The following is a 115,858-nucleotide window of genomic DNA, read 5'->3' as shown; positions in this document are numbered from 1 at the left end:
TGGAAAAGGTAGTTTTTACATGCTGCTTTAAAAATGATCTGGAAAACTGATGATCTGGTCACAGTATTTCTGTCAGAAACTGAAATCAAGTTTATATTTTAAGGTACAATTTTAAATATTGCTTTCTTTCATGAAGCCAATCTGCTTCTTATAACCTGAGCCTTAGTCACCTTAAAATACATAAATTTGTTATTTGGCTATTGAGTTTTTAAGTTGCAGGGGAGAATAATTTAGATATTCATAAATACTGAGTATAAGGAAATCTTTCCTGAGTGCAAAACTACCTTTTAAACTCTCACTCATCTAAATAAGTGAATGATACAAATATACCTCTTGATTTAATTTTGGCTAGTAGTTATTTCGTATCTTAATATATATTCTTTCATATTAAACTTGCACCAGCTTAAAATTTCCCTATAAACCGGCATGTCCAAATTGATTTCCATAACGGTTTGTGTACATAAAAACTAAGAGATCAGGATCAATGTCAAGTTTTGGAGAGAAAAATGAACTTGGGATTGTTTTTTATTCCAACAAGGCACATGTTCAAATTGATCCCATATACATATAAAAGATTAAAATATTTCTCAACTGTTCATGCAGGAAGTAAAATGTAACACATGCCAACTATATTTTTATTATATAGATAATATAACAAAATACTTGGAACGGCTGAAAGGCAATCATTCAAGAATACATAAAAATTTAAAAGAATAAAAAGCCATTGGAAAAAAATACTTCTTAGTCACTTAGAATTTAATTACTTGCACGTTTTAATGGTCTTGTATATTTTGATAGTAAAATGTTTTTACAAAATTCTTGCCTTTTCAAGTACCTCAAATACATGAAGAACCAAAAATATTTTCTCCTTCATAACACGTTCAAAAGTATCCATCATCTTGACAGAAATGTTATTATAGTAATAATTTTCTTATACCTGATTATAATATTTCTATAGAATGGAAAACTCTGACTTTTCTTTGGAAGGGGGAATAGGGTTTAAAACATGCTTTAATAGTCATATAAAATGTATTCATTCCCAAGTTTCTTCACAAAAACCTTTGATATTACAATTTTATCTAGATTACATTTATAGTTTTGGAATAAACCAAACCTTTGAATAGTGTTGTGCTAATCTTGGTTAAATAAAAAAAAAAATTACTTCAGTGATATCTACTTGCAGAGAGTTAAAGAAATATTAATCCTGATGTTTTTAGTAGTTATGGAAATACTTTTTTCCTGAGGGACAGCTGAACTTCAATCTGAAATGTGAACATAGAACAAAATAACACAAGTATAAAGTTTCCTTTTGAATTTAATAAATCAACGAAGAAATGTTTATCGTGAAATTTTAAATACAAAACTTTTAGCCTGAACTCTTGAGAAAATCCTATTCAGTAAAATATTTGTTTCTATATTTGCTCCTTAAACCTTCTTGTCCTTCATTTTTCAAAGGAGCACTGACTGACCACATTCACAACTGCTGTCTGCAGGGAATGGCTCAAAGTCACCGCCATGTCATCTGTCCCTTCTCCCCAGCAGCCACGGTTGTCAAAAAGAAATTTTATTATTTATATCCATTCTTTTTAATTCTGTTTTTATTAGTTCTCAAAGTCTTTGACAGCAAATGTCAAACCACATTTAAATTGTTTTGATTTTTAACTCCATGCTCCAGGCCAGATTTCAAATACTTTGCAAATGATTAAAAAAAAAAAAAAAACAGCGTTGTTTAAAAAACTGTTAAAGAACACTTCATTCAGATAAGACCAAAAAGTCTGAAACATGGACAATAATTCCCATTGTAAGTTAATGATAGTTATTTTAAGCTAGAAGTGTCAAGTGAATACTGCTTAGCCAAAGATCCTCGGGTTCTCCATTTGCCTGGGACATTACCTGGCCACACAAAAAATCAAATGCTCTTGCCATCTAGAAAATTAAAAATACAAGGTATTCTCTTCCTCGTAACCCGCACAAGCCTCGATAGGAAACTAAAGGATCTTAGGCGGTAACTTTAACTTACCTCTTCTGGGCTTTAGCAAGTGGTTTACTTAAAAGTATTTACTTCCTTGCAAAAGGCAACTCATTCTTAAATGCAGCTGAAAACCTTGAACAACCCTGAGAAAAAATGATGCCCCGATATGTGTCACTGCCCATTTACTTCCTGTTTCGCCAACTTACAAGTAATTCACTGCTGATACTGACTCTTCAGATGGCAGCGTTTGCATCTTTTTGGACTACGAAACGTGGCCCGTGGTTACCTCTAGCTTAAAAGCACCCATCTTTCATTGGGCGCCGTCACCGTCATCTTTCTTCCTGGAAGACAAATCCTTTGCAGATCTCGCACCCCTCTTTACAAACCTGCGCGGGGCTTTCAGGGGGAGGGGGAGGCAAGACTTTGGTGGGAGCTGCTTCTCTTCACCAGACCGAGGGCTGACTGCAAAGGCGCGGGCTGGGTTCTCCAGCAATTTCCTGCTGATTCCAGATTCCACTCGAAGCAGCGTGGAGAGAAGTCGGACTTCTTTTCCGTGCGGAGTCTCCACGTTGGACTTGGAGAGCCCGTGGCCGTGAGCCCGGGGCTGAGTCCCTGTCCCAGGCCGACGGCCAGCCCGACGGGGAGGGCCGGGGAGAGGGGTCCCCGGGGCGGCGCGCCACGCTGGACTCCAGAGAGAGGGCTGCACGAGGGAGAGCTCGCTCCCACCGCCTCGGGCTCAAACCCCGGGGATGCACTTGAACCCGCCTCGAGGCCGACCGCTTGCCCCGCTCCCAGCGCACCCGCGCCCCGTTTGGAGCCGGACGCGGGCCTCACGCGCTGCTCGGCCTCGGTCGACCGAGAGGCCCAGCCCGGCCCGCGGCGCCGGGGGCCCCACCCAGTTCCCCGGGGTTAGCCCCGCGGCGGACAGCGCATCCCACTCTCGGACCTCGAGTCTGAAAGTGGAGACCGAAGGCCGCCTGTGGCAAAGCTCGGCTTACACTTCATTTTCCGATTTGGAGAAAATGTCACAGGAGAGAGGGTAAAGTGGGGGAGAAAAAAAAGAACCGTAAATTCGAGTTCGAGGGGGGCGAGGGCTGCCTGCTTGCGGCTCAGGGCGGCGCGGCGGCGGGGGCGCCCGGCGGGGATTCCCGGTCTCGCAGCGCACCCTAGTGGCCGCCCTGCGCCTCACCCGGTCCCCGCGACGCTCGCCGCGTCTCCCCGAGCTCATTACAGTCCGCAATATATTATTTCTTCCAAAGTATTGACAATGTGTGAGACTCCAGTAACCCCGCAGCTCTTGTCTGTAATCAGCACATTTATTCACATTTAGGGACAAGAATCCGAATTAAATCCCCGTGACCCAGATTGGGTTACAGTGTCATTTTCCCTGGATCCTCTTTTAAATCCACTCCACACCGCTTCTGTGTCTATTACATGCTAATTTAATTTTACTGTGGACGATATTTTCAGCATTTGCTGAGGACAGTAAATTTTGTAGTTTATGTTATTTCACTTTTTATGACTTTTTAACACTTAATAAAATTTTATTAGAGCACTTTTGTGTTTACAAGGCCACAAAACTCTTGGCAGGTTGTCAGAAGTCCTTTTTATTATGATCCTACTGATATACTGCGAGTAATGAAATAATCATGTCCAGAAATGTATCAAAGGCCAGAGGGATTATCCCACTTAATAGCTCCACAGATGCGCCCAGAAGAATGCGGACACGCGGCAAGACGGGCTGAGAGGCGGCGGGAGGAAAGAGGCAGCCCCCGCGTCTGTCTGTACCATTTCGGTGCTTTCCTAAAAGGCTACAAGCAGGGTCATGTGACTTTCCGCGGTCTCAATAAAAAAAAAATTATTCTATTGCAATAGTGCTTTTCTTTTTATTCTCCTTGTGTGGGCATTTAAGGCTGTTCTAGTGGCAATGAGGCTGGCCCAGCATATCCGTGTCAGTCAATTTCTTCTCATTTCCAAGTGTACTTTTGTGGCATGTAAGCAGCCGATGGTGACACTGGTGTTGCTCGTAGGAGTTCTCCAGCCCATGCGGAGAGAAGGCACGGGAGGGCCCCAGAAGGGCTCGAGGTGTTTGAAGAACTCTCCCCCCACCCCTTCTGGCAAACCGCACCTTTTACTGTTGCTTTTTGTTTTGTTTCGCAAAACAGGGGAATAGTCACTGGAGGACTCTGCTTTCTGCCTTGTGCAAAAGAACCACAGTATGCTGCTTTTATTTTATTTTGGTTTTGGGGGGATAAGACTTGCTATGAGGACAGATACTGCAGCTTTTTTTTTTTTTTTTTTTAAGAACCATTTCCTTTTCTTTTAAATATCCTTGTAGTCATTTAACACACTGGTGTTCATTCTTGCTGCAAAAGAAGGCCATTGTGCTTCCTGACCCCAAAAGCAAGGTGGGTGGCTTTGTTTTATAATTACATTTTCTGTCTTCAGCTTCCTATTTCTCTTGCTCTGTTATTTCCTAAGTGGTGTGCCAAAGTGATCAAAGTGTGAGGCATGGAGTCATAAATGGAGTGATTTTGAAATTGCTGTTGCTGTATCCAGGGCACGTGTTCTTCTAAACTTTGGCTCTGAGGGGCTTTGGCAGTATTTTTCACAAGTGTGTGTGTGTGCGTGTGTGTTGCATGTTCCAAAACACATCACGTTTGGATTTTGGAGTCTGTCATTGTTTAAAACAGAGCCTGGGAAGCGTGCCTCTTTCCCTGGATCGCCTCTACCACACACACGTGTGCGCTCTCGGGTTCCGATGCACACAGGGGCTGCTCACCAGGGCTCTTTGATTTCAACTTCAAGGGAGCAGTTTTGTTCTTTGGATGCCATTTGCTAACTGTGGGCAAAACTTGGTGCCTGGTCTGTCTACTGTGTGTACAAGATGGTCTGGGTTCTAGAAAGAGCAACTGAAGGCTAGCAGTCATCCTTTAAGAAAAATTTATGTCCTGAGACCATCTGGGCGGCCATGTTCGTCTTTTTATAGTGTTTTCCATTTGCAGACATGAGGTGGTTTTTCTTTTTTTCTCTTGTTCAAATGATTTTTCTAATGTAGCTGAAGAACTTGCAAAGAAAGTGATCTTAGGCTGGGAGTAAACACTCTTCCTTCATCCTGGTTGTTACTGATGATTCGTATGTTTTGCCTTTTACTGCAAGAGACATAAGACTGGACAGAGAAAAGGGTTCAGATTTTAGCCTTCCAAATTTCAGTGCATTTTACTTAAGGGAATTTATGCGCAAGTACAGGAATCAGGAAAGCATATTAATTTTAATTCTGCTATAAAGTGACAGTTCAATTTTATAAGTAATTTCTGTCTAGGACAATTTAAATAACATTTCAAAGACTGTAATAGCCTTCAAGTTAGAAATATGTTTTATTAGATTATGAAGTAAACCTCTGCTAAGATAGATATTTTGAATGCATCAAAGTGTGTTTTGTAATTCTTATTCTAAAGAGCGGGAGATTGCCTTAAATATGATAACTGATGACATACGTCTTGGTCAGTGGAGAGCCTAGCTAGTGTGCACAGGGATTTTACGGCCCTACTGAAGTGTTCAAAGCTGAAAGAGTCAAGCCCCAATCCTCTCACCTAGGGAATCCATCTTTGAAAAGAGGAGTAAACGAACCAAGCTAGAGGCAGGAAATGGTCCCCTCACGTGGCCAATGTGTCAGAAAGCAGTCTCACATGCTGTGAGAAGGCAGGAAGGTGTGGGGGTCCAGAGGACAGGCCCTAGAACCACACTGCTTGGGTCTGACTTCACTCTGTTGCGTACTCCGTGTGTGGCCTTAGACAGGTTGTCTAACCTCCTCGTGTTTAGCTTCTTCATCTGTAAAATGAGAGTACCTCCCTCCTAATGTTTTTGAAGGGTTAAAAGAGTTAGTTTATATGAAATACACAAAAAAGATCCTTTAACCCTAGGGAGACTAACCTATCCATTACCTAGCACGTGCTGGTGCAAAGTAGACGGCACTGAACATTTGTCAGGTGAGTGCGGCTCTTATTTCACGGGCTGCCCTGGCTGCTCAGGTGTGACCCAGGGGCAGTAACTAAGTCAGTGTCGGCACCAGGTGTGTGCTTGACTCCCTGAGAATGGCCAGCACTCCAGGAAAAGCTGTGTCTAACTGCTCATTTAGTTTTGGCTGGGTTTGTATATAGTATCTCAATTAGCAATTGAGGTATAAAGTTTCCGAGGAAAGGAGGAGCTCAGATTTGGGGAGAAGGGTCCCATATGCAGTGCAGTGCTTTGTAGAGAAGTAACAGATAACCAATAAGATAATCTAATTTGGGAACACATATCAAAGCACCCTGATCATCATTTGTTATTCGATAAACTGTAGTTACAGACACTGTGCTAAACTCTTTGATACATGATCTCACGTCATCCTCACACTGGCCTTCAAATAGGTAGTTATCATAATTCATCTTTTACAGGTAAGAAATATGTAGCTCAGAGAAGTCAAGTGACTTTCCCAAGGTCACACAGCTAGTAAATGACAGATCTGGAAGCTTAACCCAGGTCTCTGGAAATGTAAAATTTATGCAGTTAATCAACTTCTGTTCTACACTACCTCCCAATCTGTTTGGTTTTATGGAGCTCCTAATCAATGTGGTCATTTATGATTTATAGTGTAAACCATCATGAAAATGGAAATAATGAAGGTTGGGACCTAGACCTGTGAAGTCTTGAGTCATCAGCATCTTGTACAGTGATTTGAATGCCTGCCAGACTCAGGGGAGCGAGACACAGGCCTGCCTCCCAGGGCCTTGCCTACCTCAGTTCCTCCCATGGCTACAAGCAGATGTTTGAAAAAAGCCAAGGGAGAAGTTAGGATTACTTTTTCCCCCGTTGGAAAATCATAATTAAGATGAATTTACCTTAAGTATTAAAACAACAGGTGAATGGCATTGCGTGTGTGTGTGTGTGTGTGTGTGTGTGCGTGTTCAGTTGCTTCAGGCGTGTCCGACTCTGCAACCCTATTGACTATAGCCCGCCAGGCTTCTGGCGGGTGATGAAAGACTTAAAAAACAGAATTCAGACAAGTGGGTGGCAGAGCACTTTTTCCTTTTCACCAAGAGTTCTTCACGGACTTTAAAGATAGTCATTCTCCCGAGCCAGATGACAGGTTTCCTGACCATTTCAGGGGGTAAAGAACAAACTGAGACAATAAGGAAAGCCTTGATCCACATACAAGGTCACTTAAGGGCAAGCAAAGGTGGTGCAGGTGTGATCTGCTTTAACTACACGACTACATGATGGCACCTTTAAACACGTGTGCAGAACCCCAAAAGAGGTCATCAAAGAGCCCACAAGAGAGAGAGAGACTGTAGGAATAGTCAACACCTCCTTAGTAAAAAATACATCCAAATCTAAATTTTAAAAGTGGATGATGAAAAGACGAAAGCTGATAAGAAGTATACTTTTCTTGAGAAGAGAAAACTCAGTCTTGGGTTGGTGAGATTCTACCACCATCAAAACAATTAGAATTCAACTTTGACTTGTGACTTTAATGCTGGGAGAAGGGGAGGGAAAGGGGAGGAAACGAGGTGCCTTCAAGGGGGCTCATGACTCCACACAGCTCCAGCTCCCTGCCTTAATGGAGAGGCTTGCAGTCTCACCAGTCCGGATTCACTGCTGGGCAAGGTTCTGGGTTGACTAGTCCTCTGAGCACTCAACTCACCGTGCTATCTTGGGCTTCTCCTTTTTGAAAGATAAAAGTCATCAGAATATTAACTCACATTTACAGAGTTTTGGGAATACAGACTGTATTTAGAGTTCATTTTGAGCTCTTCGCCATGAAGTCTGAATAAATTTTTTAAAAAAATAGATGAGTACCACATTGTGCCTTGCTGAATATTTGATAAGAACAAGAGAAAACTAAAAAAGCAGCATCAGTTGCTGAATTTAACCCCACTGACATAAAAACGTAGCACGATGGACAACAGAACTGAAGCTGAAAATCTCTAAAAAGAAAGAATGAATGATACGCCAGCCATTTGGCAGCAGATATAATTTTAAGCCATCAAAACTTTTAAGGACCTTGAGTCATTTTCTTCAAATTTGACTTGACTTTCTTTCTGCATCTGTGAATTTGCCATGTTAAAGTTTATTGCTATAACCAGTTTTGAATGAGGGTGCATCTTTTTTGAAAAGGTCTGAGTACTTTTTGATTATTTGATGGAAAGGATATACACTTTTCCTTCTTATGTAGCTTTCAAACTAACTGCTCTGATATAAATAAAATCTTGAAAAACATGTATGCGCCCTTTTTAAGCTAAGAGCACACATTCTGTTCCCTGAAAATTATGTGATTGCTGAAAGCATCTTATGAATGAGATGGTTCTCAGCTCTAGATTAGTCAGCTAGCCAGCAGATCAGATCTTATTCCTATAGTTCCACAGTCGAGAGTGAATGCGATGATCAGCAATGCCCAAATGCAAACCTCAAGGCAACAAAGCAGTGAGCCCCCAGGGCAGGCTGTGAGGACAGGAAGCCACTGGAATCTGGTTGCTAGGAGACACTCCTCTCGCTTTTGCTGGCGGCAGGAAGATGTCCTTGAGCGTGGCTTCCCCTGGGGTCGGCTTTGGACAAGCTGCGAAGCAGTCTGTCTTGGCTAGTGCCATCCTCCCAGTAGGACTGACCAGTCCATGGCTGCAGGTGACGTGGAGGGGCAATGACGGGCTCTGTTACCTCAGCAAGTTTCTCACACGTGCCCTGCCTTTCTGATAGACTCTTGAAATCAAGAACTATTTCATATGTCTATTCTGGGTTTTGAGGATATGGCAAAGGTAGATCCCTGTATGATGCTTACATCTGTGAGAATTTTGCAACGTGAAATTACATGAAACACGGGACTTCCCTGGCAGTCCAGTAGTTAAGATTCTGCTTCCACTGCAGAGGTTGTGGGTTCAACCCTTGGTCAGGGAACTAAGACCCCACATGCCATGTTGGGCGGTGAGGTCAAAACAAAACCAATAAATAAATACATAAATACACAAATAAATAAAATGATAAGAAACAGCCTACAAGTGCTGCAGGGGAAAAGAGGGATAGGATAATTAGTTAATAGGAATAGAAAGAGATGTCCTGGGAGAGAGAACTGGGGCTGGGGGTGTTGCTTAGGGAAGGATGACTCTCACAGGAGAATAACATCGACCTGGGAGAGCTCTCATGGGGGCAGGTGGGGTGGAGGACTGTGAACCTTGTCTATCTTGCTCGCAGAAATATCCTTAGTACCTAGGTCAGTGATTGGTAGAAGGTGCAGCCTCAGTGCTCAACGGAGTTAAAAAATTAAGGTGCTGCTGGCAGATTCTGAGCCTGGTAGAGAAGAAAGTTTTGTGGTTTATAAGTGCTCTTCCTTTTAAAAAAATTATTTTAATTAGGGGATAACTGCTTTATAATATTGTGATGGTTTTTGCCATACGTCAATATGAATCAGTCACAGGTATATATGTGTCCCCCTACATCCTGAATCCCTATCCCTCCCTCTCTCCCCACCTTATCCCACCAGGTTATCACAGAACACCAGCTTTGGGTGCCCTGCTTCATACATCAACCTCACACTGGTCATCTATTTTACATATGGTAGTGTGTATGTTTCCATGCTGTTCTCTCAAATCATCCCACCCTCTCCTTCTCCCACTGAGTGCGAAAGTCTGTTCTTTTTTTTTTTTCATTATCTTAATTTTATTTTATTTTTAAACTTTACAATATTGTATTAGTTTTGCCAAACATTGAAATGAATCCGCCACAGGTATACATGTGCTCCCCATCCTGAACCCTTCTCCCTCCTCCCTCCCCATACCATCCCTCTGGGTCATCCCAGTGCACCAGCCCCAAGCATCCAGTATTGTGCATCGAACCTGGACTGGCAACTTGTTTCATACATGATATTACACATGTTACAATGCCATTCTCTCAAATATTCCCACCCTCTCCCTCTCCAACAGAGTCCATAAGACTGTTCTATACATCAGTGTCTCTTTTGCTGTCTCGTACACCGGGTTATTGTTACCATCTTTCTAAATTCCATATATATGCGTTAGTATACTGTATTGGTGTTTTTCTGTCTGTTCTTTATGTCTGTGTCTCCTTGCTGCCCTGCGTTTAGAATCATCGGTACCACCTTTCTAGATTCCATACAAGTGCTCTCTCAAATGCATTATTTCTCAAATACATGCAGTTTATTTATATGCCAATTACAACTCAGTGAAGCTATTGAAAATACATGATCTCATTAGCTATTTACAACTTGGTGCAGGGCACCTGCTCATTATTTCATTTCACAGAGGAAGAAACAGAAGGACCCAGAGAGGCACATGGCTTGCCCGAGTTTAGATGTTTCAGAAGCCAAGACTTCTGGGTCTTCTGTCTCCACACACCTCATTTGCCCCCTTCTGGGAGCAGCTCTCTGCTGAGGGGCTTGGGACAAGGCCAGCCTCCGGTGGAGGAGGCCAGCCGGGAGGCGGTGACAAATGGCTGTTTATGAGGTGACTGTGGTGCTGGCTCCGGGGACTGGAGAGGAAGACAGGCGAGCAGGGTTCTCTCTCTCTCTCTTTCGCCCTGTGCTTTGCTCGCTTTGCCTTTCCTCCCCATTCTCCCTCAATCGCTGCCGGGGTCCGGACCTCTGAGGACATTCCTTGCTAAGCGTCATGTGTATGGACTCCATGACTGCCACAGTGGCCACAGGGCCAGCTTTGGGACAATACTGTCCACAGAGGAAAGGGCAACCTTCCCCTCCCCAGTTTTATTGAGATAGAATTGACATATAACATTGTCTAAATTCAAATTATGCAATATAATGCAAATTGCATGTTTGCAAATTTGCATATTGCAAAATGATTACCAAAAAAAAGATTAGTTAACATTCATCACCTCATATAATTACAATTTGTTTCCCTTGTGATGAGAACCTTTTAAGATCTACTCTTAGCCATGTCTGAATATATGACACTGTACTGTTAACTGTAGTCAGCATGCTGTATGTTGCATCCCTAGGGCTTATGGATCTTACAACTGCAAGGAACTGTAACTTTGGACCATTTTCACCCAGTCCCCTCACCCACTGCCCCTGTCTCTGGCAAGTGCAAATCTGATCTCTGTTTTGAGTTTGTTATTTTTTAGATTCCACGTATAAGTGAGATCATACAGTATTGTCTTTCTCTGACTCATTTCACATAGCATAATGCCCTCGAGAGCAGCACCTTTTGGATCTGAAGCATGATATCTGTGGCACCTCTTGAAGAGGTCTGATATAAAGAGAATATGAAGAATGAGATTTGGAGCCCGTCAAATATTACTCGTATTTAGACCGCACTTGTGACTGTTGCATTTAAATAGGTATTTAAAAGACTATCTTAATGGGCTTCCAGATCTGGTTTCAAAAATAGTCATGCAACTCTCACATGTGTGAATGAAAATCACCAAATTTTGACTTGAAAATTAAATAGCCTCACAAATATAAGCCATTAGACCATGTGAGAGAGGCCATATAGTCCCAGGGGCTTCGGAAGCAGATGACTGAAGTTGGAATCCACATTCTCCCATTTATTGAATACTAGGTGTTACTTAACCTCTTTGAGTCTCAGTTTCCTACTTAACAGGTTTGTGTGCCCGTTAAATAATAAACTAAATATAAAGAATTGTTTGCAGCTCCAGTGATCACCTTCTGGCTGGTCACCACCGTCTCCTCCATCATCAGCTCATCATCTTCATCAGCTGCATTACCAAAAACAGTCTGTCCTAGCCCGTGGCACTAGAGAAAAGCGGACTTGCTTCCTTTAGCATCTGGAGTCTCCCAAGGCTGAAGGTTATATTCCTAATGCTACAACTTCAATGATTTTTACCCTTATACCTCCTTCGACAGTCTTTTTTTCCCCTACCAACTTGCTCATCTAGAGCTGTTCCACTTGAAGGGCTTCTTAGTACACATTTGTTGAGTAAATGTATGAAATGAACCGCATCACATCCAGTGAGGATTCTTCCTTTGTGAAGGGTTGTGGTGGTGGTTGGTGAATAGTGTTGATAAACAGGAGTGACTTGGGACAAGGGTTTCTGTGGGGTCAGGTGCTAGATTCTCAACCCAGTCATTCAGAAATTCCTTTTCATTAAACTGCAAAGCAACCAATTGGAAAAGAAAAATTCAGTCAACTAGTTCTTTTATGGGAAACACCCAGGTTAGCAAGCTTTTTCTCCCACTCTGATGTCCTCTCATCGGCCTCTGCAGTGGCGTGGCTAGATTGAGTCATGGTCCCAACCACAGCCTTACCTAAGGCTCCTGTGACACAGCCTCCGGTTCAGTGTGTGTTCCAGCCCCAAAGCACTCAGCCAGCTGCTCTAGAAAGAGCAGGCTTGACCATCTCCAGCCCCTTCACCAAGCCTCAGTGACCTGTTCTCATAGTCATCTTGCTGCTGAAGCCCAGTTTGCATCAGAGTACAGTTAAGGGGTAGAACAGCAATATTAACCACCTGAATAAAAGGCAAATGGGAACAGGATTTTTTTTTTAAGCCAGCAAGGAGCTCAAGAAATCAGCCTGAGTGAAAGGCAGTTTGGGGCCAGTAAGATGTATCTTCCCGAGAGGTATTATACCAATACATGGAAACAAGAGGTCCCTTGTCCCTTCTTAATAACAGAGTCAAACAGATATAAAACCACCTTTTAGTCTTTTAGTCATACTTCAAAGTAAAAAAAAAAATTTTTTTTTAAAGTATTAGGCCTGTATTTTCCTTTATTAGCAGAAGCATTTCTTCATATTCTCCCAAGAATACTAGTGGCTAATAGTGACCTTGAACAGGTTCTAGGATCCTGGCAAACTCACTTAACTCTGGCTGCTCCATCCCCAGGAGCTCAGACTGCCAGTCTGGAGTCATCTCAGCTGGGGATCTGGCTTTGCATTTCTTTGCATAAATTCAGCCCATGGGTCTCATCCTAAAGTAACATCAGATGTGTATCCAAGAAACACTTTTCTTTCAGATGTATTTGCCTATCCGCCAATCCAGTCCTTAAATATTTTCACACAGTCTGTATATTCCAAAAGATGCCTTGTCTGTCTTCTTGACGACTGTATCTCTAAAACTTAGCCTATGTCTGGAATAGCATAATCACCGAAAGAATATTTGTTCAGTAAATAATCAAATGATTATCAAATACCCACTATGTATTGAAACTGGAGGCCATCGATATCATAAAACACGGTTCCTGACGTCACTCTCGGTATTCACAACTCTTTTTCAGCCTGGCTTTGTACCTCATCAGAAAAGTAGATTTCAAGGCTGCTAATGCTCTTTTTATATTCAATTGACTGGCCGTTTCAATAATTGACTGCGTAGTGCATTAACACAGATGCAAAATTCCCTTCAGAGACAAATGAGGGGAAAAAAAAATAATCAGCTTCACATCAGACAGATTCTCATCATTTCTCCCTAAAGTGCACAGCACCTAGTCACTAATGGCTGTAGGAGACTTTGGAGACACTGATCTAATGACTGCACCATTTCCTACAGGTCTTGTTAGCTCCTAAAACCATATGTAAGAAGTTATTGTATTTGGCTTTCTTAAGCCCTGTTTTAAAAGCAAGGCATTTAATTAGTGCTTGTTAAGATGTTGCGAGCGCTCTGACCACTTCTGTCACCCCTGCTGTTTCTTCTTGGTCAGCATATTTTCTGGAAGTGTTGTTTCCAGGAAAGCACACGAGATGCTTCTCTGCTTGGAAGCTGTGTGTGTCCACACGAAGCCGGTTTGGAATGAGACCCAGGACCTCGTCAGACTGGCCGTGCAGGAAGGGCCTCTGTGTTCCCAGCAGCTTCTTTGAAAGACCTCTGGTTTTGACATATTTATTGAGAAAGCTGAGACCTCAAAATGGGTTTAGGACCACTATAGGAGCCCTAAAGAAGAAGGTCACAAAAGGGAAATGTATTCGAAATATTAAATCTAAACATGTTTCTAAACATTTCATAAAAGGGGAGTTTGCTTGAAAGGATATAATTTTCAGTTACTCTAAGAGATGCTAGGAAAACTGCAAAACAGTTCATGGCACTGAAAAATCCACTGATACGAAAATAATAAATATGTTGAATATGGTTCTATTAAATTTGCAAATACTTAATACCATTAATTTAATTCAATTAACTATATTTAAAATTCAAGCTGGTTTTAAACAGTCAGACAATTTTACTAAGTTTTCCCCAGAATCCTTTATCCATATTCAGATTAGAAGGGTTTGATATCTGTGGTTTATGAATCACAAATGCATGCCAAATCCAGTTCTAAAAAATATTACAGGACAATAAAATATGAATTTGTGGATATGAGGAAATATATGTGTCTAGATGGATTAAGGAATGTTATATAACCTACTAAGAGAATTTACTTATATCCCCCCTCCAACATCCCAAACATATATCCCAACATAAGTTTCATGTTGGTTATTGCATAAGTGATAATTTAAAAATTTTTCCATTCTCTTTGAAATGTGCTCTTTTAAGGTAATCCTTAATTAAAGAGGAAGTCCAATGAACGTAATTTACACTTAGCCAAATTATTAAATCTCCATATTCCCTAAGAAATTTCTATTGGAATCCCTTTTGCCTCCATAACTGAAACCTTTAAATATATGGAAGGCCTCAGTGAAGGATTAGCATTTGGCACCGGGTGTAAACATTTCCTGTTGGGCCCTCAACCACTAACAAGCTTCTTGTTTGGGAAAGAGGGGCAGGAAAGGTGGGAGGGAGGGAAGATAGGGGAGAAGTTGGCCAACTCAACATCTGAAATCTTGATCATGGTTTTCGCTTTGCACTGATGATCAGTGGTATTGGTGTCTATCCGTGTGTCTTTCCCTGTTTGGATGGAGAGGACCCAAGACCATCTGTAGTCATGATGGTTATTAGAGCAGCCCAGCCAGATATCTGGCTGCATCCCTGCCCCTGAAGCAGTTGTTGGCCACTCCTGATTCCCTTTGAACGTATTACCGTGATTCACCAGTTTCTTGATGTGAGCGAGAGTCAAGTCCTGGCTTCAGTCTAGTTGGAAACAAGATTTATGAAATGAGGAGGGGTATCCCCTTTGCTGGAAGAATGGCTGTTTTCGTCGGCATAGGGTTTAATGATGCAGCAGGTTCCTCTGCACCCTGGACAACTCACTCTTTGAACACGGAGAGAAACAGCGCATCAGAAAATTATTTTCATGGTGTTGCCATGTTTACTGTTTCCTGTGATCTTTGCCTGAAAGTGTTTTTAACAAAAATGAGGGTTGAGCAAAGAAATATTTGAGCCAGGGGATGAAAGGGGTTGTTATTATGTTTCCTTTCCAGGTTAATGTGGTGGCCTTTGATTTAAGCACCATAGACTTAAGACAGGATATGACACCAATTAAAAACATGAAACTTAATTTTTGGACTAAACGATTACATACTCTTTCTTCTGATATCTTGTTGATGGTTACTGACATGACATTTATTTCTCAACCACAATCCTAAATGTATTGGATTGGATTGATTTAAGGTACATAGGGCAACTGAGAGTAGTGCACATAAAAGTCTAGACCCATCTCCCAAACTGTAAAGTAGCTCTTTGCTCTTCCCTTGTCAGCACAAGGTCAAGAACACAGGCAAGCTGACTCTGTGAGCCCCAGACCCACTCATCTTGGTTGGAGGCAGATTTAAATTTAAGCTCTAAATATCGAAACAAAATAATTGATTTTACCTCCTAAAGTACAGCAGGGGGAAAAAATTAATAACTTCTCTTTAGCTTTACATTTAAATTACGTTTTTTCACAAGACTTTTTGTATTTATTGAAAACCCACTGTAAATAGTAATCACAATATACTACATGATGAATTATTAAAAATATGAAAAGTAGTGTGCTATATCTGGGTGACAATATGTTTAAATAATAAAATTGAATATTCATATTTAATCCAATGCAACAAAGAGTGAAAGTGAAGGCATGCAAATTAACAAGCCAGGTCAAACTCCTCATCTTTTCACTTAGGTACCTTGTTTCACTCTAACTAATGATCCCATGAAAAAAGTATTAGTGGTTTCAGTTCAGCCCCTGGTGGTCTATGTCACATATTACATAACCCGCTGGTGGGTCCTCCAGGGCTATACTCTATTGATAGACAGTAGGCTTTTATAATTCTGTCTGTGTGTGTGTGACCTACCTATTATACACTTGAAAATACCGGAAATATTTATTAAAAGGAGACAAGTTAAATTTTGTAAGACCTTTCAATGAGTTTAAAAATTTCACACCTGCAACTCTACACTAAGTGCTCAAGTTATTATGTTTAAAAGAAAAAAGCTACTCGTAACTTTGACTCCTTGTGGAAAATTACCAAACACACTGCAGTTTTTTTAACCACGAAAATCCCTATTTCCCCTGTGTGGTTAGCTCCTCACTGTGTCTCCAAGGAGTCTATGGAAGTCTGAAGCATTGCAGAAAAATGAGAATTTCCACACTTAAATGCAGCCAAAGCAGCATTTTTAATGATTAAAAATAAGAGCAGAAGTGGAAGAGGAAGGGACCCTGGGTCCTTGTTTTGTTTTTTTGCTCCCCTAAAAAAATAAGAGTGTGGGGTGTTCCAGGTGAGAGTCAAATGTGGGCCTGTTTTTAATTTTTACAGGATTTTTTTTTTTTAAGGAAAAAACCTCCCTTAAATCTCCTCACTGTCATTTGCATGCCGTGAACGCTAAAATGAAAGGAGGCATCAAGGCCAAATTCACCGTTAACGGCTTTTGTGAGCTGTCAGGAGCAGTTCTCAGGATCTGGGCTTTTATTTCAGTTTGCGAAATAAGTGTGCATTTTTGACGAGTTCTTTCCATCGTTCAGTTGAATGTACACAGCAGATGCTTCCAGTATGACATCCACCCACCCTCCCACACAGGTTTTATACATTTAAAGAAGATGAATATCTTTAGCCCCTTAGTAATAACATTTTTAAAAGCTCAATATTTGGATCAGAGAGTAGAATACTTTCATAGGCAACTCTCGTGGGCAAACGTGCTAATTGTTTTCTATGCCACCCTTTCATTGTGTGCGAGCGGATAGCAAAATGGTGGTTCCAGCATTTTGTTGTATGAGGGCTTCTTTGCAGACAGCCTCCCATCTCGGATCGCATAACCAGTTCGTGTAAGAGAGAAAAGCCACATTTCCCACGCTCAGGCACGGATTCAATAAAGCATACACAGATCTTCCTCTCCTTACTGCTCTGCAGATGCTCAAGAAAAATTTTAGATACATTCGATACAAAGAGAGTAAATCCTGGTTAAAAATTTAAAAATGTAACAGAAATGATGTTTCAGTTAAACACGTAACTCCATGGTGTTGGTAAATGCAGATATTATGCATAGACTAATGTCCCAGTTAGAAATCTACCTTGAGAAAAGATCCAAGACAGTGTGAGCATAGAGAATATGAATGTTTTACTTGTGAATAAATGATCTTTCCAGATCAAGGTTGAGGTCATTGGCAAGCAAGTTTAGGTGAGCTCATTCCACAGTTATTTGCACATGCAAATCCGGCTTCTAAATTTTTCTTACCTTTTTCTGTCTTTTGTTCATGAAAAGATCTTTGATTAATTTCTTAAAATAAAAATATTCAAATAATTGAGCAATATAATAATTAAGCTTTGCTTCTAGTATCCATTATGAACTAGCTCCTAAATAGAACCAAAGGTAAGATAGATTTTGACTTACCTTTTACTGGATCTCAAATCGAAGAGAGATAAATTTGACTGAGAGAAGAATGTGACATTGCTCTGTATTGCCTACAGCTGAATCACCACTCTCTTTTGTCTGAAGGAAAACATTTTCTTCTCAATGAGGTGTATATTTTTAAGACTGAGAAAAACAGGGGGATAGCATTTTTTTTTTGCCATTTGACTGAAATTTCCAAACATTGAGATTATAAAAACAATGGTGCTACATAAAACAGACCTGCAGCAACACTGTTTATGGCACACACAACAGTATTATTTCTCTGTTTGGTGTGGAGAAATTGTAAATAGGAGTGTGTAAAGCTATTAAATCTAGAAGCAGGAGGACTCTTACGGCAAGGTTTATTATACCAATGTCTGAAAAAAGCCTTACTTTTTTATCTGTGGGTGTTAAATCTTCGTGTTTGCAACAGTATTTTAACTCCGGAGCTATTTATCTGGTAGCATCTTCGAGAAAAAGGAAATGGACAGATGTCCATAAACAAAGGGCTCCACCTGGTGGTAAAGGGAAGGTATGAAATGTCGATGAGAACTAATGCTGTAAAGGGCGAACAGATGGAAAGGCAGCATCTATGCGAGTGTATGTGTGTGTGTGTGTGTGTGTGGCAATAAATATATTTGATGCAGAACAATAACACATCCCCCAAATTTGGATTTCAATGTTGATATAGCTTTACAGTTAACACTTTATTATTTCTTTCAAATTCAATCCTTCTAACATATTTACAAGTTATTTTATTCCAAATGCATCCATCAGAACATACATAACGTGTGACCCTGACAGACAGGAAGCAGAATAGAAGGCAAACTCTCCATATCACCCGATCATCTTACTTTTAAGTACAATACCAACCAGTAGACAAATTTAAACAAAGAAAGCATTTGTTCCAACCCAAGGGTGTTCCTTGGGTAACTTCGTGGCTCACCTCATTAGGAAGGACTGGAGAGCATGTGGTACAGAATTCAATCGGCAGGAAAGGAGTAATTTCAAATCCATGCCTAAAACACAGAAAATTGCTCATTTTAAAATGGCATTTCTGGCTGAAATGTTGAAGAATTTGAATCTACATATTGTGACTCTTCCACCTTTTGAAACTCTAAAATTAGACGAGGAATTACACATACCAAATGCTATGCAAAATGTAAAATAGGCACACCGTTTATAGCTCTCGACGTAAGGTGGAAATTAAATCTTCAGCCTCCAATAAAATTGTATTTCTGTAATAAAACTGCTGCACTTTGACACTGGACTACATTGAATCCCAAATTAAACACCCCATTTACTGTACTGTAACAAGAAAAAGAGTTCGCTGTACTGAACACTATTACAGATAGAAAAAGGTATTATATTTTGCCTTGCCATCTAGGTGGAGTCCCCCCAAACAGGCGCTTGCCCCACCCCTTCTTTCTTAGAACATAACATATTTTGACGAAGGGAAAATTGAAGGTTTGTCTTTCATTGCTAAAGCGTCTGTTTCTTCCTTAATTATACAAACCTGCATAGGGGAGTAGGTCTAAAAAAGTCCATCAAGTACTCTACTTAGTACAAAATGTCCTATTGCGTTTCATGGATAACTCAGCCCCGTAAGCAGAAACAGCCGGTGTGCTCAGGGCTGGGGACATTTCTTTATGCGTTATATACAATGGAGGTGTTCTCCCAGAGAACTTACACCCACTGCCCCCTCCATAGCTACATCTGCAGTGTACACATATTGCTACAGAATCTATGGGAGGTTTAAACTTAGGATCTGTTCACACAGGTTATGTATTTATCTCACGCAGTGTTGATTTAGAAGAATTAGACTGGATATTGTTTTAAGATGCTGGTTGATTCCACACCCGCCGCCCCCAAGCCAGCACGGCCATTCGGCATTTCTGAAGGGGCTTTATGAGAAGTTAAAATCGACAGAGGTGAGAAGTAGAGAACGATGAATACTAATGTTGCTTCTTACCAACTGAAGAGCAGGCCAGCAGGACGGGATGCTGTGTGTCGGTGTCTCTGCCTTCCTCCCGCCGGCCCCGCGGAGCCCCCCTCTAGTGGACGGAAGGGGGAATTGCCTCTCCCGGCGGCCTTTCTCCTTGGCACATATACCTCCCCTCCCCCTCTCTCAGGAGATGGTGGATATTATTAACCTTCAAGCACGATACAGCGAGATGAATGTTAATCGTGAAGGGATTTCTAATCAAGTTTAATGGTGTAGGACAGAGAGAAGTTGTGTTAGCAGTTTCAATTCTGCTAGAAATGCTAATTGTTGCATTTCATGTAATAGGTGAGGATCATATGAACGTGGTAACAGCTCTGTTTCCATTTGGAAGTTGTTGCCTGTAATTTTGAGACAAGTATGGAGGAAAGGGACAGAGTCCTTAGTGCTGACGACTTGTCAAGAAGCTAATTTCTTGGGAACCATTAGATATTTAGGGCTTGATGTCTACTCAGTTCAAGAAAAGAGTGAACTCCTGGGAGAAAAATCGCTGAGTATGAGAAGCCCTGGGGAGGTGTTGAATCTGCAAGTATCACATGTCTCCACTAAAGGATGCAGAGGTTACAGTATTGAGTCACTGATGAGAAGAGCACTTCCATCTTTTGTGTTTCCCTTTATGGTTCACTGCCATTTTTGCCAACATGTGAAGGTAACTTAAAAAAACAAACAAACTTATTTTGTATTGGGGTATAGCCTACTAATAATGTTGTGATAGTTTCAGGAGAACAGTGAAGGGACTCAGCCATACATATACATGTATCCATTCTTCTCCAAATTCGCCTCCCATCCAGTCTGCCACATAACATTGAACAGAGTTTCATGTGCTATACTGGAAGTCCTTGTTGGTTATCCATTTTAAGTATAGCCACGTGTACGATTTTTTTTAAAGCAGATATTTCACCCTGACTTTGGAAATAGAGCACTTAAGAGTCCTAGATGAGCAAGGGGAGAGTCCCCATTCTCTGGCCTCTGTCTCCCTCATTGACTCATGAGTCATTGCCTGTGCTCTGATGTAAGGATGCCCTACTGTACCCAGCGCTGATGCTCCCACTCTGGTGAAGTTGGCATCTCCTGTACTTCTGTTGTCTGTCCTGGTCCCCTGGCTACTTGAGCTGCGGTTCTTGCAGGGCAGATATGTACATGGAAGTGAGGGTGCTGGGCTGTGCTTAGTCGCTCAGTTGTGTCTGACTCTTTGCAACCCCATGGACTGTACCCTGCCAGGCTCCTCTGTCCAAGGGGATTCTCCAGGCAAGAATACTGAAGTGGGTTTCAATGCTCTCCTCCAGGGGATCTTCCCAATCCAGGGATCAAACCCAGGTCTCCCACATTGCAGCCATATTCTTTACCATCTGAGCCACCAGGGAAGCCCAAGAATACTGGAGTGGGTAGCCTATCCCTTCTCCAGGGGATCTTCCAGAGCCAGGAATCTAACTGGGGTCTGCTGCATTGCAGGCAGATTCTTTACAAGCTGAGCTTCCAGTATTAGATGTTAAATGAGCAATGTCTTCAGTGCATACTTTTACTTGACTTTGATTACTTTGTATGGCTCAAGCCTAAACCACTCTAGTACTGTCATAAATTACCTGCCAATGAACTGGAAAGCCTTTTGCTGCAGTGCAATTTACCAGTTCAGTGTGGGCCTTGAAAAGTTTCCTTGTATTTTCATAGTTTACATGCTCAGTCTAAGTTTAAAAAACATCTAAGTGATAAATACAAAAGATCAAAAGATAGTCCTGAAGGCTCTGCACCTGTATGGAGATGGTTCATTTTAACTGTGTTGTGCCGGCCTCTGTTTTTGGCTATTGTCATCATTTATCTTTTTTTTTTTTTTACAGACTCCTCAAAAAATGATTCAGTGTAGAGGAGATAAAAGTGATTCCCGGGTGTTAACATAAGAAGTGAAATCAGTGACCAACATTAGTTTCCCATCAATAATGATAATTATGCTAATTAGTCCAGGCATCACACACCTGTGCAAAGCCCTTATCCCTATTTTACAGATGAAGTAACTGAGACACCAAAGGTTAATTGCTGGCACAAAGCCATGCCGCAACTTTGTCAGTACCACAGTTTAAATCTCCCACTCTTGCTTCCTTGGCAATAGAGAAATTATTCTTCTTTTCAAAGAAGGGAAATTTATTGCTTGCATCACAGGAGATAGGCACTGATGAACAACAGAACAAAGAGATCACATATTGTTCTAAATTTGTAGAATCTTTCTGTGTTAGTGGAGACTTTTACTGTATTTTCTAGGTTGGAGTTATTTTAGTGTCTAAAATTCCACATTATGTACTGTTAGCAAAATCAATAGTCACCCATCCGAATGAGGAGATGGTGGTTAGAAATGGCACAGACCCCCGCGTATCCTTGTTTGAAGATAGAGTCAGTTCAGTGAGATCCTCTACTTCTTTTCATTTTCTTTCCCAGAAGAATATGTGTTTTTTCGCTCCCCAAATGTTTCAGTAAATGTTGCAGCTGTGCAGCAAGAGGCAGTTTTGCATGCATATATTCTGAGAACAATGTGGAGTATTTATCCCAGGGGATTAAAAAACCCCCGCAACAACAAACTTGAAAACAGATGGTTCTGATACAATCTGATAAGAATGTAAACAGGAAAATATCTTTGTTGACTTATTTCTTAGTAATTAGTAATAATTAGTTATTGTCTGGAGATGAATTACAGTTTTGATTTCGCAAGTGTGGCCACCAACAGCCTCTGAAAGTGAAACCAAATTTCTGAAATTGGTAAGGAATTACTGACTCCCACTGAAACCTCCCCATTAACATTCTCCTTGATTGATATATAAGAATGAAAACTCTGGAAAGGATCATTTCTGCATTCTTAATTGTTTCATTTGTTACCGTATGATTGAGAGATATTAAAGCCCTATAATCAAGCCATAAATGGGTTCACTTGAAAAATAACTTAAAATGTCTCTACAGCTTAGAGCACTAACACTCTGCTTCCTTCTCTCCCTCCTTCCCTCCCTCCCTCCGTTCCTTCTTTTCTTTTTCTGATCTTAGATGAAGATAAAATCTTCTCTTTAGAGCCTGAACTGGTTTTCTTTGAACTCATTATACTTCTTTGTCAAAGACTGTATTTAGGCTGATTATTGAGATTCAGTGTTTTTGGTATTTTTGCTGAATCACGCAGCCTGCAGGATGGTTCCCTGTGTGCTTAGTCGCTCAGTCACGTCCAACTCTTTCCAACCCTTATGGACTGTAGTCCACCAGGCTCCATGGCGTTTTTCCAGGCAAGAATACTGGAGTGGGTTGCCAGGGGATCCAGGGGATCCTCCCGACCCAGGGATGGAACCCAAATCTGTGTCTTCTGCATTGCAGGCAGATTCTTTACCCGCTGAGCTATCGAGGAAGCCCTTAGATTCAATAAATATTTAATAAGTGCTTCCTATTTGGTAGGCACTGGCAATACAAAGGTGAATCATACACGCTTTCTTCTTTTGTAGGACTTGCGGTTTAGATGGAGAGGCAGGTACATAAACAAACACGTGTGCATGCCTGCTCAGTTGTGTTTGACTTTGTGACACACGGACTGTAGCCTGCCAGGCTCCTCTGTCCATGGAACTTTCCAGGCAAGAAGATTGGAGTGGTTTGTCTTTCCTACTCACAGGGATCTTCCTCACCCATGGATCTAACATGTGTCTCTTGGATTAGCAGGCAGATTCTTTACCACTGTGCCTCCACAAATAACTCTCCCTCAGTGGTGATGAAGTGTGTCAAGTGACATAGAGAAGAGTGGGGAAAAGGATTCATTCCTTGGGTGAATGGGGAGCTTTACAAAGGAAATATTAGATCAGGTCTTAAATATTACTGTGTCCAATCCTGGCTGCAGGGATCCACAGGTTGTGAGATCCTGAATGAAAAATTAACATTCAAATTGCCAGCCAGTTCTTTGGATAAGTTCTTCAGTTGAAACTGAACAATTAAAACATTAGTTGTTTGGGCAACATGTAAGATCATGGGATTCTGCCACTATCGGGAAGTTTTGAGAGGTACTTTTCTTTCAAAAGGCAATACTTGTAACAGAAAACTTAAGGTGCATGCCTCCATTATATTATACCATTGGAAAGAGTAACCCCTTCTTTAATATTGCAATTCAGCCATCTGAAAATATTTTCTAGTAAAGTAAACGAATACAGGTAGTCTATGAAGTATATCCCAGAGATCCTTGGGACTTCTTTTTTTAAAAAAACAGTATTCAACAAATATTTAATAAGTGTTCTATGTGCCATATGCTGTGCTAGGCATGTGGATTAAGAAAATAAATAATATATGTAACCTCTCCTTGTGGAACAAGGTCTAGTGGGAAAGGACAATGTCAAACAGGTAACTACTCAAATTATTTACTAATTAAAATGTGACAAGCACTAATGTATGTATTGTATGTGATAAACACTGTTGTTAGGTCTACTCAGCTTGATCTGGTGATAGCAACTTGATTTTATTTTTGAGAACTACCCTTCACCATTGCATGCAACCTTGATGGGGGTGTCAATCAAGTTCCCTCCCCTCCCCATCCTAGCTTGTGATCCAAAATAGACCAGTCAGGGGCTCTTTTTTAAGAATGAGCGGGATCTCTTTCTCGTTTTATAGTCTAATATCCTGAAAATCTGTACCTGATTCGTTCCTAGCCTTTCCTTTGGTTTTGAGAATTACCTATATCCTTCCAGGGCTTCCTTGGTGGCTCAGACGGTAAAGCGTCTGCCTGCAATGCAGAAGACCTGGGTTCGATTCCTGCATTGGGAAGATCCCCTGGAGAAGGAAAAGGCAATCCAGTCCAGCACTCTTGCTTGGGAAATCCCATGGATGGAGGAGCCTGATAGGCTACAATCCATGGGGTCGCAAAGAGTCGCAAAGAGTCGGACACGACTGAGCGACTTCACTTTCACTTTCTTTCTATATCCTTCCAATGCATTTGTTAAGTTAAACAGCTTCCACTGCTTGCAAACAGTAATAGTATGTATAGAACTGCCTCAAAATCCAGGAATCAAACAAGAAGTAAACTAAGATGTGGCATGATTTTGAGGGTTTGGTGGAGTTTAAGAATAGAGAATTCATTTGACTGTGATGCTTAGAATACTCTATTATTGCATAGCATGATTTTGGTGACATAGATTAATTTCTGTTTTCTTGCATCTGTAACAAATACTATTTGTATGATAATATCAGAATTAATAATATTTATAAAACAATGTAAATATTATAACCCTTAACAGCATAAAAGCTATACCCTGACAGAAGTCTGGAGGTGGAGAGGTGTGCTAATGTAAATAAATATTTTCTAAAGCTGCTAGATCTAGAAATGGAGAGATAACTATGTTATACATGCAGATAAGTTATCCATCTACCTAACTGAAGAACTAAAACTTTGTGAATTAAATTGGGGAGAAGATAGAGAAGAAAAACATATAAATGAGTGAAATCTTTCATCGTGTAGAGAAGTCAATAGCTACTGAGTGTTTAAGGTCGAAAATCAAAAGAGGTAGATGTAAACAGATAATTTATTTAGAGCTCATGTAGAAACTGCTGGAAGAACTAAAATCTAAATTTATTAACAGTGACTTCCTTTGGGGAGAAAGGGCTAGATAGAGAATATATTTTGACATGAACTTGGCTGTAGAAGATCTGGCATTTCAGAAATACACAAGCCATTAACCTAGTGATGGCATTAAGACAGCAATATTCTCCTGAGCCCTGTTAAGACGAGCATCATTTGTAGCCAGGAACTAATCTTTGTATAAATTCATCAAAGATCAGGCTCTTATTTGAACATTACGCTTTAGGTCTGTAACTTGAAACATATGTATGAAAATGGCATAGAATTCATGCATAGAAAGAAGGAAACAATGACAGGGATTGGAGGCTGTGTACACAGGGAAGGAGGTGGGTTATTTATCTTGGAGAAGAGAAGGCTGAAGAGAGACAAAATTAACAAGCTCTGAGCAGTGAGGTGGAGCTGTAGAGAACACAAGCCAACCTCCCTTCTCCCTGGAAGGAACAGAAGAGAGGGAGTTTCAGTGGACAGCACCAGGAGAGTCTGTTTTCAGACACAGGAAGACTTTATGATCTTTAAGTATGACCAAACTGTAGAACAGGCTGTTGCAAGAAGTTTTGGAGTTCTTTAGAAAGAAGAAAGAATCATTCCTTTTCAAAATATAGGGCTTATATCAGAATTCAGTTTCCTTTGGCGATGCAGCAAGCACATTTTACAGTCTGATGTCTGTGAATTTACATACAGAGGAAGGTTAATGATAAAGTGGTCTAAATAGTCCTACCTTGGCTGTGATTCCCAGGTAATAGCTCACTAGGGGGAAAAAAAAAAATCAATATTCACTATTTTTTCTCTCCTGGTTGCTTTATAATATATATTCACACATGTATATGTATTACTTTATATATCATGTTTTAAAAGAAATGTGTATATTCTTAGGAGTGTGTGTGTGTGTGTGTGTGTGTGTGTGATCAGTCGTGTGTGACTCTTTGTGACCCCATGGACTGTAGCCCACTAGGCTCCTCTATCCATGGAAATTTCCAGGCAAGAATACGGGAGTGGGTTGCCATTCCCTTCTCCAGGGATCAAACCCGCATCTCTTGCATCTCCTGCATTGCAGGTGGATTCTTTACAGCTGAGCCACCAGGGAAGCCATTCTTAGGAGTAGTATATCAAATTCAATTTTTGAACTGCTATTAAAATACTCATAGTTTATTCTTCTAAAAATAAAAACATATGTTTTTAATGCTAAGACACTTCAAAAACACATAAAGAACAAAAATACATTTCTTTCATTAAAAACTGAGCAAGTAAACAGAAAACATACACAAAACGGCCCTGCCATCTCCTGGCTGCTGCCTAGGTGTTCCAGCTGGGTTCCTCTGGTTGGAATCTGCTCCTCCAGGCTGTCTTTCAAGAATGGGTTAGGAGACAGTGAGGAGTTGCATCTTCATCCTTCCTCCTCATTGCAATTGGATCTCATTTCCCGTTCTCTGCTACATCTGTGTAGATACAACAAGTAGAGTGAGAATGAAGCATTGGTTTACCTACACTTAAATCAGGGCCGCTTCCTTTCCAAAGCTGGTTGTCCAGTCTGTGTAGATAGCCCTGGCAAGACACTCAAAGTGTTAGTTCTGGCATTTGTGTTTAACATCTGAATAGGAGTCTTCAACTTTGGATCTGAAGACAAAGCATGACCATCTAAGGCTCATGCTTACTTGAGACTTGGTGTAGAGGGGCAGGAAGCGGGGATGGAGTAAATGACAATTGGTTCTTCAAGTGGTGGAAGCTGCCACAACAGGATTCCAGAGCTAAAAGAAGTTTGAAAATTGCAGACCATGCTCGTCGCAGGAACAGAGGCATGACCTTACTGACCGGAGCTTTCTAGCCATGCATACCGCTTAAGTTATATATTTGGTCTCCTTTCAAGGCAGTCTGCCCATTACCTGTCTCTAATCTTTGGTGTCAAAAAAATACTCTGGTTTCTCTTGATTTCCCCTGGAAAAAACACACTCCTTTCTCTCTACCTCTCCTATCTATACAATGGCTGTATGGAATATGCAGGAGCTGAGGTCCTCCTTTGCTCAGCTGCTACTCCAATGTGCTTAAACCTTTAACCTTCTTATGCCCACTTAACTCCAAGCTGGTTGCACTGTTTGGACCCACATCTGCCCTGAGCACACACACGGAGACCATGTGATTGCTCTCAGGCTCAGCATAATGAACTCGGGAATTTCAGAGCTAGAAGGAAGTGCTAAGGAATATCTTAAGCTTTTAATTTATAGATGAAAAATCAAGACCAAGAGAGACTAGATATCTTGCCTGAGACCAGGCTGCCCAGTGGCAGATCTAAGACTAGAACCCAGGTTGTTTATTTCCTAGGATTTTGCTGCTTACTCCAGAAAGCACCTTCAGACACGACAGGGGCGGCTCTCAGTTCTCCTCAGCTCTTCCTTGTTGCGTCCAGCTCTCGAGATGCTGAGGGCACAGGAACCTTCACTAAGGGGGCCACTGGTCCCTACAAATCAGTGTTTAAGAAATGTCATTATTAGTAGAATACAGAGATATTCTCTATAACTTAGTATGGTTATTTTCCTGAATAGATCTATAGCATTCATATTATACGATAACCAGAAGTTTATATAAAAAGATCTATGCAAAGGTTACTTTAAAAAAAAATGACACCAATTAATTCTTTGTCTTTCTCATTTTAGTCTCTAAAATTCTCAGAGAGCTAGTGATTCTTGCCCTTTTGTTCATCAGTTTCCTTAGCCCTAAAATAAAACAATATGAGATAGTCTCTAAGATCTTTTCAGAACCTCAATAACTTGGATCTCTGGATTTTTATTTTCTGCAGAGTTAAGATTTGGGGACTTTATCTTGGTTTTAAATACTTCATAATGAAGACTTACTAAAATGTATGATCCTCACCTGTTGTAGACTGTAGACAGAACATTTCGAGTCTCCTCTTGGTGAGCCCGTATCAGTGTGGGAGAGCATCCATCAGGCTGAGTTACACCAATAGCAATGTCCTCAGAACCTAAAACAACCTTCAGATCACCAGTTTTTTGGAGTTCTTTTGTCAGAAGGGATGTCGTTTCTGAAAAACAGAAAAATAACAGGAAGAGAAATGAAGAAGGCTCAGAGGTTACTAATGAATGGGGAAATTGGCCAAAGGCAGAAAGCCAAGTGCCTTTTATCATCAAAATGTTTTCTTTCTTTTAAATTTCTGGCTTTGACACTTAGCTCCTGAGCAACTTCCTCACAGGCTGGTCTAGGCCTAACATTTGACTGGTTCAGCCTCAAGGAATTCAAAGGAGCAGACCTATGTGAGGCTTTAGGGTGACAGCAATCGAGAAAATGGAGAGGTGCAGTCACGGTTAAGAAGAAGCACCTAAAGGTGAGCCATTTGTTGTCCCATTATATTGCCATCCTGCGCTTTTGACAGTATAGCTCCTTCATGTAGAAGTATACACATGGTGTATTTAGTAAGACTCTGAGTTCATAAATATCCTCTGACATGAACAATAGATTCTGATCTCTTTCACTGCGGGAACTACATGACTTTCTTCCACTATTCCTGATGTCACTTGTGTGAGGAAATGACTTTTAATGTCCTCTGTTTAACTGGGCAGGGGGGAGGGGACAAGGGAGGTGGACACGGATGACCAGGACAGCAGAATATAACCCTCTAGTCATGTTCTGGATCTGCCCATGACACAACCAAGCATGTATTCTAGCTCTTGTCACGACTGACATCAGCTTCAGTTATAGAAGCTAGAGAATATTTTAAAATATTCTTTATGCTCGAGATGACATAGGTAGCATTACATATCTCACACACAAAGCTAAAAGTAGAGATGCAGATTTGAGAAGCCCACAGAAGAATACTTATTTTATACAATAAAAATGGCTGGGGAGGGTTAAAGAAGCCAGAACACACCTGGGACAGTAGGGAGATGTTTCAGAGGAGTTTCACAGGGAGGAGAGAGAAGGTGGAGAAACTGTCAGAGGCTGTGAGACTTTGAGGCATAGACAAGCGAGCGGGCTTGGAGAAAACTCGGCTGTGTGTTAGTTACTCCACGTGCTGCCTCTTGACTGTTATCCACAAATAATGATCTCAATTGACATGACTTATCCTTGGTTTTGCAGTCAGAATTTAGAGCCCCTCACTACGAGAAGGCTAACCATAAGTGAAACAGTTTTATTTTTATTATGAAGTTTTATTCAGGCTTCAGATATTTTCATTAACAAGAGCCTAAAGGCAACTTCTGAAGTCATAGCTGGACACACCGCTCTGTTCTCTGCCCCAGCGGTCTTGTTGCAATGGTCACTTGTGGTCTAGTTTACATAATAGCTAGGAAACCAGTAAAGTTGGTGCTGAATGCTGAGGCTCAACCAAAAAATTAAAAAAAAAATAAGATAAAAAGCCTATAAAGAAAGGCAAGAGCTTCTAGCTCAGCTACAATATTTTGGAAAAATCGCTTAACCTCTCTGGAGCTTGTTTTCTGTGTCTGTAAAAGAAGAAGCTGAACTCTCGATGATTCTAAGCAGCTGAGAATTAAGCATATCAACTACCATGCCCATGGCACAAACACATTTTGGAACAGTAGTGGGCTCTGAGTTTAAACTGTTTGAATAGGAAATTGGTAAGAGAAGGTGATTCTACTTGTCAACTCCCCAAAGGTGTGTTGACCTTTGTCACTGCCAGGCACCTGAGTAGTGGATCAGAGAACATTCATTGTCAGAACCAACACTGTCATCTTGGCTCTGCTGTGACATCAGTCTTACTCCAGGACCCGGTCTCCAATTTACCATGAAAATGGTAAGGGAGTAGGGCTGCAGGTTTGCCAGAGGAAACCCAGGGCAGTTTTATGCTTCCCTCACTGGAAAGGTGGAAAATTCCATTCCAAGAGCAGGACCGTGCTGTGTCTCCGGAGGCACTTAGTGTGTTAAATGTAAAATTTCCTTTGTTCGGCTCAGATTTCATCAAGAAGCCTGTTCCTTAAGATTTGGCTGGCTGGTCAGATCTGCCTACAGGGAGAGAATGAGCTGGAGTATTTTGGTTCCTGTGATAGTTATAGCTCATTATAAATGCTTAAGCAAGGGCAGATGATATTAATGTTGAGAGAGAATTTAAAGGGATAGAACATGCTAGAGAAACAGTGAAGGGTGGAGGAGGGGCGGCGGGTGGGCTAAAAGATCATCACCCTGTAGCCCTTAGAGACACTTTATAGAGCTTGGGGATGCAAACTGGAGGATATCGAAGTGTCTGTGTTGCTGGCATTTACATGTTTGGTGCAAATATCATAGTGGCTATGCTTTATAATCAAGACGGCACTTTGCAATTCATCTCTCATAAAGAATGGGAATCATTTGTTAAGGACTGATGTGCATTTATTTACTGATGTGCATAGCATTTATTACAAATAAATATGTAGCAGAGTGGTCATAGAAATGAGCAATATCAATTTAAAAATTGAGCTAGCATGAAATTGCTGAAAAGCAACAAGCATTGTGAAATCTCTTCTATGTGGAATTATCTCTGTGTTTACAGATTGATATACTTCCATATACTTCCAGTTGTACCAATAATAATGTCAAAAAAGTCTTGAACACTTCGAAAGTTGAACAATTTTACAGGGACCTCTGTCAAGCTATGAAGTATTACTGGTTAACAGGGGAACATATACTTCTTTTATGTCATTTGAAATGTATTACAACAATTATTAAATAAGTATCCCGATTTATATCTGTCTTTTAAATCTCAAACTAAAAATCCTCAAAGAGCATAAACACAAATGCCCTCAATCACAGAAAGGGCTGCTTAGCAGTCTAAGAAAAATACAATTAAAGAGGCCAATTTTTGGCATCTATGCAATTATTTTAAGATATGTTTAGAATTTGCATTTAGTAGCATGATTGGGTTATTAACCATGCAACTTATCACCCTTAGTAATCATATTAACAGAAATAAAATGCCCAGAAACTAGGAATTTGATTAGTAATCTACATTTTATACTAATTATGGGAGGCACATTATGGATTATAAATATATAAGATAAAAATCCCAGGTTACTGAGTGCAAAAAATAAACTTTCACATATTTTGACAAGCATTGCCTGGTCTGAACTATTTATAATACTTTAGAGTGTGCTAGCACTTTTTTTTGTAATATAAAAAGTAATAGAATCATAGTAATATGAGGTCCCACTAGAGATATTTGCTATTAAATTGTTGCTGAGTGCGCTGAGGTTTGGGGTAGAATTATCGAGTTTGCAGATTAGCAAAGCAGGTTCTGGCAATGTTTTAAAATTGAGTCAGTGATGCTTTAAAATGAGGCATATTTTAAGGATTCACAATAAGAATTGAAAAATAGATGAAAAGATTGGTTTGTTATCCTCAAGTGGCCTATGTTAATTAGTGCTTTTATGTAAACTAATTTTATGGCTGTCTACAGGTTTCAGCATACACAAGCAAGGGTGTAGGAATGAGGCAAAGTTCACAAGAGACTAATTGAAAATGAGGTGTGACATTAATTTAAATAAGTGTTTTCCCATTTTGCTTCAGCTTTCTTTTTATTTTTTTAGTCTTTCCCATTTCAAACATTATCAGGGCGAACCCAGAATGGCCCGATTATGTGAAATTAGCCTTTTGTCTATTTCTGATCCTAAATTTGGTATACTTTGAATTGCACCCTGAGGATTGCCAGTGGGAGCTCCCTTCTCTCCTGGACACTGTAAGGTTTGCAGGACACCAAAAAAAAAAAAATACAATACACTCATCTCTTCCCCACTTGCCACGGGGAAGCTTGAGTTTGTGCCTTTGTTTCTTCTTGCTTTGAACAAAGTTGCCCAACATAAAAAAGCCACTTGATAAGGGCCGAACAGTTAAATTGACTCTCTTTTCCCTGTCCACCAGTTTAAAAATGAAAGGGTCAGTTGTATAGCCAGAGAGGAATTCGTTACAGTTGCCAAATAATGGTTTTAATTATCTATGTGCCACTGTGGGATTACCACTGGTAAGGAGGTAATTATGGGAAGTTCTAGTGGAAATCCTAGAAGTTTGGCAGAAATCATTTTTGACAGTCATCTTCAATTTATTTTGAAACAATGTCTTAAACCAGAATTAGGTAGTTGTTTAGTCACATATAAGGTAGTTAGCTTGTACGATATGATTAAACAAAGTAATATATAATATAACTATCATGAAATATCTGTGCTGGAAAAACAATCTTATAAATTTTGCTAATTTCCATGGTATTAGTAGTTATACCTATTAGAGGCCTGCCTGCATGCATACTGTCTCTTTGGTCTTGTCTGACTCTTTGCGACCGCATGGACTGTATAACCTGCCAGGCTCCTCTACCCATGGAGATTCTCCAGGCAAGAATACTGGAGTGGGTTGCCATGCCCTCCTCCCGACCCAGGGATTGAACCTGCATCTCTTACATCTCCTGCACTGGCAAGCGGGTTCTTTACCACTAGCACCACCTGGGAAGCCCATTGGAGGCCTTTATTATACCTATTAGAGAGTCTTTCTTTAATACTAACATTAATTATTAATCCTAATCTTAGAATTCCAAGGATCCTGAGATGTTATCTTATCCAGCTTCTTACCTTCAGAGATTAGGTTAAAGCTCTGCCTCTTCCTTGAAAATGATTCTTTCTGCCCCAAACCTTGGCAAAGGCTTCCTGGCTTTGAATTCTGTGTGCTATCTGTGGTGGACATTTGGTACTTAGCATGGGTTGCCCTGTATTACAGTTCAGGCATGTGTCCTAGCTCCTGAACTAGAGTCACACCCTTCAAGGCAAAACCTGGATTTAGACATTTCAGTCTATGTCCTGAAATCCTGGGGCTGTGGTCTACTGCAGAAGATCGTTATGATGCCCTGAGGGTGATGCTTGAAAACCCTGCCAGCCCTTAACAGTCCTCTCCTGATATTTGATAAACAGCTTAAATTAGACAGTGTTAGAAGGAGATGGCAACCCACTCCAGTATTCTTGCCTGGAGAATCCCATGGACAGAGGAGCCTGGCAGGCTACAGTCCACGGGGTCGCAAGAGGTGGACAGGACTTAGTGACTAAACCACCACCACCTAAAGCGGGCTTCCCTGGTGGCTCAGACTGCAAAGAATCTGCCTGCTAGTGCAGGAGACCCAGGTTCGATCCTTTCTCAGAAAGATCCCCTAGAGAACGGAGTGGCCACCCACTCCAGTATTCTTGCCTGGAGAATTCCATGGACAGAGCAGCCTAGTGCGCTACAGCCCATGGGGTCACAAAGAGTCAGACACGACTGAGTGAGTAACTCAGAAATGTCTGGGAACTTGGAGATGGTCTAGTCTAATTTCTGTTTTATATATAATGAAACTGAGTAAAACCCAAAGAGACAAAATCACTTGCCTAAGACTTATTGCTAGTTAATGACAGAATTTGGATCAGAATTCCAACTTCATTGCCTCCGGGTCCAGAACTTTCTTTTCAGCATGCCATCTGATGTCATCATCCATGTACATACCCCCCCACCCCACCTTAGGTTTGTTCATCAGAATGAATGAATCCTTATAAATGTCTGAGGTGCCAGCCGTTTGTTTTTTCCTTTGTGTTCATGAGCTGGCGGCAGCATCTGATGCGACAGATGTGTTCTGATATCAGCCAGTGACCCTGGAACTGAATTTACAACATCCGGGTATTCTACATTCTTCTGAACACGTGATTTTTTCCCCCTCTGAATTCTATGTTTTTCGGTTGCTTATAGAAGATCAAAGTGGAAGCTTTGGGAAATAAGTCTTCATCATTCACTACTGTTCCAAATTGGGAAAACCAGGTCAGTGAATTGTTCCTCTGGTTTGGAAAGGCCATTTGAAGCATTCTTAGACATGTAGCTAAGCAAGTTTGGCGCTCTCTGACATTACATAATTTCTCTGCTAAACCAAAGTTCTCGAGTTTGCTGTATAACAATATGTTACATTGGATTAGCTCAATATTGGCTCAAAGCTCAGTGTCATCATTTGTCCAGCCTTGTGGTATTTCCCCAGAGGGAAGCTGATAGGTTTTAGCTGACTGGTTTTTCTGTCACTGGGAGAGTTTTTAGTGAACAAGTACAATAGAGTTTTCATTTGTGGCAGATGTTATCTTGTTTCTAGTCTTTGTTCAAGTTGTTTTAAGGAAAAGTACCACCCATTTGCTCTGACCAACTTAAAAAAAAAAAAAGATGAAAAGATCTTCTCAGCACAAATAATAGCAAAAAGCACATGACGATCTAAGCTTTTGAACTCTCAGACAGCTGGGGAGCCCAGAATTGGCATAATTCTTTCTTTACTAACTTCAGAGCCCCATGTGTGTGATCAGAGTAGACTGTCGCTCTGATCTTAAACAGCCCTGGTGTCACACAAGGAGTTTCATTTCTTGACTAAATAGACTCTCTGGTTTGAAATTAGCGTCCCACCATGAAAAACAGGACAGTACAGGGAAGTTGGCAGAAGCTTCTGCTGCCATCTGAGACAAGTACCGCTTCTGCTTCTCCTAACCCCAGTGCACTGGGACCCTATGTGGAGGCGGGGACCCAGCGATTCTGAAGTCTCTCCAAGGAAGGAGAATCCAACCAGGCATCTAGTAGTGACAGCTTGATTTGCAGTGTAGCCCAGGTGAGTGTGGGCATGAATTAGAAATACACCATGAAAACTTCACCTTTGGTCAGTGCCATATCCAGAAAGTTGCAGACACTGGGAGCAGAAGATGGACTGGTATCAACACCTCTTTTGTATAAGAGTGGAAGCACTGTGATTTGTGGTTACAGGTTCCGTATACTTTCAAGGTCAAATTCTAAGTGGTCCACTGGCTACCCTACCTTGGCATTTCATGAACTAAAAAGGTTTTCAAAAATCATTTGAGGACTAACATAGAATTACCAATCCCCTTCCACCCTCAGTCCAATAAAGACACTGAACACACCCAGTCTTCCTTGCATCTTTGTTTCACAGAAAAAGGGAAACTTTAACTATAAAATGAGAGAATCACAATCTAAGGCTGAAGTCCTTCAAATCGAATACATATGAGGGAAGAGTCCTTACATTGTACCTCTTAAAAAGAAGTCCTCTCATTTTGCAGCCTGCCTCTGAAAATATCGCACAGACCTCCCTTTGAGAAACTAATGCTGCAGTGAGCAGACTCTCACTGCTCATGACCATAGCACAGGCTGCCTTTCTGTATGCTTGACACTGTTTAAAGTCCAGCTGAATGTTTCTTCATACTGGCTGGAGCCTTATTCCCTAGTTTTGGGAGTGCTGCTGGTATTATCATAATTTATTCATTCACAAATATGTACAACTGCTCTGATTCAGAGGAATGCTTGCAGAGACCCAGCTTCTGACTGAATTCCCAATTCCATATTGCAGGAGTGGAATCCAGGATGGCTCCCCTTGTTTCCAGAAGCTCCCACCTTCCATCCAGGGCACAAAAATTTCTAAAAGTTTATAGTTCGCCTGGGCTTCCCTGGTGGCTCAGACGTTAAAGAATCCACCTGCAATGCAGGAGACCTGGGTTCCATCCCTAGGTTGGGAAGATCCCCTGGAGGAGGGTATGGCAATCCACTCCAGTATCCTTGCCTGGAGAATTCCATGGACAGAGGAGCCTGGCAGGCTACAGTCCACGGGGTCATAGAGTCGGACACAACTGAACGACTAAGCACAGCACATAGTTATCCTGGCATACTAAGGTGTCAACAAAAATTCTTTACAAGGAATTAGGTACCTGGGCTGTAATTTGATGTTCTGATGCTAACTAGCCAGATGGTCCTAAACAAATCATTTAAACATTCTGGATCAGTTTTCGGGTATGTAAGATGGAGATAACACCACCAGCCATGATCTGGAGATTGTAATTTATTGGATACTCTCCAAGCTTCAGAGTTCTTAATCTGTAAATTGAGTGAGTGTGGGTGACTGGATGACTCAGATCTTTTTCCTTTTTTGCTTACAAAGGTTGTTAGCATTTGTGAGTAGGATTTGCACACACCAAATATTCAGTGAAGGTATAGTATGGGTCAAGCACTGTGCTGTATCTCAAAACACAGGAAAATCCTGCACTATTTATTCTTTAGGCTGTGTTTAGAAGGTCATGCTTCTCTCATTTGTATCGATAGTTCATTTCTTCATTCATTCACTCATTTGTTTAATTAACAAACATGGACAGACCCAGGCCATGTGCTGAGAGATAAAATAACCTTGCTGCCCTCGAGGAGCTTGAAACTCCTGTCCATAGTCTGTTATTAAAAAAGAAAAGAAATACATATCCTTTTTTTGTTCCATGAGAAACAAAAAGCACATTATATAGAACATAAGCAAAAATTGTGAAATAAGCCTGTGTCTATTGTTCTTGCTGCTAAGTCGCTTCAGTCGTGTCCGACTGTGTGCAGCCCCATATACGGCAGCCCACTAGGCTCCTCCATCCATAGGATTTTCCAGGCATGAGTACTGGAGTGGGTTGCCATTTCCTTTTCCATATTGTTCCTGAGTATAAGCTTACTGGAGAATGACTCTGTCTCTGCCTACCATCTCTCTGCCTTCTGTTTTTTACTATTAATATACAAAGAAACTCAATGTTTGATAAAGTTAGGCAGAAGTTATTCAATCCAATAAAATTAGATAAAACATCTTTCTGACAATGAAATTCAAATAACAGAATCTAATGTAATTTAAGGGCATCAAAAACCAAAGAACATTTAAAGTACCTCCAGCCTGTGAAATCAGTTCATTTGCTCAATGTAGTTAGTTCACAATAATTATTCATCCTCCCCTTCCTCTCAAAATACCCACCCACTAACAGCAACAATAAATAAAGCAGAAAAGAAGAAAAATCCTCTTAAGGGCATAAGATTTTCTCATTTGCTTTCTGCAATGCTAAAATTAAGTAAACACTTACAAATAGCTACATTACTTTGCATGGTGTAGAGCCAGCCTTTGATTGCCAGGTAAAATTTCTTGTGGTTCATGAGGCTAAGAAATTACTTCTGCTTTGAACAAAATCATGTGTATTCAAAATCTTACTTAGTTAAATTCAGTTGTTTGCAAAGTTAAACTGGAAAGGCTTTGTATGTTATCCATGTTATCCTTTTTATTTAGGAATAATTTCAAAGGCACATTACTTATTGGATACCTTTCTGTTCACAATTCCAAACCAAAATATACGAGTCTCAGGCAACTCTGACACTACAAAACCCTTGACGTTGTACTGCTTCATACAGATACTAAATGAATATTTGTCTAATGAATGAATATAGAAAATCAGTTGGATTAAATTAGTGATCATATCATCTTGCACTTGTATATTGCTTTACAATCCATAAAGTGCTTTCACATTTATCCTCTTAAAGAAGAAATTAGCTCAGTACGCTAGATCCTACTTTGAAGCTTTGACGTTACCAAATTTGTCCTCAGCCTGCAGTGAAAACAATAGTAGAAATGTGCTAAGAAGTGTGAATAATTAGAAGAACAAAACAAAACAGAAACAATAACATGTACATAAAAAGCTTAACAAAATAAAATTGAACCAGAAAGGAAAACTGTGGTTTAAATGATTGTCCTACTATTATTTTTATATAATCTGGGGCAGAGTTGATCCCTAAGCCAGCATTCCACATCCAAGGAATGTTTACTCTTATGTGTATGAATATGTGCACGTGCAAAGACATACACAGGCGTGTGTACTGCAGCTTCACTATTCTTCCTAGAAATCGAGCCAGGAAAACTGGAGAATCATACATTTTTACAGTAGAGCTTCGCTGCAGGCATCCAAGGTGGCAGCCATTCACATAACCAGACAATGGAATCTTTCATTTTTCCTAGTTGGAGCCATGGCCTTGATCTAGCTGAATGTCAGTAATAATAGTGATCACCAGTGCTCCCGGATAGTCAGCTAAGGACCTCCAAACAGATCCCATCATGCAACCCTCTTTCTTTGCTAAGGCTGTGGATGACAGAAAGGAATTCCTTCCTTGAGGAATGAGAGGAAGCTCACTTCAGTTCCTGGACACCCCAGCTCTCATTTTTGTCCCAAGAGCTCAGACATCAGTCCTGATCTTAAACTGCTGTGCATTCTAAGACATCTCCCAGAGAAGAGCATTTCAGCTGTATGAGCTGAGGGATGCTACCTGCACTGTGGTGAGTGTTAAGTTAGTAGTAAGTAAACTACTAAAGTCCTTGGGTTTTTCTGTTGTTGATGTTGTTCTTATTTTTCTCTTGGACAGTTTTAGTAAACACACATAGTAATGTGGGGTTATAATTAATTCACAGGAAGCTTTTTTTTTTTTTAAGTGTGCACATAAAGCACATAAGTCTCTGAAAAGATGTGTTCCCAGCTGTGTGCGTGTACCTTTTTGGTACTGCCTCACTCAGATTCCCTAAGTGTGGACTTCCTAGCTCACAAGCCTGAAGTGCCCCCAGGCCACAACCAAGCTCATCAGTATCTTGTTCTGTCAAAATTAAATGCAAAAGAGATTAAAAGAAGAAACAAAAGAGAGAACTAGAAGCCAGGCAGTAGTTGGAAAAAAACATCTGGGCTTTTCGGAGACCGGAGTTTATCAAGATGCTCATGAAAATTTATAAAGAAAGCCATTCGAAAGCTCATGGGCTTCCCAGGTGGCGCTAGTGGTAAAGAACCTGCTTGCCATCGCAGGAGACATAAGAGACTCGGGTTCGATCCCTGAGTCGGGAAGATCCCCTGGAGAAGGAAATGGCAACCCACTCTAGTATTCTTGCCTGGAGAATCCCATGGACAGAGGAAAGTTCACATCCAGGAGGACTGAGATGGAACAGGAGAAACATTTAGAATCAGAGGACTTGGGTTTCAGGTTCCTGTTCTGCCACCTCAGAGCAGTTGAGTATCGGCAAATCACTTTATCCCTGAGTCTGTTTCCTCATCTGTAAAATAGGGACACTGATTCTATGTCACAGTCTTTGTGAAGGTATGATGAATAACTACATGAAAAGCAGTTAGTACTTTATACACTATAAAGTGATGTCAAAAGATTTTCATAGCAATAACTATTTTGTTATAAAAGTAATAGATGTTTGTTGCAGAAAATTTGACAGTTATGAGTTGTAATGTACTGACCACATGACTGAGGGATTTGGGGGATCAAACACAGATCCTAGTAAGTCTGAAGCATCAGTCCTAACGTTATTGGGGTTTACCTCCCTGTGCATTCAGAAACTGCTTGGGAGCTCTGGGTGGTTGCACGCTGCCCAGAATGCCTAAATAGTTAAGGTCATTTAAAGAGTTTCCATCAAAAGTTGTCTCAGAAGTAACCAACCAGCAAAACTGCAGGTGCTCAGAGAAACTTGTCACGTGTCCCAAGGCCCACAGGATGGGAATCAGGGGCCAGAACTCTAACCCTGATCCCCTGTTACCTCTTCACTTCCCTGGGCCTCAGTTTTCTCATTTGCAAAGTGAACCATTGGGAAAAATACTCTTTGAAGTATCTACCCAGGTATGGTTTTCATGAGTCTTTCTCAGTCTGTTGTTTGGGTGGACTCTTCAAGCACAAAGAGGGATCAACTGGGTGAGTCAGACCTGCTTGATGTCAGTTCAGGGCACGTCCCACAGTACTTCTGGGTGCCTTCAGGAATTTTGAACACGACTGTCACTCCATGTCGCCCCTAAGACGGGGGCAGGGGACCCAGTCAACAGCAATTATGAGGGGCATGACTATTGTTCGGTTTAAAAATGTTTCCATTTCCCTCTTGTTTTCTTTGAGTGAATGAACAAAGCCTCAAATATGGCTAGAAAGTCAGAAATCTGTATTGGCTATAGATTTTTTTTCCCCAGAAGTAAGTAGTTAAATAAAAAAGATGGGACTAAACAAGGTGGAAAGGCAGAGAAGCAGCTGTCAAGAAGTACCAGAATCCTTCTTGTCGCTAAAGAGAACAATAATATATTGCAGAGCATTGCAATGCTGCTCCAGACAGTGGATTTCAGTCGAGATGGAGCCCTCGGAGTGTTCTGGAATGAAAAGTTCTTAAATATGTTTAAGTGCCGACATACAGATTTAATGTCAGGGTTCTTTGACCTGAAATCACCACAAGGCTCTACCCTGATTAAAGCAGTTTTTATGGGGGATTTGGATCTTGCTAGCGTTTGCCCATTCAAGACAATTTACTGAAAAGTTGGGTCAGATCTTATAAGAACACAGTAAAGAACAGAACTTTTTTTATTCTTTTTTAACTTGTCTTCAAGAATATCTGCTGTCAGAATATTGTGTTCAATATTAAAATGTAGTCTCTTAATAAAATGGTTTTGCTTTCACTTTAGTGTGATGATGGTATGCATTAAGCTCTGAAAGACCTGAGGGCCAAAAAACAAGTGATATTTTAAAATGAATTTTTAAAAGCATTAGAAATTTTAAAAGTAGCTTTCTTTAGAACATAATGAAATGTAAGTTGAGAAGGTAACTTGCCAAAGTGATGCTGGTCTTGTAATATTACTGGAAAAGTCTTTCCGACTGAACCAGTAATACCCTACTTTAAAAAAAGGAGGGGAGGGAGGCTGAGGTACTCATATTAAATTCCATGCAAATATTCTGGTTATTTAGTAGTAATTTATCGTATATCGTAGTTTTACTGGAAATTTTCTGCTCTTAGTTCTTAAAAGGTTTTACAGTCTCATTTAGCACTTTTACTCCTAATAATCAATATTGATTTTACTTTATTCGTTTTGGATTTTAAAATTTTTACCTAAAATTCAAATCTTAACTGTTTTTAAAGTAACATATAGCTCATTAAAAAAATCAGACTTACTGGGAGACATTCATTGCAATCTGGAAAACTATGAATTTCCACTTATTTAAGGTGGGTTCTTTGTTGTAAAAGAAATGACAGTTCTGGGGAATATGGATTTGGAATCATTGACAAAATATTAAACAAGAACATGTGCAGCATTTTCCAATATCTTTTCAAAATTAGGTGGCTGTGGTTATTTTGCCTCATAGTGTGGATTCTGGTTTCAGCCTGGCTATTTATCTCTGTATTTTGGTGGCTTGGTGTGTCTAGGACTCACTTCTAACTGCTCACAAGTTAAGTTAACTTTATAGGGCACAATGCCAGCTGGAGACCACCGAGGTAGGCCCGATGTACTATGAGAGGTCCTCAGGAGACAGTGGACACTAGGGATGATTCTTGCTCCCTCCCTGTGTTGTGACAGGAAACTGGAATTATTCATTTTTTGCATCAATAGCCTTCCCCCTCATTTTCCAAGCTTTCTCTGATAACATGGCACCCGTAACATCTGGAATACAAACACTTGTCCAAAACCCTTCAATTAAATCCTGCAAATTGTTTTCTTTAAATGTTTCCTGTGATCTTTTATGTGGCGTTCAATTCCGTCTTCTTTTGAAATGTAAAAGATGACTTTGGGGGTTGTGGTTAGCATTCAGTGACACTAGCAGAAAATTAAAAGTGTTTCTGAGGTCTACCTTTACCAGTCCCACACTTGCAAACGCTGGAGCTACCTGGGGTCGGCCGGGGAATGTCTGCTGCCACATTAGTGATGTGATAATGGGCTTCACATATCACCTGGACATTAATAGAGGGAAACCACTCACTGCTTCTGAAAGCAGCTTTGTTCTCAGCTGGTGTCCTGGAGGCACTGTGTAAGTACAATGGACTTTCTATCATGGAGGTGAAAATCAGAAATTACCTAAAGTCATCTTTATTGCCGGGGTGTATTGAGGGGTGTGTGTGTCTGTGTGTTGTTCATCTTTGTTTAACGGGTCCACTGATATTTGATGGAAATGACCAAAATTCAGCTAGTTGTATAAAGTATTTCCGAGTCTCCAATCTGCTCTGCTCTATGACATGCAAAACTTCTAATGACTGGGGACCTCTAACCCAGCTGCAATAGCCCATCAAAGGTGCAACTTTATTCTCTCATAACAGCCTTGTAATGTGATCAGCAGACATATCTGCAAACTTTTCCCTGAGCTGTGCAGATGTGGTCGTAAAAGAGGCGCGTATGCCATTGTGTATTTCCTACTTTCCTCCGAAAATGAATTTGGTTTCTGATTATGGCAGTGTGGTTGCTTGCCGTATAAAATTTCCTACAGGTGCACACTCTCTTAAAAGAAAGCCCAGTCTATGAAAATCAGAAACTAAGAATGAGAATGATTCAGAGCTGTTAATAATTTTATAAGACTCCCTTTGCTTTGTAAAGGCATTTGCCAAAGAAGTCAATATATAAAAAATTTCTCTAGTGCATTTACAATATTCTTCAATTAATCAAATGTAGATATTTAGGTATTTTTCAGAGAGGCCCCTATCATATAAACTATAACATGAACATTATTAAATAATTAGCTTCATGAATTTTTGGTTGGGAAAATTATAAACCATGAATTAACTTGCTGTATATGTTTATTTTAAAATTGAGCATATATATTTTACCTGAAAAAAATCAGGCCTCGAATTATTGTTCCTCAACATAAAATGTATGGCTTCTAAAACTTAGTTTTGAGTTTTTAACCTATTTCTGCTCTGAGGAATATGGGCTTGTGAAACAGCATACGTTCTTCATATCACATTCAAAGTCTAACCTGGTTTTTTCTAGCAATCACATGGCTAGGTGTAAACAGATAAATAGTCACTGTGCACCATTGACTGCCAGGGCTCATTTTTCATCTTTTGAAATAAAAGCCCAAGAGAATTTTTGTCAGAATAAATTGAAGATAAAAAAGTTCTCTTTTGAAGTGGATACTTTGAACGTGGCAGATTTGTAAGGAATTTTCTTTTGCCTTTGACTCCTTTTAAAATATAATTCTACAAATTAGAATGTTATTTATTATAAACAGTGTTTATCTGACCCTGGATTAAGGAACTGCTTTTGAGCCAGAGTTGAAGTTTTTTTAGTTTTTGTAATTTCAGATATATTATCTGGTTTAATACTAAATTTAAACATTTTAAATTAGCGACTTTTCCCTTAATCAGCAACAGTTACATTCCTATGTAAAAGCTGAAAATATAAACACTCACATTTTCCTCTAAAGGACTCTAATCACATTATGATCTGAAATAATATCTCCTTAATGATTCTTTGAACAACACGGTCTGTGTTTTCTTTCTCCATCCAGACTTTTCACAAATAACACGGTCTACAGCAAGATAAACAGCACTTTAACATGCTTTGCAATATGGAAAAAGGCAAGTTAGAAAAAGCAAATGAACCAAATATCTGTACTTGTAATAAGCTTCTAGACCACTTTAATGCAGAATTCACAATAGTTATGTACATTGCTGTTTGAAGGATTTTAATATTTTTTTCCATACAAGGCCATCCACAGGTAACCAAAGAAGGCAAATTACCTACAGGGGAGATTCTGAAAAAGTCCAGAAATACTAAGTGATGTATGGTGACAGTGTGAGAATAAAATACTCAGTGAATTATAACAATACTAACTACTAGTAAAGAGACATGGTTGCCAAAATCATGATCATATTAAAAATGGGCCTTCTTATTTAAGGTATAAAAAAATAACCTATAAATTCTGATCCACCTTCCATACTTAGAACAAAATAAAACAGTGTTTGTTTAAAATAAAATAAAACAAGGCTTCCAGCAAATCCCTCAAGACATTTCAAATCCTACATAAGATACACCAGAATTAAAGAGCATTACATGGACTTCTAAACGACACATCTACAGAATTATTATCCATCGAGTTATAAGGAATGGCTTCCCTTCAAGTTCAGAGTTAATTTTTTTCCTCACAGTCAATGTTTAACCCACGAAACAGCTGAGGAAGGCCAGATGGGTCAGTTTTAGCTTTCCAAGGGAATTCTGTTTAGAGAACGACACTGCAGCATGATATCCCACATTGCTCTCTAATACAAGTTTCTTTGCCAAAATTCAATTTTGTGCTATATTCATTTCTTTTTTAAAAAATATTTATTTATTTGGCTATGCCAGGTCCTATTTATGGCATTTGGGAGCTTTAGTTGCAGCATGCAAACTCTCAGTTACAGCACATGGGATCTAGTTCCCTGACCAAGGATTAAACCCCAGCCCCCTGCATTGGGAGTGTGGAGTCTTAGCCACTGAACCACCAAGGAAATGCCTATTTATTCATTTCTTGAAGGACCCCTGGAGTTCACATAAATAAATAAACAGAAAAATCTTTATACGTGCTCCATGCCATGGACTCATGGGCATAAATAACATGATGTGAATTCAAATACACATCCTTTCTCATTCGTTTCCATTTTCAGTGCCAACTTTGGCTCAATAAACAATGACCTTCAGCTTAGTGTGAAGGAAGCATCCAGTAAGTAATGCACGGAGAAGCAGTGCCCCTTCAAAGAATGAAACCCTTCAGAACAGCCAAGGGTAAGAATAAAACAAGATCAGGAGAGCAAAATACTTAAGGAGGTAGTTTCAATTTCACCTAAGGTGACCGAGTCAGGGAAATGTTCTCGAGCGTGGTTTTGCTGATGACTTTTAAAAACATTATCCAAGAACAAGCTAGAAGATATTCATGACACTGGAGTTGAAATGGTCATAGAATTGAGCATGGTCTGAGGTCTCCTGCTTCCTTCTTTATTGCACAGATTCCTCAGCTTCTCTAGAAGGAAAATGGAGGCATAAAGCCTTTCCATGTTTCTTAAAAGCATATTTTAAGGATTAAAGAATCGGAAAGATCAAATTGCTATTTATCTAGGACTCTTTCTAACCAGTGGGGCATCAGGAGATACCCTGAAAGAGCTGATTTATTGAATCCCCAATTGAATTGGCCTTAGAGAGTTAATACAGTATCCACGGTGACAAATTTACTCACTACCAATGAATTGCATTAGATCCATTATTTTTAAAGCACTTTTCCATCTGGGAAGAAAGTTTTGCGGCATAAATCCCACTCTTTTCAGTAGCATGGCTGGAAGGCATCAACCTTTTACGAGCTAGGAAAGTCAGGACTTTTCTTCTATTAATTTGCCAAGTATTCTCTGCCCTCATGAGTTTTAACATGATGAAAACATAGACGATGACAGAGGACAAGGACAAAGAACAGAGATGGGCCTTTTGTCCCATTGGGCTGTGTCATCTTTTTAATTCTGTGGAAGCTTGCTTCATAGGATTTGGGGCTGACTTTGGCTCAGAATGGGTCCTGAGTTAACAACTACAGATTCACTTTAGTTGAGATCCACTTCCAGGTAAGTCTTGAAATTTGAGCAACTCAAAATTTTAGTTGATTTAGCATGGTCTCCAGAGTTTCAAAAGCTGAGATGCCCTGTCCCTAAGCATTTCCACAGGGGCAGTATTATATAATGTCAGGAATATATACTTGAGAGCCCAGTGATCTGAGATCAACAATGTGCCACCACTGTTCACTGTTTGGTGAAATTAATTTCACCTCAGTAAGTTTCAGTGACATCCTCCATAAAATGGGAATAAGAACAAAAGCAAGTTAGAGTGTTATGGTGGGCTTTCCAAGTGGCGCTAGTGTTAAAGAACCTTCCTGCCAAAGCAGGAGATGTAAGAGACTCAAGTTTGATCCCTGGGTTGGGAAGATCCCCTGGAGGAGGGCATGGCAACCCACTCCAGTATTCTTGCCTGGAGAATCCCATGGACAGAGGGACCTGGTGAGCTACACAGTCCATGGGGTTGCAAAGAGTCGGACATGACTGAAATGACTTAGCACGCATGCACACACAGAGTATTATGGGAAGAGTAAGTGTGATAATGCATGTGAGCCTCCTAGCCTGGTGCTTGGCACATTGTAAACCATCTCTAAATGTTTGCTCTTGTTATCATTAGTCCATTATCACGGACTTTCCTGATGTGTGACCTAAAGTTTCTGCTCAGCTCAAGATGGTGCCCTTAGTATTCTAGAAGAGTCTAGTAGACACTGGTTCAATCATCTAATGTGTAAATGAAGGACTTTAGACTTTTTTTCTGGCTCCTGTCAACATATCTCATCCATTAATTTTGAAATTCCTATTCTGGACACTAACCTGAATGTTTTATCCATTCGTTCAGTGCCATGTTAGGGCCTCTGTGGGCAACTTGTATCAGTCCCTTGAAAACCAGACAAGACAGTTCTTTCTTATCTTTTGGTGTCATGAAAATACATGGAGTGACTTTATAAACAATATGAAGCATATCTGCACATATAGATGAGCTGGATTTGAATTTCATGCAATTTGATTCTTTGATAATGGCCTGACATGCTGTGATTCATAGGGTCGCAAAGAGTCAGACGTGACTGAGCGACTGAACACTTACTGAAGGCTCAGCAAAAGGCAATCACTGGGCTAAGGACCTTCTGTAAATTATCCTTACAAGAATCATACAAGGCAGACACTATTTTTATTATTCTAAACTTTGAACACAAGGATTCGAGTTCAGAGTCGGTACCCTTAGCTTACCCTAAACTACCATCCTAAGATAGGACTGATGGCTAACCCATTTTTCAAAAAGTCTAGATGTTTGTCCAGGACTGTCTGTCCCCTTTGAAGACTGCATCCTTATTCCTTGCCACCAGGTTGCACTGAATCCAACACAGTTTCATTGCATTTATTAGCAGCCATAATCCTTCACACTTTTATTTGTAATTTCCAGTTGACAGAGGGGTATTATATGCTTTGTTATTCAGACCTCCTCTTTTACCAGAAAAATCGCAAGGCTCTCGTTTATGTAATCTTCACCGGGAAGTCACTCTTGCCCACTGTTTGCTGCTCAGGAAACTGAACCTTGGAGGGCGGACAGGACTAGACCCTGGCCACCACACTGATGAGCGATCAGTGTAGAGTTAAACCTAGGTCTTTTGATCAAAATAAATAGTGAAATTATTGTTAGTTTTGTAAAATTGAAATGATGCATTTTACATGCTCAAAGGCAGAGAGATTTTATCCCTGCTGGGTGAACCATTGCGTCCTTCCTCTTTAGCTATTTCTGACTCAGTCATTTCTGACTCAGTCACATTACTGAATCCCTCCCAAGCACTTGGTATAAGCCACACAGAGCCTGACCACAAGGAATCTATTTGAGAGGGGAAATTAGAATCTTCAGTCAAAGATATACTATAATAATAATAATAATGGCCACAAAGGAGGGTTTAGAGTCAGGAGATTGAAGGAGTCTTTGCGGGGGAGGGGGAGGCCTGTAGCACTGACCAAGGAACTGTGCTTCTTTAGCACAGGAAGGAGTTTGTGCCAAAGAAGTGCTAAACTGCTTTACTCAGCCGAGAGCTGGTTAGAGAACTGGGAGGCCAGAAAGCTCAGACTGGCACAAAAATGAAAAATGTCTTTGTCTATTAATTTTATGTTTTCTACCAGTTGTTCTCATGGTCAGTGGTGTGAAATATTTTATGAAGTCAAATGAAAGGTTCACACGCCAAATGAAAAATTTGAAGTTCATATTTTCAGTTATTTCATATTTTGTATTTCATTCATTTGAAAACAAATTCATGCAGTTCAGCTACTGCATCGAAACATCTCCGTGGAACACACTTAGGCCGTTTCCCTTTAAGAAAAGATGCTGGTCCTCTTTTTCAGATGGTCATTCAGTGATACAAACCTGTAGGACTGAGATAAATTGCTCCTGGAAACATTTTCCTCTTGGAAAATCACAGATGAGACTAAATGAGACATTTTATATATATAGTAGCAAACAGTCATAGGTACATTTCATTTTGAAAGTCCCATCTGTCTTGCAACCCAAACAGGTTTTGACACTGCAGAGTGATTGCAGCACTTCAGGAGGAAGGAAGAGCAAGATTCAGATACAGAACAGGATGTTGAGGAACTTACTACATTTTTACCATTTGGATGTTTTTAAAAATAAAAGAATATAATTAGAACTGTAATTCTGTCTCGTGATACATGTGACCCCTCTATTTTGCAAGGTATGATGACTTGACTACTTCAGCCCAGCATTTAAATATAAATGCAGCTTTTATAATAAAAGAGAACCAGCAAAGCTTCTTGCTAGGATTAGAGTTTTAATTGATATCATTAGAGCTGGAAGTTTGAACACGATGGGAATAACGACTCTGGTGTTTTTTGGCACCTTATTATTCATTTTACATCTTTATGTCAGCTATGTGCTCAAGTCCACAGAGTCTGTAATATTTAAATTAATAATGCAAATTTAACTATTGCCATTAAAGCAAAGAGCTAATTAGATCCCTGCTTGCTGACTAGTGGGACGATGCAGTGAGTAAAATGGTTTGAGCCGATAGCTAATACTGCTAACACTGCCAGGAAAATGTGAATTAAGTTCACTTGAGATTAAACAACCTCTAAGACTCCTAAGGAGGGGAAAATAAAAAGTGTCCCATCTCATTTTCTAAAAAAAAAAAAAAAAAGAAAAAAAATCCATGAAGAGACACAAATAGCTCATCAAGCATCTCAGAGCAAGCTTTCTGAGAGATGGTGCAGTGATTTTGTGCTTTTCATTCTGTGCTTCTTCATCCATGCACGGGGGTGGAGAGGCAGTTTTCCTTAGGCCTCAGAATGTTGGCCTTCTTCCACAGTTTTCACATTCTAGACCAGAGAGGCCAAGAAGCTGAACTTTACCTGTTTTATAAACACCTCTTCTAAAACGGCAGAAATGACAAGGAAAGGCAAACACATGCTTATTTCCAGTTCAGTTCAAGAGAGTCTGTCCGGCTGAGAAATGCTATAGAAAGGCATAAGCACATCCTCCATTTAATAGGGTGAGCCTTTATGATTGTCAAGAACAAAGCAAGGCTTCCTCACCCTGGCTTTTCCTCTTGACAAGAGGATCAGCTCACTCAGGGCTTCAGACTGGCTCCGTGGGAGCTGCTTGCAGAAGCGTGGGAAGCCTGGCCGCTTTCTCCTCTCTCTGGGCTCTGACTCTACCAGGGGGCTATATGAACACGTGGTGGGAAGCCAGGCTGACCCCACCAGAAGGTACGATGGAGCAGGAACTGGGTGTGAGCAAGGAAAAGGGGGACTTGGCTCAAAAGGCTTTTAGAAAATAAGCTTTAAACGTAATAAAAGGTGTACATCATGTTTATCAGGGCTTCTCTGGTGGCTCGCTTGGTAAAGAATCTGCCTGCAATGTAGGAGACCTGGGTTCAATCTCTGGGTCTGGAAGATCCCCTGAAGAAGGAAATGGCAACCCACTCCAGTATTCTGGCCTGGGAAATCCCATGGACAGAGGAGCCTGGTGGCCTACAGTCCAAGGGGTCACAAAGAGCTGGACATGACTGAGTGACTAACTACTTATGTTCATCAAGGGAGAGTTCCATGTGTTATGTGAAAAGACTAATTTTAAGAACAATGCTCTTACTCTAAGGAAACCAATATTTGTCTCATGTAATTTCATCAGATGACAGTTGATGTGCTAATGGATCCATTTGTGAGGAATACTTTCCCATAGCAAATAAACTCATGTTCCATAGTCTCAGCCTTCTCCTTCCCTTTCTCTGTGTTTGTAAAGTCAAATATGATTCCCCAAGGCAGAGTTGTCTGGTGTCCATCACTGCAGATGGCTCTTCCCATAGTGAAGACAGAGAGTGAAGACTGATAGTGAAGAACCCCACCAACCAAAAATACTGCACACTTGGGTCTTCAGCTTGGCAAGGAATGGCACTAAAGTGACAGACAGAAAAGGAATTTTAATTTCTAAAAGGCTATGCTGGCTAATGATTCTTCTGGAACTGGTCTATATAGCACCAACAGTTTCTGTAAAATTGCTTTTTATTTATTTATTTTTTTAAATTGGATTATTATTGCTAGAGGCAATGCTGTATTCTGTTCAGTTCAGTTCAGTCGCTCAGAGTTGAGTCCAACTCTTTGCAACCCCATGAACCGCAGCACGCCAAGCCTCCCTATCCATCACCAACTCCCGGAGTTTTCTCAAACTCATGTCCATCGAGTCGATGATGCCATCCAACCATCTCATTCTCTGTCATCCCCTTCTCCTCCCGCCTTCAGTCTTTCCCAGCATCAGGGTCTTTTCAAATGAGTCAGTTCTTCCCATTAAGTAGCAAAAGTATTAGAGTTTCAGCTTCAATGTCAGTCCTTCCAATGAACACTCAGGACTGATCTCCTGTAGGATGGACTGGTTTGATCTCCTTGCAGTCCAAGGGACTCTCAAGAGCTTCTCCAACACCACAGTTCAAAAGCATCAATTCTTTGGTGTTCAGCGTTCTTTATAATCCGACTCTCACATCCATACATGACCACTGGAAAAACCATAGCCTTGACTAGATGGACCTTTGTTGGCAAAGAAATGTCTCTGTTTTTTAATATGCTGTCTAGGTTGGTGATAACTTTCCTATCAAGGAGTAAGCGTCTTTTAATTTCATGGCTGCAGTCACCATCTGCAGTGATTTTGGAGCCCCCCAAAATAAAGTCAGCCACTGTTTCCACTGTTTCCCCATATATTTGCCATGAAATAATGGGGCCAGATGCCATGATCTTAGTTTCTGAATGTTGAGCCTTAAGCCAACTTTTTCACTCTCCTCTTTCACTTTCATCAAGAGGCTCTTTAGTTCTTCTTCACTTTCTGCCATAAGGGTGGTGTCATCTGCATGTCTGAGGTTATTGATATTTCTCCCGGCAATCTTGATTCCAGCTTGTGCTTCTTTCAGCCCAGCGTTTCTCATGATGTACTCTGCATAGAAGTTAAATAAGCAGGGTGACAATATACAGCCTTGACATAGTCCTTTTCCTTTTTGGAACCAGTCTGTTGTTCCATGTCTAGTTCTAACTGTTGCTTCCTGACCTGCATACAGGTTTCTCAAGAGGCTGGGATTTGGTAGCTACACTCAAATAACCACCCACCCATTATGCTCATCTTTGGAAAAGTAGAATTGACTGGTCATTTTGAAAATAACCCCTTTCAAAAGGAAGCTGTATTAGAAAGAGTCCATTAAGTTTGTTCTTTTAAACCTTCCTCCTTGGTGAAAGTCACTGTAGAATCCTACTGAAAATTCCAAGTGGATCCTCAGAATTGAGTTACCAATATTCCATTGATTAGATATACTAATATGAATTTAACCAGAATTCTATGGGTAGATATTTAGGTTGTTGTCAATTGTAAAATATTTTAAATAGCACTGTGGTTAATCTATTTATATTTGTATCGCCCCTCCCTACATTCTAGATGATTTCCTCAGAAAACATTCCGAGAAAGAAGCTACATGATTGGTTTTTAAAAAGTGAACATTTTTATGGATCCTGAGAGAAAGAGAGATATATATAGTCAAATTGCTTTCCCATTGACAATTCACCATGTGAACAGAATTTTACCAAGTGAAAGTGAAAGTCGCTCAGTCGTGTCCAACTCTTTGCAACCCCGTAGACGATACAGTCCATGGAATTCTCCAGGCAGACTACTGGAGTGGGTAGCCTTTCCCTTCTCCAGGGTATCTTCCCAACCCAGGGATTGAACCCTGGTCTCAATCCCCCTCAACTGAACAGCTGAGAAAACTTAGCTAGCATCTGAAAACAAAATTTCCAAGGGGAAGGTTTAGCCCATAATAGTCAGTCTTATTTTTCCTGTTTATATCTACACTAGCAATCACAGTATGTTCTCCAAAATCCATGAGAAGCACGGGACTAGGGTGGGGTGTGGGTGTGGTGAGAGTCTCCCAGGGGATCAAGCAAGGAAGGAAGAGACAGAGAAGAAAGGCAGTTGAACTGACCTTTTCCCAGAAGCCTTCAGAGGTGTTTATGCCACCACGATCTGGGATCCTTGGGGCCAGCAAGTCCTCTTGAAGCTTTGCAGGATAGAAACTGCCTGCAAACATTGTACACAAGGTCAGGTGCCATGAGGGGAGTTCCCAGTGCCAATAGGCCAGCCTTTCACGTAGCATCTCTCCATCTCGGAAGCACAAACATGTGCATTCTTTTATCAGCTTTCCAGTTCACCTTTGCTTTCCTGAACAAGCATATTTATCAAGGTTGATGTGTGGGAAATGCCTTTTTTTGTGTGCAGGTCCCCTTTGTCCCTCTTCCCATGCCTTAAAGAGCACTTAAAGAGCATAAGACTCTGACATTTTCTAAGAGTCACCTCTGAGACTGGTTACTTCTGAGTTCATAGGAAGACCCAGTGTGCTTATTTTGATGTAATGCTGAGATATAGTTATCCTGAGACAGTCCTTATGGAGGTAAGAGAAGGGAAATTAAGGGGCTAGAGAGGATGAAGACTAGCTTCAAAAGTGCAGGTAGAGGGGGAGTTTTTCCTGGTGGTCCAGGGGTTCAGACTCTGTGTTTTCACTGCTGAAGGTGTGGGTTCAATCCCTGGTTGGGGAACTAAGAGCCCACAAACCATGAGGTGCAGCTCAAAAAAAAAGTACAGGTAGGCCATAGAATGAGATGAAATATCTTACCCACTATATTTCAAAATAGAAGCAGTCCTATTCCATTAAAATACTATTTTGTAAAGTCTCATCTATCTCAGGAGAAAATCCAATCTCCCTAGTGTGGCACATACAGCCTTTCGGGAACCTTCTCTTTCCTCCAGTGGCCACTATATGCCCCTCATGAGACACACTGCAGTCCTACTGATTCATTTTCAGTTCTAGGACTGTGTCACTTTCTTGTCTGGAGGGCTCTGTACCTGTGGATACCTTTGCCTCTAGGGACTTTCTCCTCCCTCCTCTCTGGTTCCCTCTCCTTGCTCCTCCCGAAATGTGCTTCTTCCAGGAAGCACTCCCTGACTATTCAAGACCTGGTTATTTTCCTTTCCTCTGGGCTCCCATAAATGCCTGTATACTCTGTTCTCATCCAAGTGCTTTCCCCACTGATTGAAATTCTCTTTTACTTATCTGCTCCCCTGCTATGCTGCTGGAGGGGAAAGACTATGTCTTATTTGGTACTTCCATACCCATTCTCTTTTTATATAACAGTACTTGACTCTGAGGAGGCACTCCATAAATGTTTGTTATGCTGGAAGTCTTGACTTAGGCTTCTTCTTTAGATGACATGTGCTGACACTAAAATGTGCTGACTGTATAGGTATTAGCATCCCATTCCTATGTTTGAGCCACTGAATTGTAGACTGTCTGAATACCTGTTGCCACCACACAGCTATCACCTCTTTCTCTTACACTCACACACACACACACACACACACACACACACTCCTATAGTTATTAAGCTACATGGTTGAATCAGAATCTTGCCGACAACACTGCTTTATGCCCAGAAGCATTCTTATACATCCACATCGCTTTTATCCAGAAAATACTCTTCTTACTCTATTAACTCTTCCGCACAACTTTGGTGAGGAATTGGTATAAGCATAAATGTAGATAGGGCTTCCCTGGTGGTTCAGACAGTAAAGAATTTGCCTGCAATGCAGGAGACCCGGGTTCGATCTCTGAGTCATAATGGTCTATCCTTCTTCCAATCTAAATAGCTGGGTTTGGGAGCCCACAGAAAGCCTCTTCAGAACCACCTGGTTGGTTGGGGTCTGGGAGAAGGTATCCATTTTTATCATCCCTGTTGTTTCCAAAATCCAGCCAAGACCTGGCTAGATATATCAGGAAGCCTGTTATTCCTGAGGTTACAACGGTAGTCTCCAGTGCCCTGCAAACCCTCAATGAAAGACACAGTCTGCTTTCAAAGAATTAAAATGGCTCAACTTCAAAGAGCGGCGTTGCTTAGAGTCACCTGGTGCCACTGTCTCGGTGCCTCCTGTCTGGAGAGAGTCTGGGAGCCGCTGCTTACCACCATCTCCTGCCCTCCTAACCCGTCGCTGGTTACATTACGGTAGGAAAGTTTTATGTGTATAATTTGTGAAGTTCCCTTAAGCAGACAGTGCTATATAAATGTGAAAAGCTGTTATTAATAATAAAGGTTGGCACACCTAAGAATACTGTAGAATTAAAGTAATGAGATTCTATTTTTAGGCAGACTTGCCAATAACATGCAAGTATGATAAGGCTGTGATTTAAAGCTCACTTTAACCTTCCCTTGCTCTAAAGAGTACATTTTCTGGGCCGCCTACACAGCAGTCAGCCGCCCTGAGCTCTATTAACGCTAATGGTGGAGCCAGGCTTGGAGCAGCAGCCTGCCTGCCTGGCTAAAAATAGGCTTTGGCCTTTGCGAGATGGGAGTGTGCCTTGCAGACCACTTGCTTTCAAAAGATCTAGATCAGTCTCTCAGTCACCTTGCAAATCTTGACCACTGTCTTGGAAACGATTAAAAAAGCTTCCAGAATGTGTTGTGAAATTTTTATAGATCTATAATTATGTGAAGGTATAGGATATGTTTGGGAGGCTCAGTTACCTTTATTTTCAGATGTAAAGGTATTTAACAAAGGCTCGGGTTGGAAGGGATTCACAATTAAAAAAGAAGTCTCTCTTCTCAGGGGGAAAAAAAAAATGATTAGCTCTTCCTCCACTAATGTTCAGGTCAATGCTTTGTCAATAACAGTAACTCTTCTTCACCAATTTAGTGCAGCCTATAAAGATCGTTATGACTCATAATTACAGATGCAGATTTATGTCAAAATGCATATATAAATCTCTGGTTCTGGCTATGGGTCACCTCTTATCAGAAAAAAGATTTGTGTAAGGAGACACTCTCCTTGATCCCTGTGGGTATTTTTTTCTTTTGGATTTGGGGGGCAGAATTATAAGGGTTTGCTACCAATGACACAAATATGACCCAAGGCACATTACAGATTCACAGCTGGAGGGAGTGAGGAGCTGGATGGCTTTGATGGTGGGTAGTGGGGGAGGGGGAGGTAGCCAGGGAAATACACTTTCTGCGATTATTGCTCTCTGCCTAAATCAAGACCACCTTTTCAACACCTGCAGGCCAGCCACTATAAATCAGAGGAAAGATGATTACCTGAACAGAAGGAGATGGGTTTTAAAATGACTGAGACTTCCTGAGGCTGAAGTCTACCATGTGATTCAGGGACACAGGGAAACCTAAGTAGGCAAAGGAGATGTCAGGGTGGCATTGCTCAGGATTCTCACATAGTAGGATTTGTTTCGTGAAGCATCTCCTGCTAAGAAATCTGAGTTTTGAACCATCATCTAGAGTCTAGAAAACAATCTGCCTAGTGATAGGACTCCCCAGCACCTATGAAGGATGGGAGAGGTACAGCCACCTTTCTGTGGGAACGTATACTGACTCTGTGTGCTCAGTTGCTCAGTTGTGTCCGACCCTGTGACCTCATGGATTGAAGCCTTCCAGGCTCCTCTCTCCGTGGAAATTTTCCAGCAAGAATACTGCAGTGGGTTGCCAATTCCTCCTCTAGTGCATCCTCCCAACCCAGGGATCAAACCCATGTCTCCTGCATTAGCAGGCAGATTCTTTACCACTCCACCACCTGGGAAGCCCATATCATCTCTGTGTAACTGCTGAAAAATTGCTGAAGATTCTGCATTGTTACTGTTGGAATGCTGGATCCAGGAGGTTACTAAGACTGTGCCTGGAAATCCCTTTTTTTTTTTTTCCTACCTGCAGATCTCAAATATGGTAACTCTCAGATGGTGCTCATAAAACTACATAGAAACTTAAACACCTATCTGTGCTTAGTCGCTCAGTCATGTCTGACTCTTTGTGACCCCATGGATTGTAGCCTGCCAGGCTCCTCTGTCCATGAGGATTCTCCAGGCAAGAATACTGGAGTGGGTTGCCATGCCCTACTCCAGGGTTCTTCCCAACCCAGGGATTGAACCCAGGTCTCCTGCATAGCAGGCAGAATCTTTACCATCTGAACCACCAGGGAAGCCCATCTACCTGTCTACCCTATGACAAATCAATTCTACTCCTAGGAACACCCTAGGAATGCATATGCTCACAAAAAGACTTGCACAAAGATGTGCATCACAGCTTTATTCCTGACAGTCCAGCCCAGACAACCCTAATGTCCATCAACAGGTGAATGGATAAACAAACTGCCTTCTTTCCCTATACTCATCAATAAAAAGAAATGAGGTACCGATACCCACACAGCAAAGATGAATCTACATGTGTCACATTGCGTGAAAGAAGCCAGAATCAAGAGAGTCCATAATGTGTGGTTCCATTGAGACGAATTTCAAGGACAGGCAAAGCTAGTCTATAGAAATCAAAATCAGAATTCTAGCTACTTCAGTGCGAAGAGGGTTATTGACCAGAAAGCTGCACAAGGAAACGCTCTAGGTGATGAAAGTGTTTTATATCCTAATCTAGGCAGTGGTTAACACGGTATATAATATGTTAAAAAATGATTGGGCTGTATGTTTACTTAAGATTTGTGCTATTTACTGTTTGTAAATTATAGCTTAATAAATAAAAATTTTAAAAAGCTCTCTGAAAAACATATGTGGAGAAAAGCTCACTTTGTAAGAACAATCACGACCAGACAAAGATAAAATCATGAAGTTAATCTAAGGAGCAAATGAAAAAAAAATATGAGCCTTTCACTTCACACTTTTATCATAGGACATGAAAATGCTTGGGTTTAGGAAATTAAAATCATTATACGGTATGCTTAGGAATTCACCTATAGGTTTATTTTGAGAATGTTCCTGTTAAATTAGGAGGTGTTTCATTTGCACGTTTTTCCCTAGGAAATGATGTTGTTTAAACGTGAACAGTCAGGAAATAGGTATTTTAGGTTGATTCATCACTTGTCTTTGCAAGAGATCAATTAACGAATGATACCACTGGCCTCAAGCATTCTTCAGTAAAATGTATTTCATCCTCTTGAATATTTAGATTAATTAAGGTATGAGGGTATGGTGTTTTTATGACAAAAAAATTGATATTAAATACACATTTCCTATTTTTTCATGCACTATAACTAAGTTATTTTGCATTTGTCTTTATTTGTATAAAGACTTTCAAGTTGTTAAAGGAAATCTTTGGAGTACTTGCCTTCCTGTGTTGCTAATGAAATAAAGAAGGCTTACTTTCTAAGAACGATCATGACAGAATTTCCACGTGGCATCTGCTACTCATTATTCAGCTGACATTTCCATTTCTGAAACTCTAAAGTTTGTCTGAAATTGTTAGTGACATGTATAAAACGCTTGCAGAATTTTAAAATGGACCCTAGAGATCACCAAGTCCTTCTCCCTCATTTAAGATGAGGAAACTGAAATCAGGAAAGGCTAAGTGACTTGCCCAGGGTTTGACTTTTTTGGCTGACTTCTTAGGTAGAATTGGAATGCTTCCCTTGAACTTTGTGATAACAGCAGATTCTATGATCAAAGAGCTATCACAGCTGCATCGTCGTTGAACACGTGCACATTTTAGGAAATGGGAAATTGTCTTCAGAGTGTAAAGTATTTCATAGTCCTGAAAACACTGTTCCCAATCACTACTTTGCCCACAGCAAAACTCCTATCACCAACATTAGGCTAAGCCTGTCTATCTCCCTCACCTGCACTATTGCATTTAGAAACTTGTGAATCAATATAACGTATAAAATCTGGTTTAGGGGCTGCATTGCCTTAGTTCACTTCTGATTTCACTACTGACGAGCTATGTGGCAGATTAAAGTGTGTTAGTTGCTCAGGCGTGTCTGACTCTTGGTTACTCCATGGACTGTAGCCTGCCAGGCTCCTCTGTCCATGGAATTCTCCAGGCAAGAACACTGGAAAGGGTTGCCATTCCCTTCTCCAGGGGATCTTCCCGACCAGGGATTGAACCCGAGTTTTCTGCATTGCAGGCAGATTCTTTACCATCTGAGCCACCAGGGAAGCCCAACTTGCACTCAAATCTCAGTTTCCTAATCTGGCAAATGGGGATAATAATAGAATCTTATGCCATGTTTTTACAGAGAAGGCAATGGCACCCCACTCCAGTACTCTTGCCTGGAAAATCCCATGGATGGAGGAGCCTGGTAGGCTGCGGTCCTTGGGGTCGATAAGAGTCGGACACGACTGAGCGACTTCACTTTCCCTTTTCACTTTCATGCATTGGAGAAGGAAATGGCAACCCACTCCAGTGTTCTTGCCTGGAGAATCCCAGGGACGGGGGAGCCTGGTGGGCTGCCATCTATGGGGTCGCACAGAGTCGGACACGACTGAAGCGACTTAGCAGCAGCAGCAGCAGAAGCATGCCATGTTTTTAAGTTTTAAATTAAATGGTATTAGTCAAGTCAGGCTGATACTTAACAAATATTTAATAAATGTTAGCTAATAGGTCATTTTGGAATTTCCAAAAATGTAATTATACTCTGATTTATGTTGTTTGATTTTCCCACTACCACTTTTTTTGCATATACAGTTCAGTACCTCAGATACACTATTCTCTCCTCTGTTTTCAGGACCCTCTCAACTCTAGCTCCCTCCATCATTTCCCAGCTGGTCTTACACTCACCCCTGATCTGCCTGATTTCCCATGCACAGCTCACAGTATACATTTTAGCACTTGACTCTTGGTCTTATAATGCTCTTTAATTATTTCATCTGATATAAGTTATATAATGTATTTCTTTTGCATCTTTAACAGGACCTAGCGTAGTGTGAAGGGCATGTTGCAAATGCTTGAAAAATCATTGTATTAAAGAATTAAAATAGAAAAGCTTCAAAATATTAAGCCTTGATTCCAGTGATGGCTGGTGAACTATTTTAATGGAGATCATCTGTAAAATCTATTTTATAATATTTTAAATAACTTTATTCAGTAGGAGCATTGTAGCCAGAAACAAACAAACAAACAAAAATGACACACGAAAAAAAACAAAAACCTTGCCTGGGGTGGGATTATGACATTTGCCATAACACAAATTCTGAAAATCTGGTGTTTCCTTTTTAGTTCTGTTATAGTGCCTGCAATCTAGTATGAAGACCAAAGTCCTGTTTTTGATTTATATATCACATAATGATATAAAGCTACAAAGAACAAATGAAACCATATCACCAGCTCAGGCTCATGCTCATGGCCATACTCTTTTAAAATATTAGGAAATAACAGAACTATCAGGAATATACCACAGTAATATTAGTAATACAAAGGACAAAAAATAAGATATATCAACATGTATAAAGTTTAAATATGTTTACAGCAGTAGTGTCAAGGAAAATAAAAGTGAAAGTTTGAAAAAGTGAAAAAAAAATCATATCATACAACAATAAAACTTATGGTTGACATTTTATATATTTACATATATATTTTTATGGATCTCAGGGGTAGAGACTGCCTTGTCAAAAGCTTTCAAGAAAGTACCCCAAATACTTGGATTTTATAGTGACATTGTACTAGAATTCTTTCATACCCTTTTCATGCTATGATTTTAAAAATTTCACAAAAGATCTTTCTCAAGTATACTTAAGAATGTAGAATTGCTTGGACAGTTGCCATTCATCCTGAAACTTTAACCTTTTCAAGGCCTTGGTCCCATTTTGTGATTTATGTAAACAATAATTTTTTTTTTTCCTGTTGACAAATTCATCAATAACTTAAGCATCAGAATTTTACTTTGTGTGTAATTCCTAGGTAGTGGCCAAGATATCCTAAGTGCCACAAGAAACAAAGCCCGGGAATAAGGAGTTCCTCCTGGTGGGCTGCCGTCTATGGGGTCGCACAGAGTCGGACATGACTGAAGCGACTTAGCAGAGCAGCCACTGTCTGTTGTTAAATGATTGTGCTCGACAGGAACAAGGCTTGCTGGGGCACACTTGGCAAAGAGCTTTGCATCCTCACAGTGCCTGTGTTCATCTGCAGGTCACTCACACAGCCACACAACTGTAATATAAAGGGTGTTTGTGGTATTATTGTCTAATTTTTCTTAATTCATCCAGCCATCCATCCAACAAAAGTTGAATAGTATTCTGTACCTAGCAGAAAGAAAACACAAACACTCCTGTCCTCATGGAGCCTAATTCTAAGACCTTCTTCTTTGAACCTCTCAGACTTTGCTCCTTTGTTGCTTTGCCTCAGTTCCACCATTACGTTTGGACAATAGTAGTAAATAATTGTCTGTATTCATGTGATCAGTAAGGCTTTTCATTTCAGTATTATTTGTTTTATGCTATATTGAATATACATGTCTCGTTCTTAAAATGCAGTGTGAAAGTGAAAGCGTTAGTTGCTCAAAAGTGTCTGACTCTTTGCGATCCCACAGACTATAGCCTCCCAAGCTCCTCTGTCCGTGGGATTCTCCAGGCAAGAATACTGGAGTGGGTTGTCATGCCCTTCTCCAGAGGATCTTCCCAACCCAGAGATTGAACCTGGGTCTTCTGCATTGCAGGCAGATTCTTTACCATCTGAGCCACCAGGGACTCCCGAAGTATAATCCAAAGATAGATTAATTAATTTAAAAAGCCTGATATCATTTCTTTCTTTAGAATGTTTGCAGTGGAGGTGTTTTCTTAGTAAACTGTCATGGGAGCATTTTTTTTCTTTTATGAAAAAAATTGGAATTATTTCAGTGGAGCTTATGTGCCTGAGTGTCTGTAATACTTGAACAATTAGTTAATGGATTGATGGGCCCATTAATATTTTGCAGAAGCTAGTTTTGTTTGCGGTAAATTGCATTTTACTTTTTTCACATTCAAAAATTTATTTATTGTGTTGTTTGGCAAACCAATGTTTCTTTTTGCTATTATAATATATGCTAATAATATTATCTGGAGTCTAGTGGTCATAGCATGGACTTACACCTTTAGATACAAGCGATGGGCATAATGTCAATATCACAGCTACATTTTTGATTCTCGGCAAGGGTGGTTAACAGAGTATGTGATTCAGGTTGCACACTAACATTGGTAGCAACCTATTATACTGTGCTCAGTGGAGCAGAACTCAGGACATCCTAAGATGTTAATTATTCCTTTAGGTGATGGCGACTTGATGAAGTATTAGAAAAGGTAGACATAGAGATTAAGATGAAGTAGGATTTCTCTGCCACATCGAAACTTTTTCAGAATTGTTCATGATACATACATCCCTGTGACTACAGTCAGATTACCAGGAAATGGAGAAATCATTGCTAATTGAGTAGGTTTTAAAAAAATAAGGAAACACAAGCCCTTTCTGTTTTAAAGGGAAGTTTTTTCAAGCACTATATATGGCTGCCTCACATTATTCCACTCTACAGAGGCAGTCAGTTGTCTGTATCATATATGTATATATACATTCCAGGATAGAGAGCTATGTAGGAATGTAATTTGAAGCAAAGAGCAGTTGAGAATTTATGAATTGCGATTATGAATGGAAGCTATGGATGGCAGCCAAAAATAAGCTGGGTCCATATCTATGAATCTGAGATAGATTTTTGGACTATGCTTCTGTTTTCTAAACATTTCTAAAGAATTTCCTTCCATTCTTCTTGTTTTTTTAATTTCTTGCAATTCTTGGAAGTCGTAAGAAGATGTTATAGGACTGAACTAAATGAAAATTATAAAATGAAATGATTTTTTAAAGTAATGCTTATATTTTGCTTTCCATCTGTCAAACATTTACAAAGTACAGAAATTGCTTTATTTCCCCTTTATCTAACCCTATGAGATTAGAGCACTTGAGTGTCTCTTCAACAGCTGAAGAAACGGAGGCACAGCAGGATCAAGAGCTTTCCTGGGCTCACATAGATAGTGTTCAGGTGTGGGCTCCCCAGCCCACACTTTGAATCAGCTTTTTACAATGCCTGCCAGGTTTTGGCAAGAGAAAATAAAATTCTGTATTATTCTTGGTGTTTTTTTTTTTTTTTTAATTTCGTGCTGTTTATTCAAAAAGGTCAAATTCACATCTTTTCCAGATGGACATTTGGTGGTTCTTTGTGGAGGATGGTTCCTGATACTTTTCAAAGATCTCTTTGACTTAAGGGCTTATTTCCAACTTTGAAAGTTGCTGGGTCTGAGCTGCTTAAAATTGCAACCTTTTTAGTAAACGCCCTTCTCGCTTAGGGTGGCTTTGGTATTTCATATTTAGTACGAGTGTCTGCTACCTGCCCTTAGAAAATATCTTGGCTTTATGTCTCCCAGACTGCTTATTGCTGAAGGCAAAATGAGGAATGGAGAATGGTGGAATTTCACTGTGCTCTAGAAATTAGGTACAACTACTACATTAAAAGCAACAGCAGGTGCTATAAATCTGAACTTTGTTTAGGGAGAAAAAAAAGAATAAAAGTAAAACATGTGAATGGGTAGGCTACTAAATTGCCAAGTTGAAGACAGTTCTCCTAAAGAAACAATTACGGCTTTCTACAAAGAAATCATGTTTTATTTTGGATTGCACTTAAAATGTGAAGGTACAATGCAGATTTCTAAATAATTAATCATTCATTCAAATTCTACAAAGCCATTTCACCTCCTTCAGGACATTTCTCTTTTTCCAATATTTAAAAATATTTTCTTATTATCTAAAGTAATTAATATTTATTATAGAACATCTGGAAATATATGAATAACCCAGAATATCACAACATAGAGATATATGCTATTAACATTTTAGTATAGATTCTTCCAATATTTATTTTATACACACATAGTTTTTAATGTAACCTGCTTTTGTCACTTAATATATCACAGAATCTTTCCATTTTATTAAATATTTTTGATATGATCATTTTACTAGTGATTATATCATATCTTAACCAAATCATTAGGCTGGAAGTTGAAATTGTTTCCAGTTTTACACCATTATAAATAATACTGCAATGAGCACATTTGTAGCTAACTCTTAGTGTATATATATTTATGATTATTTTTCTTAGGATAAATTTCTGTAACTGGACTTGTTGACACCAAGTGTTTGGGAAATATACTGCCTAATTGTTCCTCCAGAAAGGCACCAATTTACAGTCATACAATATGGCATTTCTGATCCTTCTTTTGTGTAGTTTTGGTGAGCTCTTATTTTTATTTTATTTTTTTACCAGCAAAGCAGGGCCCCTCTGTGTCCATGTGTCCAATGAACAGGGGATGAGCTGAGACTGTTGGTCAGTCACCTGTCCATTCATTTTCATCTCCACCTCAGGCTGCATATTTTGCTCTATTGCACTTTGGTAAGGTTGTCACCAAAGAGAGAGAAGTGGTAGGGAGCAGGATGAGGAAAGAAGCAAACACACTGTCTGAAACCTAAGTCTTTAGGATATAGTACCTTCCATGGACAGACTTGGGCTAGAGCGGGGGAAACTATGCTTCTTATTTTTATTCACTTTCATTATTTATCAGCATTTGGAATGCTATAGTATAGGGTGAGAAAGGAAACTAACCAGTTAAAAAAAAAGTCCTGTTGAGGTCTTAGTTCTTCCCTGCTCAATGAGTCCTTTCCATGGTGTCTGGGTCTTCCCCTTGGCAAGGAATATGTAAACCGAAGATGTCACGCACTGATCGTAGAGAAAACTGGAAGCCATTTAGCCTATGGGTTGAGTGTAAATGTACAAGGTCTCCCCTGTTCCTCACCTGTGGTCAACAGTAGCTTGCTCTAGTAAGCTAGCATGATTACAGTCCTTAATACCACCGGGAAAGACTTTTAAGTTGAGTTGGACTCTAGGTAGAATGATAAATGCCCTTAACTCTTAAAGTGGAGGTCTCCAACCTCCAGGATCTAATTAATGCCTGATGATCTGAGGTGAGGCTGATGAAATAAATAATGTTGATAATTTGAGTCACCCTGAAACCATCCCCTCCACCCCTGGTCCATGGAAAACTTATCTTCCATGAAACCAGTCCCTGGTCCCAAAAAGGCTGGGGACTATTGTCTTAAAGAACTACTTCATCTTTAAGCAGAGATTTAAAAAAATCAAATCCCAGCTTATTTTTAGAAAATAAGTGATCAATCATTTTTCTTTCTCACATATATTGTATATGAACAAAATAGGAAAACATAAACTTGTAGGGATCTACCTCAAATACAGTAAAAAAAAATGACTTAACCAAAGAAGATGAATATATTTTGGATAAAAATACTGTTGGTTAAAAGCACCACCTCTTCTTTATCCAGTTATGTATACATAATAAACCACAGGGACAACTGCTTTAATTCTGTATAATTTACTTGTAGACTCACATGGAGCAGAAATACTGTTTTCCTTTCTTTACTTCTTATGACCAAGCAAAGTAAGTAATTTAGTTTGAAAAATCTTAGAGATTAAGTCAGTTGAAGCTGATGTGGTCCACTGATGACAAAGAAGAAAGTGGAGCTCTCATAATAAAACATCTAGCGAATAGATACGATTACAGCAAAATACATTTCATAACCCAAACATGAACCTAGATGTTGGCTGTATGCCTCCAGAGTGGTTGACAGAAATAGGCTTGTTGCTGCTGCTGCTGCTGCTAAGTCGCTTCAGTCGTGTCCGACTCTGTGCGACCCCATAGACGGCAGCCCACCAGGCTCCCCCATCCCTGGGATTCTCCAGGCAAGAACACTGGAGTGGGTTGCCATTTCCTTCTCCAGAAATAGGCTTAGTCCAAGGCATATGTAAACCGAAGATGTCACGCATTGATCCTAGAGAAAACTGGAAGCCATTTAGCCTATGGGCGGAGTGTAAATGTACAAAAATTGGATTGGCTTGATGGGCATTCCAAACTCAATTACTCAAAACAAAGTTTTCTTCTGTTACATTTATTCTTTATAAAATAAATTGGTGCCACTAAGTTATCCTGTGTTCTAAATGTAACCTTTTTCCAAAACTCCTTAATTCAAAACAGTTTATTGCATGTCATATACCTCTTCTTAATCTAGACAAATACAGCTGTTTCAGACTCCATAAGAAGATTTATTAACATGGATTTTTAGTATTTTGACTTGCTCACCGTAATTAGCCCTGTTGTTTCCAACTCAATAGTCTTCACTGATGATGTATTTATAGTGATGGGAGAACTTTATCAAAACTGATGCTCTTGAGAGAAAAGAAGACTTTGGAGCTACAAAATACACCCTGAGGATGAGTTTGTTAATATCATTGGCACAGTATGACAGACTGTAACCAGGCCAATGAACAACCTCACTCATTTGGAATTAGATTTTTTTTTTTTTCTAAAGACCAAAATCATTTATTAGAACAGGAAACAGACCTCTGCATTTGAGGATTGTAGCCAGTCAGAACCAATGTAACATATAGATAAGCAAAGAATAGTGTGAAAATGTTAGTTACTCAGTCGTGTCAGACTGTTTGAGACCCCATGGACTGTGGGCCACCAGACTCCTCTGTCCATGGGATCCTCTGGGCAAGAATACTAGAATGGGTTGCCATTTCCTTCTCCAGGGAACCTTCTCAACCCAGGGATTGAACCCATATCTCCTGCATCACAGGTGGATGCTTTACCACTGGCCACCAGAGAAGCCCAAATCAACATGTTTTCTTTTTTTTTTTTTAATATGGATACCCAAAGGAAGCATCTTCTCAAACAAGGAAATGCAAAATTCTCATTCACTATATTCAATAAATGATGAAAAGAAAGCAGTTTAACCTTTTTTGATGGAACTAAGCTTCTTTGGCTTCTTGAAATAGTAGTAAATATTTGCATACTCTACCTTGAGATGAAACCTCTAAGTCAGACCCAAGCAAGAGTATCATACAATGCCATGGTTCTCTCTCACGCCAATACAATTAAAACTCCAGGCATTTAACTGCAGCGTCTTAGGAAGTCTGGGGCTGGTTTACTCTTGCATCACCCAGAGCAGACCTGCTTTTATCTGAGCTCTACCCTGGACGGCTTTCTAAGCATACACTTAAAGGAAGGCTTCCTTAGTAACAGTGACAATAATAACAGCAACAGAAAAGTATTATGATTTAGTAATTGTTTCATAGTGATTAAATCATAACCAGAATCTTAACTCAGCCATAGACAGCAGCACTGAAAGATGTTCTAATGCTTTTAGAGACTATTCTTTGAAAGAGAAATTAGAGTAGCCCTGTACCCAGCACATAATATATGCTCAATAAATGTGGAATGACTGGATTCGTGAATAAAAGAGAATGGAATAGGGTTGCACCAGTGGTTTAAAGACTTAGATTCAAATCCTGATTTCTTGAGGGATCTTGGCTTCCTCTCTGGACCCCTGTTTCTCAAACTGATTCATTTTGAGGTCCCATACAGTTCTACCTGGAATTATGACCAGAATTAAGCTGTGTTGGAAGGAATTGGAAAGTGAAACAGCAGTTAGCAATGCTAAAGATCAGGTCAATAAAGATCAAGCCACCAACAGGATCTACAATATCTAGCACAGCTTGCCTGGAAAGCTGAATATCACTTTGTTGTTCTGTTCAAAGCAATTTCACACACACATGCTCAAAATACCTTGAGCCCCATTTTGTAAATGACAAAATCGAGATTTGGCAAGGCAAGTGATTTTCTTAATGTCATCCGAGTAGTGGAGCTGACATTGGAAGCTGAGTCTTCAGACTCCATCATCCTGGACCCAAATATATTTAAAAAGCTTGTATGATCTGATCACCCAGGTGAGAGGAAAACATAAAATGGCAGAAAAATTGGGTGAATTTTTTGCACAGAATTGGGTGGCCTACTTCTCCTCTATGGAGAAGGAAGGCCATAACCTAAATCTCATAATTTCTGAACCAGAGTTTCAGGCATGAAATTTTATAGCCTCTTGAAAGGTGAATGAGTAGGTTTGATTCATTGGAAGTCAGAACAGCTTTTTTAAAAACATTTGGGAATCAAGATAGGTAGTTAGTTTGCCTTATAAAATTTTCTTACGGATGTCACCATCAGTTAAATTTATCTTAGCTTAGTACACTGGGAAGCTTATTCAAATCTATCACATTTTCAGATTCAGTCATTGTTAGCTGAGGGTTTTAGCAGTAATCTTAGCTTCATCTTAATTCATGTGATCTTGGAAAGTAGTGATTTGTTTTGCTATCACCAAATTTCATCCATTTAAAATAGGTCACCAAGATGTCACATTTTATGATGTTATTTATACCACCTCCCACTTTTTGAACTGCAGTTTTGCAGGTTATTTTTCTTCTGTGTATTAATGAGAGGAGTTCAGAGTACTGAATTTTGTTTATTGAAGAAATTGACATTTGTGACTCCTGAATAAATGAAAAATAGAAAATGTGAAATAATGCAGTACCTTATCTGGCCAAGAAAAGGCAAATTCTAATTTTATATTAATCATGAAAGTCTTAAAGTAAAAAAGATTCTTCATTTCTTAGTTTATTTATAAATTGATATGATCTACACATGTAACTTTCAAAAATCACCCAATTAAACTTTAATAATCTTTTATAAGTATGTATATCTGTATGTGCAATAAATATGCATACATATTCCACACATATTCTAGCATAAAAATAAATTATTAATGACTTAGAAAAGATCTTGCCCAATAACTACAGTTTCTAGACATATGAACAAGATAACTTTCTGCATATTAGAGGTAGTTAACAAATAGCAATGATATGTCCATTAACGAACTAATAACTAAGTTCTAACTTGTCCTAATTATTTCTAATAATCTCTGTGGAGACTAATATCTCAAAAAGTATGTATGTGTTGATGATAGAAAACAGGTTGAAAAGTACTGATTTATTACAACCCTTCATTAAGGTTAAAAGCATTCCAGGGAGATGAAGACATCTGCCTTGTATTTTCACATTGCAGAAGAAAAGTTAAGGACAGGAAGAACAAAAAAGAAGGAAAACAATGTTTAAAGCTGAATTTAAGCCAGCTTTGAAGAAAACAAAGTTAGCTTCATATCTTCAAAAGTTTTCAAGAAATAAACTTTTGCAGCCATTTATTACTAAGTTACCAAATATATTAATACTGTATATTAACAATAAAAATTATGTTACATGCCCCTAGTTTTCAATTTTTATATGCAGTTAATCAACTCAAGTATCTTTCGACTGCCTTTTCTTTCTTCAAAATGTTAACAAGAAGGCTACTACCAGAAAGAATTAAGATAGGTTAATTACGCAATGTATTGGAACAAAATTTTTTTAAACAGGCCATTTCTTTCCTTTTTCTATTAGAGGTGGAACTGGGTAAGGTTGGCAATTACAGGGTTTAGTGAATAGTCACTTGATATCTTGAAAAATCAAAGGAAAGGGCCACTGGAGAGAGGCTGAACTTAGCTGTTGTAGGATTTTTATCTCTCTAAATGAGTGCTACTGACAGGAACCATATGTGTTACATACTATAACTGAGGAAGAGAACATGGGTGGTTTTCCAAGGAGCTATGACCTGCCTGCGTATGCATGTCTATCTGGGAGCTCACGTACAAATCTGATGTATTTATGAACGTTCAGTAAACATTTACAGCCACATGTGAGTTTGAGGACTCTGCATTTCTCTCATTTAAACATTTATACGTGAACATTCAGGTTGATTCTGCCTTAGAATTTAAAATCAATCTTTGTATTTTGTGGTGTTTCTCACTACACAGAAACGTCCATGAAAGGTGTGAGTCTCCCTTTGAAATGACAGAGGAAAGATTCATTAGTTCCTAATTAAGCTTGTAATTAGCCCACTTGAAAATAAGAAACAGCTTAAGCAGAGCTGATGACCACTGAAAACAATTTCACTTAAGTAAATCAAATGTGTTTACTTGATATTGTAGTGTCAGGGTTCTTGAAAGGCAACTATTTTCCCAGGAAAGGTAGATGGAAGTGGCATTTTAATTTGTGTTTCTGTAGCGTTTTCCATGTATTATTTTACTTTTTCCATTTACTATATATATGTGACATATCTTTTTACTTTTAATTTAGCTCTATCATTATGTGTGAAGTGAGTTTCTTGTAGAAAGCACATGGTGCAGGGGCATGATTTTTTTTTTTTTAAAACTTTCTTCTGCTAATCTCTGTTTTTTGATTGGTGTGTGCAGACCATTTACATTTAATATAATTATTGATATAGTTAGGTTTAGGTCTATCATTTTATTTTTTATTATCAGTGTTTAATTCAACTGTTTCCCCTTTTCTGCTTTCTTTTGGATTATTTGAATCATTTTTTAGTATCCCATCTTTATTATGTTTTTAACTATATCTCTTTGTATAGATTTTTAGTAGTTACTCTAAGAGTTATAATATATGCACAACTTTTCATAATCTTAGACTCACTACTTTACCATTTCAAGTGGAATGTAAAAAACTTACCACCATATTGATCCTTTTATATTCCCCGCTTAGGTGTTATAGTTGTCATATGCCCACATTGACAAGCCTATCAGACAATGTTATAATTTTTCCTTTCAACCATCAAACATTTTTTAAAGAACTCAAGAGGAAAACAGTCTATTTTATGTACATACCCAGATACATTCCATTTCTGATATATTTCTTTGATTCCTGGTGTTTCAAGTTTCCCTCTAATATCATTTCCTTTCTTTCTGAAAAAGAAAGGAAACTTATTCCTTTGGCAATAAATTATCTTAGTATATGTTTGTCTAAGAATGTTTATTTCACCTTCATCCTAAAGGATATTTTCTCTAGATATAGAATTCTATGTTGATAGTTCTTTCCTTTCAGCACTTGAAAATTATTGGGCCACTTCCCACTCATCTCCATGGCTTTTGATGAAAAATCTGCAATAATGAGAATCCTTATTCTTTTATAGATAATATGCTGTCTTTCTGTCTGATTTCAAGAATTTTTCTTTGCTTTGAGTTTTCAGCAGTTTGATTATTATATATCTTGGGATGGGATTTCTTTGAATTTGTCCTTTTGAGAATTCACTGAGCTTCTTTTTCTTGTGTTTTTTTTTTTCACTGAGCTTCTTGAGTTTTTAGGTCTATGTCTCTCACCAAATTTGGTGAGTTTTCAGTCATTATTTTTGCAATTCTTTCTGTTGTTGTTTTTAGTATCTCCACCCCCATCCTCTTCGTCTGAGACTCAATTGACATAAATACTGGCCTTTTATTATTTTCTCACTGACACTTATGTCTCTGTTAATTTTTTAAATCTTAAATTCTCTTTGTTGTTGGGTTTGTATACTTTCTATTGATTAAATTTACACTCATAGACCCTTTCCTTTGTCTGTGACACCATTCTGCTACTGAGTTCATCCAGTGAGTTTTTAAAATTTCAGTTGCCATACTTTTAGTGCTAAAATTTTTGCTGGGTTCTTTTTAAAATTTTCTGTTTTTCTTCTATTTTTCTGTTATTCTTCTATTTTTCTATTTCCTTTAAGAGAGTTTGTCATTGCTTGTTGAAACATTTAAATAATAGCCTCTTTAAATTCAGTTAGATAACGTGAACGTGTTATATTGGCATTAATGTTTGTTGATTGTTTTTTCTCATGTGAATCGAGTTTTCCTGGTTCTTTCCATGATAATTTTAGATTGGATTCTGAAAAGTTTTTAATATTGTACTATGAGACTCTGAGTCTTATTTAAAACCTACTGAGCATATTGATATTTTTGTTTCAGGAAGCAAATTGACCAAATTATGTTCAGGCTATGAGTTCCAGGCTGATTTTTCTGGATTATGGTCCCCATTCACAGTTCAGGTTTTAAGGCCCAGTGTGTGCACCAGCCAGTGTTAAGTCTGAGACTTGAATATAAGTCTATATGTTCACTTTTTCAAAGTCTTTTATATGTTGATTAGGATGAGATCCACTTATATTCAACTTTTAGAGTCTTGGAGTCAATAAATTACTTTATTTGGTTGCAGTTATGAACTCCCTCCCTCTCCACAGTCTCCCTGGTGCTTTTTGGTTTCCTGGGATTCCCCGTTGGAGGCTCTGCCATGTCCTTTGTGCCTCCCTCCAGGGCCATAAAACAGAGAAAAACTAATGGTGAGATGACACAAGCTCAGCTGTACTTTGGATTTTGGTTTTCTTCTCCAATTTGCTACTATTTACTTCTCAGCATCCTCAAATAACTACTCCACACATTCTGTCCAGGCTTTATAGCTGCATTCAGAGGGAGGCTAGGGAGGAGTCTGTTTTCTCCATCTTACCCAGAACCTAAATCTTTGAGAATGACATTTTTAAATGATGCTTTTTATTATAATAAACTTGTCAATTAAATTTTCAGGTGTAGTATCCTCAATAATTGAGGATGTTCAATTTAAAAGGAAGTTTTCAGACATTTAAGTCTTAAATCTCCTAATGTTATTAATATAAAGAATAGCATGGTTAGGTAATGAACCAGGAAATAGCTGTGACAAAATCAATACAGTGTCATATAACAAGATAGGCATGACAGCATAGATTTATTCATATCTCTGCATATGTACACAATTCTAAAATTTTCTCATTTTGATTTTTGTGACTTGTCTACATGGTGTTTCTATAACGTATCATAATCTAGTATCATGCTTGCAAGTCGTGTCCGACTCCCTGTGACTTCATGTAACCCACCAGGCTCCCCTGTCCATAGGATTCTCCAGGCAAGAATACTGGAATAGACTTCCATGCCCTCTTCCAGGGGATCTTCCCCAATACAGTATCATAACATGGGATATTTTTAGCTCACAGATAATTTGTTTTGTTTGTGCATATGTGTGCATATGGGTGGGCTTCCCAGGTGGTAAAAAAAAAAAAAAAATCCACCTGCCAATGCAGGAGACATGGGTTCAATCCCTGGGTCAGGAAGATCTTGTGGAGGAGGAAATGGCAACCCACTCCAGTATTCTTGCCTGGAAAATCCCATGGACAAAGGAGCCTGGCGGGCTACAGCCCATAGGACTGCGAAGACTCAGACACAACTAAACGACTGAGCACGCATGCGCGCAAATGCACGTGCGCACACGCACATCTACACAGAGCTTTGTTCTCAAAAAGAATCTGTTTGCAACTGGATTTCCCTAAAACAGTGGTTCTCAAACTTGAATATGCTCCACCCTGAGTTTTTGATTTAGTACTTCTGCCATGAAGTCCCAGAATTTGCGTTTCTAATAGGATAATGCCACTGGTTTCAGGGCAACTCTTTGAGAACCGCTGCCATAAAGAAATAAACAGAAGACACCAAAATTTTTATGTGGCCCTTCAAAAGGCATAAATTGATGATTAAATCGCAACTTGCGACTTTCTGTCCACTTTGTGAGATTTACCAAGAATAAATTCATTTTGGCCTTGAGTTGACTTATCACAATGACTCAGTTTTCAGTTTTGATGAAAACATAAATATTTCAGTCATTTCAATTGCTGTTATAAATAAATACACACACAAATGCCTCTGTAGTTTATTTATAATATTAATATTACAAATTGAACTGAAAATAATTCATTCAATCAAATCAATTATTTTGTTTCTCCCAATGTCAAAAAGTTTTTAAAATTAATTACCTTAATTCCTACTCATCCAAACTTGAGTCCAACTCACTTTTAATCTAGAGCTAGAGTTGGCTAATGGGCCAAATCTGCCCCGTGGCCTGTTTTTCTATGGTCAGTACGCTAAGAATGGCTTTTACATTTTTTAAATGTCATTTTAAAACGAGGGAAAAGAAGAATATGCCATAAAAACTGTATATAGCCCCCAAAAATCTGAACTGTTTGATCCTTTACAGAGAAAGGATCTGATCTAGAGCATTGTCTGGGTTAATTCCAGGTAGTATGTCAAGAGATGGTACAGAGGAGTGGTTAGAAACATAGTTTTTGTTGTCAGATTGCCCTTGTTCAAATCCTACCTCTGCTAACTACTTGATGTAGCCTTGAACCAAATAACACAGTATTCTGAGCATCAGTATCCACATCTACAAAATGCAGATGAAGAAAGGACTTGAATCATAGGACTGTTGTTGCTTTAATGACAATACATATAAAGCCCTTAAGATAGCGCTGGCAGATAGTCAACACAAGATAGATAATAGCTACTATCATCTACTTGGTAGAAAACTGTGCAGACATTAAAAGTGAATGTTAAAAGCATTCATTAAAAACATATGTCTATGTTTCTATTTAATATTAAGTGAAAAAAGCAAAGCGTAAGATGGCCTGCAACAGTTTGAAGAAGTAAGGCATAAAAAGTATGCACTGGGAAAAAAAAACACGCACACACAGGAAGGAAATACTCCCAAGTTGCTAGGAGTGCTCCCCACTTTTACCCCACTTATTAGCAATGAGAATATGAATAGTTTTCCTCCTTCTACTTTTCTATCTTTCCCAATTTTCCTAAAATTCATTATGAATCTCAGCTTAATGGCTGTACCTCAGAAGTAGCTTATGCTTCTGCCAAGGTGGTTATCCTCAAGATAAGATAATAAGGCTACGGCAGTCACTATAATTCTGCCAGTATTTATTTTGGTCTTTGGAAGTCAGGCTGTTCACATTCTTTGTACATAGTTATATTTAATTAGGACTTAGAGTTAGCCATAAAATGTGCATTAATTATCTGTTATTTCATAAGTGATAGGCAAAATAACCACCCTTGATCAGAACAGTTTTGGGGGTAAGCAGTATTTGGTCTGTTCGTCTTCCAAGGCTCCCTGCCCCAAGCAAGAGATTTCTATTTGTTATCTCCTTTTATCCTGGAGAATTACTAATCCTGCACTACCATATTAAGTACCAATTAAGCAGAGATTTGTCATTCCTGCTCGAGAACATTGAGCTGGGCTGTGGCTGCATATTTCACAGACTTATGACAGAAATTATTTTAATTAGACTGCTGCTAGCAGCATTTAAAATAGTCTGTATGGCCAGAGAGAGGAAGAATGACTCCTCAGTCAGATAATTTACTTATTTTTCTTTTTCACTCACCATAAATCTTAGGATTGCAGTTATTAAGCCTTTGGAGGGGGAAGGGGATAGTCAGGGAAAGAAATCAGCTTAACTTTATCTTACTTTAAATACCAGAGAAGAAAAATCTCCCACAGCTTTACTGAAAAATACACTCTTAAAAGAAAAATGTGTTCAAGCAAAAACTGACACCAACAGGACATTTTTACATTAAACATATGAAACAGGAAAACATGTTTAAACAATAAAAAGGATCCACGCGCCTTTTCTATATAACTAAGATGGTTGTAGCCTTTCCTGTTCACCTTTGTTATGCCCCCAAAATGAAGTCATAATTTGGTAATTAGCAGGTTAATCTTATGCTGAAAAGCAAACTAAATAAGTAACAACTAAGCTGATCTCCACATTTACTACTTTAATTAACCCAAATGTAAGTTTTACAGTTCTAAAAGAATAATTTTATTTTATGAATCTCAAAGATAGGCAATTGGATGAGTACATTTTTTTGTCTTTTCCAAAAAATTCCAAATGAGGATTTCTCCTCTCACCTCACCCCCAAATTCTGATCTATACACAGTTAATTGGAATATTAGTCAAAATGTCTTATTTCTAAATATTCCACTTTACTTAATCAGATCAAACATATCTGTGTACATATCCTGAAAATATGCTATGATATCTAACCATCAAAATGTATATTTTCCTTTGTGTTCTTCACTCACACATATGGTTCAGTCTCCCCTCTATTAAGCAGCTACAACCCCATTATTTTATCTTTAACTGAAGTTTTAATGTTTTATGGCTTACTTGACAAGATTCCACTTGAAAGCCAACAAACTTTCATATAGGATGAATCCAAAGATTGTAAGTCTCACAAGGTCTTGAAGAAAAATTTAAATTCTGTATTCTTACCATTTATCACTGAAAAAAAAAATAAGCATCACATGATCCAATTTTAATGAAAAGACTGGAAGAAGAGAATAGTGTAGTGATTCTCAAAGTGTGACTCCTAAACAGCAGCAGCAGCATCACCTGGAAAACTGTTAGAAATGCATATTGTTAACCTTCACCCCTCACCTGGTGAACCAGGAACCCTGGAGGGATTAGGCCCAGCAAACCATCACTTTGTAAGCCCTCCAGATGATTCTGATGCTAAAACCGGAGCCCCTTTGCTACGGCCCACCTTGACTACACACTGGGATTACATGGGAGCTTTAAAAATTCCTGATGCCTGTGCCACTAGAGCTTCTGATTTAGTTGATCAGGATGTGGCTTTGGAATCTGTATTTTCTAAAAGTTCCTTGGGTGATTCAAATATGCAGTGAGGGTTGAAAATCACTGTAACAGACCAGACAAACATGTCTCCTGTTCCATCGATCTCTTGGCAGCACTCACCTACAGAGGCACATACCTCTCCACAAGCTGTCCTTCTGAATTATCCTTCCTGTCAAAGTTTTGTTCCCTACCTATGAACAAGATTGTTTTTTTTTTCCCTCTCAGCATTTCGACTTTGTGTTAGCCATTTCACTTAAAAAAAATTTTATTGTTTCCATTATAATTATACACTTAGTGGCTTTAAGATTCTCAGTGCTTTTGTGGTTATCAACTGTGAGGGATTAATAATGTTCAGTTAATGATTACCAAATATCTCAAAACAAGGTACAGACGTGCCAGACAGAACTTTTCCTGCCAACTATCAGTGGCAGGCATATTGACCCACTTCTGCTTTGGAGGATCATTTTGCTCTCATCTCTAAAATTTTCCATTTGACAAGCTGCTTTACATGATTTATTTCTACATTTTCATTGTGAATTATATTTATGCAGGACTACCATACATGCGAAGAGTTGACTCATTGGAAAAGACTCTGATGCTGGGAGGGACTGGGGGAAGGAGGAGAAGGGGACGACAGAGGATGAGATGGCTGGATGGCATCACTGACTCTATGGACATGAGTCTGAGTGATCTCTGGGAGTTGGTGATGGACAGGGAGGCCTGGCGTGCTGCAATTCATGGGGTCGCAAAGAGTTGGACATGACTGAGCGACTGAACTGAACTGAACTGAACCATACATTTAGGGCTTCCCTTGTGGCCTAGCTGGTAAAGAATCCACCTGCAATGCAGAAGATCTGGGTTCGATCCCTGGGTTGGGAAGATCCCCTGGAGAAGGGAAGGGGTATCCGCTCCAGTATTCTGGTCTGGAGAATTCCATAGACTAAAGGGGTCGCAAAAATTGGATGTGACTGAGCAACTTTCACTTTCACCATACATTTAAGACTTCCCAGGTGGTGCTAGTGGTAAAGAACCTGCCTGCAATGCAGGAGACATGGGATATGGGTTCAATCCCTGGATTGGGAAGATCTCCTCGAGAAAAGCATGGCAACCCACTCCAGTATTCTTGCCTGGAGATTCCCATGGACAGAGGAGCCTAGTGGGTTATGGGGTTGCAAGGAATTGGACAGGACTGAAGTGACTTAGCATGCATGCATACACCTTACATTTAGGCAGATCTACCCATACAGACCAGTTCTCACCATAAAGCTCCTTGCCTCAACTCATTTTGTACTTATACCAACATCACACTTATTTATTGATGTATTTAACAGATATTCACTGAGAAGGTACCATGCACTGAATTAAATATTTAAGTATGGTAGTATATTTCTCATGCCACTAACTTGTTTAACAGGTATTAGAAAACAGTTACCCACAATAAGCCAGTCTGGTGGAAATTTCATCAAGGAAGTGTTGCCCATAAGACTCTTACTACTAGGACTTCCCTGGCACTTCACTGGTTAAGACTCTGAGCTCCCAGAGCAGGGGGGCCCAGGTTTGATCCCTGGTCAGAAAACTAGATCCTGCATGCCACAGCAAAGATCCTGAGTGCTGCAACTGAGACCCAGTGCAGCCAAATAAATTTAAAAAGAAAAGAAAAAGACTTATACTTTTAGTGAAGTTAGTATGTGGTGTTGGCCCCCGAAAGAGTAACAATGTATGGGGTTACAGCCTGAAGGTACCTACTTTTCATTGCCACAAAACTGGGCATATTGTTTCTGGCAAATAGCCCCAACTCAGTTTATCAGATATTTATTGAAAATCTACCAAATATTTATTAAGCTTCTTCTGTGTAGAAGGCATGATACCGTTCCAAGTTGCCACAGGAAAGAACTGTTACTGATGTTTTACTACAGACAAGTTTTGGTCTGTAATGAATTGGTCAGACCACCGAGGTCTGAGCGAAAGCATTCCAATTTCCTGGGAAACCATACCTGCCTTGACCATGCCTGGATGATTTGGTGGGGGGTAGGGGTGCTGAGTTCTCTGTGAATAAATGCATTGTTTATTATATCCAGGTTTCAACCTGTGTAGAATAAAGAAATGGAGGCTTTTTTTTTTTTTTTTTTTTTATGAAAGGAGTTATTCACTTACTAATGGTCCAATGAAATTTGGGGAATGTCTACTTTCTGATTCCTTTCTGGTGGAAAGTCAAGAAAATGTATGTGGGAAGATTACAGTTTGAATTAATATTCAGACGCACTTCAGGGCCCTCTTCCCATCCGTTCCCCCGCCCCGCAACCTATGACCCTGTTCTGAGAGCCCACTAGTGGTTCAGCGAAATGGGAAATGGTGCGCCTCTGCCGGCCATCTTCGGAGGTCAGGATCCATTCAGTGGTTTTGACCCATTTGTCAGCTTTTGAAGGTTGCAACAGCTTTTGTTTGGTGTCCAGAGTTTCCAGCCCCCTCCCCACCCCTCACCCCCAAAACTCTGAGTAAGTAATACAACTTAACGGTGGGGCATGTGGCCAATGCTGAGCTGGGGAGGGAAGAGTGGAACTGTGGGGATGTGGCCAGGAGGAAATAAGAGCAAATTCCTCCGAAATGATCTGACAGGAAATGACAGCGCATCGGCCTCCCCTCGCAGAGGGAGCGAGCCTCCGAGAGGGGAGAAGTCCTTCCTAATCACAGAGCAGTGCCAGAGCGCAGTAGGTGAGGATGATGAAATAATAAAGCATTTCCCGTGTGTGTTTTTCATTAGGCCTGTTTTGTTTTTCTTCCAAGTGCTGGGGAAACAGAACAGAAGCCCCGCTTCCAGCGGCACCACAGCGGCCGCCTCCCGTGGGAATAGCAGCTGAGCACAGAGGAGGGGAGCCCTGGGTGGAACTGGTTCTAACACCTTCCTAATGGAAATAGTGATTTGCAAAGCCCTCTTTATACCCTTTGATACATAATTAGTAGCCCAAAGAGCAAAAGATTAAATAAAAATGCTCCCCCAGCTTTTCGGAAATTTGGCAAAACATTAGCTGCTCCCTTCTGAGAGCCAAATAGGGTAGAGGTCTTTGTAGGGACCCGGTTTGGCTGGTCCAGACTGGCCCTTGAATCACTCAACACTTATTACATAGAAATTAACTGGCTCGATGTCAATTAGAGAGAATTTGTTAGCAGACATACCCAACGGGACCTCTTTCTTACCCAATTTGGTAGTTTCTGTAAGAAAATATTGAAATACCTTTCATCCAAGCTAACTGAGTGTTAGACAACACAAGTTGTGTCAGCTTCCTTTATGGTATGTGTGTGTGTGTGTGTGTGTGTGTGTTCAGGGCCAGGGCTAAGCATCAGTTTTTACCCATCTCACAGAGAAGATAATTAAGAGGATGCTCAAAAGGAGGCTGGCTGGAAGAAATAACCAATCCAAAATGCCTGTTGTTAAATGGGTCATAAAGGCCCTGGGAAATCAATATTTGACTTTCTGTTTCAGGAATGGTGGCTGCTACATGCAGTTTTAGATCAATCTACTATAGTCATGCTGCCCTGAGACCCAAATAATTCCTCTGTGAACTCTGGACACTCCGAAGGTAAAAATCTCACTTGTTTATCTTTTTAGAAAATAGTTATACTTGCGCCCCTTCTTCCACCCCAGCCCTGGACAACTCATGTAAAATCAACTGTGAGATAAATAAAATGAGGAGTCATTTTATTAAAGATCTAGGAAAAGTGCTCAGGTGATCTGAAAATGTAATTAAACCTCTAAATAAGCGGATTACTGGCTGAAAAGTGAGATTGATAGATGAACCCCTTCAGCTAAAAAGGATTGCTTAATGGACTGAACAACAGTCTTGGACTCTCTCCACCTTGGAATCGCAGGTCCAGAATCGGGCAGGCTCCACGCCACCACTTCCCCTCCTAAGACAAATGAAGCTCCACGAGGCTGCTGTGAGGAGGGCCTGGAGGGGAGACCCCAGGATGCATGTGGACGCACAGATGTGCCACCTGCCTTGTAAAAATAGCCAAAGACACCCAGAGCACTGTTTCTGGGGGCTCCTCCTGGCTTATCATCCAAAAGACCTGAAGACCTTGGTAGTTCCAAAAGGTTAAATTCACTTCTGACTTTTCGAAAAGAAGATATTAATGGCAAAATGAAGAGCTGAAAATGAAGTTAAAAGCTTTGGTAGGACAAAATAAGCTAAAACAATGAAGAATTACCTCCTGTAATTGTACTTCTACCATCAAGAGGGAGAGAGAGAATTCTTTCTTCCTCACTGGCAAACAGGACAAGCTTTCTGACTCCTTTTATTCTGAAGGTGGTCTTGGTGTGAATTTTGGTAACATAAAATTTGTCCCCAATTCTATGAAGTTGATATATTCCAAGTTTAAATATTTGGAATATTTTGGATTTATCCTCTTGGTTTTCTGCTTTGTTTAATTTATACGCTGAAATTAAAGGAGCCGTTCTTTGTAGAACTTAATAACATTTCCAGAAACCGGCAGAGTCAAAACATAATGTCTTTTGTTTGATAGTGATAGGAGTTCCGTAACCTACATGAGCCATTCAATTTATCCTAAGATAGCAGCAGTCCTGACTCTGGAGCAGATGGACAAACATGAAGCTCTGTTAGTTTGCTGCTATTGGTCATCTAGCTGTCTTTGCTCTCAGGACTAAAGATCAGTCTTTAAGCTAACATCTCACTGGTAAACTAACTCTCAGTATGATTGAGTCCACAACATTTACTGTCAGCCCAGAGAAGGTAGCCTAGTGGATACCCCTTGATGAAACCCAAGTTTCTAACTTAGTTTTGCAGAAAAAATCATCACTGTCTCTCAAACTATGAAAGGTAGAATTCTGTCATCTTCTCACTTTTGGAAGAGGGCAAGGGCAGAGTCCTTATTCCTGTCTAAATCCATGAGGGATATATCCTGGAGGTCCGTGACCACTCGTGGAGTTTAGCTAGTGAATAAATAGCACTTTACTTCTTGGTGATGATACATGTGAAAAAAATAAACCTAAAACATACAGGTCATTTTACAATCACAGATTCAACCTAGGATAAAGGATTACTTTGATTTTAAAGTCTATTTATGCTCCTGGAGCTCATCATCAAGTAAATTAGTATTTCCCATAGCACCCCAGTCTCTTTGGATTAAAGTAACTCACCAATTCATTTGATTCCCCAGATACTCATTTGTTTTCATTTGGGTTCCATGTTCTTTTTCTTATCTCCTTATGAACTCTGGGAGAATGACTTAACATATGATCAGTTTCCAGACTGCGTACTCCCTGGTGGTTCAGATGGTAAAGAACCTGCCTGCTGTATAGGAGATCCGGGTTCAATCCCTGAGTCAGGAAGATCCCCTGGAGAAGGGAATGGCAACCCACTCCAGAATTCCAGCCTGAAGAATTCCATGAATAGAGGAACCTGGTGGGCTACAGTTCATGGAATCACAAAGAGTCAGACATGACTGAGCGACTAACACTTTCACTTTCACAGGAGTCTGTGGTCTTAAGTAAGTACCCCAGACCATCTATGGAATGTACCTTTCTCACTGATACTTGTCCCAGTGTAAACCCATCAGGACTGGGGGGTAAAGTTACTTAAAAAAAAAAAACAAACCTGAAGAGATCAAGAACTGGACAAACGAGCTTCCTTGTTTTCCTATAAATTTGTTTCATTTCCAGTCAAAATGAAGCCTTTCGAGTGAACAGCCTGTCTAGTTGCTGCAGAGATCTTTTACAGTATTACTGAGTTAAATGCATATAATCATAGAAAATTGGCCTGATTCAACTGAAATCTGGAAAAAGAATAATCCCTTATACTTTCATTTTCTTAAACTGTTCTTTTTTTCTGACCGTGCCTCACAGCTTGCAGGATCTTAGTTTCCTGACAGAGACTGAACCCAGGCCCTTGGCAGTGCAAACCCAGAGTCCAAACCACTAGCCTGCCAGGAAATTCCCCTTCTTAACATCAACTTTCTAAAATGTAGCAGATAATGAACTCAATAATGTGAGCACGTGAACAACGTGACAGTTTGGTGCGTAACAATTATATGTGTTCTCCTAAAGGGGTGCTTACGCATCAAGTGGCGTGTGTGAAAGGGTGCAGTTTGACTCAGAGTTTGGCTGAAATCTCCGATTGTCCCTACAACATAAGGTTTATGTGTCAACTTGCTTGGCTTTTCAAGAGCCTGAGAGGTAGAAGAGTATAGTGGTCCAGCCCACAGCCCCTGGAGCTGGATGGCTTAGGCCCAAGTCCCAGGTCTTCTGCTTATTGGTTGGTGTATCCTTGGAAAGCTCTGTAACCTTTCTATGCTTCAGTTTCCTCCTCTATTAAAGAGGACTAATAATAGTGTTAGCACATAAAGTTGTTATAAGATTAAAAGAGTTAGTGTAGATCATGAGTTTAGCTTATTTGGCACATAGGAAGTGTGTTTATATAAGCATTAGCTGCTATTGTCACAATCTTAATCTGCTGGGCCCCAAAACTAAGTAGCCTGCTGTAGGTGGAGCTCAGGAGAGGGTCTCTCCAGCAACCACGGTTATGGTAGCGCCAGGTGAGACTGCTGACTTCTCCTCTTGACCTGAATACTCTCCTCGCAGTCCCCTCCTCACCGTGGCAGCTCAGTTCAGCTTCCAAACAGTCCTCAGTTCTTTCCTACCTGGCCAGGGTCCTCTCACCTTCTCCCCACTCTCTGCTCTTTTGTTTTTCTGCCAGCACCTTCATGTTCACACATTTGGAGAGCCTGTCAGCCTCTTGGGCCTCCAGTCTGCATCTCTACTGATCATCCCATTCTATCCATTACTCCTGGGATGAGAGAAGCCTCCTTGCGAAGTCAGAGGAGGAGAAAGACTGTGGATAATCATACTTTTAATTTTTTATCTCCATCAGAGTAAATAACTTTCTAAAATACATGAATATGATCCTATGAATCTTTCTAATCTGAAAGCAATGCTGAGAGTCTAGTCATTGGCATATATTGCTGTGGCAAATTTATTTTTTTCAAATATACTATTTGCTGTCAAGCCCACTGGCAGCATGATAGAATGATTACTTTATTGTTATTTGTTGTTTTTAAATTACTATAGCAATCTACATTAAGAAACCTACTGAAGCCTATATTTCTCTTTTTATTGAACCATCAGAAGGGATTGAAATTAATTTCAAATCATTTCTTAAAAAGAACATTCAATGCTTCCTTGTTATTCACTACTTGGTTGACAAAGACAAATTCTGTTTTGAAATACTGTGTGACATTACTTGGTACTGTTTTCCTATCAAGAAAAAGTGCACCTATTTTTCTGTTTAATGAACTAAGATAACTGAAGGCTATAGCACTCGATACATCTTGTGGCTTTTATGATATTGTCCAATTTTCACATGATTCATAATTTACAACTCAAATAGAGAAGGCAGGGGTGGGCATGCATGGAAATTGCAAATCTGTTGGGTAGTACTTTTGAGTGTAGAGACTTGATAATAATTAAAATGAGAGGTTCCAAGCTTTTCCCCAAGTGTGCATCAAACTGGCAGCAAAGACAAGTCTGCTCCACCTCCATCACTACTGAAGAGAAAAAGCCCACAAACCCCGCCACGGCCGGCAAAGTCGGCGTTTGCTGCCCTCTCCCCACTGCTTCCTTTGAATTCCCACCCTTCTCTACATGACAGCCCAGAGTCCGGCTCCCACCTCTTCCTTGGCCCTTTCTTTTCTCATAATGGCTGTGATGTCTAACCACCCACCAAAAGTTTGTGCCCCCCCTTTCACAGTGCCCTGGGGAATGGGTGCCCGGTGTCTACATTCCCCAGCTTCACTTGCATCTGGGCAGACTCTTAGACTAGCTCTTACCAACGATCTGTTTATAGTAGGTATGTCTATTCTTGGCTACAGTTTTTTTTTTTTAATTCATTAACAAATATTTATTCAATGTACAATTTATCACTGGTTACAAATCCAAGCCAGTCTTTTTATTATTATCTTATTATCCTGTGGCTCTAGCATCCAGAGTCCTCTGCAGTCATCTTATTTATAGTGATGCATTTTAATTTTTTAGTTTTTCAGTATTTTAATTTTATTGGAGTATAGTGGATTTACAATGCTGTGTTAGTTGTCAGAGAAAGACAGATGTCCTATGATATATCACTCATATGTGGATTCTAATTTCAAAAAAAGATACAGATGAACTTATTTACAAAATAAAAGTAGACTTATAGATATTGAAAACAAACTTATGTTTACCAAAGGGGAATGTTGGCAGAGAGGGATAAATCAGGAGCTTGGGATGAACACCTGCATACTATTGTATATAAGATAGATAACCAACAAGGACCTACTATATAGCACAGAGAACTCTACCCAATATTCTGTGATAACCCATATGAGAAAAGAATCCAAAAAAGAATAATATATGTGTAATTGGCCAGAGTGTTTAAGAGTCTTTCTCACTGAATGCAGAGGACTTACTTCAGCCTTTAGGATGCTAGAGCCACAGATGGAAGAAGTCTGAGTCTCTGAAGTTCCACTGGAGTAAGGATATCTGCTACCCAAGATGCCTATCCTATATATTATAAGATTAAGAAATAAACAACTATTATCTTGAATCACTGAAATTTTATAATTTGTCTGAATGGAACGCATAACCCTAGCCTGGACAATAAACTCTGGTCCCTAGCTCACTCTCAGTTGGCTGAACTAATGCCGAGAGGTAAATCAGGAGATTATGATCAACCTTCCTCCTGCAAGGATTTGCATTTTACTTGAGGGAACTGCCCACACTTCTTCCCCAAAAAGGACACTGTGCGCCTGGCTGTACACACTGAATGATCAGAAGAGTTGATCCTACCCACTAGCATGATAAGGAGGAAGCAGTGCTGGCTGGAGTTACAGTTTCTGGGTCTGAGTTCTAATAATTTAGGTCTTAGCTGGTCCTGTGCATGTCACGTAACTTTCTGATCAGGGAGATGGAACAGGGGTGTATATTGTCATGTTTAAGAATTTGGAATCTCACAGTCCCCAGTTGGTGATTTACAAGATCTTGACAAATTCCTTGCCCTTCGCACGCCTTGGTTTTCTCGTCTGCAAAACACGGAGTAGAACACCTTCTTCATAGGTTTGTTGACTCATCCATTCATTCACTCATCCATTTAAAACGTATTTACTAAGAACCTGCTCTGTGCCAAACACGACTCAGTGTGTTTACAGGAGAGACAACTCTGAGCAAGACAAGGTTTGTATTGAGTGGACATGGAGGGTAGTAAACAAAGAATAGACCTCTGTTCAGCTGTTGTGGAGAGGAGGAAACAAGCTAATGTCTATGAACTGCTTCTGCAGTGCCTGATACATAATAAACATTAAGAAATGGGAAGTATTATTAATTCTTTGAGACCCCATGGACTGTAGCCCTCCAGGCTCCTCTGTCCATGGGATTTTCCACACAAGAGTACTGTGGTGGGTTGCCATTCCCTTCTCCAGGGGATCTTCCTGACCCAGGGATCAAACCTGGGTCTCCTGAATTGCAGGTAGGTCCTATACTGTCTGAGCTACCAAAGAACCCAATATAAATATAATAATATAAATAATTTCTATTTCATGTAAATATGAAAATGCATAAAATAATAATTGCAATAGCATCCAATAGGGCTAGTGTGAGGATTATATGAAACATGTATTTATGAGCTATTTATTATTATCTAATTACCTGATGGGAGAAGGCAATGGCACCCCACTCCAGTACTCTTGCCTGGAAAATCCCATGGATGGAGGAGCCTGATGGACTGCAGTCCATGAGGTCTCAAAGAGTCGGACACGACTGTGCGACTTCACTTTCACTTTTCACTTTCATGCATTGGAGAAGGAAATGGCAACCCACTCCAGTGTTCTTGCCTGGAGAATCCCAGGGATGGGGGAGCCTGGTGGGCTGCCGTCTATGGGGTCGCACAGAGTTGGACATGACTGAAGTGACTTAGCTATTACCTGATGATTAATTGAAGCAAATGCAAAGAAGAATACGTTAAATTCCTCCTCCCCATTTCAGTGAGGTTGGGACATTTTCTGTTGGCAGAAGCTATTACCTCATGAGAACAGAGAAACCAATCACTATTCACCCCAGTCATCCCATGCCAATTTGAGTAATCTCGCTGCAAAGCTTTGGAAGGGATATATCTACCCTCAAGCAGAAACCTTTAGCTTCGGTTAAGTTGAATGAGAGAAACCAGGGGCCCCCAAATATAACCTCCACAGTCTGTCATTGGGTAAAGGAGGCCAGTCCCTGGACCCTAAGCAGAGGCTCTCACCTGGCTTGTATGAGTGTCCATCTGTTGGAGAGTTTTCCCCAAAACCTTGGGGTGAAAAAAGTCTTATGCACTGGCCCTGTGTAAAAATTCATCTGAAATGTGTATAGGAAGAGAACATGCAGGTAAAAATGTGGGCAAGGCACACAATCTTTTAAAAAATTCTTACTGTGCTATTTTCCTACAAGCAGGTCAGCAGAGCACACTTCAGCTAATGGTTTGAGTTGCATAAGTAAGGTGACCATAAAATTTATCATCTAATCTGGGTCACTTTTGAGAGTGAAAAGGGACAGTATTAATAATTACAAGCAGAACAACAGTAGTAAATCAGAACTGTTCTAGGGGGCAAAACTACACATGTTCACCCTGGACACAGATTGTTAGGAATATTGTTTTTATTTATTTTTAATGCTCATGATTCTTTTGGAGGACAGGGCTGTTTATAAACATGTCTGAGAAGTAACAACAGGCTAGTATTTTTCTGTAACAGTGACAGCAGTATACCAAATATTTTAGGTCTTCTCTGCATTATGTGAAAGCACTTGTTTCAGGCTTTAAAGGGGCTACAAAGTTGTCCAAGACATGACCCCTGGCCTCAAGGAACTTATAATTTAGCAGAAGAGAGAAGCCAGACAACTCAGACAAAGGCTCGTAGACCAAAAACCTTACTGGGATTAGGGAATGATGAGCAACTGAGTGTTGCGGATGCAAGCGTTTGTGGCTAAGCGTGAAGGTGGAGATATGGGTTGGGCCAGATGGTGTAGGGGCTTCCCAAGTGTCCCTAGCGGTAAAGAACCCGCCTGCCAATGCAGGAGACACAAGAGAGGCAGGTTTGGTCCTTGGGTTGGAAAGATCCTCTGGAGGAGGGCATGGCAACCCACTCCAGTACTTTTGCCTGGAGAATCTCATGGATAGAAGACTCTGGCAGGCTACAGTCCATAAGGTTGCAAAGAGTCAGACGTGACTGAAGTGACCTCGCATGTAGATGGTGGAGAGCTGTGAATGCCACAGCTTTGCACGTGGAAGATTTGGATCACTTCCTGACTTGCAACCTCAGATGAGGGGTGAGGAAAGTTCTGCTATATGGCCAGGGAAGGTTTCATGCCCAAGCAGACTACGTGGCCATGTTTTTAGGATACTCATCCTCATTCATGGGGTCATTATAATCCACGGGGTCACAAAGAGATGGACATGACTGAGCAACTTTCACTTTCATCCTTGTAGCACTGAAGACTAATTTCCAATCTAGACATGACATTAAAACAGATGTCAACAGATCCTGTTGGCTTTTACATAACGAGTGGGAAAAACATAGGGAGTGGGAAAAAATACAAGAAAGCCTTTTGATGCTTTGGATCCTTCAAAGACCAAGTGGAGAAGGAGGGTAGGTTCTAACCTGAGAGGAGAGTGAATGGTCATGGCTTACAATTTCTCTCCACCAGCACAGGAATTAGCACATAATATTGGCAGAGGAGGACCATGAGCAGAATATTCACAATAGGGTCCCCTTGGAAACTGAATCGGAAGAAGGATGGATCTTTTCATTTGAAAGAAACCGGAGGACACCCTGTTGCTTTGGGCTATTCCAGAAGGGCAGCTACAGTGCCCTCTCTCTTCCGGGACCAGCTCTGCTCAGTTGCTTCGGTTGTGTTCGACTCTTTGTGACCCCATGAGCTGTAGGACCCCACCCGGCTCCTCTGTCCACGGGATTTTCCAGGCAAGAATCCTGGAGTGGGTTTCCATTCCCTACTCCAGGGGATCTTCCTGACTTAGGGATTGAACCTGCATCTCTTGCATTGCAGGCAGATTCTTTACTGATGAGCCACTGGGGACCGACTGTGAGTGGTCCTATCTCTTATTGGGAGGAGCCAGGTGTCTTAGTTTAATTGTCCTGGAAACAGACTTGGAAATGGTGATTTTCATGCAGGAAATTGAGTGTATACTTAGATAGATGCCTGTGAAGGAGAAAGAGTGCAGGCTTGGGTGGAGGGAGGGGTTAACCAGCAATTTAGTCATGACAAAGACTTCGGTGGTTCACATGGGGTGCTCTGGACTAGGATGGACCTTCAAAGTTGTCCCAAGTTAAGGACTCCTACATCCATAGACAAATCAGGAATATAGGATACCCCAGAAAGGAAGCCTGACCTTGGATAAGGCGGCTGTCTTCACCAGAGGGACTCAGCCAAAAGCTGACAGCTGCCAAACTCCCAGAGTCTGGAGGAATGAGTCCTGAAGTACGGCTATTCTGAAGGGGGCATTTGGGCCAACTACCATGGCATACACCACACCAGTGGTTCTTGAACTAAGACATGGTACATCAGAGTCCTCTGGAGGGCATGTTAAAATGCAGATTCCTGGGCTCCATCTTTAGTTTCTGATCCATTAAGTCTTGAGTGGGGCCCAATAATTTGTATTTCTCGTGAGTTCCCAGGTGATGCTGGCCTGGAACCCCCCACCTTGAGAACCACTGCACTACTTCAGACATTCAGGGAACCTGCTCAGGCATGGATAGCTCATCAGCACTTTCAAAACATGTAGCAAACAGACTTTTAAGTGGGCACATTTCAATGCTGAATCAGGCAGCTTTGATTATCTGTAAGATCTCAGTTTTCTACTCCTTTAAATGACAGTTTGGTGACCAAAAAAAGAAAGTTCTGCTGCAACTAGGTGTGTATTTGGAGGACTCTAGGTCTCCATGGGGAGAAGGCAATGGCAACCCACTCTAGTACTCTTGCCTGGAAAATCCCATGGGTGGAGGAGCCTGGTGGGCTGCAGTCCTTGGGGATACTAAGAGTCGGACATGACCGAGCGACTTCACTTTCACTTTTCACTTTCATGCATTGGAGAAGGAAATGGCAACCTACTCCAGTGTTCTTGCCTGGAGAATCCCAGGGACGGTGGAGCCTGGTGGGCTGCCGTCTATGGGGTCACAGAGAGTCAGACACGACTGAAGCGACTTAGCAGCAGCAGCAGCAGGTCTCCATGTCAAACGTTATTGCCATTCTCTATGGACCAGCAGCTGCTATTTGAAGTTGTCGTTAGCAGTTCATTCCTCTATTTCAAGAAGAGACAGAACCTAGTTGCCTGCCTTACAAGATTCCTCCCCACAGCTGTGCTTGTGTTACCTGCATCCATTTTTCTATCTACTCTCTTACCTTGCTGTCATCATGTGATCCAGTTCAGAGGGATCAAGCCCTCGCTAAGCTCTGACCACCACAGCTGGTTGAAGGGTAAACTTGGGGCCACGCTGGACTCTCCCAAGTCTTTCTCCAGGGATTCCATTTGGGGCTGAGAGAGAAGAGCCCCCTTCTTCTCTGGAAATGAGGATATGAGCCTGGAGGTACCCGTGGCCATGGCTTTTGTGCAGTGAATAAGCCTATGAGCAGAGGGAGGAGATGAGACCAATTGATGGAGAGAAATACAGTTAAGAGGCAGTCGTCATTAGCTATATTCTTGCCCTTCTTGATTACATTGTGCATGAGCGCTCAGTCATATCTGACTCTTTGCAACCCCATGAACTGTAGCCCACCAGGCTCCTCTGTCCATGGAATTTTAGAGGAAAGAATGCTGGAAGTGGGTTGCCATTTCTTTCTCCGGGGATCTCCCAGACCCAGGGATAGAATCCACGTCTCTTGTGTCTCCTGCATTCACAGGCAGGTTCTATCCCCACTTTCTTTAGCTAATTCAAGTTAGGTTGCTGCCACTTGCAATCAGATGAGTCCTGTCTAAGGCTCCCTTTAAATGCAAATACCATGGGAAGCAGAATACATGGCCCTGATCCTAACAACTTAACTTTCAAGGGCAGAGTAGCCAGAAGAGCCCATGATCAGGCCTGAGGAGCATCTGCAGCGGGAACCCTTGTTTGCTCAGAGGCTTCTGGGGAGTGGGATGGCGGTGGGAGGGAAGGTCAAAGAGCCACAGTGAATGCTCTCTATGTTCCGGTGTCCTGCTAGGTGTGTAGCATGCTTTATTCCATTTAGTCTGACATGGTTGGTAGCGCCGAGAGCATGGTAGATGAGACATTAGGTACAGAGATGGTCAGTGCGTTTCCCAAGGTCACACAGCTAGTCAGTGGCAAAGCCGTGACTCAAACATAGTTGGAAGTGCTGTGCACTTAACCACTGCCTTATATATGACTGCTCCCAAAAGCAGAGACCACACCAGAGGAAGGGGTGAGTTATGGGATAGAAAATTTCATTTTACAGTTTTGTTAAGAATTATACCAGAGACCAAGGTCTGGGACCCTTCCAGTGATCCAAGAACTATTTTGAGGGATCCAGTTACATTTCTCAAAAGTCATAAAATCTAGGAATCCAAGAAGAATATTAGGGTAAAGCATATAGTGACTTATTAAGGTTATATTTACATTGAAATTTACATTTATATTCTTTTGAGAAATTCATCCAGAGGTGAAATGATGGATTTCATCATTTTGTTGTTCGTTACCAAGATGTCCCCACGTCTATGGTAGAGAGACTCTACAGAACTCTTTCACTCAAACATGGTTAATTCATGCACCACTAATTTGAGCTCTTCCTATAATTCAAACAATGCCTATGTAATGCTTATTTAGCAAAAAGTTTTAAATTTCTTATTCTATCAATTCCTGGATCTTCCTCTCAAGTGGAGAATGTAGTCTAAAAAGTATAGCTTTTACAAACAGTGATTCAGAAACAATAAATTTCTTCATGACACTCACCACCACATCCAGTAACCAAGTCTTGAATATTAGATAAGTTTTATGTTTAGGAGGCATTCATATATAGTAGAGGCTTGTGAATTATAACTTTTTCATGAATGCTCCTCATTTAATCTATTAGTACTCATTTATGTCTTCCTTTATAATATAGACAACTGTTAAAAATATAAAACTCCATTTTCTCAAAAAGCACTCTCTCTGTAATTGAAGGCTTTCTCTAAGTCACAAAAACCTTTCCACCATCACTGAATCTGCCAGGCTTCACACTATGTTACTGATGTATTGAAACAAATTGGATGGTTTGGAAATAAGTCTTGGCTAAATTAGCTAGACAAGCGTTTCTCTAACTTGCTTTATTGTGAGATTTACCTCTGAGATTCTGATTCAGCAAGTCTTGATTAGAAGCTGAATTTTCAACAGATGTCCCAGGGGATTCTAATATAGGTGGCCCAAGGGCTATCCTTTGAAAAACATGGAATTGGATAATACCAAAGTTCTTGATTTCCCTTTGACATGAGTATGCATTAGGTCCAAAGAATGTAGTGTGGATAAAAGTATGTGTTTATATCATCCCATATATGAAGATCCCATATGTGAATAGTGTATGTATCATACACTATTAATATGATTAGAAACTTAGAGAAAAAAATTCTTTTGTGAAAAAGTAAAATTCCTTTATACAGAGAGAATTTATGATGATTTTCTCATTCTTACTGATTTCTTTCAGAGTGAGATTTAATTTCCCATGACAATCATTTCATCAAATGACACATTCACAGACATATAATTTTCCTTTGAAAAATTCAATATATAGTTCACCTCTAAGGCTTTTTCTTTGCAGTAGAATGATTGTATAATTTCACACCTTAGTGGCACTCTTTGATTTCTTATTGATAATTGTGTGTGACTTGTTACAGAGACACATCAATAGGAATATTGAGTTGTATAAATTATAAATACAAACAAAATAAAACAATTGTCTATCTCTGCTACCTTATCTGGCGAACACATTTTATACACCAGTTCTTCAACTTTGAAAATGAAACTAAGTTTTAATCAATTATTCAGTCATTTTGAGACATATTTGAATGTGGGCTTTCTTCAATTTATTAGTTTTGAAATGATAGTACCAATTAAATAAAAATATTTTTTAAAAATTATAATGCCATCAAATAAAAATATGTAAAAATATTAATTTAAAAATAAAAATATATTAAAAGATCTTGCTCTCTAATTTTCATAGTATACAATTGCTACAGGAGATGGTTATTAATGCCTCTTTGCCAGTTCATAATGAACTTGCTCATTTTCCCCTGATAGTCAATAACCTCTCAGTTTCTAACAAAGGTTTAATGAACAAATTTGGGAGGACTGTGCTATTCTAAGATGAAAGGTTTACAAAATACACCACAAGACATTTACTAGGAGGCAATACATATTATCATTAGCAATTAAAACTACATTACCCTTGTCAAAATGAATGAAAAAGTGAGTCTGATGGTGTGGTGCTCTTGTATTTTATCATGTTTGTTTCTCATCTGCCTATCGGTATGTTTCATGGGGTCTCCCGCTGCAGTTTCTGCATAGCCTGGTAGCAGTAGTAGAGAGGAACATGAAAGAGTATGATAAATTCACCCCTTGTTTATGCTTCAGGGACGCTTTGTACAAAATCTCATAATCTGAGGTGGGTCTCTTCATTGTCTTTAGTGAACAAGCAAAGTTCTGCTTTCCTTATCGCCTTGGAAAAAATGTTCAAATTTCTACTCTTTGCATTTTCCTTCAATTTTTGTTGCACAAATATCACTCCATCATTCAGCAAAGTTTTTCCTGAAAGAGATGGTGATGAAATGAAGGCAAAGAATATGGAAGGCAGTCTTTCCTTTCTATAATTGTGCTTCCTGTTTATTCAACCAGCACTTAATGAGTTTCTACCATGTGCCAAATGCTGGGTAGACAATAGTGGGGAGAAGGTTAAAAGCAGTAAGATAGTTCCCACCCTCTAGGAATCCATAGCCTACTTAAAAGACCAACACATACACAAATTTATTAAAATAGAATGTGTCATAGCAGTGATATACACACATGGCCATGCCCGATGACCCGCAGATGTGACAGTGTGCACTCAGTCGGGGTGGGGGAGCATCCAGCTCAAATGATGTCCATCCCCAAAGCTTCATGGGGTAACAGCCACTGAAGTGGGACTTCAAGTACTAGCAGAAAATAAAGAGTACATTCCAAGGAGAGGGGATCTGAAAGAGCACGGCTTATGAGGTTGGGCTGAGGTAGGTCCAGTGGATGAATGTAAGGGGGATGGAGGAGAGAGAGACCATGCTGAGGACTGGGAAAACTCCACGTTATGAATTGAATCATGTTCCCCCAAATTCATGTGCTGATACCCCAACCCTCAATGTGGTTGAATTTGGAGAAAAGGCTTTTAGGTAGGTAATTAAAGTTAAATGACGTCATAAAGATGAGGCTTTCATCCACTAGGGCTGGTATCCTTATTAGAAGAGGAGGAAACACCAGCGGTCTCTCTCTGTGAGTACACAAAGGCGAGGTCACGCGAGCACACAGTGAGATGGCAACCACCTACAAGCCAAGAGGAGAGGCCTCTGAATAGAACCAGCCTTGCCATCACCTTGATCTTGGATGTCCGTATGTTCAGAATAGTGAGAAAATTAATTTTTGTTGCCAGTCTGTGGTATTTTCTTATGGTAGCCTGAACAGACTTGTATACTCTGTGAGGTGCAATTAAAAGGGCTTTGCCTGCAGTGCTGAGGAGTTTGGACTGGAGTCTGGCTACTTAGCAGAGCAATGTCATGATCAGATTTGGGCTTTTGGAAGACTGCTGTGTCTGCAGTGGGAAGGGCACGTGGGGGTGGGGGATAGATTGAGGCCATAAAATATGCAAGGAACAAAAGCAGAAGGATAGATCAAGGAGCCCTGTCCCAGGAGCCGGGGGTTGGGGGCTGTACTTTAGCCCTGCTCTTCCACTACTTGGCCTTGGGGCAGTTGCTTCACTTTGCTGGGTCCCTGCTTCTACCTCTGTAAAATGAAGAGAGTTGACTCAGGGGTGGTTACTGTATGCCTCCTATAAGACATCTTTCTCTGAAAACTCTCTCTTCCCCTCCCCTCACTGTGTTTGGACCACAGGCTAGAGCAGAGTGGATCAAAGTGATTGCCTGACTCTGACTGGATAAGTCCGGCTCCCTTCAAAACTTTGGGCTGAGAGTCAGTCTAGGTATTGGGAACCAAGTCACATTAACAGCAAAAGGAAGGTTCTGAAATCCTACTTGTGCCCCAGAATTGTCTCTGTTCTCCTTTCTGATACCTGATTGTTCACCTTTTCCTTGGTGCTCCTTGAGTTCTTGCTGCCATATACTTGGAACATAAAGTTTTTCCTTAGGCTAGATTGTCAGGTTCCATTAGGTATAGCCAAAAGTGTATTATCCAGACTGTTCCCTGATGCAGCACTTGCTGAGTCTGAGACGGGGGATGACACCCACACACTTGTAGCTGGTGTAGGTCCAGCCACATCTGATCCAGGATGGTGACTGGTTGTGGGGTTAGTATTAGATCCTCAATCCTTCTGTAAGATTTCTCCACTCATCTGCTGATATGTCTGAAATGTCCACTCTAGAAGTCATGCCTATGAATAAGAATGCCTCTACAGGGTCAGTGTCAAAAACAGTCTAGGATAATCCAGTTCACTAGTTACTTATCTATTGGAACCTGTAGATATTTTTGAAGGGGAAGACTTTGATGATGGAGAAAGTTAGAAACTATCTGGATCAAAAAATCCAACAAGGCAGGAATGAGATTCCAGGGCTGCTGGTGATAGTTGAGAATGACCCTAGAGATGGGGAAGGTCACACCATCAGTGAACCCACCTAAAACACACTTCACCATTTTATTGTGGGTCAACCTTGGTCCTCTTAGAGGTCCTGTGAGTGTCTGGCTTGGGTCTTCTTCACAGTTTCTATTGTCCTTTCTAATTCATTTGAGTAAGGAGCCCTTCTAGAAAGCCTACCTGAGCAGGCTCTGGGAAGGGCTTTGGCAAGAGCATGTGCTGAGTCCCCGGTGCTACTTCTCCCACTTACTGACCCTAGGGCTTTAGCCAAGCCACCTAATCTCCCGAATGCTGTTTCATTTCTTACAGGCTCCAAGCAAAAATTAAGCAGAGGCCATATAGGAAGATGTTTAGTAAGCGTTCACACTGAAAGAAAAGAAGACTCTCCGTACCTACCAAGTTGAAATATTTTTCACAGGCAAAAGCCTTCATCAAGATGCTGTTCAGTTCACTTTAGTCCCTCAGTCATGTCTGACTCTCTGTGACCCCATGGACTGCAGCACCCCAGGCCTCCCTGTCCATCCCCAACTCCCAGAGCTTGCTCAAACTCATGTCCATCGAGTCGGTGATGCCATCCAACTGTCTCATTCTCTGTCGGCCCTTACTCCTCCTGCCTTCAATCTTTCCCAGCATAAGGGTCTTTTCTAATGAGTCAACCCTTTGCATCAGGTGGCTAAAGTATTGGAGCTTCAGCATCAGTCCTTCCAATGAAAATAAGTGCAAATCAAGGAGTGTGCCTTGAGCACACCACAGCCATCCTCCAGTGTCTGTAGTCACCGAGGTGGGTGTTGACCCTGGGCAGCACTTCATGTGTCCTCCTTAGAACAGACATCCTTGAGTAACTTACACCATGTCACGTCGCAGAGGCAGAGTTAGGATTTAGTATTTCTGTGTCTCTGTTGATCTAACAAAGATCCTAGTCTAGTGGGAAAAGTTGGGATCACTTCTCAAAATGGACCTGCGTGAAAATCCTAACTCAACCACTACCTCCACTTTTACTCCATGATTGTGAGCAAATTGTTCAATCTTTCTGAGCCTCAGTTTCCTCACCAGAAAGCTAGATAATCAGAAACAGGGTGGTATTAGATACAACACCTAGCTCAAGTGAAGGGACTCAACAAATGTTCCCTTTCTCTTAATTATAAAACCATTAGATTTGGTCAAGGTTAGGAACAGTTGCTAAGTTAGTTCTTTCCATGAAGCAAGTGACATTAACCACAGCAAAATGCTCTTCTTTTTTGACTGGACCGAGATTCACTAATATAGACAATGAAAGCACATTTGGGGGATGATCCTTGCCAAGTCCACTTTGATGTTTTTGTTATAAAAGAGCAAAGCCAGATGGAAGTGATCAAATGGCTAAGCTGGGTGCAAAAATATGAGACAGAGGTATGTTTTCCCCCACTGAAATATTCTGCACCCTCCCCAAGTTACAGAAGAGTGCTTCTACTCAAAGTCTACAGATCACAGAGCCCCTGGCAAAAGTCCCTTAGCAAAATCTGACTTTGAGTTAAAAGTAGAAATGGATTCTGAGCATCTGCTTTGGAGGCCTCAGATAACACCCTTGCTTATCAAGCCTTGATCAGAAAGGATGCCAGACACACATGGAAAGGTCTTGCCCCTCTGACCTTCCCACCATAACATTTGGAAACAAGAGGACTCAGAGCACTTTAGGAGGGGCCTGAAGAGTGGTTAGAGTGCCTTAGTTTAGTTCCACACACATTTATCAAACCCATCGCTAATGCCAGACTTGGCAGGAGCCAGGGTGAAATTAGGAACATCCCAGAGACCAGAAGGCACTTAGCCTCTGCAGCCAGAACTGCTACAGAGTACCCGCACCTTGGTAAATTCACATCCAGACACACATTTGATTTGCATGGTATGTTCTCTCTATATGTTGCAAAACTGATGCAGCAACACTACAGACATTACTAATTTTTGTGGTTTTCTGTGTGTGGGCTCACAGTGTTCTAGACATTGCACAGAACATAATCCTGGTGCTTTCAAATTCAATAATGCATCATATCTGAGACCTCACTTGCCTAGTTTAAAAATAGCCTAAGGTATGTGATAAATTATGTTACAGATGATGATACATAGTAGAAACTTGTAATATCTGAATCCAGGGGCTGATTTGAGGAGTAAATGGAACAATTCTTGAAAAACACTTGATTTAGTGCCCAGACCATTGTAGGTCCCTTGATTCACATCTAGCATCATCAAGGTTTTTATCAAATCAGCAAATGGTTGCTCCAAACTCACCCAGAAGATTATGAATATAGTTAGATAATAATTGATAAATTTATTCAATCATTGGGTTGGAAGGCATTTTGAAAGTTCATCCAATCTCTCCTTAGAGCCAACTGAACTCTGTCAGCCTTATTCATAAACCCAGTTTTTTTCGCCTAAACATGTTCAGTATGAATCAACTTTTGATAGTACTCTTCTTTAGTGCCTAAAATCAGAATTACATCTATTACTTGTTCATTTATTTATTTGAATAAGCTACATGTGCTCACCAGGGAGAGAGGTTTTCTTCTAACTTCACAGGCAAACTTCAAACAGAAAGTCTCTTTATGGAAAGACTGGCCAGATGCAGGTATATATCTCTGGGAGTTGTCCTGGTTTCTTTTCAAATTAGGCAATGAATATGCTTCTTGACATGCACACACAAGATTTGTGGCAAAAACACCTTTCTTTCATGTAACTGATTTTCCTTTAATCCCAACCTTAATGTAGATCATTCTTGATGCATAATCTCTAATGGACTTTGAACTAGCGAGTGCTAACTTTGAATAATGAAGAAATAAATGACAGTTTTCCTTATAGCTGGATTCAGGAGACATGGGGTTGAGGGGCAATGGAGGTATAACTGCTCACCTTTCACCCTGGCACAAGCAGGTGAAGTGCTGAAAGGAAGATGTGACAATAAGTTTAAACCCTGGGGCTGAGTGTTCCCAATGCATTTGCATTCCTTGGTTTGTAAGGCTGTGTTTAAAATAAAAAACCGTCACCAAGACAGAAAAACTGCTATAGTTATATCACGGCACACTGAGTTGCAAACCTTTTAATGAAAGACATAATTCTTGGGTTGTCTACATCATACTATACTCTCATGCAAAACACTTTAATGCCTGGTGTAAATTACTTTCGACTTTCTTAGCACGTATTGCATTTCTTAATCATGGGTGTTCAGTTCTATTTTCCATTTGGAGTCTAGGAGAATCATATCCAAATGAAGCTGGAGGACTTCCCCTCCTGCAGTCTCCCCTTCTCTGGTCCCACTCTCCTCCCTGTCCCCTTCTTTCCCCCCTCACCTCTGTGCTACCCCAACTCCTCTAGGACAATACAGTTTCTGGGACATCCTCAGTTGGAGGCTATAATCTGGTCCTCAGTCAGAAAAGTGAACAAATGAAAAATACACCTTTTGCCTGGACAGGATGTTACATCTTCAGAAAGGCTGCAGCCCAGCCTGCCCAGGTGCATCTGCAGAGAGATGAAGCTTGTCCCACACAGCTCTACCCTCTCCATGGCAGGGTACATTAGAATGGTCGCCAAGACCTCCCACACCCGTCTACCTTCTGAGAAAGACACAGCTGCAGGAATTTTAAAATATTCACACAGAATGCTGGGGTCTAGAGTAAGCGCCTATGTGCTGCCTGCCTAACTGCACTGCTGCTGTGGTCAGCTCTCAAAAGCACCAGTTAGACCAAACCTTTTCTTGGCACATATCTCCCATCATCTACTTCTTCTAAGGCAGAATGAATCATTCATGCATACTCTTACAACACTGTCCATATACCTCTCTGTCCATATACTTCATCTTAGTAACTGACACAATGAACTATAGTTGGTGGACAACATCTTCCTTGACAATTCTGAAGCACTTCTGGAGTCCAGAGTCATTTCTCTAAGAATCCCAGGGCAGAGTACAGTGCTGGTATATAATAGTAGGTGCTCAGTCAAAGTGTGTTAAATAAATAAATGACATGTCTAGTGGAGAAAGATGTCAGATTTATACACTGCCATTTAAATCATGTATATTTTCATTTCACAGTCTCCAAATTGTGTAATGAAAGTAGGAAATACTCTGTGTCTGGAAAATATGTAATGATAGTAAAACATTGCCATGTTTATCCATTTTTAATTCAGGAGATTGGCAACATGGCTGTAGTTGAGATTTTTGGAGGGAGGAAACGAAAATGTAATACATCCTCTGCAGTATTCCCCTTTTTTTCCCTGATGGGGAAAAAAAATGCAGCTTTTACTTATTTATCTATAACATTTGCAGGGCTCTATTTTTTCAGCTGGTTCTTCCTATTCAGATTTAGCTACTAAATAGGGGGCTAGCCCAAGGTTAGCTAAGACCCTGGATGAGCTGAGTGCTGGCATCTGTCCCTGTGACTATTGATTCTGGGGCTATGCCAGATCCCTGGGGATTGGAAAGATTCCCTATCTGAGGCTACTTGGCTCCTAAAACCCTTCCTCCAGCCCTTGCCAACTAAAACACAGTAGGAGCAAATGTTGTGTGGCAACTGGGTATAAACACAACAGTTGGAATGCTTCAGAAAGAAGTCTGGATTTCCTGGTTAAGTGTATTCAATGCTAAAACAACAATAACAGTGTTAAAAACACATTTGGGGATTGTTAGAATGCCTTACCCACTGATTCTCATTATTCCTCTTAGAGTCTCACTGGATGCACTGATGTCTATGAGAAATATTTCCTCAGGAATTATCTCAGATGCTACGTCCACACAAACTAGTTAAGGTGAAGATTAAAGCAGGCTTCTGAGTAAAGTCAATGCAATCATGTTTGTTAAGTCAACACCTTACTTCATATTACTCATAGGAATAGGGAAAGGAGAATAGAGAGACACGTGTTCTGCTTTGGGGCTGTGACTCTTACAAGCACTGAGATTTCAGGTAAATCGTGTGTCTAGTTCTCAGCTTTCTTATCTGTAAAGTGGGTAGGTTGCTCATAGAGATCTCTGAAGTGCCTTCTAGCATTGAATCTCAGTGAGCATCACTGCTCTCAGAAATGAGGCAAATGTCCTTAGCCCGGCGTGATCTGTGTTTGAGAGGAGAGTTAAGGCTCTTAGTTTTTTAAATCAAGCCGTTTGCACAAGGACAGAGAATCTCATGAATTTTTATCAATGAACTACCTAGTGGGGACTACCTCCTATGGGTTGAATGATATGCCCTCAAAAAAAGATGTTGAAGTGCTAAACTTCAGTGTGAGAAAGGTCACCCTATTCTGGAAATAGGGTCTTTGCAGATCTAAGCGACGTAAGATGAGGTCGTGAGGGTATGCCCTAACATAGTAAGACTGGTGTCCCTATGACATAAAGAAATTTGGACTCAGACAGAAATAGAGAGAAGATATGTGAAAAGGCACAGAGAAAACAACGATGTGAAGATGGAGGAGAGATTGCATTGCCGTGAGCCAAGGAGTGTCTGAGACTATCAGAAGCTGGAAGAGGCAAGGAACGGTCCCTTTCTCCACAGTTTCACAGGGCATGTGGCCCTGCCAGTACTTTGATTTCATACTTCCAGCCTCCAGAGCCGGGAGACAATCATTTCTGTTGTTTTAAGTCACTGCATGGCAGTACTTTGTTACAGCCACCCTAGGAAATGAACACACATTTGCCTCAAATCTCCAGAGCCCAGGTTGCACTTGGCTTCTTTGCAGGAGGAAGTGGATATTTTGCCCCCCTCGGTGTACATTATTTGACATTTATCAGAAGAAAAATTGGACAAGAGACAAGAAGGGAAAGGGAGAAAAGGGAAAAGAAGAAAAAGTAAAGGGTAACTTGTTTTGAAAATGAAGATGGCTAGGATCGGGCCTGGTGTTTAACTGGTATACACAGGTACAGTCTAACAGCTAAAGTATTTCTGTGTAAACACCCACTCCAAAGCCCCCTGAGTGGGCCATTGTCAGAAGACTGCCTGCCCACCACTTACATGCTCTGTCCTTTCCTGGGGGCCGCTCCGGGATTTTCCCCAGGGCCCAACAAATGAAGGACTGACTGTTGACCTACAGGGCTCTCTACATTCTGCAGAGCTACCTCTGCCATGACTGCTCAGTCCCACCGGTTAATAATATTTCTGATTGAGAGCCTTGTTCATTTGAGCTGTGGCACTGGGCCTCTGCAATTGATGGAGAATGTGCAGGGAAAGGAGATGAAACCAGAGGCTGCTGGGAGGAGGTGAAGAGACACAGACATGCAAGAGATCAGAACCACCACAGTTGTTATTGTCCAGTTGAGATGGTGCTTCACCCCAAAATGCCTCTGGCCTGCACATCCTTTTCCTGGCACCCCACCGCTGACTCAGGAGGAGGGGAGACAGGAGGAAGGAAGGAGGAGAAAGGCTGGGAAGGGCCAGCTGCCCACAGAGACACAGCCGAGGTGAGACTAGCTGGGATGAGACCTCAGACATGCCCAGTGGGCCAGCACGGATGCTGGGCAGGTCCCCAAGGGTTGATGCTCATGGCGGAGGCTCAGGGGGGTTGGCAATGCTCAGGGAACAGGAAACTCTGCATCAGTCAGGCTAGCCAGTGCAGTGGGGAAAGGCAGCACTTGCAACAATAACCCTTTCACCTCTCTATATGACTTCCCTTCCCAGAATCCTCACACAACTTCCACAAAGTAGACCTTATCATTAATTCTCAGGTTATAGATAGAGAATCAGAAATGCAGCCAAGTTAAATACTTTCCCTAAAATCCTGAGACGAGGAAGGAATGGAGCCAAGATTCAAACCAAGGTGTATTTGTCTCCAACACCTGGACCCTTAGCCATGGTTCTGTCGGCTTCCTGTAGAGAGGTTGTCTGGCCATGTGTAAATCAGAAGCTGCTCAGATCTAAGAGTGTATCACACGTGCCAACACCAATTCAAATGTCCAACCAAGTAAAATATATTGGCCAAGTCAAGATGACACGTGTTCAGATGAAAATCCTATAATAATGAACATTAATGGGTTGTCTTCCCATATTGTCAGAGACTTCTATCCAAGTGACATCATTTAATACTTATTGAATATCCATCAAGAGTTAAGCAGAGGCTACACTACAGTCACACACTGGGATTTCTCAGGTTTCTGTCCTGGGAACAAAATAGGCAATATCCTCCGTGGTCAAGCAGTGATCTTGAGAGATTAGGTGTTATTCCTACTCTAACCCCATCCATACACTGATTGGATACAAAGGAGAATTTCCAAGATACAATTCAGATTTATGGGTAACATAAATGCAATCCTTCTTAAATAAGATTTGCCTTTGTCATCTGGCTGACTCTGATGCATTCTATTTGGTAAACATCATCCAAGCATGGTCTCAAATACACCACCCTTTAGAAATCAATGTAATTGTGATTCGACCAACCTCAACTAAGCTAATAAGATCTGAAAGGTCATCATGGTACTAGACATGTTATGAATAATACCTGTGCATGCAGCTCAATGACTGATTCAAACATGACAAGGAAGGTCCTGGGGAAAACCAGCTATTTAATTTCTAGTATACTCTAGTATGTTCTGCTACTGCTAAGTCGCTTCAGTCATGTCCCACTCTGTGCGACCCCGTAGATGGCAGCCCACCAGGCTCTGCCGTCCCTGGGATTTTCTAGGCAAGAACACTGGAGTGGGTTGCCATTTCCTTCTCCAATGCATGAAAGTGAAAAGTGAAAGTGAAGTCGCTCAGTCGTGTCCGACTCTTAGCGACCCCATGGACTGCAGCCTACCAGGCTCCTCCGTCCGTGGGATTTTCCAGGCACGAGTACTGGAGTGGGGTGCCCTTGCCTTCTCCACTAGTATGTTCTAAGGCACCTTTAAATTTGGACTTGGTTCTCATGCTCATTGTGCATGCACTCTTGGAGCCTACAGTAGAAGGAAAAGAAACTATTGAAAGCTGAGGAACTTGATTTAATTCCTGAGTCCAATATGGTCTCACTCTTTAGAAAGATCCTAAACCATCAATGTGCTTATTTTACCTATTCCCTTTAAACTCACCTCATCCAAGTTCATAAGGCCAAAAAGCTAGGAATAAAAGGCCAGGTGGCTGGAACTGAACAGATGAGGACAAGATAAAGTCACAGTTAAGAATATGCTTTAAAAACTGAAGTAAAGAGTTTATATTTTATTCTAAGGGCAATGAGATACTATCAGAGGGCTTTAAGCAAGGGTGTACTATGACCTGATTTCTGTTTCCAGAGGATGTGGTATATCTATGTGGCTCGGGCAAATGAGAAGCAGAGAAATGATTCGGTACTAAACATCAGTAGAGATGGACACAAGTCCAGATTTGGAATATGCGTTAGAGTTGGAGTCCACAGGACTGATTAATTTTGCTGGATTTGGGGAATAAGATACAAAATGATGCCCACGTATTTGGCTTGAGCCACTGAATGGATTGCAGTGCATTTTTATGAGATGGGAAAGATATGTGAGTGAACAAATCTGGGGATGTGTAAACCACAAGTTTTCTTTGTTAACATGCCCATAGGATAATCATGTGAAAATTTTACTAGGCACTTTGCTGTACAAGTCCTTGGATTTTTGTTAAACGCCAGTCTCATTCCTCATGTAATATACAATCTATATTAGTCAAGACAAATGTCTTTTAACATTTCCTTGTGGCCTTTTTTCACTTCGCTTTCTGCTGTTCCCCACTCAGTCACTCACCAAATATTATCTAGCACTTGTTATGTGAATGAGGACAATGCTGGCTCCAACATACTTCAGACATAGCAGCTCTCTCTCGAATGTTTCTAGAATAACTGAATGAATGAATGCAATGCTCAGGTTCTCCTGAGGCTTAAGTTTCCAAGGAGTCAAGAGCCTAGGACAGGAAATAATAAGTATGCTTTAATAACTAAAGCACAAGATATTAAGTGATGAGTTGAGCAGAAAAATTATTAATAAAGGATTGTGGGAGTTCAAAAGAAGATATGGAATTCAGGAAATCTGATACATTCACATGATGGAATACCATTCAGTAATGATGAAGAACCTAAAACTATATGCAAAAACATGAATAAGTTTCACAGACATAATATTGAGCAGAATAAGCCACACAGAAGACTACACACTATACGATTCCATTTGTACAAAGTTCAAGAAAGGCAGAAGGAACATCTCGTGTGAGAAGTTAGGGCAGTGGTGACCTGTGGAGGGACTGCGACTGGTCAGGAGCATGAGGGGAACTGTGGGATTCTTGTTACCTTACTTCTTGGGTTTTATTTATGTGAATGTGGTAAATGTGTTCACTTTGTAAAAACTCACCCATCTGTACATTTAGGATTTGTTCATCTTTTTCATGGAGAAGGAAATGGCTCCCCGCTCCGGTGTTCTTGCCTGGAGAATTCCATGGACAGAGGAGCCTGGTGGGCTACAGTCCATGGGGTCGCAAAGAGTCGGACATGACTGAGAACGACTTAGCATCTTTTTCATGCATCATATGTCAAGAACTCTGAAGAGTCTGGAATTTACCTTAGTTGCAAGCCTGCCATGGTTTGGGGATACTGGCAGGAGACATGATACTCTTGGGTCAGAGACAAAAGAACTGATGACTCACAATGTGGTCAGTAGGATGAGCCATGCTTGCTTCCCCACCTCAAAGTTACACAGGAGAAGCTCAGATGGATGCTGCACAGGCAATGGGCATGTGTCCACTGAGGAGCCCTGAGCTTAGAAAACCCAAATCTTCCATAGTGGAGACCAGCAAACTTGCCCTGCCATGGAGGGAGACAGTGTCTTCATCATAGTAGACAGCACACAAGCCTCTCCTCCACTTGGGAGGGAGACACTGTTTTGCAAGACTGTTCTCTTCATAATCATCCTTGAAAAGATGTGAATGAAAGTTATAGGTCCCTCTCTACTCATAAGCTGCTGCTGCTGCAGCTAAGTCGCTTCAGTCATGTCTGACTCTGTGCAACCCCATAGACGGCAGCCCACCAGGCTCCCCTGTCCCTGGGATTCTCCAGGCAAGAACACTGGCGTGGGTTGCCATTTCCTTCTCCAATGCATGAAAGTGAAGCGTGAAAGTGAAGTTGCTCAGTCGTGGCCAACTCTTAGCGGCCCCATGGACTGCAGCCTACCAGGCTTCTGCGTCCATGGGATTTTCCAGGCAAGAACACTGGCGTGGGTTGCCATTTCCTTCTCCAATGCATGAAAGTGAAAAGTGAAACTGACGTTGCTCAGTCATGTCCGACTCCCAGCGACCCCATGGACTGCAGCCCACCAGGCTCCTCCGCCCATGGGATTCTCCAGGCAAGAGTACTGGAGTGGGGTGCCATTGCCTTCTCTGCTACTCATAAGAGAGGGAGAAATATGAGAATCCTCCCTTCACCCACCAGAGGATTATCTCACAACATGGCATACTTCAACAAGCAGCTTACATTTAAAAGGCCGTATTATTTTAGCTAGGTCTTCGTTGAGCAGGATCAGACTGAGGGTAAATGAGTTTTGTGTAAGGAACAGGGAGCAGCTGAGTGTGAGTATAGGTTTTCCCTACTTAAAAAGTCTTCCAACATGGGAAGGAGAGTAAAATGAAACTCAGATGGCCAATTTTACTGTCTTTTTTACTGCTCAGATAAAGATTTGTAGAAGGAAGGAAATCACTTTAAGGAGTGAAAAAAGATTTTGAGGAATCATCTGTGGATCTGATGTATCCTTTCCCTCTTCCCTCAACTATGTAAGAATTTGGATTATGTAAAGCTGAGATTTACAAAATATTTCCATCATAGTATGTGCACAGTTCAGTAGATTTTATTTTGAAAATAAACTTAAAATATAGAAAATAATAAACTCAAATAGCCTTAAAAGTTTTTTATTTCCATAATTGAAAATTTTAAACCAAAATTATATTGGTCCTAATTAACTTTACTTTGAAAGACAAATCTCCAAATTTCTCTTGTCTTATTTACAATAAATCCAGATGACCCAATAATGCTTAAGCACAAATGTAATGCACTTAGTGCTTAACATTTTCTTAACATTTTCTCTCTGAAACATTCATTTTTATGCTACCTAGGTAAGAGTGTGGAAATGAATATTAAAATCCCATAACCATATTTTGGTGCTGATGCTGCGTTTCCACGTTTTATGGTCTATCTTGAGCTGTTTGATTGAATGGCAGTCTGCTGTTTAATCAAGAGCCATGTGTTATTCTATATAAGTGTACTGTATTATAAAAGTGAATATAAAATTAATTTCAGGATATATATGTTTAATTACATAGCCTCATGTTACATATCTGAATCAAACTGTGCATTGCCTCTTAATAGAGTGAAAAAGTTTGGAATTAATTTAAGCAATGAAGCTTGAGGTTTTTTTAAGGAGGCTCTTCTCAGATCATAACTCAGTTCTTTAAGTTGGTTCCTATGTGGTTTTTCCAATTCAGCTCCTTGGGTGGGGAAGTAAAGGATACAACATTTATTGAATGTTTATTCTGCACCAGGCAGTGGAAGTAGATGGTTTTAGATATCACCTTGTTTTAAAGCCTAACAAAATTCCATGAGGTGAGTATAATTATTCCCGTTTTATACATGAACAAACAAGTCAACAGTAAATTACTGGAGGCCACACCATGAGTAAGTGGTGGAACTAGGATTTGAATCCAGAGCTGTATGTTTTCACAGTAAAATTAATTTTTAAAAAATAGGACTTGCATATGGGGAGGGGAAAGGATGACTATATTTTATTGTGTTAGCAGTGGTGGGATTAGAGATAGGTTTTAATTATTTATTTCCGTCATTGCATATTTTCTGAATTTCTAGTGATGTGTATGTGTATCTATTTATTTAAATGAAGTATAAGACTTGAATTGACCTTGAGAAGTCACTCAGGTTTAGACTATCAATGGCAAGGGTTCCCTTGGACTCTGTCCTTACAATGTTTCTTTACAAGGGAAATTTGAGTCTGGTAGCCTTCTGAAAGAAAGCCCAAGCTATGAAGTCGATAACCTCAGGCTGTGAGTGTGCCTCCCTCAAAGGTTAAAGGTCAAGCTGGGTCTGAAAAATGACCAAATCAGTGTTCCACTACAAGCTGGAGCAATTCTAGAGAGTGGCCCTTAGATGGCTAGACTATACTAGCTTACGTAAGTAAAATCTACCCCTGCTTCCTCACCACCACCATTAAAAAACAAAAAGAGAAAAAACTGCTCTAATAGCTTATAGAATCATGGAGTCATTTTACTTACCTCCCTTCCCTGGTGGCTGTCAGTAAAGAATCTGCCTGCAGTGCAGGAGACCTGGGTTTGATCCCTGGGATGGGAAGTTCCCCTGGAGAATGGCATGGCAACCCACTCCAGTTTTGTTGCCTGGAGAATCCTCATGGACAGAAGAATCTGGCTGGCTGCAGTCTATGGGTTGCAGAGTCAGACACAACTGAGGGACTACACTTAGAGAGAATGGATAAACGACAAGGACCTACTGTATAGCACAGAGAATTACAGTCAATACCCTATGATAAACCATATTGGGAAAGCATATGAAAAGAATGTGTATATATGTATAACTGAATCACTTTGCTGTTCAGTAGAAATTAGCACAACATTGTCAATCAACTATACTTCTGTAAAACAAATTTAAGAATAACAACTAGCCTTTTATTGTATATATCCTTGTAAAAGTTTGGATCAAGATTCAAGTGCTCATTTTCTCCCATACATGTATTCCATTTAATACTTCTGAAGCTGATTGTCCATAAGAAAGTACTGCTGCTGCTGCTAAGTCGCGTCAGTCGTGTCCGACTCTGTGCGACCCCATAGATGGCAGCCCACCAGGCTCCTCCGTCCCTGGGATTCTCCAGGCAAGAACACTGGAGCGGGTTGCCATTTCCTTCTCCAATGCATGAAAGTGAAAAGTGAAAGTGAAGTCGCTCAGTCGTGTCTGACTCTTAGTGACCCCATGGACTGCAGCCCACCAGGCTCCTCCATCCACCGGATTCCAGGCAAGAGTACTGGAGTGGGGTGCCATTGTCTTCTCCCAAGAAAGTACTAGGATACTTTAGTATAGGTCTGCTAGGAGGGTAGCGTAAATGGTGTGATGTGCCATCTGGATCCCTCCTTTTGGACCATGATGTCATTTCCCACAGTCGCCAGGAGTGCTGTCTGCTGCCAACTCATGGTTGAAACTCTCCTCAGGAACTTCCCTGACCAAAGGAACCTTGCAAGGTTACCAGTCTTCCTCAGGGACAACTGACATCTAATGTCTGGACAGAAGTGATACAAAGCCCAGCATCCTTGCCTCAATATGGCCATCCCAGCTCCAGATCTCCTTGTAGACTCATCAGAGACTCCTGTTGCAACCCCATCACACTCAACTTTCCCTTCTGCCCAGTCCTCCTTCCCCGACTCCCTTACAGGTATGACTCTCAAGAACTCTCACCAATGAGCCCTCTCCATGCAAACTGATGTTTCTGAATCTCTTTCTCAGAGAACTGAACCTAAGACTCACCTACATTTCCTGGTCTCCACTCCACATTCTGCTCCCGGTGAGCTATAGCCAAAGGTGACTACAGTAATGGCACCAGGCAGATCCCTGGGTGGATCACCTTTCATAAACTCACAAAGCAAGTTTGCTCAGAAAGGGTCTCTAAATCCAGTCAGCTTCTTACTGTCAACAGTCTCTATGGGATGTGGATAAAGCTGGCACTGGCGTCAAGTCAAGCTCAAAGGCAGGTGTATTGACTTCCTGGACTTTGGAACCCATGGAGTGCACTGCCCAGTGAGAGCTGAGAGTGTTCTGCAGTAGCAGCGGTAAAACTTGGTCTGTGGTTTGGGATGGGGCAAAGATGCCACTTTGTAGGTGATCATCTGTGATCCAGTTCTTGGTCTGGGCACCCCTGCTAATTATATATGGGGAATAATAGAGTTGAAATAGTGCCTGCTCTGGGTTTGGTGACTGGGTAGCTTAGCTTCTTTTCTTGGATTTGCAAATACTACCAGGAAGCCCACAACAGCCAACAAAGTTAAATAAGATGGCCTCAGCAGAGACCACAAAGATAGCACAAAGAAATGTGCTGTCTCTTTGCAGCAACTTTCTTTATGAAAAATATACTTGGACAGCTTGCAGCAGCACCTGACTTGGTCAATAAAGACTTTGGGATTTAATCGCCCATGTAGGGAAACGTTCCCTTCAACATCAGAGTGAGCTATTTCCCCCAGTACTACAATGATTGTTACATAGTTGTAGACCCTGGAGAACTCTCTCTTGATGGAATCTGCCAACAACCATTCACACAAATGCAAAGGATTGCTTGACTTCGGTGGAAAAACAGTCCAGGAAAAAATCTTTATGTATCATTGTGAATGGTGGAGTCCCTATTCTACTAAATTTGTTTCTCTACTTCTCAGATAGAATTTCCTCATTTTAGCATTCAAAAAGAATTTCAGAGTTAATATCACTCAACTGGCAAATTAATTTAGTTCCATGGAGATAAAACTTGTAACCTCCTCCTCTGGTTCAGCAGGATGTGTGCATGTGTGCTAAATTGCTTCAGTCCTGTCTGACTCTTTGCGACCCTATGGATTGTAGCCCTCCAGGCTCCTCTGTCTGTGGGGATTCTCCAGGCAAGAATACTGGAGTGGGTTGCTGTGCCTTCCTCCAGGGGATCTTCCCAACCCAGGGATCAACCCTGTGTCTCTCATATCTCCTGCATTGGCAGGCAGGTTCTTTACCACTAGCACCACCTGGGGAGCAAGCAGTGCTACTCAAAATTAGATCATTAAAAAATATATTTTTAAACAACCAGCCAGTAACTCTTGCTGTTAATATCATGTTTGTCGAAATTAAAACGAAACTATAAAACTTACCAGGTTGCCCCCTTACTTTGACTACTAAGAAACTCAGAGCCAAATTTAATGTTTAGTTACAATAACAAACCTTAGATTTTCTGATACAGTCCCTCCTCCTTTCCCATCCCATCTTCATTCCATCCTCCCAACACAAAAACTACTTAATTAAAAAAAAACATTTTTAGGAGTTTACTCTGTTTAAAACACACACACACAGAAGGCAAAGAAACATTCTGAAAACTGTAACTATTTCTGTCTTGTTGGTTCAATATTTTAAGGCTGATGTGGGGGAGGCAGGTAGATTGTAAGCAATCAATAGTGGGCAACAAAGAGAAGATATTCAAGCTCAACTTTCCAAAGATGAAGAATTAGATGATGAGTGGCTAAATATGGATTACATATCCACCATAGAAAGGAAAGCAGTCTCTTCAATATGTAATGTATTTTCCAAAACTGAATAGATCTGTGCCTCAAGCAGTTCCATCAGACAAATTGTACCCTAAATCTTCTTTGAACTGCTGGGCTTAAATCAAATTTAGATATAAAAGGTTTCATTTTTACATAACCTATATTTAAAGCTTCTATTGAGTCTTCAAAATGATTTGCTGCAATGCACGTGTTCTTGGTGTGAGTCCAACTTCTTAACCTGTCTAGAGTTCCAGTGATAAAAGTTCACATGAATTTAAATAATATGCCGGCATCGAACGCTTTCAGGCTAGTTATTGATGTTCTCCTTGTCTCCAGTATATTCAGATAAGATGAACTGAATCTATAAAAACTGACATTAGTTGGTACGATTCCCTATATCAATACCTCAATCAATTTAAAAATATCTTTCCATATTCTGTGTATGTTGGCATCTGAGATAATGAAATGTTTATGTCAAGGTAGCATGGGCTCTGATGTGATGAAAATATAACCCTGGAGTCCTGGTTACTTAGCATAATAAAGGTTTATTTCTTGTTCGTGCTAAGTCCTAATGTGAGTTGTCTAACTCTTCAAGGGAGTTGCCTTCCATCAATTCAGTTCAGTCACTCACTCGTGTCCGACTCTGCAACCCCATGCGCTGCAGCATGCCAGGCCTCCCTGTCCATCACCAACTCCCAGAGTTTACTCAAACTCATGTTCATTGAGTTGGTGATGCCATCCAACAATCTCATTCTCTGTCGTCCCCCTCTCCTTTCACCTTCAATCTTTCCCAGCATCAGGGTCTTTTCAAATGAGTCAGTTCTTTGCATCAGGTGGCCAAAGTATTGGAGCTTCAGCTTTAGCATCAGTCCTTCCAATGAATATTCAGGACTGATTTCCTTTACGATGGACTGTTGGATCTCCTTGCAGTCCAAGGGACTCTCAAGAGTCTTCTCCAACACCACAGTTCCAAAGCATGAATTCTTTGGCACTCAGCTTTCTTTATAGTCCAACTCTCACATCCATACATGACTGCTGGAAAAACCATAGCCTTGACTAGATGGACCTTTGTTGGCAAAGTAACGTCTCTGCTTTTTAATATGCCGTCTAGGTTGGTCATAACTTTTCTTCCAAGGAGTAAGTGTGTTTGAGTTTCATGGCTGCAATCACCATCTGCAGTGATTTTGGAGCCCCCAAAAATAAAGTCTGCCACTGTTTCCACTGTTTCCCCATCTATTTGCCATAGAGTGATGGGACTGGATGCCATGATCTTAGTTTTCTGAATGCTGAGTTTTAGCCAACTTTTTCACTCTCCTCTTTCACCTTCTATACTGGGATGCAAAGATCCAGGCTATTTGTATCCTCTGGACCTGCCACCTCAGTACATGCCTTTCTTTGTATAATGGTGGGAGAAAAGAGAGTCAGAGCACTGCCTGCTGATTCCTGAATGCTTCAAACCAGGAGTGCTTCTTGTTCATTGCCCATTGCCCAGATCCCATCACATGGGATGGGAGCACATGGGTGAACAGTGAACAGCACCTGCTTGATTCAGGGATTTTTCAGCATTCTGAGGAAGTGATGCAAACTAACTGCATCTGATTCTGTGAAAATACAGGCTCTTTCAATGTCACTATTTGATAAAAGTGCCTGTTTAATGAAACATATTTAAATGTATATATAGCATCCATGCTTATGATTAGATATATATAAGCAGAATATAACTGTTTCATAAAATAATTCCTTCTCCCTCAATTTTATAAGTTATTCTTCTTGTATGGATGTGAAGATTATTTTTTGGTAAAAGTATTGTTTTTCTGTTTGGGTGATAAAGGTCAAAGACACACAGCATGTGGGCAGGAAGCAGGGTTTCACTTGAATAAGAGGTTTTTCCTGGTGCCAGACATGAAATTCTAGGAATATTCTGAGGAAGAAGCAAAGCTCTCCCTTCCAAAGGGAATCCAGGGTTGAAAGGCACTGCTCAGAGAGGCAGCAGTGAGGATACTCTTCTCAAAGTGAGTAAGACAATCAAGAGCTAATAATCTCTTGTATGTCTGGAAAGACAACAAGCAGACTAAGGACTGGAGAGCAAGGCTCCTTGAGAAGGGCCTGGTTTACCTTTAAGACAGCTTTTAGAAAGGAAGCAGAAAATCTTGGTAATTTAGATGGCGATTGGAATAAAGGAAGTGGGAAGAGCCCCTGGTGGAAGGCTATCTTCTGGGAGACAGGCAATGTGCAAGTGGTTGAGCCTGGCTCTCATGACACCTCAGCGGGTAGGAGGAGTGGGAGGTGAGGTTGGGGAAATGGACAGTGGCTAGATTTGCTTCCAGAGTCAATGCCAAGAAACTGTGGGCTTCATTTCAGGACAATACATGATTAGATTTTCATCTTAGAATTCAATATTGAGTGAATGAACGGGTGATGAATAAATCCAAAGGGGGCCATTGGAAACAGACCTCTCACTAGTCTGTCTGTTGATACACCTTGTGCTCACACACTTGTGATTTCTCAATAGTCTCCGCACCAATGATACATCTTCCTTACCACATATGTAGTAGTGAACACAGTTTTCACTAATAACTGACTGGAAATAGCCAAACTCATCATATATGTCCAGTCTAAGAATTCCACATACATGTGGCAAAGCAGAGGGATAGGCAGGCCAACAGTCTTTGTGACACAACATCCCAAAAGAAGTATAATAAAGCATCTTTTTTACAGACATGGCACACACAGCAGGAAAAGGAATAACACATTTTTAATTGGAAACATTCAGATTTGCTCTTAATTTAATTCAGCTGCCCAGTAGCCATGATTAGATTTGCATCATGATATATCTTCAATGCTATCTGTTTTCATAAATGTGAACTTTCCTGAATATGGTTCTGATGGATCCTGACATTTTAAAATATGTCCTCTTGTCCTTTTCTGCGCAGTAGACCAAGCACAGAGTGTTCACTCCTATATCACTGTCACTGTACTATCAGAGCAGATGGCTACTTCATCACAAAATCAAGAATTAGGGATAATTTATGCTGTTCCTCGCTCTAGAATGTGAAAACAGAAAGCGTTTGCTATACTCAACCCAGCGGTAACAGCCTCGTCAGAGGGCATTTGGTGCTATTCCAATTTCATTCTGTAGAGCCCTAAGTTCTCAGGTTATAGAGAAAATTCTCAGAGCACGTGAGTTGATGCTTCGTCCAGTAACCAAATTAAGTCTACAATGCCTCTTTTAGGGAAAACAAAATGCAATAAAACAGCTTTAAAATGCTGTTTTAAACATTTAAATGTTCCCTTTAAAATGGGAAAGATTATATCTGAACCCTCCATTGTTTCATAGTCAACGATTTCTCCCCTTCATAGGAAAGGGGTTTCATATTCAGAGGAGTTGTTTTTTTGTCTATGAACATTAAATGTTAGACATGGAAGAGCTATTTATCCTCAGCCTGCTGAAGAGAACAGTAGAAATTTCTCTTTATTGGTCTATAAATAAGCCACGTCTGAACATACCCTTTATTGGAAGAAGAGCCACGGCAGCTCATCTCACGTGCCAACAGGCTCGTCAGGATCCCTTCATTTGATTGCCGTGAGCATGCCGAGGAAGACACAGACAAAAGATTGTCCTCTGCAGCGATCAAACTTATTTAACCTGAGAGCAAGGAGTATTCCCTAGGTGAAAGAAAGATGCACATAAAATCATAAACATTTATGGTTAACAGGTGTTAATGTTTAGGAAGAGCAAGGTGAACCAGGAAAGTGTCATTTAACACAGCTCAGAAGTGACAAATCAAAAGGCCGGAGGTTCCTTTGTTTTATAATTACATATTATTGACAAAGACATGTCAGGCTTTGGGGCTTTATCTATATAGTACCAAAGTTAATTGGTTAATTCAGGGAAAAAAAGAAAAGAAAACTTCCCCCCAAATAGCAATTAAGATGCCTGTTTGAATTCCACAGCCAGATGATCTGGTTACATTCATTTTATATATATATATATATATATATATATATATATATATATATATTATTTGTGGTTGTGAACATGTAAAAAGCCATTGAAAATGTCTCAATTATATGGGCAATATAGTCCATCCTTTCAATTTTAATCTGTTTAATTTGTTCATGTGTATTAACTTTTTCAGATTAGCTATCCCGTGAAAACAGACAGCTCCACTAGGGAAATCTAGTTGTGCAGACAAAATTAAAAGGCTATCAGTGTGAAAAGTAAGAACAGACAGAAAGCTTAACAAATTGGAAGGAACAACAAAGCAGGCAGCAATAATTGTGTTCCCTTTCACAGAAGGAACTCTGTTCTCTGTACATGATTTGAGGCTCATACCCATATTAATAATGATACCTCTTCCATCAATATCTTGGATTATAACAGTGTCTGGGAGAAATTTTATTGGCTGCTGCAGTTCATTGAGAATTAATTGATATGACACACTTACTCTACATGAACTTGAAAAAAAGTCTATCCAGTGGAGTGATTTAATTCATTTTATGTTAATTATAAATTATGCCTGGAAACACTTATTAAGGGTGGACTTGTTTCCAGCTCTTGGACTGCACATGTGAGCAGTTTGTACTTCTGACATTCTGGATACCCTGATTTTGGCTGGCTGGCTAACACCTTAGAAAGGCATTCATTTGGCATTCCCACCAATATTTGTGATGTGGCATGTTCTTAAACAAACTAGGCCAGAAGGAGGCAGCAAAACTGCCCACTTATCTTTATTTGTAATTTAAGCAACAGGATGAGCGACAACTTCCAAACTGGATAATTAAAAATATTTACCCACACTCTGTATATTTTAAATAATCTCCTAAGTGTTTCATAAAACTGGAAAGGAAGGGGGTGGGGACTGGTTGCCAAACCAAACGGAAAATGAAAGATGACTTTGGAAAGAGAATGTAAAGAGTTACTGGCCGTATCCTAAAGAACTCTTTATTTTCATTTCCTGTTCGATACTGCTGATGAGTAGATTGCTCGCGATTCTTCCTCTCAGTGAGCGCACACTAGTACTTTTATTAAAAGAAGTCCATCAGAATGCGGGTAGTTGTTATGCAGGAGCAGTAACTCACATAATGGGGGATGGCATTTCTTTCCACTCGTGCTGCTCTGCTGGCTCTAATAGCAACCTGGAGCTCAATTTCCTCCTCAAGAACATTGCATTTCATGTGGAATGTCAATTATTAAAATGCAGTGTCCCGTGTCTTACTTCTCACTAGATGAATTCATTTGCAAAATTTGCTAATTTATGCAAATGATCCTTAACCTGTAACTGCCTGGAATCTATTTTACTGTTTCTGGCTTTTGGCAGCTTGGCGCCTAGATGCGGGTTAATGCAAAATTGGTCACTTCTGTCATCATTATGTTGGTTATTGAGTTGTTACCCACCTCCGCCCGCAAAAACCACCAACACCAGTAACCACAGATAAAAAGCTGGCTGACAGCTGGAGTGGAAAAATCTGAAGATTAAATGAAAAATAAACTAGAATAAGAGGATCTGGTACCTGCAAATCCTGACACCCTGAGTAATGTTAGAAGCTAATCACCTCCTTTCTGGGAAAAACTAACTGGTTAACCCTAGGAGGGTCTGTGAGCTATTGACTAAGACAGATACAGATAGTAGCCAGATAAGAAATTTCTTCCTGAGGGTAACAATTGAACTGGCCTGGGTTTTAGTAAATACACAGCATGATTTTCAATTTAGGGCCATGGTTTTCCATATAAGAAAAGCGGCAAAAAGGGATGTTTGTCAAGAAGGAGATTGCTGAGTATGCGTGTGTGTGTATGGCGGTGCACATATGCATGCATTCAGATCTCGGGGGTTTACAAGTGCTTGACGTTTCTGCGTCTGTGTCCCACAGGTACCCCATACATCGGATCTGGAGGTGTTCCTCTGAATGAGCTGGGCTTTGTACTTTCTTACAGCGGGGGCACCATGTTAATCATCTCTTCTGAAAAGACAGGCAGCAATTTTGTCCCCACTGGCCCTGAGTGTTACACAGTTTATGTTTATGAAAAAGAGCTTTCTGCAAACCTCAGAGCTGGTTTTCCTTTTCCTTTCTGAGGTCAGGGGAAGGATTCAGAATCCATAGGAAATGGATACATCACATCATTTTTATTGTGTTCTTCATTCTGGCAAATTTCCGAAGGCCATTGCCTCGAGCAGTTGAGCAAGCTAGGTTGGATTGGCCAGGGAGACTGGACCAGGGAAGCAGATGGTCACGGTGTGTGTGTGTGTGTGAGAAAGAGAGAGAAAACCATAGGTGAGCTCTAGTCTAGATACCCTCCCTGGGCTGCTGATACATAAGCTAGCCATCAAACAGCCCCCACCCCAGACTGCTGCATCACACAGATCTCTCTCCACTGTCCTCCATGATTCTTTTGTTTGGGCTCTGACTTGTCTGGATCCGGGCTACATGTACATAGCCACAAGCTGTCCTTGTAACCCACTCTTTTGACTGCTGGGTTGTATTTTCCTCTTTCCAGTGCACCAATAGTTGCAAAGTAGGTGGAGGCTTTTGCCGTGGATATTGGAATGGATTCTTTCACTCCACAAGGGATTTCAATTAAAGAGAAAAAAAAATTCTGCCCTTGGTAAAATGGACAATTACCACTTCAAGGAACCTGTCCGAACTCTAGAAGAATAATATGAGAAGACACATTTAATCACTCACTTTGCTGTTGTTTCTTTCAGAATCATAATCTCTTTAAATCTACTGAGGGAGCTATTCCTCTGGCCCCCAGGATGCCAAAATGACTTGATTTATTTATGCAGCACTTGGCAACCCATAGTCCAGACTGTGGGTGAAGTTGAATTTTATGAGCCTTCCCCTAGTGAGTATATTTTAACATTATATTAAA

General features: G+C 40.5%; 2 long non-coding RNA genes across 3 annotated transcripts; one reads left to right on the top strand and one right to left on the bottom strand.

The window, feature by feature from the left end:
* Positions 1–4,054: 4,054 nt before the first annotated feature.
* LOC133258172 (uncharacterized) lies at positions 4,055–82,102 on the top strand. Its single transcript, XR_009739843.1, has 4 exons — positions 4,055–4,188; positions 4,311–4,380; positions 78,437–78,533; positions 81,666–82,102. It is a non-coding gene; the product is annotated as an uncharacterized LOC133258172 (long non-coding RNA).
* Positions 9,958–19,766, bottom strand: LOC133258167 (uncharacterized). Of its 2 annotated transcripts, none has more exons than XR_009739840.1 (3): positions 19,641–19,764; positions 18,615–18,687; positions 9,958–12,086 (listed from the first exon to the last, which is right to left on the bottom strand). It is a non-coding gene; the product is annotated as an uncharacterized LOC133258167 (long non-coding RNA). The 2 variants fall into 2 exon arrangements; XR_009739841.1 differs by lacking the exon at positions 9,958–12,086 and adding an exon at positions 18,024–18,183 and having other exon boundaries at positions 19,641–19,766.
* Positions 82,103–115,858: the final 33,756 nt, after the last annotated feature.

Source organism: Bos javanicus, chromosome 2, assembly GCF_032452875.1.
Source record: "Bos javanicus breed banteng chromosome 2, ARS-OSU_banteng_1.0, whole genome shotgun sequence".
In the NCBI taxonomy this organism is placed as follows: Eukaryota; Metazoa; Chordata; class Mammalia; order Artiodactyla; family Bovidae; genus Bos; species Bos javanicus.
Note: the sequence above shows the minus strand (reverse complement) of the source record. Positions and strands in the feature narration are given on the sequence as shown.